This window comes from Pipra filicauda, unplaced genomic scaffold (assembly GCF_003945595.2).
Source record: "Pipra filicauda isolate LSUMZ 115617 unplaced genomic scaffold, ASM394559v2 scaffold60_size3304689_pilon, whole genome shotgun sequence".
Lineage (NCBI taxonomy): Eukaryota > Metazoa > Chordata > Aves > Passeriformes > Pipridae > Pipra > Pipra filicauda.
The window spans coordinates 90,999-235,177 of NW_024104765.1; the positions used below are offsets into that span (position 1 = coordinate 90,999).

The 144,179-nt window shown below is 41.3% G+C and overlaps 1 protein-coding gene and 1 long non-coding RNA gene across 8 annotated transcripts; one reads left to right on the top strand and one right to left on the bottom strand.

Moving 5' to 3' along the window:
* Window positions 1-39,461: 39,461 nt before the first annotated feature.
* Window positions 39,462-62,987, bottom strand: LOC120324620. Of its 2 annotated transcripts, XR_005566075.1 has the most exons (5): window positions 62,908-62,987; window positions 55,803-55,909; window positions 53,125-53,212; window positions 51,681-51,740; window positions 39,462-39,987 (listed from the first exon to the last, which is right to left on the bottom strand). It is a non-coding gene; the product is annotated as an uncharacterized LOC120324620 (long non-coding RNA). The 2 variants fall into 2 exon arrangements; XR_005566076.1 differs by lacking the exons at window positions 51,681-51,740; window positions 53,125-53,212.
* Window positions 62,988-83,199: 20,212 nt separating this feature from the next.
* On the top strand, window positions 83,200-118,524 carry HTR1E (5-hydroxytryptamine receptor 1E). Of its 6 annotated transcripts, none has more exons than XM_027743664.2 (5): window positions 83,200-83,474; window positions 99,202-99,470; window positions 99,564-99,641; window positions 99,764-100,630; window positions 116,093-118,524. In XM_027743664.2, exon 5 carries the CDS (start codon window positions 116,255-116,257, stop codon window positions 117,347-117,349), a length of 1,095 nt encoding a protein of 364 aa, XP_027599465.1. In that variant the 5' UTR covers window positions 83,200-83,474; window positions 99,202-99,470; window positions 99,564-99,641; window positions 99,764-100,630; window positions 116,093-116,254; the 3' UTR covers window positions 117,350-118,524. The 6 variants fall into 6 exon arrangements, with proteins under 6 accessions (XP_027599465.1, XP_027599466.1, XP_039244048.1 ...); XM_027743665.2 differs by having other exon boundaries at window positions 99,345-99,470; XM_027743666.2 differs by lacking the exon at window positions 83,200-83,474 and adding an exon at window positions 83,750-83,817 and having other exon boundaries at window positions 99,345-99,470.
* Window positions 118,525-144,179: the final 25,655 nt, after the last annotated feature.

The following is a 144,179-nucleotide window of genomic DNA, read 5'->3' on the forward strand; positions in this document are numbered from 1 at the left end:
CATCTCACAGGCCTCTTAGCACCTAGTTTATAGCCTGAGGAGTCAGGCTCTATGTGCAGATGGTGTAAATGGTTCATTGATAACAGTTTCTGGGAAATGGCATGGAAGGCTATAGAATACACAGTTTTGGGTTACACTCATCCAGTGATGAACTGGTCTCAGCTGTCCTAACTAGGACAGATACTTTCCTGTATCTTTCACAACATGATCTTCTTTTTCTTACAGATTTTGATTTTTCCTGTTACAGTGTTTGCTACTAAAAAGTTCTTCCCATACTTTACTTCTGAAGTCCTGCATGTATCCCAGGTACTTGTGAAGGTAGCTGTCACTGCTGCAGCATTTCTGATCTCCTGCAACAGCCATGAGATTTAGATGACAGAATGAATTTCTGCTTGAATACATTTTTTAGATCCTCCCTTGATCAAGTCAGAAGTAATAAAGGAAACTGCCAGTTCAGAATGAAAGCCTTGGGATGGAAGTTACTCAAAGCCAACCTGTATGTCACATTGCTTTTTTCAGGAAATACAGGTGGGAAAACACCCTTTCCCCCTCCCCCCCTGCCTTTTTTTTTGTTGTTTTGCTTTACTTTTTTTCTAGAACTGACAGGGGCTAATCATTTTTCCAGTACTATGTACATGATTCAAAGACCATCAAATACTGGGTAGATAAACGCCTCAATATAGTGAGAGTCAGAAGAACTTTTAATTGCTTTTAACTTCTCCAAAGGTACTTGTGTAAACTTATAATTCATGAAGATCTCTTTACATCCTAAACAGAAGGAGTCCTTGATGAGTTCTCAGTGTTTGTCACAAACTTGGTGACTAGGAGAGGGCAAATCTTGCAATTTTCATTGAAAGAAGGCTGTTTTATTGACTTATACTTTCAGGTCCTGACATTCTTACATTCTTTTGTTCTCCATTTGAAAATGTAATGTCTTATGTTTTATGGTACCTGGTGTGGACCTATGTTATAGGAGTGCTAGAAACAAGATATTTTGAGCTCTCTTCCTGTCTGCTGCTTTTTGAAAAGACAGGATTCAGTTTCCAGGCTGAACAGTTCATCAGTCAATAATTGCTCCCGTTATTACAGCAACCAGTTTTATATTGGAATTTAATAACAATATGCCCCTCAGTTACATTATTCCATTAAGTGGCACTAATTACAGTGCAACTGCTGTTCACAACCAAGCAAAGTATATCTACAATGTCATTTAATGAAATTAGATTTGACTAAAATGTAACTTCAAAGCTGCCTGTATAACTAGTAGAGGTTTGAATTAGTGCCAATCTAAAGTAACTTCTGTGTTTCTTTCCATTGTCTTTCAGAAATCTCTGTCTCACCTTCTTTTAGGAAAATCAATGAAGTAATATAAGAGGATTCTTAAGATGGGAGAGGAAAAGTAATAACTACTAGAAGTTTTGTATTGTCAAAATCTCCTACTTTCAGAAGCTAATCTGGAGTGTTAGGACTTTACCCTGAACCAGTTCTTTAAGAAAGAAATCAGAATAGTTATTGCTTGATTGCAGGACAGTGCAGCCTTATAGGAAATACCTGCTTTTAAGGATTTTCCCTGGAGGTACAACCTTAGATTATAGAAAATAATTGATTTGGAACAGTTCTATCTAAGCATATTGCCACAGCATATTCATCCAATAATATTTCTTGGGCTTTTAGAATTCAAGAAAAAAATTATTTGCCAAAGTACAGCAATAGAGTTGAAAGCATATTTTTCAATTAACTTGGTCCTAGTCCTGAGTAATGATGTGTTAACAAATCTTTTCTAATTAGTTGTACTTGACAGTTTTCAAGACTTGGATGTTTGCTTGGTGATTTCAGTTTGTTAAAAAGGTTAGATTTTGCTTAATTTATGTTTCTTGTACTGAGTAATTGGGCTTATTTTAAAATATTTGGATTTTGGGGAGCTACTTGTCTGTTGTTGCTTTAACTTTTTTGTGGTGCATCATATCTGTTTTAGTCTGCCAGTTATATCTTGGAACAGATCATAATATAAAATGACACTAGTGTAACGGATGTAGCCAATCCTGCTGTTTCTTACAATGAATAATTTACTGCAATAACTGGCTTTTAAGAAGCAAAATAGTTGTTTTGACACTGCTTATTTCACTGATGTTCATTGGGTAGAATTACTCAGTCTTTATGGATGGTTACCTCTCTGGAGGAATGCAAATGGAATTAGGACTATTCCATTTCTATGGGTAGCCAGATATATGCCCGAACATCTGAGTTTAACAGATGTGGTGCTAAATTTATTTTTTGTTTTAATATGAATAATGAATGCTCCTCTTTCTTTTCAAAGATGCTATCATGTAGCATATTTTCCTCATTTTATTTAAATGTCTAAGAATTGTTTTTGATTGCACTCTTTGTACATTTCCTTGGGATGTTAGTGTCAATCGTACTGCATCAGAGAACCTTACTTGCATTTAATATTCCTAAATCATTTAAAAATTAAGACACATAGCATATTATGCGCTGTATATTAATACTTTATGTAAAACACAGCTAAGATGAATCAGTGAATCTAGGATGACTAATTCTTTGTTAATTATGCTCTGTTCTTCCTCACTGAACAGAATAGAAATACTTTGAGTGTATATGCATGCCAAATTAGAGATATCAGATCAAATTCTCCTTCTGTTAAATATAAATACTTATATACTGTGTTGAATTCTGCAATCAGTTGAGGCATTTTAGTTTTGATGTTTTTCTCAAACTCCAGTGTATTGGATACGTCTTCAGCTGGAAGTATAATTAAGAAAAATTTATCATACTTTTTAAAAAGATGCAAGTTAAGGACCATATCCTGCAAACATTAAGCAACCCACCTCTCACCTTCATTAACCTTTTCCATTTTCTGGATGGGAAGAAAACACCAACCTAACTTTTGCACAAATAGGGCTTGATCTTGCAAACTTGTGAGTCACTCAGACCTGGCTTATTCATTTGGTGATGAGGTGGCTTCTTATAGCTGATGTTACAGTAGATCTCCAGTTTGTCAGTATTGTCTCTGTCCTTGTGTAACCAGTTCTAGTTCTATTACATACCATATCCATTTCTGACAAAAAATTTATGTAGTCTGACTACTTTACTACCATTTTTTTGGTGCACATTTTTTCCTTTAGTTACAGCAGAACTGAATTTGCCATGTGTTGCTTTCCAAAGGTTACTGTTTCTTTGATTTGTTAAACATTGTTGTTTCAAGATCCCTCTGATCTTGTGAAGCATGAATTGCCATGAAGAGCACAGGGATACTGCTTCGGTTGCCTTTAGATGTATGATCTCTCAAAATATGTTGCAATTTGGAGGGAACTTCATTTTGAAGCTCCCAAAATGTATGCCATAATGTCATTTTTGGATCAGTGGAGGTACAAGCTTAAGAAACCCTTTATTAGCCAGGTGTCTTTAAAATGTGCTTTTGACAGTGTTTTGCTCTGTTTCAGTATGCTAAGTGCTGAACTCACAGATAAATTAAGTATTGTATTCATTTTTGAAGATGAGAATATGATAACCTAGGAATGAGACTATTTTGCTGGTATTTCTGTGTTTGGAGAGAAATATTGGAAGCCTTGACTTTGAACGACTACTTTCAGCATGGGACAATTACTGAAGAAGCGTATGAAAACCTCCTTTTGTGATATTATATCTTACTTTATATTCAGAAAGGCTAGGGAAAATGAGCAGCTTCACAGTTCCTTTATGACATCTCTAATTTTCTGCAACAACCAGACATTCAAGATTTAAAAGTTTCTCGGCATCTTCATTTACTCCCTACAACATAGATCTTGTTCATGTTGCCTTTAGTTTGGCATTTGCAGAATAGTTTTAAAACAGTATAATTTGCTGCAAATGCCTGAATCCAAGCAACTTCTCTTACGTTCTCTGTGCCTTTATGTGGCTGGTAAAAGAAGTGTTAAAGGACAGCCCTTTGTTCTCTGGACTGTTGTACTGAAGAATGAATGAGTGAGAGTCTTGATTACCTTACAGATAAATCTGGTTAACTGTTATATTAATTAAAATGTGTGGTTTTGAGGCTATTCTGAACTATTTATATGTGATTTAATTCATATCAGCAGCTAATTTGTATTTAATGCAAACTAATGGGTTTTATGTAAATGGAGCATGTGGCAGTCTATTTAAAAAACCCAAATTATCTGTAGTTCCATTTCAGTTATTTTAATTAAATTTAGAGCATGTGTGCAGTGGGGAGGGATAAAGGATGTGCTATATATGAAGTGTTGATTATTAAAACCAATTTAAATATATAGAATAAGAAACAAGTGTTTCTCTTAGCAGAAACACTCATTCATTTTCTGACATTTGCATTTGCTAAAAGAGTAGACACAAGAACAGGCAATGTCATGTGCCTGGTGGTTTTTGAAATGAAGAACACAAATAATTATTTGAATTATTAATAACAATACTGAGAATATTAAAGACTTCATATTTAAAAAATGCTTTGAAAATTTTTGGTAAATTACATTCAACAGATGTCAATATTGGAGTAAAGAAATTGGCAATAATTTACATCAGGACTGATTTTGTTCCTAAAACACTATGTGAATCCCAGATACTACCTTATAGACAGTGGAGCCTGCAATGCAATGTGATGGCTGTATTGGTTGTTTTAGCATTAGATAAGAGATGATTTCATGATTTTTAGGGCAAGTATAAATATTATTTAGCAGTTTTGAAACCTTAAGTATCATATCTCATGCCCTATTTGCTTGGATGTCCTGAGCCTGGCTGAATAAATAGATTCCTTGTTTTTTATTATTCTGAGGAAATTTTGCTCACAACATCAGCTCAGCTTCTTCATGATTTTTTGTCTCACCTGTCCCTGACCAGTCTGATAGATTTTGCAGAAGAAATGCTGTAACAGATGAAAATATATTCCAAAGATTTCTCATCTTCATTGTTGCAAGGCTTTGGCAAGACATTATTGTTATTATGACTCTCCAGAGTTATTATTGTTCATATCATCTGTGGAGAAAAGCTGTAAAGGTTAGAATATTTTTCAGGAGCTTAGGCTGGATGTTCATCAACAATTCTAGTGTATCCTCATCATCTTGTACACAACATCTCAGACAGCTGCTAAACCTAATTAATGTTTTAGTGTCATCAGTGGTGGAAAGGTCAACTAAAAACAACTGTTTGCTAATGTTAATCCTACTTCCACTGATTGTCTGACAGTTTCTCTAATTTCAAAAACTGCAATGGGAGCTTTTGATTTTTCCCTTGGTCCCATTGCAAATACTATGACTTTTGTTAATTCCTCAAGATCACAGGGTTTGTTCAGTTGAAATGGAAACCCATGCTTGGAAGTATAAGTACTCTGATTTTGTTAGGAACTAGAGGATCAAGTAAAACTCTTAAGGTGTGTTTTATTTCCAAAAGAATTTGTCCTTGAAATAGGTTATTCTGACAAAAAGGTACTTAATCCAGAGATGATCAAGTAGATCAGCACATTTTTTGCCTGTGTTTACAGCTATGGATATATATCTATGTTTGCACACGCAGACCTGATTAGCATGCAGTGTTGGTTATATTGAACAGATAGCATAAACTCCTTCTTAATTCTGTTCCCTTAATGAAACAAGACATAAACATATGATTTGAAAATAATGAAGGTTTATATTAATTTTCAAAATTCAAGAATTGCCTCTGTGATTTACTGAATAAGGACTAAGATACCTCAAACAATGGTTAAATGAGAAGGGTACAGATGTTATGAAATAAAAATAACCTGCCTGTTAAAAGACTTATTTACAAAAATCAATGTTCATTTTCTTTCTCTCACATGTCAGCAGAAGCTTTGCTTTGCCCATTAAAGGTGAGGTTATTTAAACATGATGCCAGAGTAACTGCACAGGTGACCCGGCTGATAAATAGAACAAAACTACTTGGTTGCTATCACTATATAGGACAAAATGTGGAAAAAAATCAAAGAAATAAGAAAAAAATTAAAGAAAAAGTAAGATGTTGACCAATAAACCTTTCACTATGAAATATCTTTTGTCAGACTGATCGTTCTGCAGGACTCTTGGGGTTTTATTTTTATTTAAAAAAAAAATCATAAAGCAATGTATGTTACTAAGTCTCCAAATACAGGAAATAATATTAGAAACTGAGTAGAATTCTCTTATCTAATAATATATCTATGACTCATGGGGCTTCTGCTGGTCAGAGATATTTGCCTTGATTGATTCTTTTCTTATCTCACTGACCATTTCTCACTAACTCTTGACAGTCTTCTCAGTCTTTTTATTTTTTTGATGAGTTGGAAGATTGGATTGGCTGTATTGCAAAAAGCCTGATCTGTTGGTCACAAATTGATGCCGTATTCAAATGTTTATTTTGGATGGTGGGATTGCTGAAATCATGCATTATTTCATAGATTTACCAGTCATACCAAGTTGGACTCTGTCTGTAGTTGTATTTTGGGATTATTTTATGCTGTCTCTGCTGTCTTGGTTTCACACTGATATTTAGTCATGGATGAGCAATAATTTACTTTTTTTGGATTATCTGTGCTATGATTTTATAAGAGTTTATGAGCATGTAGGACAAATCCTTACCTACTGTTACACCACTGAGGTCCCTGGTTTTACAGCTGGTATAACCCTGTATACCACTGCAGATATACCCCCATATATCTGCAGTGCCCCTTAGCCCTTAGGCATTTTTTGTCTGTAACTGTTGTTCTCCAACGGACAGGTCTAAGAATTAGATTTTTACTTGTACAATTTATGTATGTTGGCCCTAGTGAAACCATATGGTCAATCCACCTGTATTTTTATTCACATATTTAAAATATCTCATATGTGCTGCAAATACATAAAATGTATGCTTTTTAATTGTTTTGTTTGTTTCAAGATGTTCACATAGGCTTTTATATCTTTAGTGGCCCACATAATAAGAGATGGCAGTCTTACACAAATTGTTGGAGGCTTCATATTTAACATATTTCATATGTCCTCATTTTTGATACAGGGGAAAACTGCATTTATCCAGTGAGAGACATTTAAGAAACTGTAGCTTTCATTTCCTTGTCTTACATTAGAGAATGTAAAAGAACTTATAGGTAACTGTCATTCTGTCACACTTGAGTCATGTCAGTTAATGAAGATCTTAAAAGGACCTGAATTTTAACCCAGAGGATAACATATGTTTGATAAGTCTATTTTTGGTAACTAATGTATATCAGAATCACAGAATCATAGAGTCATTTAGGTTGAAAAATTCCTTTAAGATCATTGAGTGGAAATCATCAAGCACTGCCACGTCCACCAATAAACTGTGTCCCTAAACATCACACCTACATGTCTTTTAAATACTCCAGGGATGATGATTCAACCACTTCCCTGGGCAGCCTGTTCCAGTGCTTGATCACCCTTTTGGTGGAGAAATTTTTCCTAATATCCAAACTAAACTTCCCTGGCACAGCTTGACGCCATTTCCTCTTGTCCTCTCATTTGTGGCCTGGGACAAGAGACTGACCCCCACCCAGCGAAACTCTCCTTTCAAGTAGTTGTGTATGGCCAGTCTTCGTGAGCGAAGATTTGGGAAAGGTCATTACCCTTCGAGCCTGCGCAGTGGATTTTTTTAGGTGAGACACAGTGTGCGCTGAACTGAGCCCACTCTTTAATCCTGAGGTTCATCTGCCGGGGCCGAGCGAGCTTGGGCAGTGGCAGTGAGGTCCTCAGGACGTAGGTTTGTTTAGAGTGACCTTCTCTTAGATGGATGGCCTTACAGGGCTGACGAGCTCCATCTGCCCGGGGGAGTTTTTCCCTGGCCGGAATCGAACCCGGGTCGCAGTGGTGAGAGTGCTGCAACCTAACCACTAGGCCACCAGTAGTTGTAGAGAGTGAGAAAGTCCCCACTAAGTCTCCTTTTCTCCAGGCTAAACGCCCTCAGCTCCTTCAGCCAGTCCTCATCAGACTTGTGCTCCAGGCCCTTCCCCAGCTCTGTTGCCCTTCACTGGACTTGTTCCACCACCTCAGTGGCTTTCTTTTAGTGAGGGGCCCAAAACTGGACACAGGATTTGAGGTGCAGCCTCACCAGTGCTGAGTACAAGGGGTACAATCACTTACCTTGTTCTGGTGGCAACACCATGTCTTATTCAAGCCAGGATGCCCCTGGGCTTCGTGGCCATCTGGGCACACTCTGACTCATGTTCAGCCACTGTTGACCAGTGGCAGCTTTCCAGCTACTTTTCCTCCAGCCTGTAGTGCTGCACGGAGTTGTTGTGACCTGAGGGCAGGACACGGCAATTAGTCTTGATAAACCTCATACCACTGTCCTTGGCCCATTGATCCAGCCTGTCCAGATCCCTTTGCAGAACCCTCCTACCCTCAGACAGATCAACATCACTTTCCAACTTGATGTTGTCTGAGTAAGAGAGGGAGAGAGAATGGTTTGCTGTGGCAGGGCTGACCAGGGTCTAGTAAGTTTAAGAAGATACAAACACATTATTTATTATTGTGGCTATCACTGTATGGGCTACCAGCAGAGACCATACTCAGTGGGGAAAAGATAAGGTTGCTGGCAACATCGTTATGACTTGCAGAAATGGTTCATAAATCCTCATAGTAGTTTCAGCATTCCCTCTGAAAAAAAAAATTTAGCTGTACATCTTGGCTGAAAATTTCTCATTTTTTGTATCCTGAGAATGCGATTCTGGTGAAGGTAGGCAGTGGAACATTACTAGGTAGTCAAGAAGAGATATGTGTTTTATTTTGTGATACTGGAATACATGAAGGCTAGCTATGAGTCAGGTCAATCTAAAGGACTAGGTACAGAATAAATGGACCCACAAAGTGATAGTAATTTGCAACCTGAAGGTATTGCCAAGATAATTTTAAGACTTATATTCCAGTTTTGTCACTACAGACTTAGACACAGCCCAGAGTGTAAGTGGAGATCAACAGAGGAGGTGTAAATTTTATCTGCACATTATGTTTGTTTCTTTCTTTCTTTTAAACAACCAAACTATACTGAATCTTTGAAAAAATTAGCACTTGAAATTCACTGAAAAGCAGTACAGGCACATTTTACAACTTCTGTCTTAAGGGTTTGACTCTCTCTGGGATTGAATTTGTTCTTCCACATAATGTTCTTTCACATACTTTTGACTTAACTATGTCATTAACAATTTCCACTAAATCAATAAGCAATCAAAACTACAAACTTTCATCATGCTTAAGAGTAAGGGTACAATAATCACTTAGGTCTGAAATAAGAGGGAACAAAATACAGAGATTTGCTTCTATAAATTTTATCCACACCATTTACAACGAATATATATTTCTTACCCTACATAAATAGTTTATATTGAGAACAGAGCAGAGTATAATCTTTGTAAAAAAACTAGTAAAAACATCTCTATCTAGTGTATGTACATACTCCATTTCTTTCATGATTGTTTCGTGCTAATGCAATTTGAATGACTTTTTTTTGTTTTTAATTAAGATATATTAGATCACAGAGGAGTTCACTTTGTACAAAAAAATATGAGCCATAGTGTAATTGCAGACCTCTGTGGAATTCAATGTGGAATTGTGCTAGTTTCTACTATAAAATTTGTCAATTACAAAAAGGGGAAAAAGGGAGTAATAATTTCCACAACTGCACTCCTTTAGTTTTGCTTGCTTATTCCCTAGTAAAAATATCTAAAGTCTCTGTGTTCAGTTCACATTTCAAAGTAAGGAATGTTTCCATACATTTTTTGAAGATATACATTAAAGTGGGTAAAGCTCCCTCTGTTCTGTTGCAGTGTATTTCTCAAGGACTTTCAGCACTAAAAATAGTTATCATTTGCAGAAAGAGGAACGGGATGTGATTGCTTTCCTTGATGTATAATGAACATTTGTACACTAGGCAGAACCATTGTCTTGACTCACAAATCAAATAGTACATCTGTACCTTTGCACTGCCTTTGAAGTAACACTTGCCTGAAGGCCTTGCCTGTTGGTATCAGACAAGATACAAGATACTGGAGCTAATTTTTCTTCCACAGAAAAAGGTGGTGACAATAGTGTATTCCAGTCTGGTATAAAAGAAATATCTCTTTATTTCAATCTGATTAACTTTCTTCACTTAATCTTTAGCTTTTATTGACAAAGAACCAAATATGCTCATTAGGTGTGGTGAGACAGAGTAGGATGAATTTATATAGTAAGTTAAAGGGTAGAACCTCTAGTATTTAGACTAGAGTAGTAACCTCTTAAATGCAAAGCTTTATTGATAAAGAATGGCAATTCGTTCTAGCAGGCATATTCTGTTAACAGATTTTAATTTGGCATGATGTCATTACCTCATGGAGCAATGTTTAGCTTAGCTAGAATATTGATTTCTCTCAGACCTGACCAAGCATAACAAATAAAATTATGGTTGCCAATAATATATAGATTTTAAAAGAAACTCTTTATTACTTAGTCAAGCCTTAGTCAAATATGCATGTCTTAAGATACTAGTGTAAATGGGCTGGTAGTTATTTATAATGGGACATGAACGAGGATGTGCTTTGGGAGGCTGACCGAGACATGTTTGAAGAGGGAGGAAAATGTGAACAGAAGAGCCAAATGATGATGTAAGGAGGTGTTTTACATTTGGGTTCACATTTGCTCGTAACACTTAAACATTTCAGGCTTGAAAGATGTGTAAAAACACCAAGTACTTGGAAATGATACAAGTATCATTTTGTGTTACAATCCTTGGAACATATTTGGCGTATCTAATTGATGTTGAACTGAATGCAACTTGATCATGTTGCTACAATGTAGCTGAATCTGTGCAGTCAGCGCATTACAAATATCTTTTTTCATCTGAGATGATTCTCTGATGTTATACCTTCATGTTATGTTTGTGTTAAGTTAACAATCTCCAATCAGCCAGAGTGAGAGACAAATTCCAGGCAAACCTTCAAACTAGGCTCGAAAACCATTCCATAGATTCTACAGATTCCTCTCCTGAAACAATTTGGCACCATATTAAAAACAGCATCCTGCAATCCTCTGAAGAATCCTTAGGGTTCTCCTTCAAGAAGAACAAGGACTGGTTTGATGAAAACAATCAAGAAATCCAGGACTTGTTGAGGAAGAAGAGAACTGCCCACCAAGCACACCTTGCACTGCTATCCTGTCACACAAGAAAAACAACCTTTCATCTTGCGTGCAGCAAACTCCAACAGAAACTCCGTGACATCCAGACCAAGTGGTGGATCGATCTAGCTGAAAAAACTCAATTATGCGCAGATTTGTGAGATCACAATGGATTCTATGAGGCCCTGAAAACAGCATACGGACCTACATACCAGGTCCAAAGCCCTCTTCTCGGCGCTGATGGTCAAACGCTTCTAACAGATAAACCTCCATTCTGAATCGATGGTCTGAACACTTTCAGACTCTTTTCAGTACCAACCGTGTAGTCCAAGACTCAGCAATTCAGTCCATCACGCAACAACCGGTGAAATACGAATTGGATACTACCCCCAATTTAGGAGAAACCCTCAAGGCCATACAGCAGGTGAAAATCGGCAAGGCAGTTGGGGTTGATGGAATTCCACACGAAGTCTGGAAACATAGGGGCCTTGCACTCCATGCTAAATTTCACGAGTTTGTGGTGCGCTGTTGGGAACTCGGCGAACTGCCATCTGACCTTCGTGATGCAGTCATCATCACTTTGTATAAGAAGAAAGGATATAAATCAGACTGTTCAAATTACTGTGGTATTACTCTACTCTCCATTGCTGGCAAAATCCTGGCAAGAATACTCTTGAACAGACTAATACCCGCTATAGCTGAAGAAATTCTTCCTGAAAGTCACTGTGGTTTCAGAGCCAACAGAAGTACCACAGACATGGTATTTGTTCTCAGACAACTGCAAGAGAAGTGTAGGGAACAGAACAAAGGTCTCTATGTAACCTTTGTCGACCTCACCAAGGCTTTCGATACTGTGAGCAGAAAAGGTCTGTGGCAGATTCTAGGACGTTTATGTTGTCCCCCCAAGTTCCTTAAAATGATCATCTCACTCCATGAGGATCAGCACGGCCAAGTCAGATATGGCAATGCATTTTCTGAGCCCTTTCTAATAAAGAATGGTGTGAAACAAGGCTGTGTTCTCACTCCAACCCTATTCACAGTCTTTTTCAGCATGATGCTCCAAAGGACCATGGCAGACCTCGAGGATGAGGACGGTATCTACATTCGATATCATACTAATGGAAGCCTTTTCAACCTAAGGTGACTGAAGGCCCACACTAAGACCTTAAACCATCTTGTCTGGGAGCTGCTTTATGCTGATGATGCCGCCCTTGTTACACACACAGAAGCAGCTCTGCAGCATTTAACATCCTGCTTTGCAGAGGCTGCTGAGCTCTTTGGGCTGGCAGTCAGCTTAAAGAAGAGTGAAGTTCTCTATCAACTGGCACTTCAGGAAGTCTTCCATCATCCCCATATCACCATTGGCCAATTAGAACTCAAATCAGTCCAGCAGTTTAATTACCTAGGCAGCCTCATCTCCTCGGATGGTAAGATTGATGGAGAGATAGACAACAGGTTAGCAAAGGCGTATAGTGCTTTTGGAAAACTCCATAAAAGAGTATGACGTAATAAACACTTGAAGAAAAGTACAAAGATCAGTGTTTACAGAGCCATAGTGCTGTCTACTCTCTTATATGGTTCCGAATCATGGGTCATCTACTGCCATCACCAGCAACTCCTAGAACGCTTCCATCAAGGCTGCCTCCGTACAATCCTAAACATCCACTGGTCAGATTATGTGACCAATACATCTGTTCTAGAACAAGCAGCAGTCACAAGTATTGAAGCCATGTTGCTGAGAACACAGCTGCGATGGGCAGGGCACGTCTCCAGGATGAAGGACCACCGCCTCCCTAAGATCTTGCTTTATGGTGAACTTGCCACCGGCTGCCACATGAGAGGAGCCCCGAAGCAAAGATACAAGGACTCCCTGAAACAACATCTCAGCCTTGGCCATATTGATCATCATAACTGGTCTACTCTGGCCTCCAATTGGGAGACCTGGAGACACACCATCTATAACGCTGCTGTTTCCTTTGAGAACGCACACAGGACCACTCTCGAGGAAAAAAGAACGCAGAAAGAATCGTACCTTGCAGAATATACTACCTAAGGAATCTTTCTGCTGTGCCTTTTGCAACTGGACATGCCTATCTTGTATTGGCCTCATTAGCCACCAACGTGCTTGTAACAAATGTGGACAGAGCCTTCCTAAATCTTCGTTTGCAAAGCCTAACCATGATGATGATGATGATGATGTTTGTGTACTACTTTCCTCCAGAAACTGGCTAGAAGCAGGTGTAAATCTAAAAGCCCTAGGGTATATAAATCTCTGTGATCTAAATCTTATCAGTTAGCCTTCACCATTTTCAAGGTCAACTCTGTGGTGGAGGTGATTTTAAACAAACTGCAGCTTGTGGAGTCACATTTGACATTTTACTGACAGTCAGTCTCAGTTTTTCAAGCCAACAACAGACCACCAGGCAGCTTTTGCAGGGTTTTTGGCAAGACAACCAGTAGACAAATGCCTACAGCTGCAGGGGGAGGACAGTGAGGAGGACAAGAAGGACACTGACCAACTGCTTAAATCAGGTGTTTGGATTGTTTTTTCTTGGTGCAGCAGTGTTTATGAGCTCACAAAACAAATATTTAACAGGGCAAAAGGCTATGTTATAAACCAGAAATATATACAACATTTTGGGATGGTTAATGGAATATTTTTGAGGATTTTTCGTTGATTATTTCACAACGTTCTAGTGCATGTGAACACATTATCCTGAACATCCTATCCTGTTGTCTTGTGAAATCTGTCACCTTCCACTGCAGCCACTCACTATCTTATAGATCAGTTGTTGTGGGCAAATAAACAGCTGGGGTTGTTATGATGGAGGCTATTGCATAGTTTTTTAAGGTAAAGTTGTTACTGTGCATTTTGAAGCCTGTTAGATTTTGGAGATTATTGATGGTACTTTCCGAATCAGATGGTTGATAAAATCCATATCATTCTTGTTCTTTCCTCTTTGCTTCTAGTTTCAAAATCAGAACGACATACTTCCCTCTTGGGTTCAGGTGCTGGGACTGGATTATTACTGTAGAGGGAGGTTCATGTGGAAGGGGTCATGAAGAGTTGGGTGTATATATACACATATTTATGAAACAAAAAGTAATACAGAATGAAAGTTTTGCTCTTCTGCCACAGCAGGAGATTTTAATGGTGATAGCCTCTCCTGCGATATCCTGAAACACTCGTTATTAGATATTATCCTGCTAACAAGTTATGTAGCACAGAAAAGTATTATTTTACTTCACCCAGCAATGGAAAGAGTCATGATTAGATTTGCCATGATTAGACTACAGCCTGGACAATACCTTCCGTGAATAAAAGTTGTGGGCTGCCTGCTATGCAGGTAATGTAAAAGAAAGAGGGATTACAATCAAAGGCTAGGAGATGTAAAAGTAGAAGACATCAGGAACTGCAGGCTAGTATCTTGTAGTCTGGAGGTTGTAGAGGCATCCTGCCAAACTGAGCAATGTCTTCAAAATTATGATATTGATCTAAGCATGATGTAGGAAGTTTTGTGCTGCTTTGACAAAGATGGAACTATTATTACTATTTTTAATTTCACAGCCAAAATTCAGTGGATACATAATTTCCCTTGTGCTGGATGTAATATTTTTACATCCCTCCTGGAAATATAACAAATAACTCCATGAACTAGTGTAAAAATTAACATTTTAAATTCCTCTGTACGCAATAAGATTTAATTACTCTTTCCATAATTTTTTTTTTGTTGTTGTAAATGCTGTTTCTAGGGATTTTAATACTTATACCACATGGAATGCAGATATGTTATTGCTGAATGGATCATGAAAAATTTTAACTATGAGTGCTGTTCGTCACAGTTGACTAGAATAATTCTTTCAATTAAAATGCAGATAAGATAACAAAAAAAGTCTTAGTAATTGAAGTAAAAGTAACCCTGAATGTGAGTGGTGGTAAGGAGACAGTTTTTAAAACAGTGAAAACAGCAATTTGAAAAGCAACATTCTAAATGATCAGCTTTGACTACCTAAAAATAAGATCGAATATTAACAATATTGAGAGGAACAGAATTGTTGATACAACAACATTAGCTATTCAAAAAAAGTCTTTTAAAAGTTTTTTTTCTTATGGGAAAAGGCTGTTGTCAGATTTCTCATAGGAGGTGCATCTGGGATGGCACTGGGAGGTAGATCTTGCCATGACAAAGTCCAACGATAAATGTTAGTTATTTAGTGTGTGCTACACTGACCACAGTTCCACCCTCTGAAATATTTTTTTCCTTCTATAGGTCTTTGTTAAAACCTCTATCCTTAGTAGAGAAGTTCTTCAAGGTCATTGAAGTTTGTAGTCAGAGATGTTTGAGGATGTAGCCCTGAGTGGGAAAAGAAAGCATCTGGGTAATTTTTCTGGGTAATTTTAGGATCTCTGCAAACTGCTCTTTGGACTTTTCTGTGATCTTGATCCTAGATTTAGGAGCTCCGTGGCTGTGATGAAAACTTTCTTACCCTGAAGACTTATATTCCTCTCTGTATCTCTCTCCTCAGAAATGTCATTCATTGCTGATAGTTCAGCTTTTAATTTAGGGACTATTTGTGTGTCTAAATGAGAGTATGCAATCCTGTGTATGGCTTATACATGTAGCTCATGGAGTGTATGAAATAGACTCCAGACATTAACCAGTGTAGAATTCTTTGCCTATGAGATATGACTGGTTTTGGTACCTAAGCTAGTATCTCCCCAGCTGGCTCCAAATGAGAACAGATATGCCACAGACACCTTCGTCTAACATTTAATAACTTATTCTTTTTTTCTTTTTCTTTTTCTTTTTCTTTTTTTCTTTTTCTTTTTCTTTCCCTCTCCCTTTCCCTCTCCCTTTTCCTTTTCCTTTTCCTTTTCCTTTTCCTTTTCCTTTTCCTTTTCCTTTTCCTTTTCCTTTTCCTTTTCCTTTTCCTTTTCCTTTTTCTTTTCCTCTTTCTCTTTCTCTTTCTCTTTCTCTTTCTCTTTCTCTTTCTCTTTCTCTTTCTCTTTCTCTTTCTCTTTCTCTTTCTCTTTCTCTTTCTCTTTCTCTCTCTCTCTCTCTCTCTCTCTTTCTCTTTCTCTTTCTCTTTCTCTTTCTCTTTCTCTTTCTCTTTCTCTTTCTCTTTCTCTTTCTCTTTCTCTTTCTCTTTCCCACCTTTCCCCTCCAAGTTGCCTGACACCAATGGAAGCAGATAGCAGGCATATTTAGAGAGGGTAAAAGGAATCTTGCAAGATGTTCATTGATATTTCTCAGATGAATAATCCCAACTGGCATTCCACATGCCTCACAGGGCATCATCGCTGATCTTGGAATGAGCAACAACCATTTCCTCCTTCCAGTGTCTGAGCCATAAAAATGTATGGTCTCCACAGCTTAGGTAGGCTCAGAGGGTGTGTCAAAGCAGACGGAATTTTCTGAACACTGTTTGGGCTGTCTGGGTATAATCATATATTACACCTCTTTTGTCTTGATGATTGCCAAAGATTTCTACATATTTGTTAACCTGAATTAATTAGAAAAGTTTCCTATGAATTAGTGCTGTTGCAATGACTGCTTGTTTCTTTAAGATGTCTGGAATATATGCAGTGTTACCTGTTTGAAATTTACTTTATAGAAATTTAAGAGAACTCAATTTTCAGCAAAGGATGGAAAAAATCCGTACTCAGGTATGGATGAAAATACTGAGCCGGGTATAAAAGCTAATACAGTATCTTTTGTTCCTTGAACTTAATAGTTGCATATCTAGGATTTGATTTGTCTTTGTCAATTCTAATTACTACACAAGAGAGAGTTTCTCTACTGTGTATGCCTTAGCATGAAGGATATTACTATGCCAGGATAGGAGAGGTAACATGAGAAAAAAAAAGCAGATGACAAACGGGAGAGTTACTATTTGGCTGAAACTTCTAAATGTACATAACAACTCTGTAACTGCAAACAGATTCCCACCCACCTGCTGCTGAAAACAACTCCATTATGAAGCTCTCCCTGCTAGCCTTTCTAACAACAATAATTCCTATTAATCTGTTGCTGAACAAGTAGGAACAGAACAGGAAAAAGAGAAAATTAGAGAAGATTATGATGACTGGCATTTTTTGTTTGTTTGTGTAGTGTGGCAGGGATCACAAGTGCTGATAAGTGAGATAAAGTATTGTAATAGCTTTTTTTTCCCCCATCAATTTTCTCTGAAAAAGAGTAAGCAGGAAAGGCATAAAACAAAATATAAAGACAAGTACCAAAAAGCAGAAAGCAGAGCTAAACTGTTTAGGCACAGTTGTTTTTTTCTTTTTGTTCCCTTTTCCCCCACTTTTATAAACATCACTAAGTGGAAAGAGTGTTTAAAATGCAGTACTGTGTGGTCACATCAGCTGACACACATTACATTAGTATTCAGAAATACTCAGCTTAAAAAAACCCACCTAATCAAGACCAACTCATCACTGTGTAATGATTGCAGTGACTCAACATGGGAAAGAGCACAGAGGTAAGCAGAAGAGTCTATCCTGATAGGATGCTAAGCAGTACTAGTTGGAGAAATACTAGTTGGAGGACTGTCAAAAATATGCACAATATAGGTACCTGCTTTTCTTGTAAACAGAAGCTAAAATCTTTCAAATAAGAGCACTCATTATTCTGGTTATTCGCTTTACCATGAGGAATTTGTCGTGAATACACCGAAAATCTGAAATATCGTGTAGGAGATCCATCCTTGCAGATGGTCAAAAGTTGACTGAACATGATCCTGAGCAAACTGCTCTGGGTACCTGTTTTGAACTAGACTCTCTCTGACTGCACCTGTTTTGAACTAGAACCAAACTAGATAACTTTTGGAGGTAATTTCCAAGTTACATGGTTCTATGATTCTACTAAGAAATGTGTCAAATGAAATCAAATAGCATTTGAATTAGCCCAGTCCTAGGTAGAGAAACTCTACACTAACTGTGTGACTTTTTTTCTGTAGGGCTTGATAGGATAATGTACACGTATTAAGTGAAGTCATTAAGTCATAGATGGACTTTGGCATATCAGTGCATAGTCCCCACTGGGTATCCTTTAACATCGAATTGTGCAATACATATGGAAAGTTTGGCCTCTGAAAAGAGAGAGGTTTTTTTCTATAAGTGTTTTTCTTATATTCCTGAAGATAAAAAAAAGAGGGAGTACTAGAAGAGGCTTGGGGGTTAAGCTGGGCCCACTGGACACTGCGATTAAGACAAGGAGGAAGTACAATACCTGAGAATCACATCCGTGTTTAAAATCAAGATTATCTTGTGATCAGGTTGACAGCAGCAGAACCTGGTTGGTTCAGCAGATTGATGCTCCTAGTATCTGAACAATCAGAACTGTTTAATGTGGGATGTAACTGAAGCAACAACTAATTGCACGTGCAGATGGATCCCTAACTGAACATCTGTAGTAACATATGAGAAGTATTTGAGATTCACTTTCCTTGCTAGGTTTGTAACAGATACAGATTATTCACTTTAATAGTTGATATGCTAAAAGATGAAAGGCTTTTCCTGGTTGCATTTTAAGGCTATTATTAATGATTAGATAGCAAATTTTAGTCAATTAATTACAATAAAATTATATAGCTAATGTCACAAAGATGTAACTCATGGAACAGTAAGAGATACTATGTTAACTTGATAGTGTTTAAAGGGGGAGGGAGGATACATTTTCTCACTTATTACTTCTGTTAACTGTTAAATTACAGGAATTAGTGTTCCTTGCCAGCGGTGTGTTGTCCTTTCCCGCTTTCCTTATCATGTTCCCCACTCCCATACCACACTCCTGACAGAAAATATTCACCGTATTACCATACAATGTATTGAAATGGGTTTTTTTCTTCTCTTCTCTATCTGGCCCCCACTCCCCAAACTGTAATCTCTCCGCATTATCCTATACACCTCTTTTTTCAAAATGATCTTCAGCTTCATGAAAATTCTATGATATTCAAGAAAGAATAAAGCAACTTGATTCTAACTACAGGAATTCCTTGGACTGCTGCATGCAAGGGAATGAAATATTAAGGCTGACAATGTTAACACAAAGACAGCAGTTGAACATTATTAGGCATTAAATTACATTTCAATGTACTCGTGCCACTCCCTGACTGAATGCATTTTGAATTTGCAAGAATAAAATACAAAGACAGACAGAAACAGGCAGGAGGATCTACTCCCATCCCTTCAGTCATCAGCATTTCATGTGGAGCCTCACAAGTCATCTAGAGTTCACAAAATTGAATTACCTTTCAAGTTACCATTTTGCCTACCTTAATGCTTTCCTCTCCCTTCAGAAACTGTCCTCTAAAGCCATAGCACTTGCCTAATCAGGTTTCCTATTGTCACACCTGTCTGCAAAGCAAAATGCATTAGAGATGCACCTCTTTGTCTATTTACACAAATTAGTGTAATGAGTGCTTTGAGTGTATTCTGAACAGTGTATTTAAAACAGGCTTTTTTCCATGGCCAAGTGACAGAATATTCCCTGGCCAATCATAAGCTGCTTTGCTGTCCAGCACAATTGGTCAATATGATGTAATTTGGTTTTCTTTAATAAGGTGGAATCATCTTCCCATTCCCTTTCAGAATCTTAATCCAGAGCAATAGATCAACTGTCACTTAGTGCAATTCCTCTTTTTCTTATCCAACCAGATTGCAATATCATTCTGTTACTTTATTGAAAAACAAGGTTGTTCTCTAGAATAATTATAGAAGAAAGAGTATATCTGGGGGCTGTTATCTTTAGAAAATTGTTCTTAATGGCAGTGTTAGCCAAGCAGAGGTACTCTGAAACACCATGAATATATTTTCTACATTTTATTTCCAGTTAAAATATATATTTTGTCATATTCATACTCTGCAAGACATATTCCATATGAGTAAAATAGATATAAATAGATAAAATAGCTCCAAGTTTTAGTTCCCTCCATTCCCTCCTTCTGTATTTACAGGCCGTTGTTTATAAGTTTCACCGTTCAGGACATGTGGTTGAATATAAAGACATATAGGATGTTTTAAGTGGTAAAAAGTAATCTTATAAATAAAAATTGAAAACACACTCCCACACCCACCTTTATTTTTCTATTGCTAGTTGTTTCACAGGCTTCAAGGTATGCTAAGGCATACTGCTATACAACTGGCAGCTCTATGCAAACCTTTGCTACTTGGCACACTTATGAAGCCTCTTTTTCACTTGTGTCTTTATGGAAAGAGGGATTACTTCAGGAGTCTGGCTTCACAAAGCTGTGGAAATACTCAGAGTTGGCCTCAGACATTCACTGAACATGACTACGGCTTTCACCACATATGAAAACTTCCTGAAACTGCAGATAAAATGGACAAAGACTGTGAGACCTTGACAGTTTGGAATAATGGGAAAAAATTAATTATACATCCGTGAACAAAGAGCTCAAAGGAACAAAACACAAGTGTGACACTGTAGATATGGGAAGGAAGTAGTCTGTCTAGAGGAGTTAATGCCATTTAAAATGTAAGGAAAATTAAAAAACAATGAAAGAAAAAGATAGGGACATTCAGGCAATAAATTTCACTGAGATCTAAGTTGATAGGGAAGAAGATACAGGTAAGCATTTAACACTGTCCTGCTCTCTCATCACTCCCACATATTCAAACTTCAGGTCACTCACCATCTCAAAAATTTAGGATTTCTCTCACCTGTTCTTACATTTACCCCATTTGATGCCTTAGGCTTTAAACAAGAAAACATTAAATGTTTTTTATTTCTTCTACAAGTGTCTAACAAGCATTACTTTTCTGCTTGTGTGCACAGCGTATCTCTTTTTAATGTAGTTCAAAAACTGTACCTGTGTATGCTCTTTACTCTTTTTGTTATAATCATAAGAAAGACAGGAATACAACATCCAGTGCATTTTGGTCTGACTGATGTTGGATGAAGAGTCATGTTCCCTTCCCTGGGGGTAAGCATCATGCCAAAATATGTGTTACAGCTGAGTCTCTTTTGATTCTAGTTCTTTCAAGAAAGATAAAAATCTCTCAGTCCTTTAGATTCTTTCACATTGTGAATAAAATGTTAGAAATCTTTGACAAAAAAACCCCCAAAACATTCTTCAACTTCTTTGCTCATGGTACCTCAGACATCTGCCTATTGCCCTGCTGTTAAGGAAGCTGAGGTGAGAATACTCATGTTCATATTCTTCTAAGGTCTCTCCTCTCCCTCTCCTCTCCCTCTTCTCTCCTCTCCCTCTCCTCTCCCTTGCCTCCCCTTGCCTCACCTTGCCTCGCCTCGCCTCCCCTCCCCTCCTCTTTTTACATAGCTACAAATGGCTAGATGATAAAACACATAGAAAACACTCAGCTCCCTAAATCAGCTGATCTTGAAGATATCAATGGGATTTAAAATTAGATTTAAATGAGATTATCTCTTTGCAGAATCAAGACCTTCATGTGAAAGCAGCCCTAATAAACTTTCTTATTGTACTGTTTCTTTTCTGTATAAGTTTAACTGTGAAAATTTAAATAAACTTTGTAAATGTTATAGAGGACTCCTGCTGGACCAAAAGAGAAGTTCACAGTTAGTATGTGCTAATTATGCAAATGCAGCATTCACAGCAGTTACTGCTGGGACATTCATAGTTATGAACAGATCTACACTCTATGAACAGATCTAGACTCTAGTGTCTCTATTTCATATTACCACAGTTATGAACATCCCAGCTATCCCAACACACCTATGTTACTTCTTTCCCTTTCAAGTGCTCAGGCAAGTTTAGGGCACCTTGTTTTCTTCTTCCACTCTGCAAAAATCATCATATTCCTTATCCTTCCAGAAAGCGCTCAACAGTGCAAAAATGGCTTGAGAAGAAAGTGGTTCAGGATTTGTTTTGTGCACTTCCCCACTTCACAAGGGGATAGCTGGCACATAAAAACAGTCAATGTTTATATACCACATTTGCTCAGGACGTGAACCCAAGGGTGAGTCTATGTGCACAATCTGTCCTTTAATTCATGCACACCTTGTAATGTTCATTTGAATTTGTCCCATTGGGATACCAATCTGAATATTCCTCTAAATAATTCAGTAGCATAACCTATCAATTTTTCTGCAATACTAGTCACTTTTCCTTGCTGGTTTCTCTTGCAGTGTGTCCATTCTGTAGTGGAGTTTTAAAAGTATTGAAGAAAAATTTGCATAACCAGATATTTTCAAAAAATTGTGAAGTTCCAAATTTCTTTGCAGGTAAATTATCTTTTACTACCATAAAAGATTACATTGTGGGTATTCTTGTTCTTCTTAAAAGCTCAGCATCCTCAGCAGTTACTTAAACAGGTTCTGTGTGTGTTGTAAGAGCTAAATATCCAGTAACAAATATCCAGTAAATCTCCAATAATATTTCAGATGGGTCAGAGAAGTAAACAAATGTGTAAAGTGTATTCCTAATATCTACCCTCATGGCCCAGGAAATGCAGGTATGTGAGTCGTCATTGTTGAAGTCAAACTGGGCGTATGTTTTGCACATGGCTGTAAAAGAAGGCACAGTTTTAAAAGAGTCATATCTCTTGGCTAGGGCATACCACAACAAATGTTTCAAAAATAACTATACTACTGGCAGAAAAGAAAAAAACCCATCATTTGCAGGAAAATCCACATGCCTTTTGGGAATGTCAAGTATTGTTCAGAAGATAGATGTATCAAATACCTCCCAACTTTTCTGAAATCACAGCATTTCAGATAAGAATCATATATACCTTTATAATCCTTTTAAGCTAACTGGAATAATTATATCTGCTATAGAAACTGCCCCAATACATTATTGAATGTAAGTAGATGGTGTTCATGATCCTCTAAATACTTGGGAATATTTTTTTTAATAAAGAGAAAAAAAAACCAAAAAAGGCCTCCATTGCAAAGTAAGCTTGCATTTGTTGCTAACTCTCTTTGGTGCCCTAAGTGACAATGAAAAATTCACCAAGAATTCACCAATGAAAAATTCACCAAGAAAAATTCACCTGTCATCCTCAGGAAGAAACTTGAAAAGTTTCTTCTCATCCTGTACTCTTTACCTCTTCATTTATCTGATAGCTGTGTCGATTTGTATTCTTTTCTTTAAAGCATCAACTGCATGGAAAAATGGGAACCATCTAAGATTTGAGAATGAATACAAAGTATTGACAGGTTGTGAGGTACAAGACTGCACAAATAACGCTTACTAATAGAGGGGGAACTATTCTAGGGGAACTATTCCAGTAAAGTCACTTTACCAACACATTACATTTTTGTTTGTAATTCTAGCCAAGTCTTTTTCTACTTTTAACTAAACAATGAGAGGAAACAGTGCTGTATTTTTTAACTCTTCTTTACAGTCCAGGAGAACACTTGTTTTCTGATCTCAAAAAAATGATCTGTTGCTCCTAATGCCATGTTTCACCCACTAGCCTGTCTGCATGTGTATTGCTGTCACTGGCATACAATTGACACTCTTGCTTTCTGAGGTACTGCCACTCACCATTGAGATCATGCAGCATTTGGAAAGGGTTTAACATTATGAAAACTCAAAATTTGTTCTAGAAAATTGCTTTATAACAACTTTCATTGTGTTCTTGTCCACTGCTTCACAATGAGGATACATTTCTGACAGTCTCTGAAAACTTGCATGCCATAACACTGATATAAACACTAGTTTTGTCCCTGGGATAACTGTAAAAGTACTACTAATAATGAGTTGAAAATAGGTAATATCAAAGAGACAGCTAGCAACAGATTCTAAATTATAACCTTGTTACAACAAGAAGAGTTCATTGAGATTCAGGAACTCTTTAGAGAACTATGTTGTTACTCCTTCTGTATAGTCCACATGACTGGGAATGAATTCATGTAAAGCTCTTTTAACTCCTCTGGTTATTTTCACAACACTCCCATTATTTGTTTAGTTTATATCAGCTGGTATTTTATTTTATTTTATTTATGACCTAGAAAACTCTTTCCATGTTTAGTATTTATAACTATTTTTAATACATTTTTGTTTGTCACAGTCTTATTGTTCACAGGCACCGTTACTATTTAGTTTCCAGTTCATTATGTCTAAAGCCAATCCTGCTAATGTGTATTACTTGCAATTTTTATGTGAGCAGTAGTCAGAAATTTTCTTTTATCTTCACCTTTATATCAGTCAAAATTAATGACTGGAGAGACTACACTTTTTTGAAACTTTTCATAGTATCAGTAATTTGGCTTACAGTTTACATTTATTCCTTCGTTCATGTCTAAAGTAATAGTTTCAAATTATAAACAGACAAGTTCTATGCAAAGATGGAATTAATGCTTTGAGATACCTATTTGTATCCCGTATGTATAAGATCAAAGAGAAGTTAAATTTTAAATGAAGAAAGGTTTAAATAAGTCAAAGATTTGGTGTAGCGCATTCATGAAAAAAAGTAATTTAAAGAAAAAATTACACAGACTAATAACATGTACAGTAGGGTGTAAGTTTAGATCTGTGGATGCGGCATATTTGTACATACATTCTGAGCTGTAAAAGCTTTTTGCTAAAGAAACAAAAATAACATCTTCAAAATTTCAGCTTTGCTTCAAAACTGTGAGAATCAGACATTCAGCTGACATAAATCAGCACTGATCTGTTTAAAACAATGAGACTACTGAGCTATACCAGCTATGGCTGTGACCTCATGTTTTTAATGCTGTAGAACTAGATACCCTGTGCTACATTCTAAACTGCATCCAGTGTATTTATTGATGGCATGCTTGTCTGCAGGGCCAGAGGTTTCCTGCTGAGCAGGCTGCTTTCTAAGAAAAAGTAGGATCCAGGCTGGGAGAAGGCAGAGTACTCTGCCCTCCCCATCACAATCTGGGTTCAGCATACTTTCAGGATGACATGGGGAAACAGCAGCTATGTTGCTGTGTTTTTCCTTTCATCCTATTCCCTGTCTGTGCCTGACTAGTGTCTGGCAAAAGGGGTAGGGGAAAGAGCATTGCCAGCTTGACAGAAATTCACAAGGACCACCATAATTTCCTCAGATCCACAAAGGAAAAAGTTTGATGTCTTTATCGATCAACTTGCTATCTTCCTTTAGCCATTACTCCAACATATGACTGCACATGCACACATTATATAATGGAAAGTGAGTCATGACACTTTTTTCAAAATAATAGAAATGAAAGTGGACTTTCTTCTGATGTGATTTTTTAAAAATCTGGGGGGACAAAGATAATAAATGGGTTTGGAGCTCTGTATAGCTCTCTGGCCATCTACTTATCACACTATCAGGGGTGATGAAGATACACAGAAGTAGACTGTCAGGGTTCTCAAGAGCTGCCTAATCTGTCCTTTTCTGATGCAAGATGGATATTGACAGAGAGATAAATGAGACATTATCTTTAACTTTTTTTGTAAAGAAATACAAATGAGAAGGCAGCTGTCTTTTAGGCAATATGCAAAAGTAATTTGCAGCTCTTGCTGACAGAAACTTTTTGGTAATGGCCATCCTAAATTTCATTGTGAAATTACTAATACATCCATAACCAAGAGAACAAACTTGTTTCTTTCTTATTTGTGTCAGTGTTTCCTTCTTGAGGATGAACAAATCTTAATTCTCAGGTTTTCATCACGAGACAGGAAAACCTGACCATTCATAGAATCAGAGAACCAGTTGGGTTGGAAAAGACCTCTGAGATCATCAAGTCCAACTCTTGATCCAACACCGCCACGGTTACTAGACCATGGCACTAAGTGTCACGTCCAACCTCATCTTAAAAACCTCCAGGGATGGAGAATCCACCACTTCCCTGGGCAGCCCATTCCAGTGTCTGATTACCCTCTCTGTAAAGAATTTTATACCTCCCCTGGCAGAACTTAAGACCATGCCTTCTTATCTTACTGGTAAGAAGAATTTTACTGAATGAAGTTTATACTTATGGAAAAGCTCTTTATTTTTGTGGAATTACATTACTTATGAAAAATTAATTAGCTTGGTGGTATCAAGAGCTTATAGGAAGAGTTAATAGTATAAAGTTTCTTTAGGTAGGTATCTACTCATCTCCATCCCTATTTATTGTATTAATCAGAGCTAAACCCAAACACCTGCCCTTTCTTCATTAGACCTGAAGTTTAATTTGAAATAGGATTTTTTTTTTTACAGCAGAGGTATTTTTTTATTCAGTTGTTTACTAAAATGGGGTGTCTGGGAGTGGGGGGAATCAGATGTTATTAATACTGTTAAAATATTCTAAAACCTTCCAGGAAAGCAGATAGCAGTTTACAAATGAGACATTTCTCATGCTGCTGAAATTATGGAGGAGGAAGTTGTGAAGCTTTAACTTTATGGATCTTTGTGGCAGTGCACAAATAACAATTCCCATTGATAAGACATATAATGTTTCTCAACATGTATCCTGATCTGCAACTATTATGTTAATAAACATAGCTAATCAGTTTAATGTGCTTAGGGTGAGACAAGCAATGAATGCCAATTCAGAGATAACAGGAAAGGAATCTTTTTTGCCACTATTTCTGTGGCAGGGAAAACCTGAGAACCCATCTATTGTTAATGAATAAAGATTCAGAAAAAATTCTGAAAAGGCATTTTTTGTCACATGAAGAAAAATAGTATTACTTCATATATTTTTGAGAGACATTTTATATTTTTAAAAAATAATGAGATGTCTTCATTATGTAACTGTAAGATATTAATGTCTCTTTTCACACCAAACTATTTTTATTGAAACTTGGAAATGTTTAATAAACAACAGTTAGATTTAGACTTTTTCAGAGGAAGTTTAGAACAGTTCTAAGCTGGGGTAGTTTTTACCTCCACTTCCTTGTACTATCATGACAATTTGTCTCAGCCTTCTCTTCTACCTCTTATTTTTCTATTTTTAGTTTACCCTTTCTTGAGAACTGTTGTGTCATTGAAGTTTTGAAATGACCTTCTATGGGCTGGTGACTGGAGAAGCAGACTACAAATGAGGAAGGATGTTATTGAAAAAGACCATGCTGTCTTTAATTTTTTAAAAAATTTAAATCTTTAACCCATTTTTTATCTCATTACCTGGACTGCCCCACATTCAGCTAAGGGGATAAAGTATGCATAAACATCATCAATAGATTCTGACAAACACTCCTGTGATTTCTCTTTTGTATAGTAAAGTGAAGAGATCCTGCAGTACCTTGAGTTCTGGACTGTTTGGATAGATAGAAGCAGTCTTAATTTTTGCATCTTGATTAATAAAAACCGCATACTTTCAAACATAGCAAAGACAGAAATATGCCTTTAATAAAGAGATGTGATCTACTGAAAGGCTACAGGACAAATTTTAATCTCTGGTTATTTCAAATGTATTTAATTAAGTTTTGTAGTCTTGCAGAGTTACATTAAAACAGAGAAAAGAGGAATGCAGAAGACCAATTAGGTCACCTAGTCTGTCCCTCAGGGGGTCAGTAAAGGATTGTTCCCTGCAGTGTTAAGTAATCATTTTATCTAATTATTCAACCCTGAAGAACGACCAATCAATTCAATCTCTCAATTAACGAAACATTCAGTCAGTCTTTTTGAATAAATAGGTTGGTTTTCTTTCCTGAGTAAGTGAGATAGTACAATTCAATGAAGAAAAATGAAACTTAAATGCATTAAAGTAAGATTTTTAAATGAAGTTCTGACAAAAATCAGGGCTTTTCCATTCTTTAAAGATTCCAGGACAGGATTGCATGAAGCACTGAAGTATGGAGGAGTCAAGTCAAGTGTATTAGAGTAAGGGTTGTGAATTAAGTAGGCAATTGAGAACTAGCATTTTCTTTCTACCTCTTTTAAACTGGCTTTGTGAATTATATCTCTGATGACAAGAATCCCAAGTTCTGGGTAGTTTGTATTTTAGATTCTCCAAGCTGTAACCTAATGCAAGAAGTTCTATATTCTCAGTTTGTACTTTTAGTAAATATTTCCCAGAATATTGAAGGACAGTGTGAATTAATTAAGCACTCTTGGTGCAAACCATGAAATTATGTTTTTTTTCTCTCTGAATCTTGTTAACTGTTCTGTTGGGTTATTGCTATCCAATCAAGGTATATAGGGCCTGCTCGTATTTCATTCAGCATCTTTGTTTTCCTGTAGATTTGTCTCCTGAATATTCACTTCCAAGTTAAATCAATATAGAGAACTTAACATAGGACAATCTATGTTATCTTTGTTGTCTGAAGTTGAAGTATATAGGACACTATAATATTCCTGCAAGTAACAGATTCTGTTTGGCTTGAAGATCTGTCACTTTCACACCCTTGGTTTTTTTTTTTTTTTTCTAGTTTTGAATGGCATTTTAACCAGATCTCTTGCTTTTCCAAAGCAATTTTTTGTTGTGCCTTGATGAAGGTTTCTCTTCTAATCAGATCTATTCTTCAAGACTTCTTTTCCTTTTAACATGATCTCTGCTGAAAGTGTCCCAGCCATCTGGACTGATAATCTCTGTCCTCAGTCTTTAAACAAAGCAGTATGTTCCTTCCTGATAATGTAATTAGGAGGTTTGTCTAAGTAAAGGCGAAAGAATTGTTCCTTCAGTATTTACAATATTTCCCCAACGAATCCCTATTGTGATGTATATATGTAGCCTACTTATGTTTACAATGTAACTTTACAAGCAGTACCACAAGTCCAGGTGATACTTAACATAGGGAGCCTCGGGAGATCCTTCTCTCTTGGCAATTGATATTGTACCTGTTTCTGAGAGCTTAATGTATGTCTTTATGCTTTATCCATTTGTATGCCTATGAAAAGATTAGCCTCTATAGAATCATAGAATCATAGAATCATAGAATCGATTGGGTTGGAAAAGACCTCCGAGATCATCGAGTCCAACCCTTGGTCCAAATCCAGTCCATTTACTAGATCATGGCACTCAGTGCCACGTCCAATCTGCGCTTAAAAATCTCCAGGGATGGTGAATCCACCACTTCTCTGGGCAGCCCATTCCAATGCCTGATTACTCTCTCTGTAAAGAATTTTCTCCTGATATCCAACTTAAATTTCCCCTGGCGGAGCTTAAGCCCGTGCCCCCTTGTCCTATTGCTGAGGGCCTGAGAGAAGAGACCAACCCCCACCTGGCTAGAACTTCCCTTCAGGTAGTTATAGACGGTGATGAGGTCACCTCTGAGCCTCCTCTTCTCCAGGCTAAACAACCCCAGCTCCCTCAGCCTCTCCCCATAGCACTTATGCTCCAGTCCCTTCACCAGCCTTGTTGCTCTTCTCTGGACCCGCTCCAGCACCTCAATATCCTTTCTGAACTGAGGGGCCCAGAACTGGACACAATACTCAAGGTGTGGCCTCACCAACGCAGAGTACAGGGGAAGGATCACTTCCCTGCTCCTGCTGGCCACGCTATTTTTGATACAGGACAAGATCCCATTGGCCTTCTTGGCCACCTGGGCACACTGTTGGCTCATGTTGAGCTTCCTGTCAATTAGTACCCCCAGGTCCCTTTCTGCCTGGCTGCTTTCCAGCCACTCTGTGCCCAGCCTGTAGCGCTGCAGGGGGTTGTTGTGGCCAAAGTGCAGGACCCGGCACTTGGCTTTATTGAACTTCATCCCATTGGAATCAGCCCATCTCTCAAGTCTATCCAGATCCCTCTGCAGAGCCCTCCTGCCTTCCAGCAGGTCGACACTCCCTCCCAGTTTGGTGTCATCAGCAAATTTGCTGATGATGGACTCAATCCCCTCATCTAAATCATCAATAAAGATATTAAACAGGACTGGACCCAACACAGACCCCTGGGGAACACCACTGGTGACCGGCTGCCAGCTGGATGCAGCTCCATTCACCAGCACTCTCTGGGCCCGACCCTCCAGCCAGCTCCTAATCCAGGAGAGGGTACACTTGTCCAAGCCATGGGCTACCAGCTTTTCCAGGAGTATATTATGGGAGACAGTGTCAAAGGCCTTGCTGAAGTCTAGATAGACCACATCCACAGCCTTCCCCTCATCCACCAGGTGGGTCACCTGATCGTAAAAAGAGATCAGGTTGGTCAGACAGGACCTGCCCCTCCTAAACCCGTGCTGGCTGGGTCTAATCCCTTGTCCATCCTGAAGGTGCTGTGTGATTGCACTCAGGATGATCTGCTCCATAACCCTGCCAGGCACCGAGGTCAGGCTGACAGGCCTGTAGTTGCCAGGGTCCTGCTTGCAGCCTTTTTTGTGGATTGGGGTGACATTCGCCAACCTCCAATCATCTGGGACCTTCCCAGAGAGCCAGGACTGTTGGAAGATGATGGAGAGCGGTTTGGCAAGCTCTTCTGCCAGCTCCCTCATCACCCTGGGATGGATCCCGTCTGGTCCCATAGACTTGTTAGGATCCAGCTGGCTCAGTAAGTTGCTAACTACATCCTCCTGGAATACAGGAGGGCTATTCAGCTCTCTGTCTCTGTCTATCTGCTCTAGAGGCCAGTTGTTCTGAGGGCCACCTGTCTTACTGCTAAAAACTGAGGCAAAGTAGGATATAGGTTGTGGCAGTTTGAGCCACATTAGAAAATCCAAAATCCAATTCCCAGGCCTCCCCTACCCCTCTCCACAATTTATCCCAACACCGAAGAGAAAACTTTCAGGGCAGAGGCTTCTATAGGGGGAAGCGGAAGTATGTACATTTATTTACACAAATAAATATACTATACAAACTAAAAGCAGCTATATATATATATATATATATATACATATATTACACTTCTATCAGTCTTTTAAGCCATTCCCTTTAACTTTAGCCCAGGAAAAGCCTTCCAAGGCTGATAAGTTACGTAGTCTCTCTCTTGTGGGAGTGTTCGGGGCCCCTGAACACTCCCCCCCAACCAGCCTTCAGCTGTTTGCCGAAGTCCCTTCTTCTTACGAAGTCCAAGAAGGTAGCTCTGAGTCCTTTCTCCTCAGTCCTGTGTCATTTCTGTTGTGTGATCTTTCTTTCTCAGTCTCATACCTCTGTTCGTAGGCTGCTGCAGTGTAGTTCAGCTTATCAAGCGTCCTCCGAGTCAGTTTTCAGCTGCCCCCAGTCAAAACCTCGGCAGGGCAACTCCCGAGCTCTTTGGCCTGTCTCCAATTCTTGCCTGAAGTTCTTCCAACATGTTGCAACGAATCACAACTGTTTCTTCTGGCAATTGAGCCTCCTCCGGCCTGTCTCTTGGCTCAGCTTAATACTAAGCCTTGCATCCACTCCCACTTAAACAGTGAGAGGGAAAAAACAGCCCCCTTCTGCAGCCTGGCTGCAAAGGTGGGGAAGAAGAGGGCCTGGCCGCAAGACCTGCCTCTCTCTCCTCGCTTACCAGTTGTTTTGTGAGTCACATCCCTCACAAACACTCACTCACTCCAATGCTGCCTCTAACTCTGGCCAAGGCAGAGTTGGGGGGCTGCAGGCCTCCCCTCTGCCCCCCGGAGGGGGAAAGAAGGAGCCCAGCCACCCCCTGGCCTTCTCCACCTACACGCAGCAGACACCAACAGAGAATTGCCAACAGCTTCCAGTGGCTGTGTATATATGATTTTTAGCAGAAGCGAACAAGATGAGTAGTGATCGGCTCTCCAGGGAACACTGCCCTGGCACCCAATCACCTCTGAGCCTCCGACTCCTGGGGGGGCCATCTCAAACCATGACAACTTATATAAATTTAGATTATATAGATATGTTTAGATAATGATAGAGATATAGAGATGGTAAAGGTAAATCACCCTTGCTAAAACCCTTCCAAATCTGAGGATAAGATGATGCAGTAGCACCTGCTTTAGGTTTGTAGATACCCTGATATCTTGTCAATTTTGGGGCTTAATGAGAGTGGAGGTACAAACGTCTTTCGTGATTTCCCTGGGGGCAAGAGCTGCCACCAGGAGAGTGGGAGGCTGGGCTGCAACTTCACCAAGGCTCTTGGTGCTCATCTAGAACTCCTAGTTTGACAACATATCAGTCCCACTCTTTCTTTCTATTTGATTTCTGATTATAACCTCTCTTTCACTCAGCAGAGGAGGGAAGATGGTTTCTCACACTGTATCAGTGAGCCTGTACAGATAGATATGTCAGTCCTGGTTTGCAATTCGTATTCACTTAACTTGTAAAACTAACTTATTTTTTAAAACAGTTTTAATATTTGCATAAACTTTGTTTTTTTCATTTTGCCTTTTATTTCCTTTTCCTAACCATAAAAAAGAAAATGCCTAAAAAGAAAAAAAAATCTTCAGACTTATAATGGTAAAAGAAAGCCTTGCATTGAGAGGGTGTTTTTCCCTTTTCTGTGACTTGTTAACTGAATATTTCAGCTGAAAGATGTTTCTCTTTCATTCTGTTCTTCATCCTGCTTCATGACTAACAAGAACTGCCAGCACTAATTCAAAAAGTGGAGGGGAGTTGGAATGTTTCCTTCATGAGGAATTCACAGATTTAGGGAAAGTTATTCCCAACAATATAAAATGGAAAGATATTCTAAATGTCTTATGACATAAAATTACCATAATAATTCTCAAAACATGGAAAATATTCAATGGTTGTCTGAACTTTAAAACTTTTCAGCTAAGATCTTATAACAAAGTAAAACTAATTTTGAAATGAAACTCAGATGTTCACATACAGCAAAATCAACACACACTACTTTGAGTTCAAAAGCTTTGTATTTCATGTGTTTTCAGGTGTGTCATAACATGCATAATAAAATTAGCTTGCTGTTGTAGAGAACTGCTAATTTCAGCAAACAACTCTTACCAACTGAAACACACCTTGTGGGAAGCTTGCAAGTGAATTTACAAATTCTCCCCATCCCCCTGCTGACACTGTGAGCCACTTACTAAAGGCAACAAGGACACTTACTATTCGGTTAAGAATATATCAGAAAAATTCTGAAGGTTGTAAAAAGGAAACTACTCTGTCTGTATTTCCATGATGCTGAAGTCCATTGCACTGTAAGTAGTATACATTGTGGGGCGTGTTGGCCTTGGGCATGATGGGCATGATGATCTGCAGCCTTTCCCTGGTGGACTGTCTCCCAGTCCAGCATCACTAAGGTGCTGGTTACTGATGGTCACCCTCCCTCCAGCTCTTCTGAGGTGGGTCCCTCTCCTGCAGCACTGTATGAGAGATGGGCACTGGGATAGACTTTCTTTGTCTACTCTCTGCTGGATCATGGGTTCTGACAGCAGAAGAAAGGTGGGTTTGTACAACTTGCAGCTTTATGCAGGTTCCTGAGGTGCCACAAGTGAGCAAGGACGAACAGCCAAGGTCGGGGCTGAGTCTATTCCTGCATCTGTGACCTCTGTTTGACTCAAAGGTCAGTGGGATGGCAATGGGGCCAACATTGAGCACTTCTGGAAAACCCTCCTTTGAATTTCAGCAGCCCTGCTTTCCCCTCAGATGCCTGAGGACACTTATTGTCACAGAAAAAGTGTCAAATGCTGTAAACTATTTTCCCCAGCAGAATTAATTACTGCTAATGAGACTTAGTAACTTTTGATATCTTCTGAAACGAAGGTTACCAAAGGTTGGGCACCTTCTTGGTGGAGAGCTGGCTTGTTGCTTTTTTTTCCCCCAACATTTGGAGTCCATCAAACACTACAAGTGTGTGAAGCTGATCTTTGTGGAGTTGGAAACCCAATGCACGACAATCACAGCTGGACATTCGGAGCAAGAAAAACTTCTGTCTTCAACTCTTCATCCCATGATTTTGGAGATTTAATCTTTAAATATAGGATACCCTTGTGAATTTTCAATAGTTTCCAAGTATGGAATTGACTTATCCAAATGCAGAGGGTGATTTACAAATCCAGGGAGAATAGACCCTGCATCAAAATGATGCAACCCAATGAGATATACAGCCTAAAACCTCTCTTTTTGCACACTGAACCTGCCAGACAAAGCTGCACACTCTTTTAATTGCACCTTCCTAAGCTCATAAACAGTGAAAATGATTAAGCAATACAAGTGGCATTAAAACCAATGATAATCATCTGTTATGATTTAGTTCCCCCGAGTATCCTGATGGGAGGTTCTGCAGCATTGAAAAAACAAGGAAACAGCCTCACGGGCAACAGCAACAGCCCCAGTATTAAATTACAGCTTTAATCAATTGCTGTGTCCTACAGAGCCTTGTGAGGGTGTCCCAGACAGTTATGACCCAAGTTGCTGTAACCCTTCTGGAAAAAGAGAGTTGCTAATTGCTCTGTGTACACTGTCAGCAGGCGCTTCCAGAAAATTTACAGTAATTTGCCAAATGGACTGTGGGATCCTTTTACTTCAAGCACATTAAGCAGAAGTTGGGCTGAAGCAGAATTGGAGTACAGGGTTTACAATGCATATAGAGAGGTTCTTTTGGTTTGACTGAAAAAGGAGAGAAACGTTTCTCAGTAGGGACAGCTGACGAACTCTGGAGCCTTTAACCTCCATGTCACAAACAGGCAGCAGTACAATGTGCTACCCCTCCCACATAGGGTGTATCACATATGCAATGGCATATAGGACACTTTAGGACCAAAATATCTAGGAGAAACTTTTGACAGTTATTTTGATGCTGAGTTCCCAAGGAATTATTGCTGTGTCTGTAGGAAGCACAAGCAGATCTGCAGCTGAGAAACCACGAGCTGAAGGAAATGTCTCTCACTGCCCACTCTCTCCCTTGACACCAGTTCATCAGCTGACTTAGAGCTGCTGTGTCTTGTCTGGACTGTATGAAGTTCCACTGTGGGCAAATCAGAGCTAGGGATTTGGAGTTGTAATACGAAAAGGCTTGAAATGTTTTAAAACATTAGAAAACCCCAACACCTCGCACATAAAGGCCCTGGCTCCTGATCTGGATAGTTTATTCAGTACAAAAGAAAACAAAAAATAAAGAATGGACAACTGAAAATATTTTTCTTTTTAAATGTGGTGAGAGGGATGGTAATCTAATGATCTTCAGAGTGAGATGTTTCATTTGAACCACATAAAAGGAGGTAACAAACTTTTCTGAAGGTGAAATTTCCATGAATTTGCTAATACATGAAGAAAAAAATATGGTACCTTGACTTTGGAACAAAATCCAGGTTGGAAATACTGCCCTTAAGTAGATATATCAGGGAGAGTTCCAAAGGATGCTGAAACTGAAACAATACACCATTGAAAGCTCAACAAAACCCAATATTTATTACCAAGAGGTGGCCAACAAAATGAAAACCTGAGAGAGAGGAAGGAGTAGGAAAAATAAGCCCTCAGTATGACTCCCCCATTCCCCCAGGTGTTGCTTATGAAGTTATCTTACCAACCCAGAATGCCTAGAATTACCCATGGTAGAAGCTGCATTCTCGGAGAGTCGGCAGGCTCACAAGATAGCGGGCATCCCCACAAAAGGCAACGCTGTCCTTTGATGTGAAGCTTGCCAAAAAAACCCAACCCAGCATGAGCTATCTGCTTTTTATACAATTAATTGGTGATGTCTGCCTGGGCAGGTGTGGCCAGCACAGCCCAGCTAGAGGCCTTCAGTCCCACCCTCCATTATGCAAGTGGCATCTCTTCTGCACATGCGTGGGTACCTTGGAAATCCCCCCGTGCTTGCGCACTAAACGTCAGGGGTCTTTTCTGAATGAGTCTGGGGGCTTACTTCATCATCCTCCTCTTCACTTTCCTCTTCAAACACCCCTGGGAGGTGGTCAGCCAATCATAAGACACCAATTAATTTCAGTTTATACAAGATACTTGCTTCAAGGATCAAGTTCTCGTGTTTACGAGTGCTTGTTTTCTCATAACTTGGCAGGAAAAGAACAAACTTTCACAAGTGGCTGGGCCAAACACAGACCAAAGTATCAACATCTAATTAAGCCCTGATACAGTAGAGAAGAGGGAAACATTATTTGGAAGTGGAATCACATAGATAGTATTGTTTTTTCAGAGATTTATTATCTTGTTAGTACTAGACGTTAGTTGAGTTATGTCAGACTTGCCATAAGCACTTTATCTCTCTCTCTTGTATCCACACTGGTAGCACCTACAAAACCTCTGCATGTTCTATCCAGGTCACACTTGGATTCCTCCTTGAAATAGGTGCAAAGTAAAAGATTCCAGCAAGGTGTGAGGTATAAGACTAATATGAGAAGACAAATATTAGAATTTGAACACAGAATAGTATTATAATTTATAAATTATTACTTATGGGTTATAAGAATCCATATAGCCAATTTAAAAGTTTATGAAACAGAGGTAAATTCTGTATGGAAAAGGTAAAAATAGCAAGATTTTAGTTTCTACTCAGAAACGTCTTCAAGACTTAAAGAAATGTAAGCTTAGATGAAGGAATAAAAGTGAGGGAAGAGAGACAAAGACAAGCTCCTTGAGAGACATTCCAAGAGAAAAAAATGGGACTAGGAGGTCTTCTCTAACCATATAGAAAAGTATTTGGAAATATTTAGCAGGTGTGAAGTTAAGTGGACAGAAAGCCTGAAGATTTCTGAGCTGATCCAGGAGGATATTCTGATTTATGTCTATTATAAGAACTAATGAGTGAAGGGAAATTGGTGTCAAAGTATACCATTCACCTAGAGAATACCATTCACCTAGAATTAATGGTACTTTCAGTACCTAAAGGAGCTAGGAAAACTGTGAATTCTGAAGACTTTGAGACATTTATATGCTATTCCATGCCTTTGCTTTCATTCTGCAGTTCCAGAGAACTGAAGGAAGATATGCTGACATAAAATTCATATAATGAGGTGATAAATTGGTCTGTTGTTTTGAAGAGGGGAAGGACTGTAAAGAAGTGACAGGTTTGGTTCGTAGCCACTAGTTTATAGCCACCAGAAAATGCCAATGGATATTAAATGGCTAATTATCATATCTAGAGCTAAATTAATGCTGTAGACTCTTGCATAGATTTCCTTTAAAAAGAAAGTGATCAGCTTAGTGAAAATATCCTGGAATGATACCTTTGCTTCAAATTGTGATCTGAAAATATTAATAATGTGGTCAAATTTTGTGAACTAAAATTCAAACTGCTCTATCAAATCATTAGTAAAGGTTGCCCTTAGACAATGATTTCCATCTTTTAATCAGCCCTTACATTTATTTGCTCTGCAGGGGGCGGAACTCAAGAAACTTGCAGAAATGGGGGCCTCTAAAAAGAAAAGTAGACAGGTGCTACGTAGCTGAAACAGTCAAAGGAGTTTCACATGGTATGAATACATAAAAAATTTTACATGAATATGTAATATTCCTCAGCTACCATGCAGCAAGAATCCTCCAATACCGCTACTCTTTCTCATATGTCTCATTCTATGGTTGCCTGAGGCATCCTCTCCTACTTCTCTTAAATTCTGTGGGAGCAGGATGGTCTCTGATGATTAAACCCCTCCCAAAAAGAGAGGAAAAATGCCTTTTTGTTACTTAACTCCCAGTGCTGGTTGCTGTTAATCTGCATGTAAATGTGTTTGGGTTTTTTTTTCCAGAGACATAATGCATTCTGCAGGTTGGTTTTAACATAAATCTAATTTAATCCTGATAGATAGGAGTGAAGCACGGTTTCTTTGAAGCCATTACACAGGGTGTATTACTTATTAAACTCTTCTGGCACCTCAAGATTTTTATCTGAACCCAAGGAATGACAGTATTCTTTTACTTTCACTTTAAGAGTATTTTTGCTCTCTTAACTAAAGTTGACATATTAAGACAATAAAAAAATACAGTATAAGAAAACAGCCTGAAACATCTGTTTTTCTCTCCCATAGCAAGTGATGAGCTACTCAGTTTTGTTACTGAACTAAACTGAGGGACAACAATTCTGTGAAATACCTTAATAAAAGCAAATCCAGTGAGACAATAAATGAAATTATCATTAAATACAAGAGGATAAGTGGAGATGTGTACATACTGTTCCTCACAGGAAGACACCAAAGCTTTGCAATAGATAGCCTTCCCTGATTCTTGTGTGCCGGCCAAACACAAAGGATTCTGCTGTTTCTGTCTGCAGAGTGCTACTCAGGGAAGATGTCTGGCAAATGCCCCAAAGGGTTCTAGGTCAACTTTAACAAGATCCCCTCCATTTGCTTACTAACAGTCAGACTACTCAGACATTTGATACACTCCAACAGTTCAGTAGAAATACCCTAAAACATCAAAAAGAATGTTTGGACCAGTATGGATGCAAAGAGGTTATTAAGTTGCAAGTTTGCAGCATGCCTTGCTTGCATGGATGTAGATGCTGATAAACACAAGGCTCCGGTGTACCATGCTCACTGGCATTTTGGCAGACATATATGGCACCCACTCCTCCATCCAAGCTTGCCTGTGCCCCTAGTGTTGCTTGTACTCTTCTCACGGTGGGAACACAGAGACCACAGCATCGCTCCCTGTATCCTGCAGCTTCTAGGTGCGTAGCTCCATCCTACACATGTGGAAAAACATAGACCATGCCTAAAAGACATAACTCTTTTCCACTGCTTTTCTTTCTTTTGGAGGAGCGAAAGGTAAAGAAAATAAATATTGCAAAATATATAAACACATAGATACATACATACACACATACAGGCTGTATGCACACACACTGAAAGGCGTACATATGCTGCAGAGGATGACAGGCAACAAAGGGAATGAGAGTTTCGGCCTCACCAGATGCTGCTAGAGGCATCATATTTGCAATAGAAGTGAAGAGGTGTTTCTTAATTCAAGAAAACAACCACGATCTGACAGAATACAAGGATTCTGGGAGCTTTTTTTGGAAGAGTTATTCAAAGAGAATACTGCCTACATTCAGTATTTCACACTTCTGTGTAGGGCTCCCTTCAAGTACACAACTGATTTCTGAGGTAGCTATTTCAATGTTTCAACAATAGCAAGAAAGGGCAGCAAAAGCAGTTGAACAATTTTCATACATTCTTCTGCTAACAAAGTATCTCTCTGCTTTCTATTGCCAAATTATTCTCATCCTAATTACAAGGCCAGATCTTCCCAAACACATCTCCTGAGAAATCCCTGAGTGATCTCACCAGAAGTAAATACTCAGTGTGAAGCTTCATCAATTCACATCATCAAACCACATTTCAGGGAAAAGTCATTAAGGGATATTCACAGATGAGAGGCAAATGTCCGATATTGTTAACATAGACTCTGCAATCAGCTTTTTAATTTGTGGGAAGACAGCCCAGACAACCATCTTTTCTTAAGCAGCTTTTAAGATTTAGATGCTTTGGACCAAACCAATCCACTGATGGCAAAGGCACTTTCCTCCAGAGCTGAATTTGGCCAATTGAATTTTTTGAAAAAAATATTTTTTTGTTATGTAAATGCAATTTTCATTTTTGCCCTTTCTTGGGGCGGGAAGAGCTTCCACACAAGTAATCAATGCCTTCACTATAGGAAGCACACACGATGCAATAGAGTGAATTATAGGGTGGTTTAGTAACTATTTTGAATCCAAGTAGTTTTTGGATATATTCCTTTGTTCCCATTTACATCTCAGTTTCAATGTCTTTGGATGCTAAAATATCTCTGCCTTAAACACTGTTACAGTGACAAAATTAGCTTTCAGTCTTCTATCCAGCTAAAAAAAAAAAAAAAAAACAAACAAAAAAACCACCACAAATTAATGCTGGCATCTTTGTCCAATAGAGAAAATCAGCACATTTTTCTGTCTTCTTCTTGAGAAATTCAGTGCTTCCCTCTGCTCCACGTTCACTCAACAGCACAGGCTTCTTTTCTGCAAGCAGATGGAGAGGGGGTGTCACAGCATCACGTTTCTTGCCTGAGGCTACTTCTGCCACAGCTCTTCCTCATCATTCGTCTTCCTTGGAGGTGCAAAAAAAGCTCAGTGCTATTGTGGACTCTACTCTGCCACCTGAATCCTATAGCATTGGTTTGTGCTCTCTATGCAGAAGTCTCCTACTGAAGGCACTTTATTCATTCAGCCTGTAAAAGCAAAGGGACATAGGTAAACCTACCTACCATTTAGCTTTTGGTGGTTTGAGCCATGAAAAATCTGCTTTTGGGGATGTTTCTCCAATTGAGGGAGGAATAAGGAAAATAAAGTTTTTCTGATATCAAATGTATATAGTCATTCTAGACAGTTTCAACGAAAGAATGGAATTAACTCACCATAATGTATCTGCCAAAATTATGTATTTCAGTCAAAACTAGTGACCATTTTATTCCTAATGGGTAGAAAATGGCAATCCTAGATCACGGTCCAGAATGGCTTGGTCGCGTCACTTTACCAGAGACTGCTTCTCCCCATTGTTTATAAAATTAATCTCATGGGACCAGCTGCAATTTAAATGTCTAATATTAAGTGACATAAGTCCCACTCTCAGGGTTTGTGGGATAAGAGAATTCTGAACTACGAAATAAAGTAACAGTGCAGTAGAAGTGCTCATCATCTGTGTTTCTGCTGCCCATGTCTTACCTTGGGGTCGAGTCCTATTTGCTCAGAGTATAGTGGAGGACCTGGTCTGCCCATGTTTTCTAGTCTTGAACTTGGATGTGTGCAACTGAGTTTTTGCTTGGGGGAAAGAAAAAAACCAAGCAACCCGCCCCCCCAAGAAGCAGTTATCAAATTTCTAACACTACCTAGTAGAATCTATGGCTTAATAAGAGACTATTTCAGGCAACACAAATTCCTAGATTTATCTCTGTGCTTGACATCAGGATTTAGAAAGCTTGGGTTCAACCACAGTTTCTCTGGATCAGTATGCTGCTGTTATTGCTGTTATCATGGGCCTGAGATAAACTCAGTTGCAAGACCCCAACAGCCTATCATGGATATCTTCAGACAAAAGACTCACAGTCCTTTTTAGCCCCTGCTCAGCCACACACCTTTATCTCAAATGTGCTCATGTAGGTGAGACGTAGAGGTACAGCAGCACTGACCTACCCTCTTTCCCCCTTCCATAGGCCCCTTCATACACCTCAGTCCTTGACATAGCATGTTGGATACAGGATGCAGACAGGAGGGTTAGGCAAATTTTCACCCCAAAATGAACTGTGGAAGGTCCCAAGAGATCTGCCTGTAAAATCAAACTGGTCTAAGTGATGTGCTTAAATGCGAAAGCAGAAAGTATTGGTGAGAACATCTTAAAGATAAATGACTCTCTGGGCACAGCAAACTGTTTCACCTTCATTTCACTTTGTTAGAGAGACTGCAGAGATAAAAAGAAATTAGGTAAAACAGTCTATCTTAAGCTTTGGTTACCAAGCATGACACTGCATAAAATTTGCATTAATTCAGGTTGGATAGTGACCCATGAGGTTAAGATTTATTTGCATTAATTTAGGCCCTTTTGAAAATGCTTACATTCAAGAGGTCATGTGTGAAGCCAAACGAATCACACTGTCCTGCATTGGGAAAAAAAGAAAAAGAAAAAGAAAAAGGGGAGCATATTTGTATTTTTAGGTCTCTCTGATTTTGCTCCTCTTGAGGGTTCATACTTGAGAACATAAGGAGAATGACTAGCTTTATTTTTGTCTCAGTATTCAAAAACTTTACAACTTTGAGAAAGAAATCGGTTATTGATTTTTTTTTCCCTGGTCTTAAATTCAATGCAGGCATAAGAAACAAACAGAAATGAAAAGTATATGTATTGTGATTGATTTGGAAATAATTCTGTAGTTCTTATGAATTTCCATGAAATTCTACTGAACAGGGAGACAAGACTAAATCTCAGAGCATCTTTGAAGAATTCTGTGTTCTTTTTCTACTTTACGATGAATTTATTCAAAGCCAGTATGAGCCAATATGCTTACCAAGATAGGAAATACATTTACATATAATTTTACAATAAATTAATCTCATCAAAACATCTGTCCAGCTTGCTAATTTAATCCATTTTGAAGTTTCATTAAATTCACAGAGTTTTGATGGTGTGATGGAATTTGGCACAGTATTTTTCTTCAATAATAGTAAAACACCTGTGGAACTTACAATTTAAAAACAGAAGCTATTGGTTGTGAAACTGGGGTTGTGAAACTGGAGTTGTGAAACTCCCGGTACTTTTAGAAAACTAGGCCTGTAAATAACTCAGAGGATGAAGCTGATCTAACTCTTGTAAATGTACATGTCTGACTCACTTCCCTAAGGTTTTCTGTACAGTCAGTGAAAAGAATAGATAGGATTCCAAAGCAAGTAGCTGAGACAGGTCAAGTGAGTTAGATCCTGAGCAAACCAATTCCTCTCAAGAGACTAGGGAAGGAGCCTTAGGTGTCTAGTTCACATGAAGTGGTTTGTGCATTGTAGACTCTCTAGGTCAGGTGAGGCCAGAAGGATCTGTTGTTGGATCATCCATATCTGAAAATCCTAGGTCCTAATATTTCGTTCTTATGCCTCTATACTGTGCATGGCTAAAACATACCTTGACTAGAGGCACTGAAAGCATCAAGATTTGAATACCTCAATGGATGAACTTGTTCTAATGGCTAATCCTCCTCCTAAGGCTCAGACTTTAAACATATCAGCTGATATGGGGACAATATACCTCGAGTATATTTAGCAGTACATGGAGAGAGATGATATACATAAAAAAGAACATCTAATATTTCTGTTAACTTTTCTATACACATACAAATGTAAGTAACACAAGATTATCTTACTGCATCAAACAAAAGGTCTGTCTAGCCTTATATCAGGTCTCTCACTGTGGTCAAAATTAATGCCTAGGGAAATAAGACCAGGACAAGTATGTATGATGTTTCCCCAACATACTCTCCCTGTTCCCTACTTTTTAACATTTAGGGACTTCATGAGCCAGACGTTCTTCCTATGATATTTCTATTCTGATTGGACTTGATGATATTTCTGATCTCAGACTCCTTCACTGAGCTCTCTTCATCCCTAGAACTTCATATTCTCTCAGAACTTTCAGCTACTACGATACTCTGTGCAGAGCTGTTCCAGAGTCAACCCACATGCTAGTCAAAAAGTCAATTACTGCTTTGCTCTGGTGGAACCTGACACCTACCTCTTTCATTCAATGCATCTTCGTTCTTGTGCTGAGAACTGAAAAGTGTGTCCTTATTCAACCAACTAGTTCTGCTCATGAGTTTAAACACCTTCATCCTGTCCTCTGACAATTACCTACTTTTCAGATGGAAAGACAATCTTACTCAGTAGTTCTTTGTACAAAAGGTCGTCTGTACATCTGACTGCCTTTGCTCTCCCCGAACCTCTCCCAGCTCTAATACATCAAAGCACAGTTCCTCTGTGGCAGCCCTCTCTACTCTGTCAATTATATTCTTCACTGAGCAGTCAATACTGCAAACTCCTGCCTTGGATGTGACCAAGAAGAGGAGAGAGGGAGAAGAATGCTTTTTAATCCTCGAAAGAAAAATACACCCACGACGCCCTGTGCATGCACTGATTCCAAAGATCCAATGTGGTCTGCTTAGCCTCGACTGCAGGTGTTGGTCAGAAAAATGTTCCATCTTTATGAGTGTTAATTTTGCTATGGAATACACTTGTAATTGTGATCCCCTTTTATTTCTTCATTGTAATTAATAGTCTCCTGGCTCACACCATTGGTGCCGCACTGACATCCATATAATTAAGATGGACAGAATCACAGCTTACATGCAACGTGTTCTGGTTCTGTTGCCAGAAACTACAATCTTGCTTCATTTCTGTTTAAACTCTAGGGAACACACTTTTATATTTTTTGTTTTAATGGTGCTAATATCTGCTCTGTCAGCCACTTGAATTTGGTCACACCATGACAGTAACTTCGGCTTTGGTGTCTTGTCAAAATAGCCACAAAATCTGTCCTGCAAACCTGGTGAAGATTACAGACTCAAAAAGATTTGGTGACATCATTGAGGGATTAACTCTGAAATCCTAATATACTCTTCCTGGAGAAACTCTCTTACACTGGGATTTTAGATCAATCTGCCTTTGCTGCAGGAACGATTATAGGCCCAAATATTCTTTTTGCTCTTTTGACACTGCCCAAGGAATCCTTTAATAAAGTCTTCATAGGGCTGGTTGAAAACGATAAGCAACTCTTCCATGGTTGCTTATTTGATTTCCCCTGCTACATTGTTATTGCCATCCCTTTCTGCAAGTAGACTAATGTATTTGATGCCTTCTGGCATGAATACTCAGCACAGCTGGGAATACAGGAACAGAAAGCAAATTCTGAATCCCTAATTGTTTTCATCACAAGAAAGGGGACTCCTGGAGATTTCATAAATAGTTCTGGTCTATGTGACCCAGTGAATGACATTAAACCATGGAGGCTAGAACCTCAGTCCTGAAGAGATAACAACCTAATCCAAGATAAGACTTGACATGTCACGGCAGCAAACCACATGGGAGGAAGGATGCCAGGGCTGGCTGCGATAAATGCTGTATAGTTTCAGAAAAAGTTTGTAAAGCCACAAATCATTCTAAGATTTGCTTGCTTGTTTTCAGATGTAAATAAATGCAGGCATGTTCCCCTGACTATGAGCAACTGGTACTTTTCTTCAGGAAAGCAGTCAACGTAGATCTCAAAGACAATCATGAAGAAACACAGGGGGTGACTTCAGAGCTTAAAATGGAGACTGACTTTCATTTGAAGAAAGCAGAAACAGAGGCAAAGAGATTGTTGCTCTGATGACAGAACAAACAGCAAATACATTATTTGTGCTCAGCCCCATGTGGGACAGGAGTAGCACAAAAGGCAGCAAACTTACAAACAAATAAAATAATTAAGCATCAGGAACTTCTACATACTTTCCTCATTCTTGGTGGGGGTTTCATTGTTCACCACACTGAAGCTATGCTTTTTCCCCCCATCATTTGAGATTGGTGCTATTGTTTGAGTTGCTGTGGGGAGCTGTCAGCTCCCTTCCAGCTCGGTGCCAGTCACAGTATCAGAAGCTGCAAACACTCAGGACATGAACCACTGTGGATGCCCACAGTGCCTGAGCCAGACAGCAATTCACAAAATAACAGATCAGTCTGGGAAAAGGTGCTGGAAGAAAGTTCATCCCAATACAGAATGAGGGCACTTAAACTCCCACCACATTCAGGATTACTAGATGTTCCCTCAGTGCAAACACAGGCAGACCTAGAAGTGACATCTCCTGAGACATACTCCTATCTGGGATAATGATCCCAATAGTCAATCAGCACAGATCTGGATCTCTAAAGCAAAACTGAGCTACATGGTTTCTCCAGTCCACAGGGTTTTAATTTTGAATCTATACACTAAAAAAGATCAAGCTGAAGTCAAGTATGGCTGTAGAGGATCTCACAGGCGACTGGATTTTCTACGTGGTTGTTGAGTGGCTGACACTACAGAGTTTTGGTTTTGGCTGGGGCCTCTGAACATCATTCTAAAAGAGAGAGACAGTCAGATGGTAATATTTCAAAGTTATAGGACCTAGCAGAGAGAGCCTGAGGGTTCTGTGTTTGTCTGCACTTAGTAATACAGAAGGCTGTCCCCACTGTGAGCAAGACACAGCCACAATGAAAATTATTCAGGGTGAGGGTGGGCTTTGGTTCAGACAGGATGCCTGGAAGTTAGCTGGAAACAGAGCTCATCATTAGGCATTTATGCATTCTTCTGCCTGTAAAGGTATTGCCTTTATATTAATATTTATGAAAAGGCTAGTCAACACAGAGGTACCTGATAGGTGAAACATGCCAAACAAATAACAGGTTACGTCAAATTTACAAGTGAAGTCTCTTTCTTTGTTGGTTTTTTTTTTTTGGAAGGCAGAGTGAGATAGACAACAACTGAATAGGAGACTGACACTTTGATGGCAGAGCAGAACTCAAGAAAAACAACTCATTTGAAAACCTGAGAGGTGTGAGTGATCCAGTGATGCCAAACACATGAGACCTGGTGAAGCTGCCATAAGGCAAGTTTTATTGTTTGATGGGGGTTCTCTGCTTGCCATCAATTGCTTTCCCACAAGCATCTCTGCATGTGCTAGTTTATTAGATCTCATCCTATAAAGCAACCACTACCGCTGTCAGGGTTTAGCAGCACAACAGCATCTTTCACTGTGTGACCTTTCAGAGTGATGTGAAGATTGGAAACATGACAAAGATTAAAAAACCAAACAAACATATTTTCTTACTAAATCCATTATTTATATTTTCTCCCTCCCTTCCTAAAAATTTCCAGTAGAAAGTTAAGTAATGACTAACGCTTTTGGGATTTTTTTTTTCCAAATAAATCTTTTCTTTTGGTACATCATTAAAGGATGTGTTACTGTCAGGTCTGGTGAAACTGTAATTACAGTGAGTGCAATAAATAAAAGTATAATGGCTCCACTGCATAAATAATGGTTCATTATCCCAGTTTTATTGGTATTCAGTTTGCTGAGCCAATAAGTCCTCCTGCATATCCAAAGAAACTGTTCTGATCTGAACAATTCTGCTATGTTAAGTGAAAGAAATAAGTGGTTTTTTATGAGAGAGGACATTTTGGTCACACTGGTAGTCCCCTTGTGTGGGCTTGCACTGTTGCTTCCCAGTTGAAGAAACGTGTTGGTGACCCATCTTGCCATGTTGCTTACCATATGTGGTACCAGCACAGCAATCCACTGACTTGATGGGATGCTCCCAACATGGGTAGCCCCCCAAAATTTCTGCTGGGGTCAGCTTGTGCAAATAATGCTTTGGGCCTGGTCACATTGTTTTGTGCCATGAGTAGTGATGGGAGACTAGCTCCAGCCTGAGCCTCAGTGCTCTGCCACCACTGTCTCTCCAGACCCTCTCAGCCTCTCTGGGACCCCTTTCATGTTTCCATTTGCTGAGTCTTTCCCTTCAAGTCTCTTGAACACCTTTTTCTGTTTCAGTACCCTTGAGTGAAATTATTAAGACATAAATGCTAGTTTGAAACCTGCCAGCATTCTCAGGGCACCTCCTTTCCACCTGCCTGCTGAGGGTAGGGTGTTAGCTCCTGTTTTTGCACCTTTGTATGCATTGCACCTTTGTATGCATAGGCACCAAATTTATAAGTGTCAATAAAGCCAATATCAAAGACAACAGGTGAAGTTTTCTCAAGTCTCCTACTCACTTGCCCTGCTCTCCAGAGCAGATATGCTTTAGCCTTGTGAGGCAAGTTCTAAATATTTGTCCCGCTGTCCTCATGGCATGGCATTAGATGCTGAAAAGGCTGGAGGTCACTCTGCCTTTTTGACACTTGAATAATAACAACAAATGATGTAGAAATCTCCAGCTCATTGGAAAGTTTCAGCATTCAAGCAAGGAAGAATCATGAAATGTCAATTCTCAATCAGAGATACACTTGGATGATCAGAACTGGTGGTCATACAGACTGCTTCTGGCATTCCAGTTCATGCCAAGTGTTTCTTCCCTGCTGCAAATCCACCCATGGAACTGCTTACACCAACAGGGGGACAAAACTGTGTTCCAGATGATTATTCATTACTCATTCAGCTCATCATAAATGTGAGACACTGAGTGGTAACAGATACATCTTCAGGCCAGACATATAACTAAATTACCAAGGCATAACGAGTTATTGGATATCACCAGACTCACAGCAACACCCTGTGCCTGTGCTCCTTTCCATGGCAAACAGAGCACTTTGCATTTGCTGTAAGCAAGAGGTGCCTGTGGACATTTTCCCTGGCCCAGCTGAACACAGTGACCCAGTAGCTGCAGTGCCTCCCCCCAGGCTGAGCCACCTGCTTTCAGGAGGTTTTAGCCTCACTGTCAAGGGCTGGAGCTCCCACAGGTTAGATGCTGGCCCTCCCAGTGTCAGAATCTCCTTTGGTAACTAACACTTTCCTAGAGTTTGTGCCTCTCTTTCTACCAACACACTCTCCTCTCTCAGTGACCCTTGCTGACCTGGGTCTTCCACAGGGTGTTCTGAAACCAACTGATCAGCAGGATGACCCAGCCTGACACAGAAATGGGTGAATAATACGAAAATTTCTACCATTATTATGAGCTTCAGGTAATTTTATTTTTTGGGGGGGGAGGGGGGTGGTCAGTTTAAATAATGTTCAATAGTGCTATAAAAGTGGTGTTTTAGCACAGAATCCTGACTGAAACGTTAAGCTTTCTCTTGTATATTGACAGTCTTAGATGGTCTGGTATATCCAAGTCAAACCTGAGTTCAACACAACCTGCCTTGGTCTAGGTTTCCATTTTCATATAAGGCTTTTCATTGGGTTGTATGCATCATACTCCTCAACTCAAGCAGCTGTGGGCATTACAAGAGATGAATCATCACCACAGAGTTGCTCATTGTCCCTTCCTGGTGCTCTTCTGAACTCTGTGTACTTTCTTTCACTTATGCTCCCATATTTACGGAGTCCCTTCATCTGCAGGGACTGCAGTCTTCATCAAGGGAAGCAGAAGTTTTACAGGGAAGCAGAAACAAGAAATTGCCTTAAAACTGTTACTTGGAACATTTGTTTGTGCTATCACATATCTTGATGAATTTTTCACTGAAGGCTGTAAATTATGGTGCAGGGAAAACATAACCCCTGTCTTTCAATTATAGTCTATCTCAGAGCTAGAAATCCCCTTTTTAACAGTCTGGACTGTGCCTGGCAAGCCATGAGCACACTGCAAATAATATATAAACAAATAATAAACGTTAGGCTACAATAACCTGTGCTCTTGGGAGTGAATGCAGTCTTGGGCAATTGCTGTATTTCACTGAGGTTGTCAGTGTTATTCATCTACAGAATTGTTTCAAAAGAAATTGTAGGTCTTGTCTTCAACATACATTTCTGATGTATGTTTTTCCTAGATTGCAGCTGGAGTGCCAATTTCTTATGCCTTTTTTTTTTAACAGAAATACATGTAGGGAAAGAATGAGACTTCTCTTATCATTAAAGATTTTAAAAATCAGTATTTATTTTACTGCTATAATATAGTTCCATTATCATTTTTTGAATAGCACATTACCAGTAATTGGTTTAAACTTTAGAGCCATATCTATCTCACATCCATTATCTAAGTTGATTTGAAGAGTGCTGGCAGCGTGCAAAGACAAACAGAACTAATTGAACACATACAGTCTCATGAACCAAATTTTCAAGAAATTTACCTAGTGGAAAAGCCAGTTTGAGTCTGTCAGTTACTCTTCTATTGAACCACCTTTCTGGGACCTACGTGCCTGGTTGCCGCAGCACGAGAAGCTTGCTTCATGGTAGTTTGCATGACTGAGCATTTGCTCAAAACTAAATAAAAAATGAACAAGGGCTCAAGCATTCTATGTAATGAGTTAATATTTCCTACTGTACAAGGTTGTAATGACTGATCGTATACTCCTCAATCGTATTTAAGTTCAAATTGCTGTCTAATTGAAAGAAATATATGGGGACATTGAGATAAGCTCAGGACTAACAATCAGCCCTTAAAATCTAATGCAGGTTGGCAGTGACCAGGAGAGACAAACAAATCATCATTCTTTTTTTTCAGAAACAAGCATCAGATGATAACTAGATTCCCTTATGAAGATGTCATTGTATGCAAATATTAGTCATGGCTACCTCTGGAGCTTTGTTGGTGCAGCAGACCCAGCAGCCGTGAGCTGTCTTCTCAGGATGTGACTTTATTTGCAGTAGATTTTAAACCAGTTCCATAAAATGAGGTTTTAAACCTTTACAGGGAAGTGTTTTCCCTTTCTAACTGAGCATTCTACATATGACCCTGCTGCATCCTTGACTGGTAGAACAGACCTAAGTCCCTGGAGTTTCTGTTCTGAAGCACTAGGGCTTCGACACTCTCCATGGGTACAGTAATATCAATGGCAGATCCCATCCATCTTGTGTGCATGCCACACACTATTCAGTTAAAAATCACCATTAATACTGTCCCCACTGCAAACTAGTTGAATCAGATAATGTGTAGTAGAGGTTTGTATACACCATTAGCTTCTTTCAACACAGATTTTGCAGTCAGGGATGAAATCTCCTTAAATCGCAGACAAAGTGCCACTCACGAGGCAGGGATGTAGCAAGTAAGGCTTGGGGGACCTGCACTGCTGTTTCTTTCCTCCACTGAATGTTGCAGGACTGACCACCACTCCCACTGAAGTAAGAAAATACACCCATTGTCTGATTTCCATAGCTCATTCTGGCTACCAATCATAGCATAAACTTCTAACCATCTCACAGGTGCCCCTAACATGAGGATGTAGAATCACAGAACATCCTGGGTTAGAGGAGACCCAGGAGGATCATCTAGTCCAACTCCTGACTCCACACAAAGCAACCTAAAAATTACACCATATATCTAAGACCATTGTGCAAACACTTCTTGAACACCAACAGGCTTGGGATCATGGCCTTTCCCCTTGGGATCTTGTTGCAGTGCTTGACCACCCCCTCAGTGAAGACCTTTATCCTAATACCCAGCCTGAATTCCTCTGACATGGCTTTAAACCATTCCCTTGCATCCCATCAGACACCAGAAAGAAGAGATCAGCACCTCCCTCTTTTGAAAAAGTTGTAGAGAGCACACACGTGATTCTTCCACTTCCCCTTCTCTAAGCTGAACAAACCAAGTATACTCAGCTATTCATCTTTAAGTCATGCCCTCTAGTCCTTTCACCATATTTTTCACCCTCCTTTGGACACATTCTAATGTTTTATATTGTTCTTACGTTGTGGAGCCCAAAACTGCACACAGTATTTGAGATGGGGCTGCACCAATGTTGAGTATAGTAGGACAGTCGCTTCTTTCATCTAGAGGGCTGTTCTGAGCTTAATGCACCCCAAGATAGCCAAAAACAAGGGACTGATTTATGCCCAAATAAAGACGCCTCTTGGTACCATTGAAAGTAGGTAAGAGGAACTGAAACTCATCCTGACTTGTTATTTCTTGGTATTATTACCAGATATGAGAAGCAACAAACACATTAAAAAAAAATCACCCATATTCTAGATATAGCAACTGAAAAAGAAGAAAAAAGACTTACACAGCTCCCCATCACTACCCTCCTCTGCTATTTCCACATGATATCTCCAGCCTTCCTCATAATCTCTGCACCTTTACTGCAGGATTGGTTTTTATACTAGGAGACAGCAGAGAGGTGAAGAAGATGACAAAAGCTGCTGGTAGGACTGCCATGGCCGCTGGATGCCAAGGCACTATCTCATGGTGGAGATACGTTCACTGATACAGCAAGGAGAAGCTACTCAAATTCAACAATGATGAGAAAACTAGACTCTGTCCTTTCTGGGTCCTCCAGGATAAACTGACACTTCATAACATCATTTGTAGAAAGGCAGCTCCGGGTTCTAAAAATCATACTCTATTAAATAATTGCAGAGTCATTTATAAAAGGGAAAATATTTTAAAAGAACATTAAAAATGCCTCTTCTTCTGCTAAAGTCCCCTGAATGTTACCAGAGTTATATCTCATTACTCTAGAGTACTCTTAGCACTATATATACCCCTCTGGAATATGTATTGCCTTTATTTTTAACTAAAATGATAAGTAAAGTTAGATATTTTTAGCAGAAATACTCTACACTGATTCATAGAGCTGTGCTGATACTAGAGCTTTTTTCTTTACTCATTTCACCTTGATTCCAGGAAAATATGATCCTTTCTTGAGAATGTGGTTTTATTCATGGCATTTTTTTCTCTGATTGATGAAGCTGATTGTGCTTTTTTATGGATGAGGAGCACTTACGTGAAATCAGTCACTTGTGAAACTCCATGTTAGAGATATTCTTCACCTCAGGTAAACTTCCTGGAAGAAAGAGTGAGTAATCTTTTGAAAGATTAAGGAAAGGGAGGGGAGAGAGAGAAAATAAAAGACTAAAATCACACAAGTTTTTTCATGAAGCCCACATAAAGTAGGCTCAGAAAAGGATTCATTTTGGGCTGCTCATCACAACAGCAGAAAAAGAGCTGATTCAGTGCACACTAGTGCAATAGGTAAAATTGATGTCTTGAAAGCAGTATACATTTCTATTGCCTCAAAGAAAACTTTACATAAATTCAGAGTTTTAGTAATGCTTTGCGCGTAATCAGAGCTGTTTAATCTTGTCAAACAGTTGCCCTCTGGGAAGCAGGCATTTCTAAGGAGAACATCTGACAGGCAGCTCCATTTTAGAGACTGGCAGCAGAAACAGCGGTAAGAGTTGCACTGGGAGCTTCCTTCTAGCAACAGTGACATTTAAGCAATTTTTGATCCTCAGGCAATTTTAGCTACCAAGTATGGGGTGGTATTTTTCCCTTCTGTTATGAACTGTAATAATTTGTACCCCTGTAAGTTTTCTAAAGCCCAAGCCATGTTCATGTTCCACTATGCAAGGTCTTCTAAAACCCCAGGAGAAAGCAGCGCAGAATTTGCTGTGAATATTCTGAAGTTCTTTTTCCCAGTGGGGATCAGCTTTGGTCCATGAAATGCATCTGGCTTTTCTGGCCACTGCTAGGCTTGGGCTCTGCAGTGTTTCTTCAATGTCTACCTGTGACAGGTCCCATGGATGTACTGAATCATGATTTCTCCTTTGAAGACTGTCCTATATGCCTTCCTGCCAATGCAAGAAGGGGAACAGTGGTGATGGCAGCTATACCAAAACCACAGGGAAGAAGCCATCTCCCCTTTCTCTGCTGGAAGCAGAAGGCTGCATCCATACCATTCCTGGAGACAGTCAAAACTTCTTCACAAGCTGTAACGTCTTTTAACCACTGGCCTGTGTTAGTAGAGCAGGGTGTTTAAATGCAGATAGGCAGGTAGGTGAGTAACAGTGCACCTCTGTGTTGCAGGTGGTTGAAAATTGACCAGTTAAGCTCTTTCAAAGGGGACAATTGTGAGATCTCTGTTCCTTTGAAAATTGCCTCCAGATGCCTATATACATCTTTAGACCCTTAATCACTTTGCATTCATCACCATGAGGGACATGGATTAAAGACATTCTCAGGCACATGTAATCCAGAGACACTTTAGCCAGTATAGCCTAGATAAGATGCTGACAGGAGAGAGTCAGTGTTTGGAAATCATCCTCTTCTTCTCCCTTATGTTTTTGTCTTTTAGTGATTTGGGTATTTTTTTTCCCTTCCCTGAATAACCAATGTGGAATTATTCTTCTGTGAGGCATTTTCTTTGCAGTTTCCAAAAGTTATCTCACCTTAATGAGCTGCAATTCCTGTCCTGCATGTCACAAGGGTCTTCCATTTACCCTTTAGGAAGTTGTCTCTGTTGAGGAATGGAAAACTCTGCAGCAAAAATGAGAGCAGCTGAAGAAAAGGGAGGCATTTTACATATCACAGCTGGAAAAGTTATATACTTTTTGCTTATCCCAGTGTGTGCAGATGCTAAAATACACCATGGAAGTTAGAGTAAAGCAAGTCCTCACTGAGCCATCTGAAGTTCAATTTTTTTCTGCTTGTGCATCTCCCAATGGCATTGGGGGGACTTATTACCCCATCATTGCTCAGCTGTCAGGAGAGGACCTGGCCACAGGGGCAGTACAAGTTTTGTGGTATCTGTCACATCCTATGAGAAGAAAGCTCTGTAGGCCAGCAGCCACCAGTACTTTCCAGGGTGGGAGCTTTTTTTAAGTGTAGGACTTCCTCCACTATGGAAATGAGACTTGGATGACAAAGCCTACAGAAAACAGTGTGCAAATGGCCTGGAGGAAAAAAATGAATCCCAAAACCAACCTTTTATTTTTCACTTGAATGTTTTTATGGTATTTTCCCAGTCTCCCATCGAGCCATCAACAAATATGAGTGTTTCTCTCTGTCATAGTGTTTTGTGGATTAAGCCTAGAAGGTCTTCAAAATCCCAGTTCACTCAAACACCCCTGAGGTGAGAGGCAGCTACTGAAGGAGGATGTTTAACTGTATCTAATAGCAGCAGCCCTAGTCCGCCATCTACTTTTTCCACCACCACTGGCTTCATCCTCTCCTGGAAACTCCTGAATATCATTGGTGGTCCCCAAAACATACTGACCCTGATGCTTCAGTCCATTTGTCTTCCCAGGATCCACTAGAGAGGCAAAGCTGTTGGGAATGAGGAGCAGCATCCCACTGGGAGCTGCAGAGACATGCCTCTTTCACTCCAGAGTCTGCTAGGTTGGAAGGAGTGGAGCCATGGTCTTAGCATTTTCCTTTATTGTATGCTGAGACTTGGCTTGCACACAGAAGTAGGGGAGACAAGGGTGTAAATATGTAGTTTTTGAGCATCATGGTGGTCACAGAATGGTCAGGAGTCTAACACTGTACTGAGACTTTCCATCACATCCAGAAGCACAGCAACCTATCCTACCAAGAAAGATCTGTGTGGTTTTGTTCCTGCCCATGCAGCACCCAGACTGGCAACAGGTAGAGTCAGCCAGGAAGGTGAGAGATGGTGGGTGGTAGGACAGACTGGGAAGACTTCAGACATTTGGCTGTTCCAAGTGTGCTCTACTTAAATGTCCTCAGGAGAACCCAGGATGGATGTTCCTCTTCCTGACCAGCAGCAAGGCACAGGACTCCTCACCTCCTCCCCAGAGGTATCTATTGTCACCAACTTGGTCATGCAACCTCACTTCTGACCTCCTCCCACATAATCCTGGCCTTCCCTGTTCCATCCTCACCACCAGCCTTCATCCCTGATGTCCAGCTGCTGGTTCAAGGAGCTGTAAAGCTCCCTTTCCTGAGTTTTTTTAGGGCTGGGACTGATATCCCAGGCTGGTCCACAGCCCAGAAATTCTTCTCCCAGAGCCCATTGCTCCTTTTGAGCTGCTGGGAAAACTGCCAGTTGCTAATGGGCAGACAGTGAGACCGACAGGAACAGAGGCATCTTTAAACCAACATTTGCTGACTTGCAGCCTCAAAAGGAAAATCTGAGCTCTGCATGTTCTCTACACTCCACAGGCACAGTTTTCCATCGCTGTTGACCTTCTTTTCTCTCCCATGCTTTTGCTATTTGCTCTGACAGCTGTTTGCCTTATCCCAGGGATCCTGTGGACAGGGACCATTCCAGCCCTGTGGCCGGAGGAGGCTCAGATCAGAGTGCAGCCTTCCCACCCCAGCCCCATGGACTCACAATGTGGGAGGTAAATAATACGTCGCAACTGCTGCCTTTGAATAACACAAAACACTGCCTGCACTTGATGCCCACAGGTTATTATTTCTGTGGCAAAGCTGAAAATATGGGACAGATGAAAGAAAGGTGCACTTACAAAAATTGATGGTGCTTGTTTTTAGATCAAATTTGTGATTTTGTAGACAGCTGTAGAAGAGCCATAGGGGAGAGTTCAAAGGAGGGCAGGGTTGGGTGAATTGCTGTTCTGGTCCCTGTCCTTCCCATGCCTCATAAAATGAAATAATGATAAAGTAAAGTGCAGTTGCAGCCTCACTAGAAGATGTCATAGCTATGATAGCCTAATGAGCTTCAAAGGACCAAAGAGTGTCAATAGATAAAATCTATTGTGGGAAGATTTCTAATGCTCAGTACAGCAGGGAAACACTTTCTGAAATCCCAGAACATTCATCAGTGACAGTTTAGACTATAAATTCATGCAGTATAGACATATTCAGTACTCTAATAAAGCACATTTTCACTTTTATGAATCCAGAAAATTGACAAAGTAAAACCAGTACTAAACAAAATTTGAATGTGGAGTGTTGTAAAGTAAAATACACTTTGGAAACTTGAATTTTTGAAGGTTTGGGATTTTTCTAGAATTTTGCTGTGTAACAGAGGATATTAGAGTAATTAAGACCTGAGAAGAGCATCAAACATCTTCCTTTGCTTCAAAGGCACACAACCAAGCTTTATATGTTAAAACAAACTGTTTCAAATCAATTAAATTACCTCTTGCATCTCAGTACCCATCCTTGTGAATAGGAGTGAAGGAGATGTCCCAACTTAATTCCATTAAAGTTTCTTGGTGTTGTTTCAATCACTTTCTTGTAAAGAATCTAAGGAAAAAAAACATTTAAGACTGTTAAAGGATGGATGCAAAACTGAGTGCACATCCTGATCCACAGGGCTTGCTATCCAAAATTTGCTGTCAAAACGAAGTGTTAGGAATTTACTGTTCTGGGTCTACCATGGCTGAATTTACTGAGCTGGTGGGAGGCAGGCAGGAGACAAGAAACAGACAGACAACCAATCACAAGCTCCATGTGACTTTTGTTACCAAAAAAGGCAACAGTATCACTGAAAGCACAGACCCAAGTTCAGCACATGTGATGTCCTTCAGCTCTGCTTGGCACTGGTATGGCCCCGTCTGAAGTACTAGATCTGGTATGGAACTCCATGCCCAGCAAATGGGTGACTTAGAGAAAGCCTAACAGATACCAGCGAGGTCCAGAAACCATGATTGTAAAGATTTAGAACAAAGAACTGAAGAAAGATGGGAATTGCACTGTTCAAATTCCAGTGAGACCCCCAAGAGGAGGGTAGGCAAGCATCATTAGGGATTGACATGTGTGCAGGTGAACCAGAGTAGAGGCAAGAGAAAGGACCAAGAGGCCCTGAAGATGCTTCCAGGCTTCTCCTTCTAAGATAGCACAAAAGTGGAGCAAAACAGAGGGCAGAACATCTGCTTGTTCATAAGCTTGTTCATAAGTCTGCTGGTGGAAAGGCCAGATAAAACCTTGGCCAGACCACTCCTGTGAGCAGGCTGTCCCTGATGAGTGGAACAAGCATATGAAACAATGATACTTTCCAAAGATCAGAGCAGAACAATAGCTGATTATACCATCCGTAGTGTATGCAGAAAAGTCAATGTTGACTGCCTGGGAGCGGGTACTCAGGCCACTTGACTTTATTGAAACTGAGAGCACAATACAGAGGCACTAAGAAATTACTAAAAACCCATTATTGTTGTTTTGGTGTAAGCAAGGAGGAGAAATTAAATTCTTCTAGAGTTTGAGAAGTGTGTCTTTTTAAATATCACAGGTACAAACAGTTTTCCTTCATATGACTGCTTCACTTTCAAAGCTGCATCTGACAGAAGAGCTAGTCTCCTTGACAACAACATGAAGCCTTTTACACAGGGGGATTGTGCTGTATGGCTCATCACAACTTCCAAGACATTGCTACTGGACAAAGAGTACTTATTCAAAATAGGCAAACTCCTGTTGCATCAGTCATGGTAACGATTTCCTTTGAAGCTTTTCACGGGCAGAAACCAGGGGTATGTCAGGACAGTGAGTTAAATGGTTTTTTTCCAGATCAAACAAAGCACAGTTGTGCACTGATGCTTTTTTTTTTTTAATCTGAGGTCCTTACCTGTTTCTTGTTCTAATTAAGTCCTATAAATGCATGATCTGTGTGAGACAGAGAATCTTACGACACTGAGGTTCCAGCTCTTGGTTTTTTTTCCAGGTAGTTAACTCTTTCCTACTTTTTAGTCTGATGTAAAGAACAATCATAAACGTTGGCAATTAGAAATTCAGAAAACTACTGAGAGCCGTAATCTGAGTCCTTTAATTTCTCTCACTCAGTTTTGGTATATGTGTGCTACAATAATATGTATGCAGCTGTGGAGTTGGGATAATTTAATTAACACTTTAACAGTGGAAACAGAATAAATTAATTAACATTTTTCTCATTTTTGAATGAGAAAAGCCCTGGAAAGGAATATTGTCATTTTTGAGTTTAATCACATTATTCAATTTTAATAATGTGACAAGAGTACTTAGACACAGAAAACTTACTAGGTGTTCAACTGTTTCCTTATTTTTCATCTTTTTTTTAAATGTTATTTTATAAGAGTAAAACAGAGCAGAATTAAAAAAAAATATCTATTTTTTGCTGGGTTTGCTCTGAGAAGAAATCAGCTTTATACACCATAAGTAATTAGAGTTCATTTTTAATATCTTGCTAACTTCACTATAGTCATCAGCATTTTTGCCTAATTCTGAAAACTGCATTTAACATCAAGAGTCAAAAAGTTTTGTAAACCAGCAGTCCCAAGTAGCCACAATCAGGCTGGCACTGGCAAGCAGAGTATTCGACCTCTGCCTCCAAGGCAGAGACACATATTCAGAATGACACAGAATTGCTGTCCTCATTTTCTCAACCTCATGTTGCTGCTCAGGTCTTTCTTCTGTCATCTCTGGTCACTCAGGGAATAAAACAGATTTGCAGAAAGGAAAATTTAGTATTAAAACAAGTGTGTCATACACCCTTATTGTATCAATTCCATCAGGACCTAATAGATTGCATACTGGTTAGAACCAGGATCAGGGCAACTGTTTTTCTTGAGTTACTCTGTTTGTGATCTGGACATTGTTACTGAAACAGAAATTGAGGCAATGAAACAGGAGAATAGCCAGTAGAATAAGTCGATGTACTGGGAAATATATGTATATAAAGATGCAAATTAAATGGTTTGTGCAGGAAACAGTATATTTAAGAAATTAATATCTGAAATTTGCTCAAGGTTAACATCAAGTATGTCAACTGGTCGTTTCCTTCTCCCAGGCCAAGAAGGTGATCAATACAAAGAGGATAAGAAACCATTTGCAAGATTTACCTTCAAAAGGGTAAGGATCCCAGAGCATTTTCATCCTTGCTGCATCCCACTGTTTCTGCTGTCACATCTGTTCCTCTATCATCGCCCTGAAACTGATGCCATGCTGAATTCACTGCAGCAATCACAACTGTTATATCTTAGTCTGAAAGCTGCACTCATCATAAAAACTTAAGAAGTTTCAGAGACAAATGTTCAACTTGGCAGAGGCAAATAAACCAACTGGTCTGTTTCCATGCTTTTAGATAAAGGTCCTGTTAATGAGCATGCAGAAGCATTGCTGTGATTTTCTCAACATCATTTCATTGCTAAAGAAATTGGGTCCTTTTTCCAGCATCTCTCCTCCCTCGCTTCCCAGAGAAGAGAAAAACAAACTTGATGATTCCACATATTCCCTATGGGATGGGGGAAACCCTCCAAATACAGAGCTGGAGGGGTCAATGACAGCAGTTTCCAGACACCATGACCCACATACAGATGTCAAACTGGACAGTTTCCCATAGAGCTCTCCACTCTTACACTATTTAATCTGTAAGAGAAAAAAACAGTCAAAATGGCCCTGAGGATTATTGCCTGGCCTCCCTTGTGCAACATGCATCAGAGCTTGGAAATCATTATCTGAAGGATAAAAGAAAAAGCCTGAAGTGCTAGAGAGCACATGTCTAAATATACCTTCTCCATGTATTTGTTTCGAGGACTTCAGCAAACAAATCAAGCCTTTCTTTTATGTTTTATTTCTCAGCGCTTAAGCAGACTTACACGTGAGACATCAGACATAGGGGATATGGATATGGGCCAGAGAGCCACTTGAGAAGGTGGGAGGTGAAAGAAGATGGGACCACTGGATGCACCAGGACGTAGACACAAAAAGAATGACCAACTATCAAGAAGACCAGGAACTGACTCCTGTAGGGGGAGGATACAGGAACAGATGTGATGATGGAGACAGATGGATGTTTCCCTGTGTTTTCCATCTGCATATGCTGGAGTCCTTCTTCTTTTCCACTATATCATTCTGTTCCTCCCAGTTATTTGAAGTATTTCTACTCAGTGTTACTATTTTCTGGTACCTTTTTCATCTTCCATTTTTTTCTGTTCTACATGGTATGGATTTTCTTTGTTCCACGAGTTCTTCTCCTTTTTTGCCCAACTTGGTTCCCTGTTTGTTCCTGCATAAATTTATCCTGTTGGCTGACCATTATATAAAATATCGTAGGAACAGGATGCTTCTTTGTAACATAATTAAGGAGGTTGTGTGAACAGCTGATCTTCTGGTATTTTCACCAGGAAAAAAAGGGGGGAAAAAGCTCTTCCATTGCATGTCTATTTTAGATGAAAATTGCACTGGACAGAAGCCAGGTGGTGCAGTAACCCCAGGCACCCCCAAAGCCTTCATTCTTCTCAGGACAAGGAACATTCTCAAAGTCACCTTCACACACTGATGTTTTCACAGTTCCCTCTAAATTAAGACATACAAACAAAAGGAATGAGTGAAGACAGAAATCAGTCTGTTTCAGTAAGGTCTTTCAGTGAAAAATGACCCACAGTGGTGGGTCCTACTGCAGAGACCTGACTTCTTATGGGATTTCAGCTTCTTCTACCACCAATCCCATGGCCTCCAGGACAACTATGGTGTGCAAAGGGCAAGGTATAAGTGCAGAGAGAATTTCCTGTGAGCATGACTTCGAGAAAGACATGTAGATGGTGGTGTGACCAACCAGCTGAACATGGAGTTTCAGGACTAGGCAAAAACAAATGTGTAACCTTTGGGTCTACAGAAGAAATAGAAGGATGAAAAATTGGACCAGATCCACAATAAAGTATGTGCATCAGCACTTTGGAAAACGTTGAGACGTCCTGGGATTTCCAAGGTTATTAAACAGAAGTTAAGCACTATGTCAAGAACTAATCTTGCCTACACAGAGAAGAGACTGTCAAAATAAGCCTACTTTTAGCCTAATTATTTTTTATTTTTAGCCTAACTAAGGTCAAATAGAAAATAAATATTTACAAGTCTACTGCAAAGAGGAGCCAAGCACTGCAACATGTTACTAGTGGTGATGATGTTTGCTCCAAGACCAGACTTTTTAAAAAAGTAATTAAGTCCCTTTCCAAGTGCTGTTGAATGTTACAGTGTTTCATCTAGGATTGTTCTCCAGCCTGTGCTGAGCAGCACGGTAGGAGAGATGACCTCTGCAATACCTTTAGGCTTGTACCCTACCACACATGCTCAATAAAAGTGTATTATCAGGCTGCCTGACACAGGGCTGTGCATAGTGGATGTGTCCTTCCACTGTATGCAAGATATGTCCGCTTTTCAGTCGGTGGGATCTAAAACAGAAACAATCTGCCTCGAATTTCCTAGGGCTAAGGAACAGTCTGAAAGCCCATACAGACATGAGCATAGAAATCAGGAGAAAAGGCAGGAGGCACAAGGGCCATGGGCCGAAACATGCTGCTCAGATGCTTCCTCAAGTGAAGTAGTGAGGGCTGCTCTGAGCACTACACTTGGCACCAGAGCCAGCCTGGCATTTGGGATCCTTGCAGACTGAAGCCACACTGCAAGTCACCACCACTGCTTTGCACAGAAATCTGCTGAACTGAATGGATGTCAAGAAGCAATCAGGATGAGAGATAAGGGCTGGACTTGATGATCTCGGAGGTCCCTTCCAACCCAGCTGATTGTATGATTCTATGATTCTATGATATATCAGGCTTTTGTCTTTATCAGAGAATTCACAGTCTTTGCTGTGTTTTCCCTGATTTGTGAAATAATTCACACACTGTATGTTAATAGGGATATTAGCAACCAGAAGTGATCAAGTCTATAGAAAATGTACTAGTCATGAGGAACACAAGCAATAGTCATCATCCACTCCATTCTTGCAAGTTCAACCATTGTGAAAACATCAGGGTGGGCTAATTTTATGCTGCATAATGTATTTGACCTACCCCTTTCACTCAGATGCACTTGAAACTATTCAGCTGATCCTAAGCAAATCTTGAAACGAGCACTAATTTGTAATGTTATTGATTTATGAGCTTATTGCTCCCTATATGATTATAATTGTTCAATAGGTCAAGCACTCTCTTTACTTAATTAATATTTGCCACAGCCAGTAACCTGAAGGCATGTTGGTGGAAATATACTCAAAATGTGCAGTCTGCAAGCTTCTTAAAGCTAACAAGATATTTACACTTCCTTTACATTCTACATTAATCATAGAATCATAGAATCAACTGGGTTGGAAAAGACCTCTGAGATCATCAAGTCCAACCCTTGATCCAACACTGCTGTGATTACCAGACCATGGCACTAAGTGCCACATCCAGTCTCATCTTAAAAACCTTCAGGGACGGTGAATCTACCACCTCCCTGGGCAGCCCATTCCAGTGCCTGATTACTCTCTCTGTAAAAAATTTCTTCCTAATATTCAACCTAAACTTCCCCTGGCAGAGCTTAAGATCATGCCCTCTTGTCCTACTGCTGGTTGCCTGGGAGAAGAGACCCACCTGGCTACAACCTCCTTTCAGGTAGTTGTAGAGAGTGATGAGGTCGCCCCTGAGCCTCCTCTTCTCCAGGCTAAAATCTTCCCTGAGACACATCCAGGACATGTTTTCCCTTTGGGTTGTTTGGAGAAATGCACAGGATGTGAATGTTACCATAAAATCTCTGCTTCTTTGTCACCTACAAATAGCTTATTCATAAAGACACACGCACCTCATCATGTCATCCTCGCACTGGAACCCTTCATCCTTCACCTTCATGTTGCTCTGTTTTGCTAGCCTGTGACACCAGTTAGTCATGCCATGTCAAGCCATGTGCATGCTTCCAAAACTTGCAGTATCAGGCTTTAGTTTCAGGGAGAAAAATATGAGGGATTTTACCCTATAGCTAAATACACATCTGGGCTCCCTTTAACTCAGTTTTGACAAATACTGTGGCTTTGACCCTGAAGACAATCAGCAACAGGGCTGTGCCTCACTACCAGCAGGCCCCAGCATCACAAGCAATGGTCCCATTCCTGAAGCATGGCAGCTCTGGCAGGTTTCAGTATATGTCTGTAACAGCTCCAGTAAGGTACCTAATGCACAGTGTGATGTCTCACTGAAGCTGGCTCCCTGCCAAGTCTCCAAAACTCACCACAAGAAGTCCCCTCCCAAACCTCAGGGAGAAGAGGGGAAAAAAAAACCAAAACAAAACCAAGAGAACCAAAACGAGAGAGAGACAGCTAAAGCAATACATATAAATATATTTACACTTATATTACAGTTACATACAATTGAAATATATATACAATTTCACAAGGAAAAGGGAAAGGGAAGGGGGAAGGGAAAATAAAAAAAGGAACAAAACCAAAATAAAATATATATATATCCCGATCAGTAGCCCAAGATCTAGTAACTAAGAGAATTAGCAAAAGACCATCTTACTACTCTCCTTGGGACAACGGAAAGTCACCAAACCCGACACGCTGGAACGACCACTGGTAACCTCCGTCTCCCAAGGTCGGCAAGGCCTTACCAGGCCTCGCTCCCCAACACGACAGACTCAACAGCAGGGAACCTGCACCTCCAAGCCGCTGGAAGGAAAGAGGGGGTGAAGGCCTTTCCTCCTTTCTTCTTATACCTCGGCTTACGTAAAAATCGTAGGGAATACTGGGTAAATCTGGGCACTTCCTTGGTTACAAACTGGTCACCAAGGAAGGCCTAGACTAAACTACCACATTCACCAAAACAGCAATACCTGGCCTTGTGGGCAGATATGAGTGAGTGTATTATGCACACACAATATTTTCAGTGCAATGGAGGATTTATTAGCATCCTGCTGTGGTCCAGTCCCACAAGCCAGGCTGTCCCTGTGCCAATAAAGCCACTCCATGATCATGTAGATAGTGCACCATCAGCAGGGAAAGTTGATCCACGTATGCCAAAAAGCAGGATGCTGCTTGCCTCTCAGTGGAGACAGGACAATTTTCACACAGTAACCCCTCAACAGTCATGTTAATTGTAAACTTGCATGTCTCTGATCTTTTGGGAGACTGTCAAACACAGTTTTCAGATTTTTTTGCTCTCCAAGGCTGCAGTGTTTTGGTATATGTTCAATTTCTCCATCGGTGAAAGCTGTAAAGGAATCTTTGTTACACCATGCAGCAGAACACAGCTTCCTTTTATCTATTTTCACAGATAAATTATTGGATTTTTTATCTCTCAGGCACTATTCAACCTTTAACTCTTCATTCACATTTCCAGTCACTCAGCAAATTCCATTTCTTTCTTTTCTTATTTATTCCTACTCATTGCTCCTTTGAATGAATGCCTTGCAGTTGGCCCTGAGGGGAATATTTTAGGAATCTGTTTTCTCTCAGATGGCAGCTGAAAACCACGAGGGAAGGAGAAAACTGTAGATGTTCCCTTCTGCAGCAGGAAGGTTGCTGTGACATATTTGTGACATATTTATCTGTTGTTTTACACCCTCCTTGGACAGACAATGCTTGCAAATCCATAAATCTTCACCAGTTGCTGATTCTTCCTGCACTCTGTATCTGTTGTTTCAAGTAGATACCACACTATCATAATAAAAAATATATTGGTGACTTTAAACTACAGGCATCTGACTGGGGATGGCAAATCCCACTGCAGTTTCTGCAAGCCCCTCTAATGCTGGCTCCAATACCTGTTCCCTCTGCCTGCCATGGCCTGTCCACAGTGCTGCAACTGGAGGTGTATTTTTCTCCTCCTTCCTGCTCTCCTTTCATTTTCTGATGCATCGATGCCAACTTCATATCCCACTGCCTCTCTTTTCCTTGTCCCAGGGTGTCCTCTCTCTACTCAGATCTCTAAGTGTCTTGGTTTTCCTTTACCCACTCTATTACTCTCCTAAAATATCCAGCCCTCCTAATTTTCCATTCTCTCAAGCTGTGAATCAGGTTTTTTCCCTCCACCTGTGCCTGGGGTATTTCTTCCCTCTTGTAGGATCACCTCCTTTCTTCTCCCTTGCCTTCTTCATCTTGGTTCTAGTGGTTGCAGTAATAAACCCCATGCTTGTCCTTTGCCTTTCCTGTCATTCTGCATCTTTTCATCCTAGTCAAGTGGCATCTCTGCATTTTGAAGGTATGGCCCTCCCTAACTTGATTTCCAATAGATCCTACTCTTTAGTCAGTCAGCATTTTTCTGTAAATGCTCAGTGCTACTTCTGAATGTGTCTCTTTAAATCAAATTCATTCTGACTAATTTATTAAGAGAATTTCCTTTATGCAAATACTTAAAGCTTTGGGTTGTATCGTGTTTGCTCCTGGACCATTGCTCAGACAATTTACCTCCAGTGAAGTCGCTGGACTTCAGGAGACTGCATCTCTCAGCAGGTCATCAGGCTTTCTTTCCCCTTCATATTTTTCTGAACTGAGTTGGATTTCTGAATTACTGAATTTCTACTGAATTGAATAAAAAATTGATATTGTTGACGGTGTTAATCCAAAAAGGGCATTAATAAAACCTCCTAGGGTAATTCTTCTTCAAGAAGCTCCTTCTTTCTCTGTCTACTGCAAAATGCATACATTATGAAGATCCTGTAATGAACACAGTTTTTTTTTTTTTTAACATCATACCAAACACTTCTTTGTTCTACAGTTCTTGTTCATCTTTGTTCCTGTGAATGACTGTGGGCCTTCATCTACCACTAACTGCAATGGGCATGTTGTAAAAATATATTAGCATGTCCCTAATAAGGGTGAAAGCAGGAGGTGGCATTTATCCCTGTACTTTCTAACAAGACCAGAACTCTAGATACAAAAACAACATAATGTCAGGGAAAAATAAAATAGCTCTCCTAGCTGTGTTGCTTGTTAAAACATTTCAGCAAAAGATGCAGCTGTAAACAGCCAGATAGGCATTTTGAAAAACTCATAAAAATAAACTTTCTGAAAGTCAAAGGAAATATCACTAATATTTTAAGACTTTGGAATCAGTAGTACTCACTAAGATAGGTTTACTTTCAGAAAGAAAAAGGGTGTTAACGTCATGGGTAAAATAAAGTTGTTTAATATACTGTGCAAAAGAATAGGCAGTAAGTCACCAAAAAAAAAAAAAAAACCAACAAAAAAAAGCCAAACCAAACCAAACCAAACCAAAACAAACAAACCAAAACAAAACAAAAAAAACCAAACCAGAAAAACCAAATCAAACCAAAAATAAAAACCAAAACATCAGACTCAGTAAAATATTCAGAGAGAGCATTGGCTTTCCATGGAAACAACGTGTACACAGGAAGTCAGCAGAACATGACCAAAACAGGTAGCTTTATTTTTACTTTACTAAATTCAGGGGTATGGCAAGTGGAAAATGATGATTCTTGGGAAATAAATTATATTATGAGAAGGAAGAAAAGAAGAACTCGATTACTTGAAGCTCTTTGGACTGACACTTTATTTTACTCTGGTTTTCTCTTGTCCCAAGTGTTGTGAGAAAGGGGCTTGATTGAGCAAGGTTGGATTCCTGTGCAAGAACCATTTGTGGAGAAAAAGACAGAGATCGGGTGAAACTCTTGAGCCAGACCATGAAGAGCAAGAGTGCCTGGTCCATGGATATCATTAGCCTGCCTCAGTGCTGCCAAAAAGGGAGCAGGGGAAGGTATGGTGAAACCTGAGCCCAAGTCTGCAACTTGGATATTTTCTAATGCTATGATGCTGTGAAGGAAAAGCCTCCAATTTTCTGGGCGGTGATTTGCTGGGAGACCTTGTTTGATAGAAGGAATGACAAAGCATCTTTCCTTGAGTCACAATCAAGACTTTTCAAGGTAGGCAAGAAAAACTATTTTTTGCTGAGAATAAGAACCTCAGCATTCCCACAGGGAATGCCAAACCTTGGCCGCTTTGTCTTAAGCCTTTGAAAGTCTGATTTCACTTTTCCTAAATAAGCTTTGTTTTACCCTGGAGGTACTGCAGCTCATGATGGGCTGGGACACCACCCACAAAACTTTTCTAGTCCCCTTGGTGACAGCTCCAGGCAGATTTGAGGGGGTGATCACTAGAAATGGGGCTTCAGGAGGCCAACTGGGCTATGTCCCATTGGAGAAGGATGTCCAGGAGTTATCTCCAGGAGGCTGCTGTGCCCCTCAGCCACCCAGCACCATGCAGGGTAATCTCCACACAGGTGATGGCAAGCACCACCCTGGGAGTTTGCTGCACTGGGATGATTGCAATGTCTGTGAGCCTGTGGAAATCAGAGATCCCTTTGATCAAGACTAATGCAGAGAGCACAGCTGCACCAAAGGCTCTCAGTCATTAGCATCGAGGTACTGCTGTGATAGGCTGTGATATGCACAAGAAGCATATGCCATCTTCTGCAGTCCACTGTTAAAATCTTAGGAACGTATTTGTCTATTAATTTAAAATGCTTTAATCCTTCACCCCCTTTAGCAATGAGTAATTCACATTGACTGGTTTTCTCTTGGAGCACCTGGAAACACCAGCTGCTGCGTGTACCAAGCATCAAATGATGCTCTACCTTCGCTTCTTAGTAGTATTAGTACAGATGTATTGGTCACATAATCTGACCAGTGGATGTTTGGGATTGATCGGAGGCAGCGCTGGTGGAAGCATTCTAGGAGACACAGGTGGTGGCGGTAGATGACCCATGATTCAGAACCATATAAGAGAGTAGACAGCACAATGGCTCTGTAAACACTGATCTTGGTACTTTTCTTCAAGTGTTTATTATGCCATACTCTTTTATGGAGTTTCCCGAAGGCACTATGTGCCTTTGCTAACCTGTTGTCTATCTCCCCATCAATCTTACCGTCCGAGGAGATGAGGCTACCTAGGTAATTAAACTGCTGGACTGATTTGAGCTCTGATTGGCCAATGGTGATGTGGGGATGATGGGGGACTTCCTGAGGTGCAGGTTGATGGAGAACTTCTGTCTTCTTCAAGCTGACTTCCAGCCCAAAGAGCTCAGCAGCGTCTGCAAAGCAGGATGCTAAACACTGTAGGGCTGCTTCTATGTGGGCAACAAGGGCGGCATCATCAGCATAAAGCAGCTCCTGGACAAGATGGTTTAAGGTCTTGGTGTGGGAGAACAAGCAGCAGTCACGAGTATTGAGGCCATGTTGCTGAGAACACAGCTGCGCTGGGCAGGGCACGTCTCCAGGATGAAAGATCACCGCCTCCCTAAGATCTTGCTCTATGGTGAACTTGCCACCGGCTGCTGCAAGAGAGGAGCCCCGAAGAAAAGATACAAGGGCTCCCTGAAACAACATCTCAGCCTTGGCCATATTGATCAACATAACTGGTCTACTCTGGCCTCCAATTGGGAGGTCTGGAGACACACCATCTATAACGCAGCTGTCTCCTTTGAGAACACATGCAGGATCACTCTCGAGGAGAAAAGACAACGCAGAAAGAACCATGTCTTGTGGAATATACCATCTAAGGAGTCTTTCTGCTGTGCCTTTTGCAATCGGTTATGTCTATCTCGTATTGGCCTCATTAGCCACCAGCGTGCCTGTAATAAATGCAGATAGAGCCTCCCTTAATCTTCGTTCGCGAAGCCCAGCCATGAGTATTAGTAGTGGAGGAAGGATGCTACTTTGCTGGCATGGGAATTCTACAAAAAATCACCAGAATATTAAACATAGTAAGAGGAAGGACTGAAATGGGGCTTATCCTGAAATATCACAGAAACCACCGAGTGACAATGGGAACTTGTATCCCATTGCAAATCCACATGAAGTCCGTATCTTCCCTCTACTGACAGGAAAGCCGAGCAGGATGGCTAGCACAAACCCAGCAGTGGCAGCAGACCTGGAAGCAATGAGAAAGCCTTGGCCTCAGGTTTTTTATAGTTCTCTCATTTGATATTTTTTCACCATTATCCTTCAACTAGCCTCATATTTGCTCTTCAGTCAGACCCGAGGTGATCTCTCATTTCAAGGCTGCAAAGACAAGAAAATGTGTACTGCTTAATCACACTTCTAAATGCACATTGTCACATTGCTGAATTGCATACACTCGAAATGTCTCGCCATTGTAGCTAATACCCTGCAGAGCGCATACTGCTCAGGCCAGCTGGCCAATGCTTATAACTACCTAACACTTATTCCATCTAATTCCCAAAGTGAAAGCAACTTTGCTTAGTGCAGATCTCTACCAGTTCATTTATAGAAGAATAGCTCATCTAAGTGCTAATAGAAGAAATCTTTGATTACCAGTATATTCATGGAGATTTAGACTCCAACCCAAATAATTATTTCCTTGACCAGTATAGACAAAATGAAATGGTGCTAAAGATTGGAAACGCATGGAAGAATATTTTCATTAAAAACTGAATATAACCACTTACTAATTTTAATTAGAGTGGCATCATTTGTGTTGCTATAGTTAAAGGCCTACTGGTATTTCTGGTATAAATAGTCTGCCATTTATCATAACATATCAATATGCATTTGCACTGAGATAAAACTTGACGGGATGTAATAGCTTGTTTTTAAAATTTTTTTTTAAATGTTAATTTGATACTTTTCCACTATAAGTACAAATTTAAACACAGCTTTGTGAGGAATTAAATGTCCTTACTCTAGAACTATGTTGTATTAGAAAATCTTTTTAGCATTAACCAGACCAGTTTCCTGCCCTGAAAAATATTTTCTGAGTTTTCAGTGTTTTTTCCTGCTTTCTATATTAGGATGAGGTCAAGACCCTGTCAAAGTTATTGACCACAACAAAAGCAGCAGAAAAATAAGCATTGCCCTAAACTAGCTTAGGAATGCCAGCATTTTATGTCTATCTTTCGATGGTGGCAAAGATCTTCTGCACCCAAAATCCATGGCTCGAGTATTTGGGGCTCACTTCTCAGAACTTCTTGCACTGGTGCATCCCTGGGTTACCCTTGATGATTTCCCTCCTAGAGTCTCTTCTCTAGATTTGAACACAAATTTTGCCTGTGAACTGAGACATTTTCCTGGTCCACGGGCGTTTGTTACCAGTTGTAGTCCCAGTTCCTCTCTACTTCATCACACTACTCTGCACACCCCTGCAGATGTTCACGTACGCTTTTTGGGGAAACACCTCTCTCCAAGTGACCTTCCAAAGGGATAATAAATACTATGACACGTCAATTCTCTGTTTTGTCCACTCCCACATGCTATCTGGACATCTATTTTCATCTCTACAAGCCATAACAAGAGACCATAACTATTTGGGAGCCCTATTATGCCACACTGTGTGGGAGAGAATCCCAGCCCTCAGTGTGCTTGTGAGCAGAGGTTGTACTGCTTCACTTATGAATTAAACACTGAATTTTTGTGAAACCTTCATGATGGGCATCCCCATCCCTGCTTCACAAAGGTATTGGGTGCACAGGTGCAGGTGAAGAGTAGAAACTGGTCTCTGTGTAACAAAACTGCATGTGCTGTGTCTCCACCAAACTTTGTGCAGAACGAGAGGGAGAGAGCTGGCAGAGTAACCGCCCTAATGTAGAAATATATCTGAACTGAGGAAGGTGAAGTTCAATGAGAAGCAGGAGAGAGAGACTGAGGAATGAAAGACTGGTCAGGAAAAACACATTTTCTTGCTTTCACACATCTTGGCAATCAGTGTCTTTTGACTTTTCATTTAAAGAACATATTGTTTTAGATTTTTTTCTATGTATTTATTGGGAAAAGAAGAACTTTGGTATTATGACAAAAGCTCTCCTTTTATCAGACAGCACAGAGCAAATGAAAACATTTTGTTCTGCTCTCCCTGCTTCCTTTCTTTGCAGGTAGCAATTAAATGACTCCCACAAACTCAAACAGGATGCCTATGCTCAACTGAGGATCTGAACCACTTCCTGAGATTTCATTTAGGTTTTGCTGAGATCCTTCCTTTTTTCTTGCTGAAGAGCCAAAAGTAGACTAAATACAGGTACTGTAGGCACAGAACCCCAAAGGCAAACAAAATTTAACTACTGAGCTGTGTGCATCCCTTTCAGGCATAAGGAATATAGTTCAAACCCGACTTTGTATTTCTGAACTCTCAAATTTACTATTATATTACACCTTGTCCACTCAGACAAGCCTATTATGATGTTTTCATTTCTAATCTTTCCACATGGCTGCAAAGACTAAACCTTGCCACTGCAAGAGAAAACTTGAGTAGTTCCCGGACAGCATTCCACAGAGGTGGAAGTTCACATACCGTTGCATCTTTCCCAGCAATATCAGTGTCTTTCAGAAAAAAGAAATAGCAAGCACCTTTATTTATTAAGTGATAAACACATAAATTAAAGTTTGGGCTTATTTATCCCAGCTTGCTACAAGCTGTGAGTTACTTATCTCAGTCCAGATACAGCTGTAATACTGCCAGTGCAAAGCAGCTTTCTTTTATCCATACTGACTGTCATATAGACACCAAGCCTTAATTATTATCCACATCCATACTATGCTTACCAATTCCAGGTAGGTGCTAGGAGATGATTGTGATATATCTTGGACTCCCTAAGCAATACTGCACAGATGACCCTGGGAAGTGTCCTATACATTATTGTGGGACAACTTCTATTTCAGTAGAAAGAAGACTTCAAGTAACTAAATTATTTTTGCCTGACAATGCTCCCAGACTTGTCAGCCCTGGACAGTGGTATGTACTTGGGGTGGTAGCTGAGTCAGCACAATTCTGGGGAGCTACCATTGGTTACTGAGGATGTCAACCACTCATGCACATACACAAGTGCATCCCAAGAGAACAGCATCAGGAAAGATGGCTGCATAACAAGATCTTCAAGTACTGGCTTCGCTGAACCTCTGGCTCCCCTCCTACAGCTGGATGTAGTTTTTGATATGACACCAGCACTCATTGTCTTGTGAGCAAATAGCTGAGTGAATGGGAGCAGAATAGTGCTGGAATTTAGTTATTCCAGACCGAGTAGGTAAAATCCTGGGGCTTGTCATATTCATGTCATATATCAACAATATATCACGTTCTGGCCGAGTTCGTGATCTCAAGAAGCTCATCTTGAGCTTGACAGAGAAAGGCTTGGTGGGCAGCATGGAGCTGAAAGGGCTGCACTGGCAATTGACAGTGATTTTTAAGTAAAATGAAGGGTGAAAGGCAAGAAATCCCATTATTAGGTGGATCTGCCTTCTGAACAGAATGGTCATGAAGACACATAAAATGAGAGTCTTGTTCAGCACCAGAAAACTGCAAATCTTATTTGAGCAAACAAGTAGCAGCAGCAAGCACTTGGAAGCTATACAGAGTCTGCTGAGAACATATATGGGAAATTCAGAGTGGATGACATGAAGAAGAAAGCAAAACCAGTTTGCAGGAAAGACAATTCCTTCCTATCCCTCCAGACTTGTACCTCAACTATTTTATTTCAGGGATGAGATCTAGCAACATATTAATAGCAAAGATATCTTCTTTGCTTATAACTCTGGCTTCTAAATTATCAACAGTACTTTTGCAGCATCACATTAAGGCAAAGGCAAATAAGGATTCTGCCTAAATACAGACAAACAAATACATAAATAGAGATATAGTTAAATAAGTATTAATCAATGCACACATTCTATTAAACTTTTTTTCTTCTGACTGTCATGTAGGCATCAGTAAAACACTAGTTGATACAGCTTTTAAAGGAAACTCTCCTGCTAGGCACCTAACTATGAATGCTGCTAAGGTTGTTTATACCTCTAACTACTTATTAGAAATTAGGTAGATGCATCAGTTAATACAGAAAGATTTGTGTCATTAACTGTGCTAGGTAAAAGAGTTAGTTGTGGGTAAATTTTGAGGGTCAATTTAAAAAAAAGGAAATTCCTCCAGGGAGAAAAAAAAGAAAACTCTAATTTTACTCACTCTGAACTCAGATATTCTATATATATATGTGGCAAAGACCCTTACATGATCTGTCAGCAAGTAAACACAATCCCAAAGCTGTTTCTCTATGGGCAGTGTATGTCCTGTGCAGTGTGAGGATCCTCAGCTTGGGCTCCCCCTGAGTGAGGACACTCCCTTCCCATGAGCTTTGGCAGCTCCTCTTCCTCAGTAGGCTACTGCTTTCTGCTGTTCTCCCAGTCACTTCCCTGCACAAACACATCTGCCCTCTTCCAAGAGATTCTCCCCACTATTCATCCCTTTTGCCTTCACGGTGCTGAACTTCATCTTTGGGTGGATATGGGGATGAAATGGGAGACCTCCACCAGCCAGGCTCAGGTGCTGCTCACAATTTATGATGTTCTCCTTCCTTCCTGCTTCCACACTGCAGAGAGACCAAGGTCCTCCCAAAATAGCATCTTAACCCACTGCTCACCAGTTCCCCAGAAGTGCTGTACCTGTTGAGATAGGTACCATGAGGCAATAACAGCTAGACAAGAAACCCCTCTCTTTGTTGAAAGGTTCCCTCCTATGTTGCCATGGATATGATGACCTGTTTCTAAACTCTTTTTTTCCCCTCACAGTATATGATCTCTACTATGATCTCTACATTTTGATCCATACTAAATATAATTGTTAAACAAATTACTGTTCTGTTTTATCTTGTGATTATCAAACTACCCTGCAATACAATCACTTTTGATTCACCTTCTGCCAGTTTTTCCAACCAAGTCATCATCTCAAAGGCAAGGAGGAGGAATTGGTTGAGGGGGTTTTTTGCTTGCTTCTTGTTTCTTTGAAGGATGTTTTGTGCCACAACAATAGAGCTGAAATGGATGTGTTGAAAATAATTCATTTTTAATCGCATTCCCACATACAAACACAAGAGATTCAGAACTTCAGCAGCAATGCTAGAGAAAGCTATCCATGTTAACTCTGCAACTTATTTATTCATCAGCTGTGTTTGTTTACATGATGTATGAAAGGAAAAAATTCTGAGAATAATAAAAACCACATTCAGGTACAAAAATTAAGCCAAAACTTCAAGTATCTAAGAAGAAGTCATTGTGTGAGGGGCTTATTTCTACTTTTTTTTGCTGTCTGTGATGGGTATGCATGCACAAACTTCCTTTGTAGAACTCTCCTTGGCCGGAAAATATCACTTAAGAGCACTCTTCTCCCTCTATGATTTGTTCTCGAGAGTCTCCTTTCTCTGACAACAGCTCCTTTTTGCCCATGCAAAGTGATCCACCATCTGTGGGTGGATCTGAAGATCAAACACATCTGCATTAGTGTAAGAGTGGCCAAGGACAACTGCAAAGTCACACTCACTTCTTCCTCTGTTCTGCAACAGCGGTGCTTGAAATGTTCTGCTTTGTTCTCACCCAAAGACTTAATTTCAAGTTCTGCCTTTAAGATATACCACAGCCACAGTGGCAAACAGCTTTGCCCATGATGTAAGAAGCAATTTGTTCACTATTTTTCTAGAAGGGAAATTTAAGCTGGACTCCATACTGTTCCTACCTGGTTGAGCAGGAAGATAAAATAAACACGGGTTTGCAATACCTCTGTCAGCAACAGAGAAAATGAGGAGAGGTGAATTTTATTTCAGAAATAGTTTGTGGTTTTGTAGGCCAGCCACTGCCATCCATTCCCTCTAGGCTTTGACACCACGAGGCAGTACCCCAGCGGGGCAGCTTTGTTGCTCTTCATGCAGGAGATAGCATCCAGGGGACACCCATCAGGAAAGGAGCTGCATGGCTGGTGGTGGTCATTTGGCTCCAGCACCCAGGACATGGGAAGTCTGAATTGAGTTGTCTGTACCTTCAGGAGATTTGAATCCCTAATTTGGTTTTAATGGGAGCTACCCCAATGCGTGGCTGTGGGCAGTGCTGAGCTGAGATCTCCTCTGGGACCATCCTTCTAAGCAAAGCTGTGCCCACAAAGCATGAATGCAGGCGCTGCAGGGACACAGGAGAACAGGTAAGCAAGGTCTGTACCTCTCATTGAGTGAGGCAGCTGGTTCCACCAGAACGAGCCACACTCAGGCTTTTACACTTCTCACTTAAGTGTCATCAAACCAGAATACATAAATAGTACTGGGAGCAGACGGACTGAACCTGTTTGGATCCTGGCTAACAAATCCTGAAAAAATAGTGGATAATATCAGACATAAGGACTGTAGATTTGGTTTAGCTGTCATGCAAAACTAAGGTGACTGAAATTGGTATCTCTATAACAAAAATCTGAACAAAGAGCAGAATCAGGGTCTTTTTTTTTAAGTTTAAAATGCTGCTGTAATTTAAAAGCATTGGTAAAAAAGTACTGGTTACTGTACTTTATGCAATGCTATTTGTGGCATCGTTAGGCCTCCCCTGAAACCTTGCTATTGAAAACTAGATTTAGTCAGGGTCCATTATGAGCCCAGACAACTGTACAAAATTGCCTCCTTTTTCATACAGTGATACCTAAAATATTAGTCAGGCACAGGCGCCTGACACATCAAGTATGTTCTCATATCAGGACCAGCAAGTGTCCCCAGTGCGGTTCACTCAGTCCATCCTCCGGCCAGGACCAACCTGGAGCCCCGTGTCTCCCTGCAGCCCCAGGAAAGGGACAGAACAGCTCCTCCTTACAGACAGGACAGGGCAGCAAAGCTTAGGGTGGGAAGGAGTAAAAAGGTCACATAAACCCAGAAAAACAATGCTGCTCCATAAAATGAATGACACATTCCCTTCACTTGCAAAAGCTGCCAACAGCAGTATGCACATCAGAAGCAACTTTAGGATGCAGCACACGGCCAGGGTCAGTTGTTTCTCTTCTTGGTTTAGAAGGTGTTACCATTCATAAGCTACTGGGTGCCCCTTAGAGGCACTGCTAGAGGAAGAGGCTTGCTCTTCCTTCTTTGCAGCTGCACATCACTGAAACAGAAAGTATGGATTTATAAATATTGTGTAATTGAATCTTACTCTGTGTACTGTATCGTGTCAGTGGCACTGCCTTTTCTCCCAGACACATATCTTTCAGCACTTGCTGCTGTGATTCCACATTAATATCTCTGCCTGCTGCTGGAATGTGCACTCACATCAGCAGCTCCTTCCAGCAATAGCACTATTAAAAATAATGAAATGTCAGGTTGTGCTACTGTGCATCTAGATCCATTATGGAAATGTGCTGCAGGACGATAGTTGTCTGAGTCAGTCCTACATTCGGCTTTCAGAGGGAAAAAATGCAGAGAAAGACATTTATGGTTTTAAATAGCACCTGGATTCCTGTCCATGGATAACCTTTGCCTGGGCAGTGCTTTTCCAGAAGGATGTACAGGGCAACACTTCAGTCAAAGAGGCACTGAAAAAAATCTTGCTTTTTTGACCATCCTTCTTTCAGTAGACAGAACCTCTGCTATTTTTATCCACCAGAAGTGTGGAAATTAAAATGAAATGAAAGGACCTAGGCTCTGGTAGGAGCAGACTGGCACAAGATTTCAGAAGATTGGGACAAACAGATCTAATAACATAGGAAATAAAAAAGTAGCGGACACTGTACAGTCAGTTTCAAATACTGTTTACTATACTGTCAGAGAGATCAATAATGTTCTGTCATTACTGATTTCCACTGGGGATATACAGAGTGTTGGGGAGGGAGCAACTATATTATGCAGAAGATGCAAGGTACGTGAAGAGTCAGGTGGAAGATACTGGTAACGAGTTTCTCATGCAAAAAAGGTGTTTGAATTCTCTCAAAACGGGCTAGCCTCATTGCACAAACAAGTTCATTTCCATCTATATTATTCCTCTCACTGGGAATTCTCCACCTGCTTCCTCTAAATAATCACAGGCCAAATGAGATGAGCCTAAGGGAATACAGACTAGGCAAAGAAAACACAGCTTGGTAGTGTTGGGGTGTGCACCATCTCCAGAATTACATGCAGAAATGTCCTACTCACCTCATTTGATTTGAGCCTGTGCTGGTGTTATGAAGAAAACAAACCTGCCTCTTCTTCTGTGAATTGACAGCATCTCTTATCACAAAGTTGCCCAGGTTGTATCACTCACCCGTGTCTTGTATTGAATATTTACAAGTGCACATACACACACACGAATGGACAGTATGACCTAGCAATGGCACATAAAAGAGTTTGGGTTATAAGTGGCACATAAAGTTGTTTCTGAGCAATCTGGGATTCCAGGGGGAACCACCTCCAGATGCTTTTGTAGCTTTAGGACCCTGGCCTCCATACTGAGTGGGGCAGATCCATTACCCATTTGCTCTTTCTGTGTGTACACAAGCAAAGAATCAGAATTAGCATTGTCCTGCACATACACTCTCTGTATTGCCAAGCAATAGCAGTGAGTAAAAAAGAATGGTCATATGAGGGCCATGCGAAGGAAACAAAGCTGTCGATTTGCCAGGGATTTTGACTGAGCAACAACCCTCAGCAGATGGGATGTACCTGGTAGCCCATGCAGATAGTCAGGCAACGATCAGCAACAAATACAGTGCAAAGGAAATGCAGCATGCACGCTTGAGAAACACATGATCCATAAAAAGCATTGTTCCTAAGCTGGGGTTTGTCGTGTCTGAAAGTTTATAGAGAGAATGTCAGCTCAGCTGGAGGGGGCAGTGCCATCAAGAGGAACAACAGAATTGCAGCATGTAAGCGGCTTCTTGCCTTATCTGGTGGTGGTGAGAATACTTATGTAACTAACCACAGCTGTAAGCATGGGAAGGATTTAATTGCTTGACTACTTGCAGTCATTGTCCTAAAACATGTTCTCAAAAGCTCTGGATATCTCCTTGCCCCATAAATTTTTCTGCATTGTTAGATCCTAACATATTTTCAATTGTTGGTGATAAAAACCTGTAATTTTTAATGGGCATTGCCAACTTTGCTGTGCTTTAGGCAATATAAAGTGTTACTTAAGCATTTGTTAACGAATAGAGCAGAGAATGCCTGAGCGAGATGGTCTCTGCACAATTTGTTCCAAGGGTGTGATTCACCACCCCTTAGACTGAGCAAGTTTTCTTATCAGTTTCAGCAGGCTTTGGGTGCAATTAAAACTCTTGCTATGAAAAGTCTGAAAAGACTTAAAATTACTCCAATACATGCAACTACATCAAATGTCAGACTGAAACAAAATTGTAGCCACTGAAGGCTATCTTAATTTCATCTTTTAAACCCATATTGAGATACATCCCCATTAATGGATATTATCCCATATTATCCCCTCCTCTATTTATCACCCAGTTCAACATCACCAGTTAACCATTTGATATTGGCAATGGCAGTGTTTTCAAACAACATCCCAAATCAGTGATCCATCCCCATTACAGTCAGGCTAACAACCACACAGCATCCCCAGCTAACAGCTAAAGTTACAGCTGCCGAGGTTGGAGGGATGCTACAAGATAGCATCCTGTTAAATATGCCTGCAAAATAAGAGAGAATGATGGAGTAAGGGTGACATTTGCTGAACGCTTACCAGTGCCACTGATAGAGATGGAAAGAAAACACACAAAGTACACACATAAGCTAATACATAATTATTTTGCCCACTGTACAAATGAAGAAGTCATAAAGAGGCTTTGCCCCAGCATAGCAGAGCCAGAAGGCACCGTGCCCATACCATGCCACAGGCATTAACATTTCATCTGCTAGATGCAAGCGGGTTGGGGCTGTATCCTCTGGGCCCTGCTCCCAGACAGACTTTTGCTGCTGAGCAGACACTGCAGTTGCTCTGTTCAAAGCAAGACAGAGCTGATGGCACCAAGCAGTACATCACAGCTCCAGGGCATCTGAGGCTGCAGTACTGACATGTAGACATGGAAGAACCCAAGAACAACAGCAAACTAATGACTAATTGACTCCTTGCTGAGGAGTGTGATCCTGCCAAGTTTTGAATTTCAGTAGATTTACTGACAGCATTTTGAAAAACGGCAGCTCTGCTCTTCCCTGCAGAAGCATGTGTTTATACCTCAGAGTCCTAGAACTACTAATGACCAGAGACCACACATGAAAAACATAAGTCTGAGAGTATTTCTGAGAAGACCAAACATAAAAATACATAGTATTTACATTGGTATTTTTGGTATCATCTGTCAAGTCTTAACTGCAGAAGTTAATCCAAATAAAATGAGGATGTTGTTTTGTTAATTTGCTTAAGAGGAGTAATTGCAATGCAGTAGATTAGTGGGTACTGACAGTAAAATAGATCACTTTTTCATAGAAGACAAAAGAGAATTATCTCCTTAGGAAGATAACAGGGTGTCACCCAGAGCTCAGGAAGAGGCAGCTTTGAAGAAAGAACTACGATGAGTCTGGTGAGTGTCTCTTACAGCATCTCATCACAGCCAGAACAAGGTGTTTTAGAGAGAGCTGCAAGAGCCCTTAAAATTAGTTTTGAATCACTCTAATGCGAAAGAAAAACCTGGTTTAGCAGAGGCAAGAGTGGTTCGGGAGTCACCTGTTTCTAAGCAGCCAGCTACCACATACAGATGGATAGGTGGGTGGAAGCAGCCACCTACCAGTCAAAATGGCACCTCTGGAAACTGCTCGAACAACATTTCTCTGTTCCCTCCTATATTTGCATCATCCTGCTGCACTAGAATTAATCAGTCTGATCAGCACTGCTTTTATTTGCCAGAAAGCTGCAAAACAGCTCAGATTTGCCCCTAGCCAGCATTTTACAGGATATACAGAAAGTCTCAAGGGTTCTCAATCTCCACTAGGTCATGACTACTAGAATTACTCAAAAGAAGTGAAATCATTTCACTTCACTGTACATATCTAAACGTTAATCACCTCCATCTAAGCAAGTCACCCTGGGCTCCTTTAAGACTTGGTGGAGAGAAATGAGCATCTCCAAAAGGCAGCTCATTTCATCTTCACATAGATGCCTAAGATGGATGAGAGGAGTTGCTTTCTGGAGGTGTCTATTTCTCTCCATTATCTATACAGAGAGCCTGAGGTGATGAGCTTGCACTCTGATGATTAACTCACCATGTCAGAAGCTAAAGGCATATGAATCCCACATGAAGTGTATTAGCATTTGAGCAGCCAGCCCTGCAGACAGAAGGGAGGGGGTTACAGAGCACACTGTTGACAGCCACTCTGGTGGATTCTTCTTGCCCTGCTGAGACGTGCCTGGTGACATATCCAATGACTTCCTAGGGAAGAAGAAGCAACCTAAATGCAAAGAATGGATCGGGAAAGGAGAAGGGCAATACATTAAAGAAAGAGTAAAAGAAATCTACAGATAGCAACCAGCCAACAATTCCCTGCTGGATGTTTCCTGCCCAACAAAGCATGGCTCACTACGACTAGTTATACCTGAATTATCCAGAACTGCAGTAAGGGAGATGGTAGTTAGCCCACAAGATGGTCTCACACTACCTTTCCCCTTACATCTGCAGTTCTGCCATGATGGAAGTTTGGCAGACTGAGCAGGTGCATGCACACATATCTGAATGCATATGAAATCTTGTCTGAAAGGCATGTTCCTTTTCACAGCAAGACATCCGTGCCCATCTGAAAGGAAGCAACTTAGCAGGCTCTACATCATCTACCTGTAAATATGCCCAGGATATCACAGATCGGGTCTGAAGGAGTGTTGCTGGTATGCAGTAAGAGATGATCCAGAGATACCTGGAGATACAGAGATACCTCCCCACCATGCAAGCCGAGTACTTGTCCCCAGCACTATTTTGTGGGAACTGAAGAGTCCTTTTATCACTATTCAGAGCTGGGAAGATAAGACACAAAATTCTCTTGAGCACTAGCCTGGTATCACAATTACTGACTAATCCTGTCTCTATAGCCTGTCACAAGAACATTTTTTGGCAGTCATTTCAGCTCCTTTCACAGTCACACGAAATTAATTTAATAATTTTTTTAAAAAATCTAAAGAATAATGGGATTTAATTGACTTAATGTGAAGCTTTCTGGGCTGTCACTCCACCCAGCTTCCGATCAACTTGTAATCGTTCAGCTGTGAGTGACTGACATTTGTGTCTTTCATTAAGAGTCCATTGTCTCAGTTAAAATCCTTCCTTCCATGCTTAACTTTGTGTCATATTGCTTTTATTTTTCAAATCTGTATTTTCATTGTCAGGCACCCTGGACAGAGGGCTCTCCATGTGTATGGGATTGACACAGCTACCTCCTGCTCCTAGAAGCAGGTTTCACCTGTTGCTGCAGTGTGTTAGGGGAGGATGGGTGAGATGCAGAGTCACTGCCTGAGACAAGACACATGTCATGTTTTATACAATCATGCACATGTCTGAATAAATACTACTCAGTTTTTATTTGTCTGACCGGCATGATGATGGCCCCACTGAAATTTATGACCCTGTTATGGCTGATGTCATATGAACACATATCAGCCTTACCATCCTCCTCTAATCCCCAAACAAAAGTAAGAGATGTCAGAGACTCTATAGGAAGTCCAAGACAGAAACTCTCTTCAGCACTGATGACTGTAAAAAATGCTTGGGAATCTCATTCCTTTGTTGTTCAAAATTTGAGGAAAGTATTCAAGTCATCATTAATGAGATCCAGAAGTGTTTGGTCTTCTTGATCTGTGCCATCTTCCACTCCCATTTTAAACCACAGAGCCCTCCAGCAGTCTTAACACCAGAAAGCACCAGGATAGAATCACAGAATATGCCAAATTGGAAGGGACTCAAAAGGATCATTGAGTCCAACCCTTAGCCCTGCACAGGACCATCCCCAAGAGTCACAGCATGTGCCTGAGAGTATCATCCAAATGCTTCTTGAACTCAGATAGGCCTGGTGTTGTGACCATATCCCTGGAGAGCCTGTTCCAGTACCCAGCCACCCTCTGGGTGAAGAACCATTTTCTAATATCCAACTTAAACTTCCTCTGACACAACTTCAGGCCATTCCTTCAGGACCTGTCAGGGGTCACCAGAAGAGATCAGTACCGGCCCTTCTTCTTCCCCTCACGAGGAAGTTGTAGACTTCAGTGAGGTCTCCCCTCAGTCTCCTCTTCTCCAGGATGAACAGACCAAGCTGCTCCTCATACAGCTTCCCCTCAAGGCCCTTCACCATCTTCATTGCCCTCCTTTGGACACTTCTCAGTAGCTTAATATCTTTCTTATATTGTGGTGCCCAAAACTGCACCTAATATTCAAGGTGAGGCTACACCAGTGGAGACCAGGGCGGGACAAGCAACTCCCATGGCCAGCTGGCAATGCTTTGCCTGATGCCCCCAGGACACAGTTGACCCTCCTGGCTGCCAGGGCACTGCTGACTCATGTTCAACTTGCCACTGACCAGGACCCTCAGGTGCCTTTCTATGACACTGCTTTCCAGCATCTCATTCCCCAGTCTTTACGTACATCCAGGGTTACACGATTCCAGGGGCAGAATCCAGAACTTTCCCTTGTTGAACTTCATATGGTTGGTGATTGCCAGTCCTCTAATTTGTCAAGGTCTCTCTGCAGGGCCTCTCTGCCTTCGAGGGAGTCAACAGCTACTCCAAGTTTTGTGTCGTCTGTAAACTTGCTGAGTTTCCCTTCCAATTCTGTGTCCAAATCATTTATGAAGATGTTAAAGAGCACAGGGCCCAAGATGGAGCCCTGTGGAACCCCACTAGTGACAGGTCACCGCTCTAATGTTACCCTATTCACTATTACCCTCTGTGCTCAACCTGTGAGCCAATTGCTCACCCACCACATGATGTGTTTATCCAGCTGCGTGCTGGACATTTTGTCCATCAGGATTCTGTGAGAGTATCCTTCGCTAAAGTAGGAGAGACAGGAGCAGAGAATTAGTGGAAGGATTTTTAAACAAACAACACTCCACATTAAACCACAAGTATCTACAGCTGTGCAAAATAATATGATTTCTGGTTAGTGACAACTTCCTTAGACAAAGCAGAGGTTCTTTTACTTCTATTCTTCACTTATTGTTTTCCTTGTATCCCATGCATCCATCCTTGCTTAGAAAAGCAGAAACCTTTTAAGACTGTCCTGTAGCATTTTTATACCAATTGTCTGATGTGTGGGGAAGCTTCCATCCTACCTGTTTTGGCATAAAATATAGCATCAAAGTTGCATTTGGCAATGTAAACACTGCTGGTAAAAATTGTGTCATTCTCAGAGGGAACAGCTACTTGATTTTGAATCATTAATGGCCTCTAACTCTCTCTGGGGTACTTCCATAGGGTATCTGTCACTCTGTACAGGTTATACAATGTAGAACTGAGCGACTTCATTCCGGTGTGCTCAGACAGCGTGGATGCAATGTTATAATCACAAAACACGCTCGCAAACGCACATGGCTCACACCACAGCCCCGCCTGCTCCAGGAGCGCGTCTCCAGCACCGATCAGCACAGGGTGCTGACGGACGGGCTGCGAGGAGCGGGCAAGCCCCAAGCGGGCTCCAGGTTCCCAGACAGTCACCGCAGCAGGTACTAGCCCTCGTAAGCGCTCTGCCCGCCGACACACCTACTCTCCGCGCCGCTGCCCGCACCAGCGTGGGCTGAGCTCCAGCTGGGAGCGGGGTGACCCAGGCCCGCAGCCGGGCTCCAGGCAGGGCGGCAGCCGCCCGCCGACCCACGCCCCGAAAGGGCAGCGAGAGCGCCCCCGACAGGGGCCCAGCCCCCGCGCATCGCTGGCACGGACAGCGGCGACAGTCGTGCCTGAGCAGCGGCGGCAGCCACGCCGGGGAGCGGGGAGAGGCGGCGGCTCGGGGCCGGGGCCGGGCCTGGCCGGGTGTCCCCGCGGCTCACCCGGCTGTGGGCGGCCGGCGGTGCCCCCTGGCGGGCGCGGCCGGGCGGGGGCGGTGCCGGTGCCGTGTCCCCGCCGGCGCGGAGCGGAGAGGAGCGGAGCTGCCGCATCCTCATCCTTGCCTTGGCCCGGCCCCGCCGGCTCCCCCCGCCCAGGGGGGGGCGGGAAGGCAGCTAGCGCTGCCCGCAGTCGCGGCGCGCCCCGAAGTGGATCCGCACGGCGTTTTCCCCCCACCCCTCCGCCGCCGATAAATCCCAGTGCCGGGGGGTAGCGCAGCACTTGGCGGCTGCCGCGCTACGGGAAGGCGACGGAGCTCGGATCGTCCCAAACATCCCCTTCCCGGGGTGGCGACCCCCGCCCAGGGGCAGCAGGAGCCGCTACCGCCTGAGCCCAGGTGAGCGCCTGAGGCTGGGCAGGTGCGGGAGGAGGGATGGGACAGTGCGGGGGTCGCAGGGAGCTGCAGGAATGTACAGGGTGCTTCAGCTGGCATCCCCCGCTGCTGCCCGGAGGAGACGGGCTGCAAGGGGAAACCTCGTTAGCACAGGGGCGGGTAGGCAGCAGGCTGCCGCCCTGTAGTCACTCCTAAGTTTTCCTTCGTGAGCTTGAGACGGCTCCCGAAGGTGTCCTTGAGGGCTGCGCGGCTCCGGTGTCTGTGGGAACCATGGAGCGGGAGTGAGTAGCGGGGGTATCCCGCCCAGCGCGGCTTCCCCTCGGCGCCCAGCGCTCCCGTTGTCCCGGTAAGCAGCGTGCTCTCCAGGATTGTCCAGGTATCCCCAGTCGCTATTCGTGTTGGTGTGAGGTTGTCTTTAAAGTACCGGCCCTTTCTTTCAATAGGTGGAAAGGGCAGTGCTTTGCCCTCTGCTTTCCCGTGCCTGGGTGGGAGCTGAGTGGTGGAATGATTCACAGGATGTGAAAATAGTTGGTACTGTACGAGGTAGACTGTACTTCTCGCTTCAGGACTGGACCTCCAGGGGCATGAAATACAGCTGTTGGACTGTTGATCTACCTGTTAGTCTTTGTGACCCAAAACGAGCATCAGGTGGAATAGACACCTTCCTTTGGTCACAGTCTGGAGTCTCCTTCAATATAGATGTGTAGAGAGATAGGGGGCAGAGAACAGGGCTAGTTCATTTTGTTGTTTGTAACCAACCTTACACTTAAAGTCCATTATTTGGGTTCATGCTGACTCTAAATAATGGGCTATTAAAAGCATAAGGAATTTAATCTGTGTTTATTTCCTGGTGGCTGGGATTCTTACTGAAAAAATTCTGAAATGTTCAGCTTCAAAAGAAAGGAATTGGCATGTAATCTGGGTGTACTGGGGCTCTAAGTTTAAAAACAAAGCAAACAAACAAACAAAACCAGAAAAAACCCACACCAATCTGTAACTCCGATGATATAGAAATAGCACTACTTTGCCATAGAGAAACATGTAAGTATGGCATCCACACAGTAAAGTGCTTGTTAAATTCATGTGGGGGCTTAGGTGTCATGAGCTTCGGTGGAATTACTGAGCTGCTGAAGGCAAGGCTGAAGGCAAATGTGCTTCTGTGTTTCTCAAAACCAGGGCTTAAGTACTGCTCATTGAAGCATTCAGTCACATGAATCACAGTTGTTCAAAAGTTCAAGGCAAACCAAATCAGGGAAAATGTGGACTGAACAGCATCATCAGTCTCTCTGCACAGAACTAGGTAATCACTAGCGCTGTGGATTTTTCCTGTGGTTTTTTTAGGAGGTCTGTAAATATGGGGTGAGCAGTTCTTGACTGTCTTGAAATGCAGATTACAACCTCATAAGAGCCAGTAGCCCTCCATGATCGAGGGCTGGCTTCAGCCTACATTTGCATTTCAGTCACCTCTCAAACTCCAGGACTTGGGAGGGTAGCTTTCATATGTTCTACCCAATTTTAAAAGTGCAAGCACGTAGAGAATCTCTTATTTGGTAAGACTGTGATCTGCAATTCATTTACAAGCACCAAAACCAGATTATTGTCAGGCATCCGATAGATAGATAGTTGTCAGGAACCAGAGCACTTTCCAGCATGAAGAAAGAAAACATATAATTAAGATGTCCAAGGATTAGCATTTATTTCTAAGTAGCTTGGTTCTTCTGCAAGGTACTCTTTTATTCCTATGAAATTAGAAAATGGTACCTCTGCTGATGAAGTCCTGTACATGCTGAAATCATCTGTATCCTTGGGTATCTTCCCATTCTTTTCAGGATGCAGATAAATATGCCTACCTTACAAGCTCCAATAAAGTTAAGATGCACTTTCGCTTGTATTGTTCTTTAACAATTTGAGGAGCGTACTGACAGAAGCAGTGTTGGTTTCACAGTTCTGTGCTAGCCTGTTGCTTTTGATGATGTGCCTAGAGCTTTGTTGTTTTTTGTTTTTTTTTTCTTTTACTGTAAAACCCACCAGCTTCACCACGTGGCCACCTAAAGACAGTGATGTTGGCTTTAAAACTCGTGTATCCCTGATCCTGGTATGCCTGCTGAAATCCAGGTGTCCCTTACTGGCAATCGCATTAGTGAGTAGAAGGGGAACCTGGCAGCAGCCCCTCTTCTGACTGAGGGGTTTGGATTTATCATAACCTTCCTGTGAGAGTGACATTTAAGACATGAGGATCTCTTCCAGGACACAAAGGGAGTAGTCATGTATTGTAAGAAGGAAGAAAAAAATCTCAAAGTAAACAGTGAGAAAAGTCTTAAATCAGTTCAAAGCTATTTGGAGAGTCATTGGTCAAACAGTGGGAGGACACAATAAGTAAAAGTCACCAGGCCAAACTCATCTCCATCTAATTACATTAAGTCTGTCAAACTAATCCCTGACACAACTTGACTAAAAAAATATCAGTCTGGTTCTCCTTAATAAAGTAACTAGTGTATTAAAAACGTCAGCACCTATTTCTCCATAAGATCATGTATGTAAATACAGCTGCTTAGGGGCAGCCCTCATAAATTCAACAGGGTTTGACCTGTGTAAAATTAACTACCTGCCCAAGGTTTTACTTCTGCAAACAGATGGTGGAGTAGCCCTTCTGAACCTTTCTACATAGATAATTTGATGCTCTTGACAATCCTGGCAGCAACAAATGTGGAGTCTGCGGAGGTCTCTGCAGGAAGTTCTGCAGCTGCAGGTAAGGTCAGAATTTGAATGTAACTGAGGTGGAGATGTGATCTGCAGAAGTGAGATGAGGAACGCCAGGTGGGAAGCATCATGCTAACCTGGGAATAATCTGCTGCACAAATGTAGTATGGGAAGCAGCTTGCCTGGTAGAAGTTCTGCAGAAATAAAAAGCAGTGCTGAGAGAAAGCCTGACATCTCGCAGGGCTGCACAAGGAGGATTGCACCCTACAAAACATGTGGTGGGATTTGGTCCTGCGAGTAGGCATCGGTGAGATCTTGGCTGGAGGACTCTGCCAGCTGAGGACACAGCTGTTCAGTGTGTCAGCTACCTGGTAAGCGTGCAAGGAAGGGCTTAAAAATATGGTCTGAGGGAGATTGATCAGGCTTTTTAACCTGAAGAGTGGACTGAAGCAGGACATGCTCATAGCCCCCAGATCTATAAAAGAGGAAGGGTGTTATCTTCTCCCTGTGAAGCCAGCATGGGCTCAAGCCCTAGAGATACCAGTGTGCTGGACTGCTGAGAAACTTCCCATGGAAAAAGTTTCTAAAGGCTCAGTCACATTCATAGCAGCAGCTGTACTCCTATCCAGGCAAGGAGATAACCCTGAAAGAGTCACAGGGTGTCCTTAGATATCCTGGGCTTGGGTAGGACTTGGCAAGGGTGCTTTTGTAACAAGGAGCTCCTACTACAAAGGGATATCTTTCTTTGTCCCACAGACAGCAAAGTCATCTTGGACATAAGTATTTGGGCCTTTAAATTATATAGAATTCCAGGAAGCACATTGATCAGCCACAACATCTAACTCCTCTGCTCACATGGAACAACCCTTTTGCTTACTGTTTCTTCACATCCAGAAACAAGAAGGCAAAATGCCAAAACGAAGACCACCCTTTTAAAGACAGGGCTTAGTCTTACACATGGCAGTTGCCAAGGCTGTGGCTGCTGACTAAGTCTTCCTGGATGCCAGTTTCCCTTCTGTCGCCTTTGCTGGCTGAATCCTTTCAGTTAGGTGGCAGTTTCTTGGGCTATAGAGTCTGCTTGCTCTCCCTGGACCTGCAGGGAAAGCACCTCCTTATCCCACTGCTGTGGCCAGGGGACATTTCCACTCCTGCCTCTGCTCTGGATTTCACTCCACACTGCCAGAGTTTCCTTCTTCATTACCCACAAGGGCTGGCTACTTCCCTTACCAAAGAGCTTGTGGGACATGGGGTGCAGCCTTTCCCTGCTCAGCCTCACTCTTGCGGGAAGACACAAAAGGACATCTCCACTGGAAGCAGGCAAATCAAGTATTTGTCTGTTGCAGAAGCTCATAGTAAAATTGCTTCTGAGGGTTACCCATGTCCTCTCAGGGGTCTGTCTGGGATCCTAAAAATGAAAAAGCTTATTCAATCTCTGCAGTACTCTCAAAAAGGCATGGTGGTACAATATCAGCAGCTCACCAAATACAATTTAAAAGCTAAGGCAGCACATTGCTAGCCCCCAGCATTGCCACTTGGTTGCTACCACTGGAAACCCTCTTCTTTCACACTTCTGGTCAAATGCCACAGCTTCAGGTTGGCAGGGAACAGGCTGCACTGAGACCTCCAGCACCACCCTTGCAGAATTATCCTTCTTTTCCTGAAAGACTTTTCAAGTTTGGATATCCTGGGGGAATATCATGCTGATAGCTTCTAATTATGCTGCAGTTGATTTACCAGTTTATGCCTATTTAAGAGCTAGAAGTCATGGAAGGCCAGGATGGATCCCTTTAATGAGCCTGCGTTTCAGATGTAGCAGTATCTCTTTGGAAGAGCTTTCAGAGAAGGGGTCAGACACATATCCATCTCTCCAAGTTGGACAGCCCAGTCCCAGTGTGGGCTACCTGAGCCCTTGGCTGTCTCCTGTCCCTACAGACACCTTCTTCATGCCTCTAGGTGTTTTTGCAGCTACCTGTGCTGTGGCAGCATGTCATCATAGCAAAATGCTCTCTTGAACTGTGCTCCTTGGGTTGGGCCTGGAGCTGCTTCTGTCTCTGAGTGTCTTTCCTGTAGGAGATGAATTTGAAGCCAAGCATATAAGCTGAAAAGTACCATTCAGAAAGAGATTTATGGTCCTGTTTCATCTGGGATGCATATGTGGAATTATTCCCTGCCTGAAAGCACTGACTCAGAGCTCACATGTAAATTGCCGGGATAATTCCACTATTCTGTGTTTCACAGAATTAAGTGTTCTCTGCCTTGCTTCAAGTGTTTGGTTAATGAAAATCTTTCAGTTTTCTCCTAGAGAGAGTTTTGTAGACTGTTGGGCTGTACTATGTCTTTCTGACTTGCAAACACACAATGACTACCAGTCAAACTAATATCCTAATTTTAAAATGGACAGCTTCCCATCAACACCACATTCTTGCAGTAAGGTTTTTCATTAGTAGCATTTCTCATGTATGAGAAGTTCTGCATGAGGGAAAATACCTGGAGCTTAGCAAAACTGTATCTGTGCTGTGTCTTAACTTCACATCCCAAAAAATCCAAAGGTGCAAAACTGAAGTCGGCTGCCCGGCAAGATCCTGTCGTGGGAGTGGGCGATTGTAATACACAGGCATAATTCACAGGTTTATACAGCCAATAACTTAATTTTGATCCATTTACAATGACAATTCATTAAAGGACAGAAATAACAAAACAAAGTAATTCCTAAACTGCTGAAATAGATTAGGTTCAGTAGTTATCGCCCAATTTTCAAACTGAGTGAGGTCTGAAGTGGGTTACACAAGCGGGCACACATACATTTTCTTTACTAGATGTTTTCCCACTGATTCTACCAGGCTTCTCAGGGTCAGAACAGCATGTGCCTGCTCTGACCAAAGTGAAGTGGTCCAGCTGGGTGCACACATGTACCCAGCTCTCTGCTTGATGCTGCTTGCTGTGGTAGCTGTCACTGCTCAGGTGGTTTTCTGTACAATTTGCATTTCCCTGAGTTGTGACAGTCAAGAATCCACCTTTCTCTTTTTGATGAGCTGTTATATTTCATAAACTAGCATAAACTAGCCAAGCAGTCTCACAGGGCTGTAAATATTTGATAAAAACTTTGCACGGTGTGAGTGTGAACTGCACAGTGTAAGAGACAGCTAAAAATCAAATTGTGCTGGGCATTATCTTCTTGAATTAAGAGCCCAGATTATCACTGGTTTTGTTTACTGGACTGAAACAAATATCTGAAATTCCTGAATAGTTGGACAAATTATGCATTAGGAGCTTGTATGAATAGAGCATTCACCTGGGTTAAAATTGCACTTTCCTGCTGTATGTGTATGAGCCTTTCTCTGGGCTGCCTTTCACACAGCAGCTTCTTGCTGAGCCTTAGGAGAGCTTTCAGGGATATTAAAACACAGACTGTTCCTCTGAAAAACAGTGATCATCTTGTCCATATTTGAATTCTTCCTGTGGGTCCTCAAAACAGCTAACCCATCAGACACATAGGGAAGGCCAAGAGGAGGTCTCATTAGCTATTTGAGCCTTTTGCTGTTAGGAAGCCTATGGTCTCCTTCTTCAGATATTTTCCAGTTGTGTCAGGTAATGCATGGATACAAAAGAAATCCCCCTCTTTTGTATCCATGTAGACATAGCTATAGCCCAACAGTCTACAAAACTCTCTCTAGGAGAAAATGGAAAGATTTTCATCAACCAAAGAAAAGAGAGTAAGAAATAGTAGTAAATTCTTAATCTAGTACTAGAAATAGTAGTTTTCCAAAATCATTACAGTTTGTGCTTGAAGGCTGGTGTCAGAAGACCTCCTATGATGGGACTGTCCTTCCTGGCTGAGCCTTGGTGGGGTCCAAAATGCTGTGTCCGATTTTTAGGGGCAGGGACTACAGTTCTAGTTGCTCCTACTTGTGGAGAAGTTCGTAAAAAGAAAGTAGGGAAATTTCTACATAGAATTTTTCTTATCATGATTAAAGAAGTGAAACTAGCCCTGCATTTAACCTGTTAATTGTGATGATTTCTGTCCTGTAGAGTTTGAGGCAACCACAGACTTTCTCTTCTTTCTGGTAGATGCAGAAGTGTCCGTGAAAGAGGAAGAAATCTTCCATTAATAGCAATGATGCCAAATTTGCTCTGAAACCTTCTCATATTAAATGACAATTGACATTTTTAATGACTTAGTGTAGTCCAGTTGTCTGTTTGAAAAGGCTACAGTATTTAGTGTCAAAATACCAGTTTTCTATCACTGTTGGTTTTTGTCTCTGAGTTATGATTTAACATATATACTAAGCTGCTAAAAGTAAATGCATGTCATACAAAAGTAAAGCTTACTTATTTTCCCAAATATTTGATAATAGAAGAACTATTTTCAAACACAGAAGAAAAAACACATCATAAAGAAAACTAGAGCCACAAGAGATTTCGGCACAGCTTGTTTTGAGGCAGGTTTGATATGTAGGTGGGTGATAAATATACTGGGATTTGCTGGTGGAGATATTTGCAATTTTTTCGCTTGGTGTCAAAAAGCACGTCATGGATGTTTGGAAACTTACAATCGTGCTGTTTCTGTTAACTGTTCCTGTTAATAAGTGCTAGCAGAGAACCCTGCCCAATGCTGCTGAAGGGCAGCCAGAAGAACAAGTGAGAACATCCTCAGCAAGCCCTAGGGACATCCAAGATCAGGGCGGAAGCTGAGCTTGAGGTTTATATTAAGGTACCATTTTACATTACCAGGAAAGCTTAAATCTAGATTGTAGGCAGGTCCAGACACCAGGCCCAGGGGAGAAGTGAGGACTTGGCCCAATTACAGCAGTATATTAGAAGAAAAAATCCTGTCAATTTTCTTGAGTCCCTGATATCTATACAAATTCGCTGCATGTGTTTTGGGATTTTGTCCACATCCTTTAGACACTGTAGATGCCAACTGGAGCCAGTAGAGGTTTGGGAACTGCTGAGAATGTAAATGAGTTATTAATATATAAATCAGATAGGGGAGAAAATATTACTTAAGTGTCTTCCACACCATATTGAAACATTTTGCTTTTCTTAAGCCCATTTTCTTTACTCTTTGGTTGCTGAGGGAGTTTTCTAAGGTAAACTGCTATTATCCTGGCTCCTTTATAATTTGGGGGATTCAGCAGATGTGAATGGAGCTAAGTGCAGGCTCTTTCCCAGGCAAACACTTCCCAATGTGAAGTTTTTGCATACACTGTATATGAGATCCAGGCTGCGTCACACTTAAAACGATCCTGTAGCTTTCCCTCATGGACAAGGTGGGCTGGCATTCATCACCATCTTCTGGCCACACTCAATCCCACTCTGTGAGACTTGAGACCATGGAACAAGTATCTCATTACTCCCTATGTCTATATTCACCCTGGCTGTCCCTTGCAAGTGCTTCTGCCTGGGCATCAGAGGAGCATTGGAAAAATCCAGGGATTGAAAGAGTGGTTCCAGAGCAGCCAGGGACAAATGATGGAGAGAAACCTGAGAGTTTTCACCCTTAACTAAAGCAGTTTTCCAAAAGTGAATGACGTTGAGTTGCATCCATCTCCCATGCTTTATGAGTGTTTCAGGTATGACCAGCTCCTGTGTCACTGACCACCCTGGTACAGGTATGGGGAGCTCATGGGGCTCTCCCTGCTGTGCAGCTGTGTCCTGGGACCTCTGGGACCTCCAGGAGCACACAGCCAGGAGCAAGCAGTAGGGCTGTTACTGCAGACTGTGGAGCTAGAACTTAGAACGTAAAATGTAAAAGTAGGTTAAAAATGAGGAGGTGAGCATTTATCTCATCTTCTAGTTTAATTTTTACAGTGCACCTTAATTCAATCTTCTCTTTTTCGTGTATAGCACATTCTAGTGCAACCATTGAATAAGACATTCACCTAATGTTAAGAGCCACAGTAAAATAGTCCTTATTTACTGATACATTTATAGCCAAGAAGCTTGCAGACAGCACGCTCTGAGCTGTGTGATGATTTTAATGTGAGGGTGGCATTTTCATGGATAAAATTTCCATTATTTCATAACCAAGCTATTGTTTCCTAACCAGGCACACAATAGGCATTATTCAGAAGGGGAGAAAAAAAAATATTTCTTTCAGAAATTATATTTTGGGTGCATGTAATACCTCTCTTCTCTGTGTATTTAATTCATGATACTGTTGATACCATGGTCTATTTTCAGAAAAATATGTTTTCTCTCTGAAACTGACTTATAAAATAAATTTTTAAAGTATTGTCTTCAGCAGGCAAAGCATGGTAGTAATTTTATTTTTAGTATTTTAAGCATAATGTTTTTACATTGTTGATTCAACAACATATATCTTAATGGAACTTTTAATGTAACAGCCTTTAAACAATTTCACTATCTACTCCAGCAGTACCAACTCTGATCTAATTTTGGGCCCTTTTAGATAGAATACTTTAAGCTGTTTCATGAGGCATGAAATCCTGCATGAGTGGTTCAAACTGTGTGTAATACAAGGCTGAGCAATACTGCGTGATCATGAAAATTATTCTGAAAATCAATCAGTGGGAATTTTCACTTTTGCTGGAAGGTTTTTTGGCAGATAGAGTGTGGGGGGGCAGGAAACAGCATGTTATGGGGTTGAAAGGAGCTTAAAGTATACAATACATATGAAAGTAGACCTTGGCCAGTGATTGCCAGCCAGATGATGGTAAGAAAATCATCAGCAAGCTATGCCCACTGATAAATGTCACATCCTAACAGTGCCTAACAGTGGAGCTAAATAGACAAAAATTCCTTGGTGGCTCCTTGCATTCCCGCACTGAAGTGTCAACACAGAGAGATCTAGCTGGTCAGTGCTTCTTACAGAATCAATGTTGCCTTCAGAAATGTCTCTGGACAACTGACTATTAGTAGGTCTCCAAAATGGTGTCTCTTTACCTAATTCCTCTGGTCCCTCAAAATTTGTATTCAATTTCTATTCCATGTCTGTCAGATGTGCTACAAAATAGTGCCCCAAACTGCTGATTTCGTCTGCTTCTTAGGCATAAGCTTTTTTTGAAGCCATTTCGAGGACATTTTTGATCCTTCATCATCAGTTTGGGCAGATATGTTGATGCATCACCTACTTCCAATTACCCTCCAGTGTTAACCTTTTTGTGGTAGCATTTATCCCCAGTTACGTTATCTTTCACACCGAATTCACACATGGACGTGGATATAGTCAGCACCTTTGGAAAGAACTGGAGTGCCTCTGATCATGTAGAGATCTCTATACCTTCACCTGTAAACTCTTTTCTAAATCAATGTCATTCAGGCAAAAATAAATACTTCTTATGACCCAAAAAAACCCTTGCATTTTTATGACATTTCATGTTCCAAACATAACCTAGCTAAGGAGAAAACCATTTCTTATGGTGCTGATGGGGATCAAATGTGAGCTCTGTTCTCCTGCACCTGCAAACTCTGTTAACGTCCTCATAAGTAAGATATATTTAGCATCAGCTATTTTAAAAAAAACAAACCTACTTCATTAAGTAGAAAGTATTATTGTTATATATACTCCTTCTGAGACTACACAAAGGAAAGGGTCTGGGTTTGGTTGAGGGAGGAGTCCTACTGGTGAACTTTAGTTGTACCAGCCCACTGGTTCTTCTATATTTGGGGTTTCTCAAAGCAATGTCTTTCCAGGGTGTTCAGATAGAGGGCAGGGAACTCAGTTCTGATTTTCTTCAGCCTTTCCAGAATTCTGACTTTGGTGAGACTTTCAACCACCTCAGTATTCCTCAAGTGAGCTTTTTTTCAATTTTTCCTTAGTTCTGTTGCACCTGGTCACTGCTTGCAGGCAAGCAGCAGAACCACTCATACGCAGGGGGAGGGAACTGGTCCTGAAAATGCAGCCCTGGGTAAGAGGAGACACAGGCTGCACTCCCAGATGAGTGGTGCCCTTGCTAATCCTACTTCACAGAGGAGCCAGGTCACATAATCTCTTAAGGTCCCTTCCAGCATGGCAAATGCAGGACTTGGCTCCTGTATTTTTATAGCATCACGTAAGTGGCATCTTCATGCTCTTCAGAGAGGCTGCCAAAACTTCCACTTTATTGTGGAATAATAATAATAATAAACCAATAAAATGTGGTTCAATATCCTCCATCCCAGCTCTCAGCGATTACGCTTATCTTCTCTTTGCCAATGTTAAATCATCTGACAAAGTTCTTGCAGTGTAGCATGTTGTCTAAAAACTATTCATCCCACATCTCTCTCATTCTTTGCAATATGGGGAATATGCACACCACCATAAAGAAGCACTCAGGAACAGAACAAACACTGAGGTAGGGAATATCCCTGGAACACTTCAAAACTGTTGTAGTTGTGTAGATGATGTGCTAATCCCCTCCATTTCTTGCCAGTGCTTTCTCTTGAAACAATAGGTGATGCTTTCTCTTGGTGTGCTCTCTCTAACAGCCTAGACTTAACAGGCTGACACTCAAGGGAAGTAGGTAACTGCTTCCCTTTAGTCTAGAAGTCAAGACCAAACAGAAACCTCTACAGAAGCCATATGGAAGCTGGACGAAGAACTCATTGCCCTGTCAAGAGCTAATGACGGTGAGACCGAAGGGGAGAGAAATTTCCCACTAACAAGCAGAACCATCCTCCCTCTTAGCTCGCATTTGTAGCCCTATGCATGTTCCCAACACCCCACGCAGGGCTGTGGGGATAGGATCCCTCGCTCCCTGTCACAGCCGTGAATGGCCAAACCAGCACCCCCCATGAGACACCCTGCTTTCTGTACGCTTACTCTCTTATATCTGCATGCTTCTTAAAAGGAGTTATTAAAGACTACCTGGAATGTTTTGACATGTTCTTCTGATTTAAGGGCATCAATTTCAGCTACTGTAGCTCTGGCAGTACTGGTTTTGCTATTTCCCTCAATTCCCAGCAGAAATTAAGCAGAGGATCTGAGATTCAGATGTTTGAGATTAATGGGATTACTCAGGTATGGAAGCAGTGACAAAATGGAAAGTTATTCCTAGTAGAAAACGTAATTAGTCCCTTTCAGATCTTCAGTTTGACAGTAGTACTAGCATCAATTATTCTCTGTAGGGAATATTCCATTTTAACGAGGTTCACCGTAATATCATCCTTTCCCAGTAGTATTGGAGGAGAGAAGGCCTGTTCAAATTGTTATCTTCCTACCTTGAGATTTTTAACATTTGAGCCTCCTACTTATCATCTAATACTTTGCCTTGGCTTCAGCACCTGAACAATTCCTCTATTCTCAAGTGTCTGGAAATGAATTCTTTTTTTTCCTTTTTTTTTCCCCTTTTCATTTCTGGAAGGAGTCTGCGATCAACAATGTTTCCAAGCTAAAAGGTATTATTACAAGTAAAGCTAAAATCCTCAGTGTGTGGAAAACATGTCAAAATAATCTGGCAAAGCTATAAGGCTGGGTCTTGGGGAGAAAAGGTAGCTCTATTGTATTGGTTTCAGCTTAATCGGGAAACTGTGTCAACTCTGGGTCTCAACTCCTGCTCCTGCAGGTCACAGAAACTCTTCCGAGCACGCCATCTGCAGCTTCTTCCAAAGTTATTAAATTGTCAAACTCTGAATTCCTCAGGTGCAAAATACGCTGTATTTTTAAGAGTGGTGCTGCTGTCCTAGTGCATGCTTCTTGGAGAGTTTAACAGAGCTAGATGCAGTTTGTGCTGTTAGGTTTTCTCAGGCCAAGGAGATTCTTCTTCCCTCCATGCCAGCATTGGTGATGAAACCTCACGGCCCTATGCAAAAGTCACACTTTCACTTAGTTTCTCACCCTGCTGTTCCCTCTCCCATTTTGCCATCTATAATCCAAAAATACTGTCTCCAGTTTAGATTTAGATGCACAGCTGTGTGACTCAATCCCCTAGATAGGTTTGATAATCAGCCTTTATGCACAGCTCCAAGTTATTTTCAGTAGAGGACTGCTGAAAATAAGCAGAGAAAAAATTTAAAGAAATTGTAAGTAATCTCCTTTCCCACACCTCCATATTGGGACACTCTGTGGGTAAACATCTCTGAATAAAGCTGTTCTAAACTAAATAAATCACTGGCTTTGGTGGGTATAAAATGAGGCTGGCAATAAAACCTACATAAAATCGCATCAAGATGTTGAAATCCTACCCAAATGCAATGGGACTGGTGTGCCCTGCTGCCAGCGCACCCAGCCACAGCAGCTCACAAGCGCTGTACCCTGATGTGGCCCATTTCTGCCTATGTGGACTTGCTGTTCAGATGTCCAGAGCAAATTGCCAGCTCTTTGCTCAAGTGACACCTCGGGAGGTGGTGAGACAAAATGAAGTCACTGTTGTGACACAAAGTGTAGAGAGGGTATGATGAAACTGGTGAAGGATCTGGAGCACAGGTCTTATGAAGAGGAGCTGAGGGAGCTGGGGGTGTTTAGCCTCAAGAAAAGGAGGCTCAGGAGAGACCTTATCACTCTCTACAACTACCAGAATGAAAATTGTAGCCAGGTGGTGGGTCGGTCTCTAAGCTAGAGAACAAGAGGAATAAGCCTCAAGCTGCACCAGGGGAAGTTTAGATTGGGTATTGGGAACAATTTCTTCACTGAAAGGGTTGTCAAGCATTGTAGTGGTCTGCCTGGGGAAGTGGTAGAATCACCATCACTGGAGGTATTTAAAAGACATGTAGATGTGGCACTTAGAGACATGGTTTAGTGGTGGACTTGGCAGTGCTGGGTTAATGGTTGGAATCGATGATTTTAGAGGGCTTTTCCAACTAAACTATTCTGTGATTGCCACAGCTGGACAACATCCAGCTTCAGCCCATGGGGCCTCCAGAAGGGTTACTAAGCTGGATGCTTTTTAAGAGCTCCCAAAAATGTTTGTGTTCAGCAGGGAAGCTCTGCTGTCTCTGCAAAAGCAGAGGGCTCCCACAGAGATGTTTGCTACTGGCTGTTATGTTATACAGGCAGTCCAGTTGTCATAGGGTCTTAGATGAAAATGAAAAGGCATGTTTAAATCTAGTTGTGCTGAATAACTTGATTAGTTGAAGCATTTATGATAATTGTATTGAAACCCTCATTTTCATTGATGGGGTTGTTTTTGCAAATTATTAACAATTACAGGTCACCCTTGAGATGAAAGCATCTTAAACCTTGTTCTAAAAGCTTTTAAAAAGTAATTCATATCTTATTTACTCTGTCACCAGATCATTTAATGTGCTAATGCACTGGGAATGTCGAGCTGTGCTGATAAGAGCAGAGTTTTCCTTCTGTTCGTTTTTATTCCTATGTAAATATAATTAAGGCAAGAAGTGTCTTAGGGGCGCCCGATCACATGCATCAAATTAGCTCCCTTTTTGCCTTGTAAGGCCAACACACACAGAATTGCAAGGTTTCTGGGAAAGAGCCATGGCTTAGGGCAGCACCTTACATATTCGGCCTCTGAGCCCTCACCTATGCTGGCTCTATGCAGGGAATCCTCAAGGGTCATTCACTGGGAACTAAATACCTGTCTCATCTTCAGCATGGCAACAGACCCAGCAAGTACCTCTGGAAATACTGTCATATTTCATGTTAGGTTGGTGCTTAAGGTGTTCTGAATTTAGGTTTGTATTGAAGCAAGACTCCAGCAAACATCGAGTCTTGGGAAAACTGGAATTGAGGAATTTTGGAGTGATTCTTCCAAAATTTGCGGGGAAATGGAAATCTTTTCACTATCTGCTGAAAGCTTTGTATTAGATCTGTGAAAAAAGGTATGGAGTGATATAAAGAGCTCATGCATCTGCATATCTGAGAACAGGAGCCAACATGCTCCAGCAAAGCTTTAATGTATCACAGGGAAGAGTACATCAGGGCACACTGAAAACATCCAAGATACAGGGGAGGACAATCTTTGGGCAGAGTTATATCTTTAGGATAAAGTTTGAAATTTGGTAATTATTCTCTAAAGCACCACAAGGAACTAGCAGTATTCAGTGGGGATGAGGTAAAGATAACTTCATCCATCTGCTGGAGGCTTCAGTTTCTCAGAGACCAGGCTCTCTGATAAAGGGTGACTTGATCCCAGACTACCTAGCGAGCAGTCATTTGAGTTAGTCACCATACAGACAGAGTAATTTAGGCAGTGGTCTATGCATGTTGATGACCCCTACAAACCAGACTGATTTTGATTTAGTGGCCAAGAGTGGTTTCAGATGCTTGATATAAGACCTTTTCAGATAAGGAGCCTATTGTGACTTGGTCAAACCACTCCATCACTACACTATATAATTTGAAGCATATAATTTGACACTATGTAATCCATCAGAGTTCATCTATCTCAACTGAAATGACTTTGTACATGAATATATGAAATTCTAATGCTGTCCCATTTTCCAGTTCCCATAAATTAAATGTGTTCAGTAGAAGACTGAGAACGTATAAGATCATCTCTCTGCCCTTTTACATTGACAAAGGTTGTAGCAGACTACAACTGAAAAGTAGTCATTACTTTAGTCACAAAAGACCCTAGAGTGAACACAATACAAAAAGAGAATTAATAGTATGTTACCTGTGTACGATGGGACTGCAGACAGACACTGAAGTGTCAATAACTTGAAGTGAGAGTGGCTGCTGTTGTTGCCTTTTTTTTTTTCTTCAAACTACTCCAACATCCTGTGCCAAATAATTTTGACAGCTTTCAGCTACGAGGGAATACATAGGCAAAATTTACTGCTATAAACATATATTTAGGAGGAGGATGGAGTAATTTTCTGTGCTAACCACTGTGCCGTCAGTACACTGTTGAATTGTGAGTGTTTACTGCATGATGTGCATAGTGTCTGAAAAAACATTGTTTTTTCGTTTCTGTTTACATGGCTTTTTCTACACTAGTTTCACCATTTTAGCAAAATATCAAATACAATTGTCTTTCCTAGGTTTCAGCTGAGAGATCGACCGGAATAGCCAGTCAATATAACAATGCTCACAAGGATGCAGGGATGAAGATAAGACAAACCATAGTAAGCTTGGTAGTATAGCAGCATCATTAACCTTTTTTTTTTTCCTGCACTATATTTTTCACAGACAAGAGCGTTAGTAATTTTAACTTTGATTGAGAACTGCTATTATCCACTCACAGCATGTGGGAGCAAACAGGCACTTGGATAAATCACAAAAAAAGAAAACCACTTAGCATGCTGCTTCCCTCAAAAACACTTTTTCTGAAGGTATAAAGCTGAGTGCTGCAGGGAGAGCATGTGTGAAGAGAGAAGCAAGGCTACAACAGCCCAAGGAAGCATGCTCAAGGTCAGCCTCTCTCACAGAAGACTGGGAGGTCACGTTTGATTTAGAAGGTATTCTGATATGTTTAAAAAATTTAAGTAATTAAATAATTCAGTGAATAAAAGCCATCAGGATTCTAATGCAGTGTTAATGGGGTCTTTCAGAAATCGTGAAGATGATTTTCCTGAGTGACATAACTGCAGCCATTAGCAAACTTATCCAAGAGCAATCATCCATTAAAGGTGAGTGCCTGCACTTCCTCAATGCAGAGTAGCATGAGGAGCAGCACAAGCATTCTTGTTTGCAACCGCTGAAATGAGACACCAATGAATAACTTCTGAATTGCCTCATTTTCCTCCTGCAGGCACTCAGCCCTGGGGTGCATTTGCCACCCTTCAGCACTGGATGAAGCAGGCAGTGACTCCACCAGCATGAGTATGCCAGAGGTCTTCTTCTCTACACCCAGTGCTGCTCCAGCAGATTGCTAGGTGAGAAGTAAATCAGACCGATTTGAAACATGGAGTACTTCTCACATGCTCATTGAAAAGAATAAGACTTGCTGGACAGTCTCCACAAAACCTCAACACTCTTTTGGACTGGCATTTCCTGCCAAGTGTGCCAGCAATGTCAGCATGAGAAAAGACAACTAGGAGTAAGGGCTACAGCTGCTCCTTTAACACTGTTGGGACAGCCTCCAGAGTAAATTTCCAGCTCCTACTGAATCTGACTGGATATATCTTCTATGCCAATGCCCTTGCAAAGAACCAAAACCTTTTGGAGGATGTTTGGAATTTCATCTGGGCTGTGTAGAATCCAGCAATAAATTATTCCAATATGAAGGTCTAGTACAGTTAATAGATCCTATAAAACTGGCTACTGTGTTTCATCATGTTTAATTTGCTGCAACAACCTGCAGACATCCGAGCTGTTTCAGCTTCCCTTTTATAATCATCAGGTGCCCTGAGAGAAGCTCTCCCAGCTGAGGAGGCCCTGTGTCACCAGCATCTCTGCATAGACAGGCGGTGCAATGCCTCCAGAGCATTCAGCTGCTTCTCATCCTCCAGCATATCCCAAGTGAAGCATCTTCCCTACCACTGTGGGGAGAGCCACAAAGGGCCCTGTGGCCCAGTCATCCCAGAAAGAGTGGGCAAGGAGGAGGGCAATGCCAGCCTCTGACCACCTGTAGCTGCAATCTCTTCTGGAGTTTGGGATTGCCCAGGCTGCACAGCAGGTTGGTGCATCTCTCCAGGGATTTATCTGGAGTTAGTCTCCTGTTGTGTTTTGTGGTTTATGAGGGATAAGATTCACTACCGCAGCAGCCTGCTCTGCTGCCTGTGCCCCTGAGATAGTGCTTAGCATGAGAGCAATCTGGTGTCCCACAGTCCATGGGATGGTGGGACTTTGCTTCTTGCACGGGCTGGAGCATCACAGAGGTCTAGTCCATGTCTTCCAGTCTTTGGTCAGATGGGCTCACATGCCACCGTAGGTAGCAAATGGCTGTGGCAAAACAGGGGTGTTGGGCTAAAGGGAACAGACCTACATACCTTAAACTTACCTAAGAAAAGACGGTTACTTTAGCTGCTGCCCAGACGAAGTGTGGTACTGCTGCTGCTGTCATTAATTTAACATTGTTTATTTTTTTTGCCTAAAAGAAACTTTCCTAGGCAGTCATGGATTTTCTATTTAAACTAGAATAGGTTGAGATGATGGTTCCTTCATATATTTTCTTGTAATATATATGTGACAATTGTTTTAATCATAGAGTTATGTAAGTTGGCCTCCAGAAGTCATCTAGTCTAACCTCCCTCTCCAAAAGTAAAAAATACAGGTTAGTCACCTGCAAGTGTATTGTGCCACATAAGGAATCGCATTAAATGATTTTTCAGGAGATTTAAGGTGTGTTGTGAAAGAAAGCAGCTGAGATATTAACTATCTCCCTGTTGCATGGGAGTGTTGATCTACTGCAGGCTCAGAAGGCTCTGCAGCAGAATCTGGACAGGCTGGATCAATGGACCAAGGCCAATTGTACAAGGTTGGACAAGACCAAGTGCCCAGTCCTGCATTTCAGCCACAACAACCCCTTGCAGCATTATAGGCTGGGACAAAAGTGCTTGGAAACTGGCCCATTGGAAAAGGACCTGGAGGTGCTGGTTGACAGCAGCTAAACACGAGCCAGCAGTGTGCCCAGGTGGCCAAGAAGGCCAATGGCATCCTGGTTTGGATCAGCAATAGTGTGGCCAGCAGGACCAGGGCAGTGATTGTCCCCCTGTATTCTGCCCTAGTAAGGCCACACCTCGAGTGCTGTGTCCAGTTCTGGACATCTCAATTTAGGAGGGACATGGAGGTGCTGGAGCTGGTCCAGAGAAGGGCAAAGATGCTGATGAAGGATCTGGAGGGTAAGTCCTACAAGGAGCAGCTGAGGGAGCTTTGGTTGTTTACTCTGGAGGAAAGGAGGCTCAGGGGTGACCTTGTCACTCTCTACAACTACCTGAAAGGAGGTTGTAGTGAGGTGGGGATCAGCCTCTTCTCCAAGGCAACTAGTGACAGGACAAGAAGAAATGGCCTCAAGTGGTGCTAGAGGAGTTTCAGGCTGGACATTAGGTGGAATTTCTTCACAGAAAGGGTTGTGAAGCATTGGAATGGGCTGCCCAGGAAGGTGGTGGAGTCATCAACTCTGCAAGTGTTTAAGGAAAGACTGGACAGGGTACTTAGTGATATGGTCTAGTAGACAGGATGGTGTCTGGTCAAAAGTTGGACTTGATGATCGCAGAGGTCTTTTCCAACCTAATTGATTCTATGGTTCACTGCCACCAAGGATGCTGCAGCTGGAGACAAAGGATAATGGGTTATGGCCAATACATAGCAATGAGAGTCTGCCTCTGACCCTCCCATCTGCTTTCTCAGTGTGTTCAGGTGCCGGAACAAGCTCTCAGCAGAAAGTGGCTGTGCCTTGGACCCACTGGGGAAGTCCTCAGCAGGACAGGACAGACTCGATGCCCCGAACTCTGGGGCAGGTGTGCTGATAGGATGTTTCAGGAGGGGCAGAGCTCTCCTGTGAAGGCCAGTCAGGATTTCACATTCCATCAGATCTATTTTGTTTTGGTGATTTCTGAATTCTGAATTCCTCATCATAAGCGGTGCCATGTAAGTCCAGAAATAAACTCATGTAGTGGTGACACAGAATCACAGGAGCTCCTTTTCTTACCCTAAGTTCTACTGTGTTACATTGGTATAATGTCCTAGAGACTCCACTGTGTGAAGGAAGAATATTTACCTTGCACAAGCTTTGACTGAGGAAAATTTACTCAGTCTGGTAGGGTCTTCTGGACCATCCTGTTCAGAAATTAACTCTCCATCCAATTAATGTCTCACACAGGTTGGTATATGTCTGCTTTGGAGACAGAGAAGAAGTGTTGCCCGGTGAGCAATGTTCACATTTAATGAAGCAGGACGGGTGTCAAGCCTGGCAGCTTGTCCAAAAAGGATTAGTATTATTGTCTGTTGCTGTCCATCATCTCTCACTGCAAGCAATACTGGGCTAGGTATCAGCTGTAAAGCTGACAGCATCTAAAAAGTGAGACAGCAAGTCTCCCCATGTGGGATGAGGAAGCCTTAAATGCCATATAAGTGTTGTTCCAGCCCTTGCTGGAGTGAACAGGGGTCATGCAATGTCAGCTCCTTTCCTTTTGTCACCTCAGGGGCAGGTGAGTCAGCATGGTCGTGATGTTCATGGTTAGAATTCAAAATCTCAAACTAATGAGGTCCTTGGACTTTCAGTAAATATTTAGGGAATAACATGCTGGTTGTACAATTACATACTGGTTTTGTATGTACAAAACATACATAATACACATATTTTTAGTCCCTGTATGAGTTAGAGAATGTATGCTCTTTTAATTTTATAGAACTGATAAATTTTAAAGCATTTTGCTTTGCTATATTCACCCTTGATGCCACAGTAAGTTCTACCCAAGCCTGTATCTACACAAGCTTCCTGAAGCAGATGTCTGATAAAGCAAAAGAGACAGACACTCTCCATCTTCTACCCCTTCATATTCCCCTTCATTTGTGTGTCAGAGTAAATCAAGGCTTTGCTTGTGCTGCTGATTAAAGTACTCTGGTTTAATCCAGAAATTAATATAGTTCTTAGTGAGAAAAATACATTTGAAATGCACACGGTGGGTGTCTAATGTATTATACCCTTAAAATCAGTCTTCTACCACTGAGACAGGCACCTGGGGGGAGCATCGCGGGGGGATTCTGGTTAATTTTTTTTTCCATGACCCTTTCCTTGTTAGCATGATATTAATATCTCTTAATTGTTGTGAGTATTAACTGCTGCAGCAAAATGCAATCCAGGGCAAGACACGTTCACATAAGCATTTTTCTCATTAATAAAAGGCTATGTGAATAGGATGTTATTAGCATGAACCACAGTCTTCTGTATTCAGTATAACCAATTTACTACAAGGGGAAAATAGAAATTTAGTATATGTAGTTTATAGCCGAAAAGCGTATGACTTCCAGTGGCATTCTGCTGAGAATTAGAGCCAAATACTGTCCTTTTTCTTTCTGCATCATACACACCAACTCCTGTACTCTTCTTCCAACGGAGTTTGATTCATCATGTTTTATTACACCTGCTAAAGGACAACTCAATCATTATAGTGGGTGAAATTTTGTAATTACTCCATATTTATGTTGTATTTGTGGGTTAATTATTTTATGCTTTTGGGTTTTGACAGGTAATTATCACTAATTCATATAACGACATACCTTAAATGGTTGATATTCAATTATTTTCATAATGATTTTTTGCTTATTCTGTATTTACATGGCACTCCAGACAAGTAGTTACAGTGCCAGTTGTGTGATCTTAGTCGCAACTAAAAGTCTCCAAAAGCAGAGCTATGGTTTAGTTGTTCCAGGCAGTGGACAAAATTAAACATTTTAGCTTGCTTGTGTGTATAGTAAGGATTTCAGGGGAAAAGTATGTCTTCGTGTGGAAGCTACAGCTAGAAGTAGTTATCACTAAGACCCCGAATAATGTAACTGAGGTATCACAACAGTGGCTGTATTTATATGGGTAACCAAAAAGTCATTTGTATGTGCTGTCAACTCAGTGAGTGCCTGGCATTGATCTAATGGTTCCCATGGCTTCCACTACCAAGAGCAAATTTCTGGAAATAAAAGCAGTAAGTCTCTTTTTCATGTGATTTTTCAAGAGCTATTGACCAGGATTAGCTTGAGAATTTTGTTCAAACTGTGGCCTAGGGCCCAAGTTTAGCTAGAGCTTGCCTTAAGACTGAGATGGTAGCATGAGTTCAATTCAAATACAAACTCACATTACCATAAATGTACTGGAGCAACTTTGGACCCTCTTTCCACATGGCAAACTGAAGGTGAATCAGGCCACCATGAAGGTCAGAGCTCAGCCAGTCTAATATCTGAATGCCTCTTCATCAGCAGGATTTGCACTCAGAACTTGTGCAAGAAGTGTTTTCTCACACTAAGCAGGAATCTGTCCTTGACCTTTAGGCTGTTGTACACCACGTGGGCTGCCAGTACTTCATTTCTCCTGCATTTGCAACAAGCACACTGGCCAGATGGAAATCCCACGCTTGCAGTCCCAGGCAGCCGGCTCATGCCACCAGCCCAGTGCTTCTCACCAATATGAGACATTTTTTTACATTATTAAGGACCCACAGCACCTTCTGCTACAATAAAACTATTTGTTCAGTCACAAAAAATTTTCCTTTCAAACCAAGTCTAGAGCCGTTGTGAGTCATCTGCTGTATTTTACCAGCGAGAAGTCGGGTGTATATTCACTAAGGCTTAATCTGAAACCTTTTTGTTCACAGTAGAAGTATTTCCATCGATTTCAAAGGATCTCAGATCAAGCTTCAAGGCCTACTAAGTTTTAGCCTGTCAAATTTGCTCATTTGAGGCCTTTATGAATTGCAGAGCAGTTGTGTACAGAACCAAGTCATGTGGAGATTAAATAAACCCCATTGACACCAGTCTCCTGATACGTAATAGCAGCAAGAACCAAATACCGACTGGAAAAAGAATGCATGTACAGTGACATTTAGTTTGTATAAAGTGATAATCTCCATATAAATGCAAATAGCACCATTTCCCCAGAGCTGAATGTATGATATTCATCGGTAAATATTTGTGTGTCTTTGACATGTCTCTAAGCAGCAGGATGAGAAATTGAGATGGAAAATGCAGTCACAGGTGAGAATTCAGCACAGAATTTTTTTGCAGTTTTTCTCTCAGTGCATTTGGGAGACCTTGAAAGGCAGATGCTTCCTTTTCTAGTTAGTGGTTTAAATGCAAAGCAACAGAACTATAACAGACTATGATGTATTAGGTTTCTGCCAGTAGTTTCCTGACCCTGTCACTCATGCTGTGCTATGTGACTGGGCTCCAAGCCTGAGAAACTCCTCAGAAAGAAAAACTAAAGCAGCTAATTAGTTTAGAAGTCTCATACCTATATTCAGAAAGGATTTATGCACCCAGGAGCTAGTGTTTCACCATCTTTATACAAGAGTAGCGATTTTATAGGCCAGAGTTTCAGGGACTTAAATGACCGAAGCATCTTTAATAATGCAGCACCTGTACATACAGAGGCTTTTTCCTCTGCATGAGGAACAACAGCACAGTTGATCAATATGAGGAATGAGTGCTTGGGCTCTTCAATTAGGAAAGAGAAGATTGAGGGTCAAACTGATGAAAACAGAGGCCTTTAAAACCACAGGTGACAGGAAAGGTGGGTAGGTAATAACTGTTCAACACAGGGAACGAGTCTTCCCTACAAGGCACACTTTTAGAAACATTTAGATTTCCTTTAAGCCATAAAACAGTGAAGATTAGGTAGGATTTCAGGCATGTGCTTAGGGATAATAAGCCCAGTTCTTCTGCAGGTTACAGCGCTGTTGAATTTCTAGAGCCAGCTCTGCATTTGGGCATCAGGAGCTGCAGGACAAGTCAATCCCATTGTCTTTACACGGTCTCCCGCCCACAAACTGCATTTTTCTCCTCTGAGGTGTTAATAAGTGAGGAACTGGACTGTGCCTCCCGCAGGGCCTGTGTTGCAGTATGTGAAGTGTTAGGCTTGCAAACTGTGTTGGGATCTTCAGCTCAGAGACAGTAAAAATAAGGATTGCCAGCTGGGGAGAAAACCCAACTCTTCCCACAACAACTTTGTCTAGTTATATTAGATGTAGTCCTCTTCAGAGGAATTTAAGAAGTAGGTGCTTTAAGAGTTAGCAAATGAAACAGATTTCTTTCTGATGAACAGTTCTTTGTTTGAAACAATTTTACAAGTCCTCCATGATTTCTGTTCTAAAAGACCATGGGAGGAGAATCACAAGGCAGTTTTGTTTCTAGTTACAAAACAAACAAAACATTATTATTTCAAAGGATACTAATCTTCAAAATAGCTCATGTTATTTAAAAAATTACCATTTCTGGAGCTCTATGGATAGTCCTTCCATTCTCCGTGTAACTGCATCCTAAGGAAGTCTAGAATTTTTTTAAAAAAGAGTAAACATGAGTCAAAATGAGTTTGAGTAATGGATTTTCTTTTTGTAAGTCCATTCAAAAGGGGAAACATAGATTTCTTACTTGAGAAATTAAACTTTTAGTGACCAAACATTTTGTTGCTGGATCTAGTTTTTAAAGTACGAGGTTTTATTTTTTTTCAGAAGATAACAGAGTGAACTCCTCTCTTTCCAAGTCCTCCAGCACTTTGTTGTGTGCTTCTCTATTTCCTTCAAACACTAAGATTGTGTATATGCTATTCCCAGCTAAGAAACAAGGGATCTCTTCAGCACCAGCCTTTCATTGTTGTGACAGCATGGCCTCTAGAGTCATTTACTGTCATTTTAGCTTTAAGGCAAATGTGACTCTAGTTTATTTTACTTTGGGAAAATATTTTTTGGACTTGTTATGGATGGATCTGCGTCTTGGCTGCTGCCTGGCAGACTTGAGTGATGTGGCTGCCGGAAGAACTGTAGGTTTTGGGGATGGACTCGCCTGCTCATTCATATGTTGTGTGCGTTCATTTTACGGTTAAACCTTACTGACCAGCTTCATGAACAGCTGTCCCTGGACCACCCATCAGTGAAGCATCGTCCCAGGTGTTGCTCTTTTAAGGAGGGCTGTAAGTGCTGAAAATGGCACACTTCTCTGCCCTTCCCTCTTACAAATTATAGGGAGCGATCTTGCAGCTTAGCTGCCGATGTCTGATAGGGTATCTCATTATCCAAGCTGTCCTCCCACCTGTATTTTACCTGATTGCAGGTCTTAGTCATACAGTCAATGAATAAATAGTCTGAATGAAGGTTGAGCTGTAGGAGGAAGGATTATGAAGGGCCCCAGGACCCACCAATACTCAGCATCAGCTCTCTTTTGTTTTGTACCTTTGTTCATGCCTTGCTGAACCATTCAGTAAGACAAAAGGGAAGTGCAGATCAAAACAGCCAAGCCAAAAGCAGCAGTGGGTATTGCAGCAGCACAAAACCCAGGGCAAATGTCTTCCCTTGGGATGTTCCATAGCAAGAGATTTGAGTCTGTCACCAGGTCTTTGAAATTTTTATGGTTCTGTTATGGAAAACATCCATAGCAGGGATCACTACCATAGTCAATTTTATAAAACAATATAGGTTAAAAAAAATTAAAAGCTTTAACAATTTAGATAAAAACAGAGGAGAGGGAATGTTGGTAACCCGGCATCTTGTAAAGATGCTTGTACAAAGACAGATAGAACCAAAAACACAAAGAAAAGGTCTTCTTTAGTAGTGAAAAACATTTAGAAATATGAAGTTCAAGGAAGACAGTCTTAGCCACAGGTTTTCTAAAAAAAAAAAAAATTAATCAGACAATAATGTCTCTATGTGAGAGTGACAGTTAAGCATGAAGGTTGCAAGGGTCAGTAACACTTGCAGACTGTATTTTTCTTTCAAGATGAGAGGTTAAGTGTGTAGGTTACATGTCTCCTGGGTCTGGCTGTCTATAAATTAGGAAATCCAGGGCTCAAGAGCACCACTGCACTAAGACAAGGTCTGCTGACAAGCACAGCTCTGGAGCAGCTACATGCTGCTGTGGGGCAATCAAACAAGCTTGCTGCCTCTGTTAGCATAGATGTCATGCACGTATCAGGGGAGAGCACTTCAGCTGACTTTAATCAGGTTAACTCAGGTCACTCATGTAGCTGCAGTGACTGGGAACTCCAGGGCTGAGAATCTACCATTTCTTGGCTGGGTGAATTAACCCATTCAGCACTCCATGCTAATGTAAAATAATGTGTCTGGTACCCAAGCCGGCTCATTTCAGCACTTATACAAATGCAGTCTGCAAAACAAATAGAGACAAATCAAAACATCTTTTCCTTTTCTGCACTGTCAGGCACAGATCTATAGTGAAAGAAGGTTTCTATCTCCATAAAGCACCTCTGTAGAAAGAAGACGCACAGGAAGAAGGTCTTCTTGCAACAACTTGATGGGAAAGGCAGCACTTACATGTTTTGACAGTGTAGGGTTGTACTACAAATTCTACCCCAAAATATCTAGCAAGATCCAGCTATCCATGTCTCTTGGCTCCATGGTGTGGTAAAATACAGCTTCTGGTGTCCATAGGTTAAACATCTCAGGATTTAAAGTAGAGCATGAAAAGGGTAAAGTGAAGTGAACTGCAAGGAATGAGCTGAACTTCACACGGGTATTTTGTGTAGTATAAAACAAAACAGACTTTTTAAATGTACAGTGCTAAGGTTCTAAAGTGTTATGAGAAGTGATAATGAGTTTTATTTTTTATGAGTTTGTTTTTTCATTTGATTGTCTCTTTAAAGCAAGTTATTATAAACTTAGAGTATTATATATTACAAATTATTACAATTAGAGTATGCAGCTACTGTAGGGTTTTTGTGAGACATCTGTATATTTTACCACCACAGTGAATTTTATTTATGGCTGACTTAAAACAGGACTAAATCTGCATTGAGTCCTAGTTTGTATCAGATTGCAGCTCAGCATCATCTTAGGAGCTTTCACTGCCTAAGATTTACTAATTTTTATATTGAAGTAGATAAAAATGAGTAATCATCTGTGAATGATAATTATGCCACTGCTTGTGGGAGGGAACATGGTTTGAAGATCATCGCTAATTATTGTTTCTCATTTGCATGTGCCAAGATACGCACCAGAAAAGCTTACCTCCATCCTGGATGGATTTCTTTCAAAAAAACGCTTTGCAAAACTACCAGCTTGTGGTCTTTCATTGACTCGGATCAGATTGCACCAGGGTTTTTGGGAGGCAGCACCAATTTTCTCTCAGGCTTCTAAACTGGGAAGGGAATCCTCTGGGCTGGCAGTGTCCACTGGGAAAGAAGGTTAAGCCTCCCTGACAAGCAAGGAGAGATCCACCTTATGATGTTGAGAGGGTTAAAATATCATGGTCACTCTGGCATTTGTCCTGGGCTCTTCAGCAAAAGAGATGGAGAGCAATAGAAGATCAGATCCAGGGCCAGAAACAACAGTGCCTAAGCACCGCTTCACAGCTTGTCATTTTAGCAACCCCATAGACAGCATTTAGTTTCCAATGGAAAATAAGCAGAGCCATGAGGGTTACTGCACACACACACACACACACAGCTGGCCTGCAGGAGCACTTAGTTTTGCTCTTGCACAGGCAAGAGGACAGGACTTACCACCTGAGGAGGTGATGGGTTGCTACCAAAGCGATCAGGCCTGGTGGAGGCATTGAAGCAACACCACCAGGGTGCTGCATCCTTCTCTCCCCTGGGTCCCTATGCCAGCCAGCATGGGGAAAAGCCCCTGTCCCACCCAACCATGATCTCGAGTTTGACTCATGTGTCTGTCTGGACAACAGATTGAGTTATTGCCCTGATTTTGGCTGTGGGTGAGCAACACTTACTCCCTTTTTGACTTGTTACCCTTCTTCCACTTTTCATCCTTCTTTTCACCAGCCTTGACCCTCCCTTTCTCCATCTCAGCCTCCTCCCAGATAGACAACCCTGACCAAATTACCTTCTCCCTATCAGTCCTGGTTGTCATAAATCTGGAATTTATGACACAGTTAATGTAAGCAAGCTCAGCTTTACAGATGATGAAGAATTGAGGCTGCACACGCCATGATTCAGAATTCTCCACAGAGCTCTCTCCGAGTTTCCCCTTTATTAGGGTTCTTTGCTAAACAGCACCTGGTGTTGTCATTCAGTTAACTAGAATTCCCAGGACTTTTTGCAAACTCAGTGTTTTGATTCACACACTCCTTCTCAGCTCCAAGGCCGAAACACTCCCTTTTGATTCTAATTAACTGAATGCATGTGCTGCTGGCTTAACTTACTCCCACAAGTTTTATATGCAATTATTGTTGCAGCAGCTAAGGTGCTGTGGGTCTGGTGAGGCTGTGCTCCCAAAATGTCCCCTGTGCTCCCCTCTACTTTTCTGTGAATTTCGACCACTTCCCATATAACTCCATCTCAACCACCTGCAAACCCCAGCCATTCCTACATAAATTGTAGCCACCTAAGACTAGTGCCATAACATGACCTCTGCAGCAGCACTGAGCTCCTCAGAAACCCAAAGCAACACCAGCATGCCAGAGTACAGTACAAAGTATTTGGAAACTTATAATCTTCAGTTAAACTCAGCTCTATCATTTGACTACGAAGAAACCATGAAGTCCAAGAAGATTTGTTGACTTTACAAAAGCAGGATGATCTAGAAAATTGCAAGATCTTGCAAAATAAATTTGACGTGAAGGCCTGAATTTCAGGCTTTGTATATGAACTTGGAAGAGACAACCTCTTTGAGATAATAAGGAAGAGCATTGGAAGTTTAGCGTCTTTCCATAGTTTGAAATATTAGCATTATCATAAATGTGCTAAGTTATATTTTCCATAAACTGTCTCACAAATCATGCCACAGATTCTTGTCCTTCACAGCTACAATTGTGGAAATATTGAAATTGTAAAGCTCTCAGACCAATTCAGACTTTAACAAAGTCAAATTGGTTTATTGCTGTCAAGGGGACAAAGATGTAGCAGTTGTATAGTGCCATAATTGTTTAGAGAAAATGTAGAACCATGGATGTAAAGGAACTAACCTGTGCTGCACATACACGTGCAGTGCCAGTTCCACTTGTTCTCTGCAAGTGATGTTGTTCCATGTCTTATGAAATGGTGAAAAGTTCAGTAGCCGAGGAGTGGGAGTCAGTGTGTCCAGCAGAAATTCAGATTATGCTGCTACACCATGGTCCTCTGTGGAAAAGTGGGAGATATTTTTTGGCAGGAGCAGACATGGACATTGCCATCTCGCAGCTTAAAATTGTCCAGTTGCTTTTAAGGGACAATTAATCAACCTCTTTCCCCTTTTTTCCTCCTAGACAGCACTCAACGCCATTAACAATAATCATCTAATATGAAACCTGATTGATTGATTCCCGTTTGGAGTAACCCAGATGAGTTTCTCTCACCAAATGCAGGAAATTAATCTGTGTGTGTAAAATCCTCTCCGTAGGAAATGACTGACAGCCTAAAGGAACACAACTGCAAAACATAAACATGGCAGTGCTTTTCATGAGAGTACTTTAAATAACTGTTGTTAATGTCCCTTCCAAGATGTCATTTAGAAAACCACAATCAATTACTATAGTGATAGCAATACTATATATAGCAATTGTACACAGGTGATAGAAATGCTGGAAACCAGCTATTCTTGACTAGAGATAGTAATATTCTCCTTGTTAACACATGTGGTATGACCACAAACACACCTGCATTTTTAAAGATTAATGATAAGTAGCATTTCAATCCTGCACTGCATTAATAAGCAAGGTCAGTCGTTGACATCTCCTGGTAAATCACTTCCCATTTTAAAACCCCATCTCTTTTCTGGGCCAAAATACTCCACATAGGCACCATCTGACTCAAAAGTAGAGAGAGAACAGTTGGACAAGCAAGGACAATGAGGGAAAGGCTGGGACACAGGCACTGTGGGAGACTCGACACGAGCCCTGGCCGAGCCCCTAGAAGTAGTGGGTGAGTTGGCAGCAGCAGGTCAAGGGAGCTTGAGGCTGCTCCAGCACAGGAGGTGAGCTGGGAGGCGAACAGCCGGGGCTATGGGACCCTGTGCATTCTGTAAGGCAGGAGTTGGAATCAGATCATATAGAAATAAGGATGGCCTGGAAAGAGGAGCAGCCAGGGTGGAAGAGCAGGTGAAAGGAGCCACAAAGCCTACAGTCAACTAATTATAACTGACTAGTTATAATGCCAGTGTGTATCCTCATGAAGTGGGTAAGGGATGACAAGAGGCACATACTTAAGCTGTAGAAGAAACCTTCATCCCTTAAAAACTGAAGTGACTTTTCAGCATTTAAATATACTTTCTTAATATTGGCTTAATACCATTCTTGTATGTAGTATTTATGTTGTTTGAATTGCTAAGGGCTCATTTCCTATAAGGAGCTTGGGAATTAAAACTGAATTAATTCCCCAGTGATGGGTTTTGACCATAAACCGATGGCCTTGCATGATCTGAGGTACCTGTAGGCTGGTGTTCTGCAAGGGTGATGTTTTGTTTATATTTTTCCCTGTCTTCAATTATTGCAGTGATTTTCCAAGGAAAAAAATGCTGGCCCCACTGAGCAGTGTGCAGATTTAAACAACCAAACTCCCCCATTTCATCAGCAGTATCCTTTATCCTAAAGGAAACCTGGTGCTTGGTCTGATTAAGTTTGTTTAAAGACAGGTTAATTAAGGAAAGAAAGAATTTATTTTTCGGAGTATCCTTGTGGTACAGAGAACAGATAGAGCTTAGAAAGGATTTCCCTTGGGATGCATCAGTGGGAAAGGCTATCCTGGGGAAGAACCACAGCAATTCAGCTCCTCCTGGATTAAAGATGCATATAGACAGTGCTCAGCAGAGAAAATGGTGGGGAACACACAGCATGGGGAGATGTGCCAGGACCATGAAACTTCAGAGCCCCTAGAGAAGTGAAGGACAGGAAAAAGAAATGCTGCTTACATCAAGAAGCATCACGAGCTCTCCTGTGGGTGGACTGGCTCAGTAAGTGGTTGTGGAAGACATGAGAATCCCATGGTGTCTTCAGGTGTCTTTGGACCGGTGTGCTTGTGGATGGGTTACACTCGTTAAGTGATAATGCTGAGGAAAGTTTATTAATTACAATTGCTTCTAGTCTGTTCTCCGGGAGTTTAGGGAAGTAGAGAAAACCCTTATCCTCTGGTCAAAACATCAGACATAGTAAGGGTGCAAACTAAATAAATCAGGATCTGGCTTGACAGAGAGGACTCCCATGAACAATTTATGAAAATGTTTGAGCTGAAGTTTTGACTTTAGGCCTAAACAGTCAAATTGCCATTTCCAGTCCTGAAGACTGATGGATGGATTTCCATCTGACTTCTCCAGTCATTTTTTAATAAGCAGGCTTGATATTTTCTCCGAGGCTATTCATATTTCAAAGCAGTTTAAAGCAGTTTCTTAAGAGTGGATTCTGCCTTAGGGGAAGGTGGTTTTGCTGTTCCTTGGGCAGAATTTAAAACTGACATTTTGCTAATCCAGAGTCTATAAAAATACAAATCAGCTTTCCTAGAGCCTATCCACAAATAGCAGTTTTTTCTAAAGTTTCTATTTTTGATTGTTCCTCATTCAGCTCATTCTGAAGATGGCACTCCAATTTCTGAATAAGAGCGTATGTACACAGAGCTAAGCAGTTGACTAGCTTTAAATTCATAATTTCTCATTCAATTTCTTAATTCCTTATTAGCTTCCACGTTCAAACTCTCTCTCGGAGCCTAATCCAAGTCCCACTGGTGTCAGTGAGAATGGGTTTTACCTTTCAAATTTAGCCATCTAAAAATCTGGCGTGTATTCTAAATGCAACTGTGGAGGAGCCACTTGTAGTCAAAATAGAGACAATCAGCATTTCCAGGACATGATTCATAACATCTGCCCTAAAGACTTGTCTTGAGAGGGGACGAGTGTATTTCTGGCAGCCACTATCTTATTCCCCTGCCTGTTGAGGGAGCCTGTACAACCAGTACAGGCTTACTTACTCTTTGATAAAAGAAGCCAGGTGATGAAACTCCAAAGCAATTTAATTAGAGGTGAGATAAGAAAAGGATTTAATTCGTGCCTCCAAGGCATGGGGTTACAAGACGCACACATGGCCTCTGCCTCAGGTGCTTACAATTTGTAACACTGTTTGTCCAATCCGAGGTTTTCCCACCCTCTGGCTTTTGCCCTGGTCCACCCCCAGTCCACACCTGGGGAATTGAGGCTGGGGTCTTTTTGGGATCACCTACTTTGTCCCCCTAGTCTTCCTCAGAGCACAAAGGGCACACATTCACCCAGCTCTTGGCTGCATCTTGCAGTTTAGGCCAGAGTACAAGTGTTCTCTAAACAGAATAGGCCTACCTTGACAAGAGACTAAACATTTCTAATGGAATTCAGGGGATATTTGATATGGGGAGCATGGAATGGGGTAATAGGGTTAAGAATCTGTGTAATTGCTATGCTAAGGGTAAGGGAAAGGGTAAAGGAGTACATGCTGCTGTTTCTAAAATCTACTTCTCCTGTATAACTACTTATAAGACTTATAAAAATTAGAAATACCAAAAAACTAAAAGGACCTTAAGGCATCACAGGGGAAGGAATCTTTCTGTTTATTTTCATGGGAAAAGATTCAGACTTTCAGTTTTCTGCATCCTTTCTGCAAGGTAAATTACAAATGAGTAAGCAAAGCCCCAGAGCATATCCCAAGTTGCATCTCATGGACTGCTAAACGGCTTCAATCAGCATTTGGGATGTATGGAAAAGACATCTGAACTCCTGAAACAGCATTAAACGTTGGGGTTTTTTTTAATTATTATTCATACCTTGCATCACACTGGGCTCCTTGACAGGGAGCACAATTAGATAGAAATCTCAAAGCAATGGCAAAATCTTTTTGTCTGTCTTCTTTAAAGATGCTCACGGTGAGCTATGTGGAATGTCAGGAATAATTAGACAAAACTATATAAGCTCCTAGCAACACTGATGAGATGTGTAAAACTAAGCATTCTCCATAAAGTTTTAAACATTGTTTGAAACCTGCATGATAAAGGTAACCTGAGAAATTTTTAAGCACAGTTTCAAATATATTAATACAGACATGGATATGAAAAAGCAGAATGGAAAACTGTGAAATGCCGGCATGCCTCTGCTGCTCGTTTTCAAAGGTGATACATAGAAGTAATTGATGACTCTCATACAGCAATTGAAATGAAAAGGCAAATTTCCTCAGCTCTTCATCTGCTGGAATGTATTTTAACAAGCAGGAAAAAGACTAGCTCCTGGTATCAATAATTCACAAAGATTACAGACATGTTTGTGAGAAGGGACCTCCCACTTTAAGTAAAATCTCCAAAACCAAAGAAGGAATAACCATTTCATATCATCGGGAAATCTGGCCCAAAGTGCCCTTTGGAGAAGGAAAAAAGAGAACCATGAATGCAGAGAAAAGGGGGGAGAAAAGGCAAGTGAAAAGAGAAGAAGGAAAACCACACCAACATTTTATTTGAGATAGTAATGTTAGAAATGTAGAACTCTGTACCAAAAGGTGGGATTATCCTCGATTGACTAATAGATGTGATTTTATCTTCTAGGAAAACAATGAATAGGAGGAAACCTGGAAGCTTTTTGCTGCTTTGTTGAATATGGGATTATAAAAAAAAATTGCACCTGGAACATCTCTCTAAATGGATGACTTCTGAACCTGCAACCCTTCATTACCTGAAGCAGCACCTTCTTGCATCCTGGAGGAGAAAATGAATTTCACAAATTGCACCACTGAAGCCAGTGGGGCTGCAAAGCCAAAAACAGTAACTGAAAAGATGCTTGTTACCCTGACCTTGGCCACAATCACAACCTTGACTATGCTGCTGAATTCTGCTGTAATTGCAGCAATCTCCACAACCAAGAAGCTCCACCAGCCGGCAAATTATCTCATATGTTCACTAGCTGTGACAGATCTCCTTGTTGCTGTTCTCGTCATGCCCTTGAGCATCACTTACATAATGATAGATAAATGGACTTTGGGATACTTCATCTGTGAGATCTGGCTTAGCGTCGACATGACCTGTTGCACATGTTCAATCCTTCATCTGTGTGTCATTGCATTGGACAGGTACTGGGCAATCACAGACGCTATCGAATACGCCAGGAAAAGAACGGCAAAGAGAGCTGGGCTGATGATAGTCACCGTGTGGGCTATCTCCATTTTCATATCAATGCCCCCTTTGTTTTGGAGAAATCACCACAGCATCAATATTCCCAGCGAGTGTCGCATTCAGCACGATCATGTAATCTACACTATTTATTCCACATTTGGGGCATTTTACATACCCTTGACTTTGATCCTGATCCTGTACTACAGAATTTACCACGCTGCAAAGAGCCTTTACCAAAAGCGGGGTTCAAGCCGCCACCTCAGCAACAGGAGCACAGACAGCCAAAACTCTTTTGCCAGCTGCAAGCTCACACAGACATTCTGCGTCTCGGACTTTTCCACGTCTGACCCGACCACAGAGTTTGATAAAATCAACGCATCCGTGAGGATCCCACCTTTCGAGAATGACTTGGACCTGGCTGGCGACCGGCAGCAGATCTCCACGACAAGGGAACGAAAGGCTGCTCGCATTTTGGGGCTGATTTTAGGTGCTTTCATTTTGTCCTGGTTGCCCTTTTTCATCAAGGAACTGCTTGTGGGCCTCCACATTTGCACTGTCTCTCCAGAAGTAGCGGACTTCTTGACCTGGCTTGGATATGTCAACTCCCTCATCAACCCTTTGCTGTACACGAGCTTCAACGAGGATTTCAAGCTGGCCTTTAGAAAGCTTATCAGGTGTCGGGAACATACATAAAAATACTGGGAGATGATGATGCTGACATGACTCCTAGCCTTAAAATTGAGCAAAATAATTTGACTTTGTCACCATTTCCCTTGATAAAAGGGATTTTTGTGTTTGCCTATTTGCTTGACTTATTGTCAGCCTGTAATTCATTATGCTGTTTTTTTAATCTCTAGTGTTATTCATGGTAAAGGGTTTGAAATAAATTTATTCTACAAAGGAAAAGATTTTTTAGAAATGAAACAACAAAAGAGATATTATTACTATTAGATACTGATGTTTAAGACATTTTTGTAATCAATGATTCAAGAAGCAAACAACGGTATTCACTTTTATACTTTTTCCATTTAAGAATCAAACATCTAAATTGTCATGCACTGTAAAACTGAACCCCATAAATACATATTCAAAAATTAATAAACACTTCATGATCATGACAGCTAAACAACAAATCTTTACTTTGAATGGCATTCTGTAACAGCCACTTAGAAGGGAAATTACCACCATTTCCACTTTGGGCTGTAGCAGAATAAACTATTCCTTTCTTCAGGAATACACTCCCAAAACAGAAAGCAAAGTTCAGTTCATTGCATCCGAAAATTAATCTCATTTTTTATTCCAAAGCAATTGTTTAGGTGACTGTCTTCATATAATATTCCAGATTTATCTGAAAAGAGTTGGGCAGACACCTCTGCAGTTTGTTTGGGAATTGAGAGGATGCAGCTAGCAAGTGTCACACTTGTGAAACTAATTGCACATCTGACTGGTCACACATTTAATACCACTAACCTTATTTCTTCAGACCTTGTATTTTGGCCGGTTCTGGAATGATATTATTCACTTGTGTCACACTTCACCTGGGCCTTGTAGTGAACAACCCCATGTATTGATTGATCTTACCCCACTGACTTAAACAACTGGAAATCTTTTCTAGCTAACATTAATACCTAAAAAGAGGGAAAAATTAATCTCAGTCACTGAAAATGTTTTTTAGTGAGGAAGCACAGAGATCCCGTATGGTTTTTCCTTTTTGCAGCTTGTTGGAGGTGGAAACTGTTGATTGAAACTGGGGAAGTGTGTTCTTATCCTGCCTATCTCTAAAGCTTCCAAAGCAGCTCCCCAGAGTACCTATGCTGTTAAGGAAAAAAAAAATAGCTGGGAATTAAAATAAAATGTAGTATTGTTAAGAAGTGCTGTAGAATAATTGTATTTTTTCTTTCAGCAAGCTCAATGGAAATGATTATCAAAGAAAAGGATTGGGCATAATTTCCTGAAACAAGGTGAATATGACAGGGAAGACAGGACATATGAGCAGTTCTGGCTAGAAGAGAGTAGGTTTTGGTGTCTCTTGAGTCATTTCCTGCTCTTCTACAAGGGTGCCTAGCTGCAATAATGATCAGAAAGGGAAGAGTAAATATGCAAGACTGCCCCAGCAGACAGTCTGAGCCACCCCAAGGCACTCAGCTAAGATGAGGCAGAAGCTATACTCCAGCCAGCTTCCTTGGGCTGTCACTGGGGCTAAGGTTCAGCTGTGGGCTGCAGAAGGGTCTTTGCAGATTGGACGTGGCACTGAGTGCCATGATCTAGTAAATGGACTGGATTTGGACCAAGGGTTGGACTCGATGATCTCGGAGGTCTTTTCCAACCCAATCGATTCTATGATTCTATGACAGAAGAAAGAAAGAGGTGGGAGTGACAATGCTGGTGAAAGGTGTTTCAGAGTGGAAAACCAACAAAATGAGATAAGCTGCCAGCTCTGACTGCTGCTCCTAAGGGCACACAGAATAATTTAGGTTGGAAGAGATCTCTGGAAGCCAACTAGTCCAACCCCCCTACTAAAAACAAACCTCCAAGTGGCACCAACCCCACAGCTTGGCACTGCTGCTGCTATGTGGTGTGCAGTCGTGTTTCTTGTGGAAAAGTAAGGGCTCATTTAACTCTGCTGCCAAGACTGATGCTCATTTAAAGCGGTAAGTATGGTTGAAGGGCCAGAAATGATGAACATGATCTCCACAGCAGCTGTCCTAGGTAGGTAAAAGTGCTTCAGCAATATGTACAAAAGTTGTAAAATACAGGTGCTGCATCATCTTCATTTCTTCTGATGTCTTCCTTTTAGTATCTGAACTCCACTATTACCACTCAAACTACCAATCAGGTTGAAGGCTGTATTCAATTTTAATATTTAGAGGTAATTAACAGGAAAAAACAGATGGATGGCTAATTTCCGTGCTTCCCTGTTAAATAAAGACTCACCATTCACTGCCAACTGACTACCGCTTTTCTAATTAAGTCATTAGCTAAACACAGAGCTGTGTTTTCCAACAAATGCCACTAGACTAATGAAGATATATGTTTTGCCCATGCTCACAATCAAAGTAAAGAACAATATAGAGGATTGGTTACTTAAAACAGTTTAACTTGATCAGAAGTCACCTATCTTCTCATGAGAATAAAAACTTTTGCTGGTCTGGCACCATTGGTTGACAACATTTTTTTTTCTTATGTTAAGTGTTTGCTGCTTTTACAAATGGTTTGGAGACATTTCTTGACTTGTCCATGGCAAGTCCCCTTCACGCTTATCCTGGATCTGGCCCAGCCACACTATGTTGTGCAATACAAGCTCTTCCCAGCAAGCTCTTAGTGATGTATCCAAGGTCTTCAGACTACATCCATTTTCCATAGCCTCTCTAAACCATCTTGCATCCTCAGAGCCTTATTTTCACTAATGGTCCCCTTGCAAAGTTGTCTTTCATTACAGGCCTGACTCCCTATCCTGCCTTTGTGTTTCTGACTGTTTAATCCCTAAATTGTTGTGATCCTACTAGAGCAAGCCCCTGTTTTCTCCCCCTATCTCAACACTGTTATCAGAATTCCCATGATTGTGGCTGTTCAAGTCTGTCAGATTTTACTCTGTCTTATATGTGTCCAGGCCATATCCTGAAGCTTTTTGCTCTGTGTAAGCAGCCAGTGCTTTGGAGTGAGTTCATACTAGCCTTGAAGACTGCATCCATCAACCAGTTTCCCTCCCCAAAAGACCTACTCTTCAAATGCTATTTTACCTGCTATTTTTATCTTGTCGCCTCCCTTCTGTACCTTTCTTTTTGTTCCCTTTCTTCCATATTAAAATTGACCCTCATATTACTATTTTGTGGATCTGTATCTTCACTTTTAGGCACCTGTACCTGCACAGGTAACTCTATTTGCACTCATCTGCTCTTTTGCCAGTGCCAACCTCAACTCTCTTCTCTGCAAGCTTTGTCTTGACCACCTCCGTACACTTGCCACACTCTCCTATTCCTTGCAGCTGATTTTTTTTCCTTCTCAAAACCACTTCTGATACAACTCCTGAAAGGAAAACAGTCAACATGGGCAGTAGAGGAGTAACTATGCATGTATTGTCTGTCCTTTTTTCTCCATCCTTCCCACATAGATTACGCCATCTCCCAGGGTGAGCTACCTCTCTCTCTTGGGCACAGCACATCCTAAACACAGCAAAAACATGTTAAGAGCTCTGTATATCCCGAGCCACTTAGATTTGGTTCAGGTACATCCCTTTAGAGCTGTGGGTTCCTCACCACAACGATGTACCTAGCTGTTTCCAGCACATGAGATCAATTTCTTTCATCTCCCTGAATGGAGATAGATGGTGGGATTGAACTTTCCAAAAGGTTTAAAACAAAGCCCACGTCTCACCAAGTTTACTTAAAAGGTTGTCACTATTCAGACTTCACTGCCATGTACCTGAGCTGTCCAGTTTTCCATAGTTATCACTTCTTACTTCTCTGTCCTTTGGAGGTACAAGGAAGAAACAAGAGCAACAACAACGACAAATTGACTTTATTGAGGAGAATATGTTAAAAGAATAAAGCAATCTTTTCTAAGGGCTCTATTTCCACTTCTCTATTTTCAATTGCAGTTATCAAAGAGTAAAGAGCATTGCAGTGTTGAGGTGAAATACAGGCTTCCAGCTGAAGTGGAGAGATTGTCCTTGTGCCTATGTATTGTTTAACCATTGTAAATATCAATAACAGACAAGCTGGTGTGTGTTCATCGTTTACACACACAAATTATTTCTATGAAGAATTATCTTAAATTCTTTTTTTGTTTAAGGAAACACAGTAAATATTGTGATATCTTGTATTGGAAAAGTAGTATTTCATAAGAGTCCCATGCAACACAGTCACCCTTTATAACTGCTACCTGTTTTTCTCTTGAGGCCAAAAATAATATTTTTTTAAAAAATTATCAGTCTAGATAAATGCCAGGTTCATGAGCTGTAAAATTATTCTTTAACATTCTCTACGTACATCACATTGCAAGCATAGTTCCCTTTCCCTCTTACAGTGCTAGGGGATCTTTACTAATCCCATGTAGGTGATCACACGTAGATGATGTTACATGATTAAATTACTCCTTCCCACTCAGTTAATTTCTATGCTTCTATGAATCGGGCCTTAAATGTACACTTTTGATGTTGCTGATGTAAGTAGAAGATGTAACCATGAATGAGCTGTGGGAAAAAAACATGATTAGAAAATTATATGAACCTCTTCTCAGAGACCTAAGGGAGAAAGATTAATTTCAACTTTTTTCCTACTTAATCACTTTTCTTTCCTCCTCATTTCACTATTTCCTGGTCTGTGAATCCTGTTCATTAATTTTTCCTCCTGTTTCTTATCTCTCTCTCCTTCCTTTCCTTTGCAGCCTTCCTCAGCATCACAGCAGCATCTAATAACCTATAGCAAGAAGCAAGGCCACCTTTGTGCTGTGTTGATACACAACCTAAGCATCACTCTGCTCTTGATTTTGAGAAATCAGGTTGCAGGTTCTGTTCCATGGCACTGCTCTGCACAGATTCTGCTTCAGTTTTGTTGGTTTTTTGTAGTTTTCCTACAAATCAGATTTTTAATGTACATTGAGATTCTTCCAAATGAAAAATGCTGTGTATTAAACCATGATTTCTTCCCACATGTCACAATTTTAGAAGATATCTTTTTAATAATTCCCTCTCCTCTCCCATGGGGCTTCTATCGGTAAAAACTAAAGTCACAGCTAGCATGATTCCCAGATGCCATAAGCAGTGTTGGAAATGCCCCCCTGCACCACTCCACTCCTCCCACCCCCCCTCACATTTCACACTCTTCTAGTGGCTTGCACTGCATTTTAAAACGTATTAGCATATAAATCAGCTTTCTGAAGTTTTCATGGGTTAATTTCCTGCATGACAAATTTCAAGCCTCATTTCTATCTCGTGCAAGATTCCATGTCATTGAGATACTCAAATCTTCCAAAGTACTACGCCTCCTGTACTTATTTCGTACACCACATGACTGCAAATGGCACATATTTCTATGAGGTGAGGCATAAAGCACTATCTCCCTGCAACTACACTTTATAAAAGATGCATGTTTTGTCAATTAAGAGACAAAACATAAATTCTGTGAAGAGGGGGGACAGAATTTCTATTCCTTTGTAAACTGTTGTTTTGCACATAATTTTAAACGACTCAGCTTCTGAATATTAATTTTAAAGGAGCACTAAGAAACAAAATATGAAACTTGCACCCCTGCAGCAAGCAGAGTGATCTTCCAGTGGATTTTACAATAAAAAATTGTTTCTCTCCAAAGCTTTCCACAGTGTCCTTTTCAGGTTAATAGAAAGTTATACACAAATGGCTTTCACTTTCGGAATGCCACTAGAAATATTATCCCAGTCCTTTAAAGGAGGAACAGCCTTCCAAGCTGCTAGAGTGCTGGGATAAGCCTCAAGGAGCTTATTTCTTCAATAAATAAAAAATGAGGCCAACACCTCCAGCTTGAGAGGTTTTAAATTGAACTGATCACTAAAATAAAGTCTGTCAGCTAGAATTTTACTTTTATTCATACATATTCCAGTACAGTTCCTTATTCTTTTATTGCTAAGTCTGCATATGAGAAATAAAAAAATCACTTTTTAAATTTAGAGTAACAAGAAAATACTGTCTTATTTTTGTAATTTCAGAACATTTTTATATGATGACTGGACAGTCATTTTGAAACAGGCAGAAAGAAGAAATTAATCCAATTAGGTCACAGAAGTTAATCTAGGATTGCAAAATTAAGCATAGTTGTCTTGGTCTGATGCTTGCATATACACACAAATCACAGATCAAAATCCTTTAATTTATCACTACAGCAGTTTGGCTACTTGCTCAAGAGCAGTTATCTGTGGTTTTAATTAAGATTGGTAGGAGGCTGTACCCTTTCCTACCACGTATGCAGACCCCATGGGCAGGAAGGGAATAGAGACCTGGGACTGCATGGCTGGCAGAGACCACATCTTGTCTTCCTCTGAGCACTGGGGACATGGTATCACTGCTGTCACCTGCCTTCCTCAGAGCCCACTCTGCCCCCGGCCAAATCATGGCTTCCCCCTTCACCCAGGGAACTCAGGGCACCTCTGACCAAATAAAAGTGAGAGGTATGAAGGACAGGACCACTCTTCTGCCTGGGCTGTGCACTAAGCAAGTGACTGGAGTTGTGTCCCCCAAACTCCATTGAAGCAGCAGGTGCAGGACAGAGCAGGACAGGCATCTGGACAGGTGACAGACTGCAAACAAGCTGCGTGCATAATCACCACACCCTGGGCACCTCTCAGCAAGGCACAGTCCCCAAGGCAGGCACTGTCCCTCTCTCTCCATGTCCCAGCACACCAAACCTGCTCCACGCCAACAGCCTCACTCAGACCTGCAGCAGAGACCCCCAGGAAAGCAGACCTGCCTGGACGGAGTACATGCTGCTGCATCCCTGCTACATTCATCAAGCCCTTACGGCACATTACAGCAAGGCAAGCAGCAGCCAGGGCTAAGCATTGCCCCTCAATGGGGTTGTGCTGTGTCAGCCTGTGTAAAAGCTTGGGCCGCAGCATCCTGACCAGCAGTACCCCAGTTAATGTAGAAAGGCCACATCAGCCCATGTTACAGGAATGTTTTCGCTTCACTCATCTGGCCTGCTTTCCTCTGCCAAACTCTTCTTTTTATGGAAGGGAGGCACATACCCCCGGGCAATACCAGATCAACTCAGGTACAGTCACATCAGAGACAATTTCTAAACCTCCCCATTCCCTAAAGCAGACTGACAAGTTCTGACATTCTACAGATCAAAACATAAGAAGGAGATTCAAACCCGCTGTAAAAGAAAGCACTGTTGTCCTCCGCATTCACCAGTCCTGGCTAGAAACAAGGCATGTGTCTCCTACAGACGCTGCAGAGACTGTGCAGGCTGACAGGTACTGAGAGTGGATACCTGTTACTGGGACCAAACCTAGCTCCCACACAAAGACAAACAAAGCACACAAAGACAGGCAGTACTTGTCACTGAGGCAACTGAAAGGTTGTCTTGGCAAAACCTCTGGAAGGGCTGAAAAAACCCACCACACAGTGACACCATTAACCCCCAAGCACTGCAGCTGGGATTCCCGACACCTTGCGCGGTAGTAACCGATGTCCCCAAAAGCAACCATTGCTGAGGCCTTACAGTTGAGGTGAGAGCCTGTTGAGGTGGCAGCAACTTCTCAGCTTAGTGCCCAACTTGAACAGCTGAGGAAATGCAATGGAAGAGATCAAATGCCTTTCTTTTCCCCCGAAACAGGGAACCACAAGCTGGTGTCACTGCAGCCCCAGAGCAACCACAAACTGGCAGCCTTACTTCTCTCCACCTTCCAGATGGACGGAGGGAGGAATAAGGGAGTTTTGGCCACAGCTGATAGCTTGGTTCACCCTTAAAAGTGCTGTGTGGCAACCACCAAAAGCAGCCATGGCACTGAGCAACAGTCAGGCATGTAAGTGCACACAAGAGAGTTCATGGGGCACAGAGAGGCCTGAGCAGCTCTCACTGACTCTCTTGGCTATTTGACATTCTCTCACCTCCTTCCACATCCATGTTTATTGCTTTTCCTCTTGCTCTTTGGAAAATCCATCCTTATTGATGGAATCAGCACAGTGGGACACCCAAGTCTGACTGTCTTCATGTCAAGCCCCTCAAGATTTGAACTCCTCAAGATTTGAATCAAACTTTACAATTTTTTTCAAGTAGCTATAGCTGGACAGTTATGATTAAGTAACTGCATTGTGAACATTGTATGCTTGGCTAATCTTTTGTTTTAAGGAAAAGGGAAGAAAATCTGAAGATGAATAGGCTGTCTGGATGGTAGCCACCAGGAGTGAAGTCAGCAGAATGGTAGTTCTGGCAGTGGGAGATTACAATCACCAGCTCATTGACCACCTATTCAAGATGGACACCAGACTCAAATGCAGGGAAAAACTGTGCCTGCAGACCAATTAGCATGAGACATGAGAGATATAACTAGCAAACAGGGATTTGAGTACCAATTAAAAAGTTATGTAATCTGTAAGCAATGAATGCTGATGCCTTTGTTTATTAAAATGTAAAAGTATGTAAATTTTTGATGATCAGGGAGGCAGCCTTTTGTGGGTTACCACCTAGCTCCCTACTTTGCACAAACTAGAATAAAAAATTGAAATACCTCACCTCAGTGTGTGAATTGGTGCTGCACACCAATTCACTGGGTAACAAGCCTGCATTTGGGACAACAGTCTGACATTGACACCCCAAGTCCATGGTAATGACTAATAACACATAAAGGATGGAGGTCCTCTGGGCCAATTGCAATCCTTTGGAGAGTACAGTTATTTCTATATTGTAGAAACAGTCTGTAGGGTATCTTCTAAGGGAGAATGGTTTGGGAGAGGACAAAGTTTTGAGACATTCTGGAGTGTAGTGATCTGTTCATCATGTTTATGGTTTATATATTGTACACCTATAAAATCTTGGAAATTGGATCTGAAGTTAAACAAGTCAGTGGTAAACCTAGTACTGTCTTCAACTACCTTTGAGTCAGTCTCTTGATGTGCAAAATTTGGAGCTATTTTTGAAGGCTGTTTGAAAACTTGAATTATAATCTGACAATAATATCTGAATGCTGATTACTTTAGATGCGTGATCATTTCCTGATTCTCTCTCTTTTCCCTCTCTTCCACACTTTCCCCCATAATCCTATTGGACTAATATTCTCCTGTGAACCATTACCTTCAATCCAGTGGGTAGGTTTGACTTTAGCAGCAGCACATAGGTTAGAAGGTGCATTCCTCTGTCTGTTAACCAAAAGCCACAGCAAACACGAGAAGCAGGATGTTGAACACAGCAAAGGTAGAGCATACCCGGAATGAGTGTTTAGGTACCCTCCCAATTTGCTCCTTACATCTTCTCAGTGTATTTCTCAGCAATTCTGTATCTCTGCAAGAGCACTCCACACTTTGTGGCACTCTGAGATCAACCTTTCTGTCACCATAATGACAGAGAAAAAGCTAAGCAAGCTGAAGAAGTACCAAGTGAAATGTATTATGCTTTTACATATATATGTGCACCATTAGGGACAGAACTACCATCAGCAGCATGAAAACCACAGGCTGTTGTCATCTGAGCTGAAAGGAGTACTTTGCTAATAAGAAGTCTTGCCTCCTTGGCAGGCCAGGAGCTGGACATAGTGGGAATTTCACACCCCCACACAGACCCCTAATGCAGGAGGCAGGAGAGGGCTGCCTGACCCCAGCCCCAGCCCTGATATTAGGCTGTCAGAGAGCAGACACAGCGCACTGCCACCCCCACAGCACTTGTCACAGATGCTCTGCTTGAACACTGACACAGCTCAAGTCTGGATTTAATTCACAGTGTTGAATATTGTCTTCCTCTGCATAGGAGTGTGATTGCAGGGTGGAAATCATACATTCCAGGGAAAACAGAGTGGAAGTGAATCTCCTGCCAAAGACTGTTCCTCGTTTGTCCATTGCAGCTGGATGGGGCTGGGGATCCCACGGAAGTTGGATACCAGATCTATGCATCCTGCTCTCTCATGTGCTATTAGCTAGAGAAAAAGCACTTTTACCTATACTGAGCTTGTCTTTGTTTTCCCCATTGCCACTGATATCACATATTTTTTATGAGATCACTGAAGAGTTTGATTCAAAGTGGCAGCCAGTGACCAATCCCACCAGGCACACCCCACTGGGTTCAAAGGCACAGCCAAGCACATCAGTGTCATGGATGTCACTGCCCTGCACCAGTGCAGGCAGTGGGAAGACAGCAGCTGCATGCCAGGCACCCACACCTGAAATTTCCATTTCTCAGGATGGCCATAAGACAGTCACCCTCAGAAATACTTCAGAAACACCCAGTTTGTGAACAAGTGCCTGTGTCAGAGCTACAGTACCCTGAGAGGAGTTTAGGCTGAAAAAGGAAAGCTATTGCTCATTAAGTTAACTAGCAAATTCTGCTTATTAGAAGGGTTTATTTCACAAGCAGACTTCAAACATAATTTGTTAGATATGTCATTTACCAAAAGGTTATCAAAAACTAACATGCACAAGCCTAAAAATCAAACATATCCCATGTAAAACGTTCATTGAAAGCAGCAGAAAATCAATATTTTGAAAGGGCATTTTGAGCTAAATAGAAGGAAACGGACAGAGGTGCTCGTTGATGAATCTGCTCCTATAGATTTTCACTTAGGTTGATGAACTGCCTCTATGCACTAATGTTCCCTGTTACTTTACGTTGAATACTTTCCAATGGTAGTTTTCTGGCTTTTAACCAACTTAGTACACACTTTGTTTCCACAGCTCATCAGGTCTGCTAGTCACACAATTCTTCACATAAGTCTTTCCATTTCTCCTAGTAATCCACAATTTAATTATACTTTTAACCTATCTACCATTTATGTAGGGTGATTGACAAGTGAGCATCTTGAGAAGCCATGTTAATTAAAAGCAAAAATCAAAGCTTCCATAGCTTTAAGACCTATCATTGGCTCTAAAGCAGCTTTGCCACTTCCTTTTCTAATTCCTGCCAATGTAATTGCTACATTATGCCTTACATGAAGCTCATTTTCTTGCTAGTACGGGCAATGTAGCCCTTGGCTTTCTGGGTATTCAAAGCATTTTGGTGCCCAATTCATGAAAGCTTTGTTTTGTACAGACAAAAATGAAAGTTCAGATTATTTCATGTAATCCTCTGCTTAAAAAGAAGAGAGTGCAGACTCTTCTCCAGCAGACACAAAATGTATTAAAATACCAAATGGTCAAGGCTGCATCATAATCCCAGCCTAATGAGTCTGAGATTGGAAGCACAAGAGGGATATCATAGAGTATCTGGAGTGGAAACAGATAGGACAGGATATGGCTGTATATGAAGACACAAAAATTTAGATGTATAGAAGCACCTACATGCGTGCTGTGTCTGTCTGCTCACATTAGAGCCAAGAAAGACTTGTCCAACGCAGCCTTTGGAGTCAGGTTGTAATTCACTTCATCCTGGAAGAGATACTTGCACCCAGGCATGACAAAGGTCTCACAGATCTGTACCTTTGTAAAGCAACAGCAGGATACTTTAGGGCACCTCAGATATCTCTAAATGCCTACCTGTGGGCAGCTCAGTTAAGCCCTAGATTTTCAATGGCTTTAATGGGAACTTAGACTCGTGCAGGCAACTGCATATACACACTTGAATGCTGAAGCATGGTCATGCAAGAATAAGTTTTCTACCTTGACCTTTTAAAAGTAAAGTCTTTAAAAAAAACACACTCTCTATGAATAGCCCATCTTCTAGGGAGAGAGAGGTTTTTTTCTTTTTCCCACTAAGCTCTTGCTTTAGTCTTTCTTTGAATCACATAAAAGTATTTTCTACTGTACTTCTTCAAGTTAGTCATGTGTAGATCAACAGGGTGCTGGAAACAGCAAGGTTACCCAAGGAAATAAAGGTGAAAAAATATGTTCAGATGAAGGAAATAGCCACCTTTTTGTAGTTCCCCTGAGAAAAGGGACGCAAACAAAGCCAGTCTTATGAGTCACCTAATTCCAAGCAAAACCTTGAGATAAGAATCAGTTTCAGCACAAAAAGAAGAGGGGGGAAAAAAGGCTTAAAAATAATTGTAGCAGGTAAGACAGTACAGCTTCTTTGCTCACAAGTTCATGTTCTACATGTGGCTGTGTTAACATAGTTTTTATTGAGGGTATTTCTTTAAACTGCTAGTGTGTCTGTGTTCTTGAAAGAGCTGCTCTCCAGGGCAGCCTGTTTTGCTCAGTTGCACAAGAGAAAAGCAGCTTGGGAGCAGCATGATTTGGGGATTAGTCTCCACGTCCATGGCTTCACTGATCTGTCAGGTCTTTATAACCACATCAACACTGCTGGACAGACAGGGTAATATCAGTCACAGAAGCTACCCCACAGGCAGTTTTAACACTCCAGCTAGCTTCCATCCTTGTCTCATCTCCAGTCAGAGGCTCCCACCCACCCACAGGTCTTTGATCTTGCTGTGTCAGCCTCCTCCACACATTCAAGAAGGGAGAGAAAAGTAGCAGATGATCCTTGCACACCCCAGGCACATGAGGTCATGCCACAATGTTCTCTGTCATCTGTACTTCAGGTATCGCAGGAGTATCTTAGAGATTGGAGTCCCAGCAGTAGTATCAGCACCAATCAGTCCTTCACACACCGGAAGAACAGCCCACTGCCGAGAGCTGTGGCCATCAGTTGTAGATCTGACCTGGTTATGTCTTGACTATTATGGACACGACACAAGCACCCTGTTGGGACTACCTTGTACTTCTGATTCAGGAGAGTTCTAAGGCACTTGTCGTTTGTTAAGCCTGGAGAAGAGGAGGCTGATGGGAGACCTCATTGCAGTCTTCAACGTTCTCATGAGGGAAAGCAGAGGGGCAAGTACCGATCTCTTCACTCTCATGACCAGTGACAGAACTCGAGGAAATGGCCGGAAGCTGAGGGGAGGTTTAGGTTGGATATTGAGAAAATGTTTTTCACTCAGAGGGTGGTTGAGCGCTGGAACAGGCTCTCTGGGGAAGTCATAGCAGGTCACAGCACCAAACCTGTCAAAAAGTTCAAAAAGTGTTTGGACAACGCTCTTGGGCACATGGTGTGATTCTTGGAGCATCCTGCACGTGGCCAGGAGTTGGACTCTTTGTTCCTGATGGGTCCCTTCCAACTCCACATATTCTATGACTCTATGATTCTATGATTCTATGATTCTATGATTCTATGATTTGAGAATGTGGATCTTCCTGTTCCTGGGCCCAGAGCAGAGTGGTCACCAGCTTTGTAGTGACAGCTGACCAATGTCCAGCCCTCAATCTCCATACAGATACAGATAATTTGCTCTTCTCTTCTGAAAGCTGGTCACATCAGTGCCCTATCCTCCCCACCCCATGTTAGGAGCTGACCATCAGCAAGTTCATGGCATCCATCCTTCCCACAGAAGCCTACAAGTCATGCTGTCGTCTGCTGCCTCTCCAGCTCCTTCCTCTGTCCCAGCCCAGGCCTCACCACCCCCTCTGATGTAAACAGCATGTTGACTATTTTGCAGCTGTTGACTGGACATCCCTCAAAGTGAAACAGTGGTTATTGCAATCACAATTTCTTCTTAGACTGAGGCCCCACCAGTCACTGCCACAATTCATACACAACAACTTCATTTGCAAATACGATGCTGGCATACTCTGGAGCCCTGTTCTTCCTCCAACACATGTACCTATACTGACACCTAGGGTGTAATGATGATGACACTTGCTGATTTTACCATCATTTCTGCCATCTCAGCAATCACAGTGTTCCCTGGGAGATTGACCGTGTTGTCATTCCCCAGCTGATGCTGTCAAGCACAGATTTTAGTGGCCAAAGACTATCTGATACTAACTACAAAACCAGACAGAGCCAAGGAGGCTCCCTAGGTCACCATGACCAAACTGTACATTTCGCAGTGGGAAACTGTGGGGAGCAGATACTGAGTGAGTGAAAGCTGACTGGACAGTGGGAATGGCCTTTGCCCAGCCAGCTGACCACCTTGGACACAGCTTTGGTCCAGGTGGCTCCTGTAAGGGACATACATCATGTCACCTGAAGCTCTGTTCAAAAGTCTGGTGAGAGAGAGCCAGGAAGAGAAGCACAGGGAGCATGTGGGGAAGGGGCAACATGCACCAGCAGTGTCAGGAAAATGCTGTAATTCACACAGGTCTGTCTTACACCATTCAGGTAGGACCTGAATCAAGAGTAACTCACACTTGAAAAATAATCAATCATCTCCCTGCTCAGTTCTTTAAAAAGTGTAGTGCTGTATAAGCCAGTCTGCAACATTAGAAGCAGCAAGTGTTATGCTCAAACTTTTTAGAATAGGCTTCCTAAATAGATTCCTCAATCCCTCGCTTCATTTTAGGAAATTAACTCCTATTAAATGTGAAGTGTTAAACTCATGTCTGTTAGACTGACTGCACTCACAGTGGTCTAACAGTCTGACAAACACATTTATATTGTGTTTATGCCAACAGACTTGTCTGTAGTAGATAATCCATCTCAGAAAGCAGCAGATCATAAAGCTTGAGGGCCCTCATCCATTCCCTAGATTCAATGCAGGGTCTCATACAGCTATGTCACTTCTGACAAATAGTTGTTCAATCTGTTCTCAAAGTCCTTCAGTGATGGCAGTGCCTCATCTTCCTCAGCCTATTTTGCTGTTTCATTTCCTTCAGCAATAGAGAGCTTTATTCATTATCAAACCTGAATCTCCCTTGCTGCAATTTGCGTTTGCTGCTTTTCATTCCGTCTACCACAGACAAAGAGAAAAAATCGAATGCCCTATTCTTTGCAGCAGCCTCTGAACACTTACCACCTGACAAATCTTCCTTCCTATTCTGCTTATGTTTTGCCTATAAGCAGATTGCAGCTATTTTGACATTACAGTCAGAAAAGTTTCCCTCAAAATGTCGTGTGTTTTAAAGGCTTACAATGGGAGGACTGCTGCTTCACTGCACTTGCTTCACAGACCCCCAGAGACCCCTTCTGCTCAGTTCAGCCATGGAAGAAGGCACTAATACTCCAACTTCTGCTGAGAGTGTTTGCTGACAGCAAAATTTCAAATTTGCTTAACATTAATATTCGCTGAGTAAACTGAAGCTGCACAGAAGTATATGGAAAGTGAAAAATATATGGAAAGCTTACAGCCAAAAAGGTTGGCTGCTCAGTGCGGGAAACTGCACTCAAAAGGAGGTATTTAACACCAGTCTTCATCTCCACCTCCTGTCTGCACCCTTGTCCAGGATCTGCCTCCTGAGCTTCTCAGTGCTCTGCATCTTCTGACCGGTCAGCCTCCTCCTGGAGGAGTGACCTCAGTGACCTCCTCTCTGCCTCAGGTCCCAAGCAGTGTTGCTGCAGAGGCCAAACTAGCAAGCTGAGCATGGCTCAACAGGGTGGATGCTTCTCTACCATCATGACATATAATGGTGGAAGCACGTTGAGGTTCATCTTATCAGTTAGTGACTGGTGCTGTAAGAAACACTCAGGTGGATTCATTTTACCTAGTTTTGACCATCCAGAAATGAGGCACCTAAATTACTCATGTAGTCTTCTTCACGATTCATAAAGGGCACAAATGACTCCCTGTACAGGGACATGTCTCTCTGTAGTTGTTATAGATGTAGCCCTAGTACCTCAGCAATTTAACAATTCCGCTCTGACTGAAGAAAAATAGTTTTCATCATCGATGTCAAAGTCATTGGACTTCACACAGTTTCCAACAAAATTCAAACAAGAAGCAATGCTTGAACAAAATAGTACCATCTCACACCTAACAATGGAGATGTCATGGTCAGTACCAAAGCCTCACTGCACAGATAATTAATTTTTCTTAAGATGCTTGTTTTTCTGCAGATCTCAGTGCACAAGGAGCCTGAGACCCATGAACTTGCAAGTGAAAAAGATCATCAGCTTCCCCTCAAGTCAACAGGAATAGGAAACAAGAAACCAGCTCACATTCAATAAGCAGTTCAGAAGGGGACACTTTCTTTTTGTTCCTCTGTAGTTGAGTGCCATTACAAGAAATACTTACAAGTTTGAAATGCACCATACATATTACATTTATGTATCAGAGCACTCTTCAGCCACTCTTATTCCAGGAGAGAAGTACTACAGGAAGCATACAACTTAAACAAGGATGTGTTTATCAGAAAAAGAAATTACCTTTATCAGCAAAATAAATCTCTTATGCAGATCACTGAGCTCTAGGTTTTACAGCCAATTGATTTTCATATGCCTCACACCTAAGCATGAAAAAGTTGCTTTTCAGTGAAGTACATAAGCCCTGCACCTAAAATAACCACTGGTGGCATTCTCAAATAACTCTGCAGACACTGACTAGGGAAGAAGAGCACAAGTGCCCTCAGCTAGCAGAATGGGATGGCAATCCAGGAATCTAGCAGGTCTAGGACCAATTTGTATGATAATACCAGCCCTTCTCACTTGAGTCTTTTTCCCTCCTCGCTCCACATACACTGTGTAGCAGAGCCTGTCAGAGATAAGAGGGAGCTTCTCTGCATGCTTAGGACAGGATGGAATGTCTGTGTCTCTGCCTTGATGTTGTCCCCCAAATGCCGTGTTGTAACATCTCTTTTACAACCACCACATGCCACCTTAGTCTAGTTTCTCTGTTTCTTTACCCACCTCAGAACAGGAGTTTCTTCCAAAATCCCAATGATTTGACAGTGTGAGCTGGTGGGAGCTCGAAGCCCAGTGCTCTTCAGCCCATGCAATGGAATGGGGCCATTTCTCTTCAACCAATTGGTGGCATGATGGTTCTGGGCTTACCTTTACATTATGAGTTTCTCTTCTATCCAAATATTACTGAACGGACAAACGTAACAGCCTTCTATTAAATTTCTAGTTCTCCCAGGGGCTCCAAGTACAGCAGTGCTTGCTTAAATGCAGCCTGAGCTATCACAGATGCAGAGAACATATGTCTACTAATGCTGATGGGAAAGCTGGGAGACTGAGCTCTATGTAACACATCCTTCTTCTTCCAAGAAGTTTGGGACAGTTCTCCCAAATTAGTTCCCAGAAGCTGGCAAGCAAGCACATGAAGACATCCATTCTTCCAAAGCATCGTTCCCTTAACCATTACACTAGGCAGCCACTTTTTCCTTCCAGCCCAGGTATAACACAAGGACTGCTGCATGATGTCAGCACACTTTGACTTTCATTGCATTGTGTTGGCACACCCTTAGGCCCTCTCTCCTACCTCTGCCCCAAAGGAAGGTAAGATTCTGTTAGGTATATATGTGTCCTAGTTACAGAGGCTGGGACCAGTTTATCACTATGTAGGTATAACTTTTGCACCCAGGGGGGCCACGTGGTGCTGAGCACAGGGGCTAAGGAACACCGCTCTGTTCCTGTCCCAGGGTGCTGGGTTATATATCTGGTTTTGTGGGTTAAAACCAGTTTTCTGTGTATCATTGTATTTATTGTAATCTTTTCAGTAAATTTTGACTGTGACTTGTAATCTCTCTTGAGCTGGGTTCATTTCTCCCACGAGTTTACTTTTAAACCAGCACAATATGTGACAATGGAAAAGATCTAGGTTTGTCTCTCTCCATTCCGGAGTCACAGAACTGACATAGGGAGAAAACTCAGGTCCATTTACTAGCAACCCAGAGGAAAGTTTCGGTTTTGTCACTTTTCTGAGCTTTTCTGCAAATGTTTAAATGAAATCACAGCACACAAGGCAGCAGAGTAACAATATTCAGGTTCCCCCTCTTTGCAGAAGAGCAAGAATTTATCCCCCCACATGCCTGACATGTCTTGCAGTGATCAACACTTAAGTTAGCACGGGTTTCAAAATATTCTGAGTCTACCATGACTGACTAGGTTTCTCTGTAAATACAAATGTCCCACTTCTTCCTTCTGCACTCACACTGCCCCACTCTCTGCCTCAGAGACCAACAGTCTCAATTCCCAGTGTATTGAGCTTTCTGAATGTAGACATCAACCATGTTCAAGGCCTCTGACCATTTTGCAAAAGCAATTCCTCTTCCTTCTGGCTATCAATCATGTGAAGAGAAAAAGCTCTAGTTTCCTTTCCAGATCACGGGGCAGGCAATGCCTTTTCTTGTTCTGCAGTACAGCACCCACTGCTTTTAGTTATTACTGGTAGGAGGTGCAGTGTGTATTTTAGCTGATGTCTCTCATAACATCTACAATATTTCAGTTTAAATGCATGAATATGGGCATGCCAATCCTTCTCAGCTGAACTGACAATTTGGACCTAGAATTTGAAGTCCTCTCTATCTTTCAACTGTTGTAAGATACCAGTGTGATAATCAAAATCTCAGCCTGGAAAAACCAGCCCCCCAATCTTCTAATCTTCTTACCAGAATTCATTAAATGCTTTTGGGTGGTGAGTTCAGCAGGCACAGCTGTGTTATGTATGTTATCCACCCTTCTTCCCCAGGTTACCATTCCTGATGCAGGGATGGATTAGGAAGACAAATATATTCTGTTGAGCAGTTTACAGTTCAGTGATTTAATAATGTATGTAGCATAGTATTAATGCAACTATATGCATTCTCCTCTTCATCCTACATGGCTTTGCAGTGCAGTGGCAGCTGCAACAGGTGGAAATTTAAAAGGGCAGCAACAACAGACTTGAACAACTATGTTTCCTGAAGTCCATTTTCAAATATTTAATTCCTCCCTTGGAATAACATTAGACAAATGAATCTATTTCAGGAGATTTGAAACACAAAACAACAGTATGGCCATCAGTTACTCATGCTTAGAGAATCTTGAAACAACAGTCTTCCCAATTAACCTCAGTGTTAAACAACTAATGTTTATTTGTCAGATCTTAACAATTCCTTGAAAAGAGTTTCCATTAGCAAGTGGTAGAAACACCGTGAAAATGTGTTTTCAAAACTGGCAGAGTCCCCAGAAAATCAAAGTCCAAGTTTCATTTGTGGCTGTAGAACCAAGAGGAAAGCAAATGGCTTCATGAAGTGCCACCTAAATTTTCCCTTAATTTACATTGCAGTAGAACATTGACAGGCAGCATTTGTTGGAGAGTCTCTACAGGTGATTTCTAGACAAGAGTATTAACACACTTTCCAGTAAGGCAACAGGAAAAGTTTCCTAGTTAAAAATTTAACAGGCAGCCACAAAGCTGTAGCTTCTCATGCAAGTTTTCCCATCCATCCTTGATGGACTGAACTCCGCCAAACACACTTACTACCCTGAAGATGTTTCAGCCCTGGATTCCTCTTGGCAAAGAAATTAAGTGAAAAATGGTGTGGTCATCTTCTATGGTGTGGCCATCAATCTAAAGACCCTTCTGGAGTGCAATCTGATTAAGTTTATTGTCCTATGGAGTTGTTTAAGTTCAGATCCACCTGGTCCTTGGGACCTCTGATGATGACTCTTTAGCCTACTAACATTCAAAGCTCCTGTTTCCCAAAAGCATTCCCAAACCACCTGGATAGAGCCTCAGCTCTGCACTGACTAGAGTCAGACTTCTCTCTCCTTTCACTTGCCTTTTTTTTTTATTTCCTTGGTTTTGAAACATTTGCCCAATTTATCAAAATAAGTATGAATTCTCCTCCTCCAAGGTACATAAAACCACTGACCACTTAATGTCATTCACAAAATTTGCAAATATCCCAACTAGTTTATCATCCAAGTCACCCATAAAATAATGATTAAAGCTGCCCTCAGGTCTTGTCCCATAGGGCCACATTTATGAAGTCCTCCTTCTTTGACAGTGAGTCCTTGAAAATTAATTATAAACTGTTTTCCAGCTAGTTGTGCACTAGGAATAAAAAATTTTCTTTAGACCCAGACATGATATTAAAATAATGTATCCAATATCTGTACTAGAAGTCTGATTTAAATGCAAGGTAAATCACACTTCTCACTTCCTTTCCTAGGCCATTATCCTGGCAAAAAATGAAACTAGCTTTTTTTGACACAATTTATTTTCAGCAAATCTATGCTGACTATTTCCTTTTACCTGAGGAGGCCTATACAGATTGATCACTTAAAAGATTGTCCTACATCTTGTCAGATATCAGAGTTAGTTTGGCTGGGCCTGTAGAAGGTTTTTCTTTCTTAGGAATGACATTATTCAAGCCCTATTTGCACTTTTCTAAATGCAGGCACATTAAGTCTCCACCACCCCCACCCCCCCCCACTCCTTTAATTTTCTGTGATAGTTGTTAATTATACAGAGGTGGCTTTGACTACTTCTTTCCATATATATTTTATCAGATGTGTTCAGCCTGATATCAAACTTATATGTTCATTAACCTGTTCCTTGAAATATCCTTGACCACTCCTTCCCCTTTCTGGCTGTGGTTTGGAAAAGAGTAGAGAAAGCACAAAGGAAGCAGAGCTGTCCTCTGCCCTTGAAGGGGTACTCATGAGGGGAACGAAGGGGCAGGCACTGACCTCTTCTTTCTGTGACCAGGACCAGAGGGAATGGAAAGAATTTGTGTCAGGGGAGATTTTAGATGTAAGGCTCTTCACCCAGAGGGTGGTTGGGCACTCGAACAGGCTCCCCAAGGAAGTGGTCACAGCACCAAGCCTGGCAGAGCTAAAGAAGTATTTGGAAAATGTTTCAGGCACATGATGTGACCCTTGGAGCTGTCCAGTGCGGGGACAGGAGTTGGACTTTGATGATCCTTGTGGGTCCTTTCCAAATCAGGGTAGTCTATGATTCTGTGTAGTTTCTCGTGTTTGATTAGTTTTGATGGCATCTGCTGGCAGACACAGGATATGCCACTGCAAAGTAGAGAGGAGCCAGCAGGCAGATATGGACTGTCAACAGGAATATTTGCATCACCATGACAGAAAACAAAGTGAGACAGAACTGTAAGGATAGGTTCTGGTGAAAAATGGTGATGTTTTGTCAGGAAATTATCTCCACCCAGCATCTAAGCTTGTTTCTGTACTGCTGGAAACAAGACTTTACCTACACTACATGCAAATAGAGAGGAACATATCAAATAGCACAACCACCTAGACTCAGAAATCCGAGGAGAGGCTCCAGGCAGAAGCCCTGTTGCAAGGCAGAAAAAGCACCTGTGTGGGACTAGAATAGCATGATCTCGACGTGGCTGCACAATGTACTTGTCAGCTTCTTCAGCACATGAGAACCATGGCCTCTGATTGTGCAGGACTGACAAAAAAACCATATGCATGGCACCAACTGGGGCCAGCTCTGCTGGGACTGGAGATCTGTGCTGCCTAGTGGTATTTCCATCATCTTGAGAACCAGCAGGACACATGGCAATGGCTGTAGGGCACCACTCATGCAAATGATACCTGTGTCAGGACTAACTCAGTGTAGAAGTCACATTCCCTCTCTGCTTGTTGAATCAGCTCACTTTGCCCTTCAAAAGGAATTAGTGGCTAACACCAAAAATAGAGGGAAACGCTGAACTCCGCAGACACTCTGAAGTGGGGAGCAGAGGCAGATGCTGGAGGGACCAGGCACCCTGGACCATGAGCAGCCCTGCCTGCCTCTGCCTGTCTTTCTCCGCTGGGTGCCTTCCTCCAAGGTATGGGGGTACAAGGAAGGTAGGGGAGTTTGAAAGTATGGTACCACTAAAGGCTGTAAAACTAGCAGGCAAATAAACTTACAATCTATTACTGCTAAAATTTTAATTACTTTTACACTAGGTTCTTCATTTTTGATGCTTGTTCTGTGCTTATTTTTCAGCACTTGGAGAACTGCTACTAATTTTGATTTCTAAGAGCACTCTGTTCCTTGAGATATGTAGCAGATAAAAGAGAGATGTGATTTGCCTCATCAAGAGAAGTGTATACAAGATCTTAATGGAAAAGGCATTGGAAATATGCCTATCAGAGCAAAGAGTAAAGAAAAGTAACACCAACAGAGCTGAGCAATAAGTCTTTCCTGGAATTAGTGACAGGCAAACTTGGAGTGTTAATCCTAAAATGTATGTCACTGTTGTTGCAATAGGTTCCCTGAAAAATTTACCTAGGAAAGTCAGTGGCATTGCTGATCCCATAGTCCCCACTCCATAGCAGTCCCAAACATGCAAGGTGTTTTAAAAACTCAGGATGAAATAGGAGTAGGTACCATTTTGTGCCTTGCTACAATAGCTAAGGACTGAGTAGCCATTAATGCCAAACATAACTATAAACAGCGTCTGGGATTCAGGAAATATTTGAGTACAAAAGGTACAGACGCTCAGCAAACTAACTGCACAAGTCCCTGCTTCCTGCTCCTGAGGCCAGCTCGGAGCTCTACGTCCCTCTCCAAAACAGAAGCCATATCAGAAAAGTCCCAAGTGTTCTCTCTTGAACTAGATCTAGGATTTGTGCTGTATGGCATAAACCAACACGATGTCCTGGGTGTGTTAACAGGTCATGAGTATGAACGTCCAGGCAGCTGGGATATCCCCTGGCACTGCCTGGTAGTACAGACAGTACTTCCCAGGGAGAAGGGAACTGTTAGGTGGAAAACCAGGGATATACATTCATCTCTGCACTCCTTGCAAGGCAGTCTGTGAGGAAGGTCCACATGGGAGCCTGAGGCTTCAGAACAAGGGCTGACTCTCATTGTCAAAACGGTGATTTAGCACCAAGCAGTGTGAGTGGTCGCAGCTCAGGGTGCTCCCAGAGGGCAAGAAATCCTGGTTTGACATAATTGAAAAGCAGAGTTGACTGGACAGAAAATATTCTAAGTAAGAAAATTTGTCCCAAATGGCATGAGCTTTAAAAGACTGAAAATTAAATTTTTGCAGAGATAAAAGAAAAAAAATGCTCTTCTTTATAGGAAGAAATAAGAAAATGAAGATTTGGTGGGATTTTTTTGTTGGTTTGGGGTGGGCTTTTTAATTGTTTCCTTCTGTTTTCTGGCCATTTTCTCTTTTTTCATTCTATATTGCCATCATTAAATGGCAGGGATGGGGAAAAGCAGAAACTGTGTTAACAAAGCTGTTTCCCTCCACGGGAGCTCACATTTTAGCTCTCTTGAACAACAAATCCCAAGAGAAAATTCTGCCTTAAAAGATCTTGATGAAGATGAAAAAGTCAGCCCTTGCATTTGTTTAAAGCTTGAGCTTTAAAGCCAGACAAAATCAAATTATAAATAGGGTCTATTTCTGTCTCACATTTTAAAGAACTGAGAAATACCAGATGGCTTTTCTGTCACTATGCCCTACCATATAAAATATATTTTTATGGTTTCTGATTTCACTACAAATAGGGCATGAGAATGATAAGCTGTTAATGTAAAAATAATTTTCCCTGTGAACTTGCCGTGTCTGGAGGCAGTTTCTCAGCAGGTTGGGAGATGCCCTGCTTTTCCACCACTGGATGGCATTCAAGGGCCATAAATACTCACACTGGGAACTGCAGCAAAAGAAAATTAAAACACAAAGCGTCCAAAGCCTTTGGATTCTTGGTAATGCTTCTGTAATATATTCATGCTTTCAAAGTTCCAAGGAAATAAATCTGGAAAGATGAAAAAAACAGTTTCTGAGAAGAAAGGAGTTTTCCTCTGAGATGCAACTGAATATGCATGTGGGATGTAGGACAGGAGATCTAAAAGCAGCATTCCAATTAGGAGAATCCAAGAGTCATATCTAGGCATCTCATTAATATGAGTTGGCAGGAAACTATTGGATGGGACTTGTGTTTTCCTTCCCAATGTGGAACCAACAGAAAGAGAAAAAGTGAAATGTATTAACTTGACTGTGGGTCTACGCAGACACAATGCCCTGTTTGTGCAACACCTGCACACACAAAAAGCTCTTTAAAGCATTTCTGCCTTTGTATCCCCTCTTTAAAGCTCAGACACATCCTACTGCCAGGCAGCATCATTAAATCCAACCCATCTCACAGCTGAGCCAGCTGTGAGAGAAGGCTGGGCTGGAGACCCCCTGGCGTCCCTTCCCACCTGAGCCACCCTGCACTTCCACTGCATCATTAAGAATAAAGACAGATTGACAGTTTTTACAGATGAGAAGAGCACCCCACAGCGGTAACAGTATTTGTGGGGGTGTAGCCATAAGGGTCTAGCAGTGCGAGTAGGGTCAGGTTTGCAGAGAGATAACTGCTTTTACACACCAGCTGGTATAACCAGGAAAGGGGGGTGAGTTTGGGAGCAGATGAATATCCCCTCAGGTCTGAAAGAACAGAGAAAGCTTCAGGAAGGCAACATTTGCTGAGCTTCACCACTTAAAGCCTTTAAAGAAAAAGATAGCTTGCATCTCTGTGGTACAAAGGAAAGTTCGGAAGATGAGAGTTGACAGAGCCACAGCCTCTGCTGTGTAAAGATGGAGTACAAGCAGCAGAAGACTCATCAGGGAAAACTGTGATATTCTGGGAAACCAGTGTTCCTGCCAAGTCTGTATTTTCTGCTATGAAGTCTAGCTATGAATTTTAGTTCCCTCTTTAATTTTTTAAGTCTGCCTTGGGAAGCCAATGTTCCTGCCACATGCTGAGAGTGTGACTGGTGGTGGTGGTCGTCTGGTCTCGCTCAGCCAAAGGTGTTTGATGAGCTGTGTTTCTCAGGCCGTGCTGCCTGGAGTGCTTGTCACAGTGTTTCTGGTGATGTGCTCAGGACTCTTTGCTCTGCTGCAGTTTAGCTCCACTTGGGGTATGATGGCAACAGGGTGTGTTTGCTTCTGGTGAGGATTTTGCCATAGCTCAGGGGATAGATGCCTGCAGGTAAAAGAAGGGGGATCTGAGAATACATAAGTTAAAATGTGATCTTCTCCTGTTACTATATAGGGTACTTCGCAACAGAGAAGTGTACAGTTGATGGGGCTTCATCTTTCCATTCCAGTGAATGTGTCTGTAGTGTTCAAGCAGCTCATAAAAATATATAATATATAGTATAACATATAATAAATATATGTAATAAACATATATAATAAATGTACATAGTGTATCATATATTATTAAGAGAAGATCCCCAGTGCACATAGGGTGCACTCCTCACAAAAGGCTGGTGGTATCTTAAAACTCAGCTTCACACTGCTTTTCAGGGTTTTTGGTTGCTGATTTTCTAGAGAGACTTGTGTTGGTCTCTGGTTCTTTGATATATGATAATCTGTAATTATCTCTCTAGTATAGCTTATGAAGCCTAGAAAGAAGACAGTGGAGTGACAACAGTCCTGCACATAAAATCTTGTTCTCCCAGCCTGTGCATTGTTCTTCACATCAAGGCTTAAGGACAGGGAGAGGCTCTCAGGGAGCAATCTCCTGGTCTTCTTTTACACTATCTGCTCAGAGGACTCCTTATCAGATACAAACCTTGTCCAAACCCTCTTCCCATAAGGCTTATTTTATGTTACCTGAAGAGGTGGAAGTGGGTGGAGTGATTTTCAGTCTTAAAATACTATCTACTACGCACAAGATTTTCTGCCCTGCCTATTGAATTGAGGATTTAAAATAACAAAAGCAGAAAAACTTTTTTTTTTCTGGAAGAAAAAGTTAACAATTTTTTGACACTTAATAGTACAGTGTAATATAAACCAGAAGAAATTGGAAACATCAAGGGCAGAGTTTTAACTATAAGTATCAAAACTGTGAATAGGGTTTTAGAAACTACAAAGCACAGTTCAAACACATAATCATTTCTCAACAGAGATTACGTACACAACAAAGGCATTATGTTCTAACACATTCCTCGCGTCCGATTCACAGCATTATCTTCGCCCCTTAGCCGTTCTCCAATCAAACAACTCAAAAGGCAAAAAACCTTTGTCATTACATTACACTCACAGCCACACGGGCATCTAGAATCACATCAGCCAATGAGATATGTTGTTCCACAGTCTGTGCCCAGACAGCCCTAGCTCTACTATCCAGATAGCAGCCGGGAGCTCAGTTACTACTTCTGTTGGTCCACAACGCAACCACTGGGTGGATCCAGAGCATAACCACTGGATGGATTCATGTCAACACCCTTTCTCTTCCCAATCACTTCTCAGAAATCTATTGTACCCTTGGCACCAAGAAAAAGCCAATGGGCTGATGCTGCCCAAGGATGGAGAAACTGAAGAGTGCAGGAAGGCAAGTTGTTATAGCAAAATAGCTTCATTCTGTTTCCATGTTTATAATTCTGAACACTCCACTCTTTTTAAGTCTCCCTACTGCTGGACCACAAATCCAAAGCAAGACTATGTTTTCTCTTCTGCTTGGGACAGAAAATATTGAGTAATACTAAGACACTAGAAAAGATCCTTATTAGGAACACTGTTGCACTATGAACCCCTGTATCATCTCCCCATCAAGGTTAATGCCTCATGCCCAAGGAAATGGAAAAAAACAAACAAACAAACAAAAAACCTATCACGAACAGGTATTTGGTCTGACCAAAAAGTAGTAAAAAAAAAATTGCTCCTTAATGTTTACAGGGTCAACTTACTTCTTGAAGCACCGGATTTTTTTGTTTCCCATTATCTTTGGCTGCAAATGTTACTAATGGCCATGCAATTACTCATCTCTTTTAAATATTAACTTCAAACTGTTTCAGACTCCTACATCCAGCCCCATGCTTGGAGGCCCCATCAGCTGGAGCTCTTTCCCCTGGGCTCTCAGGTAACTGTGCACCCTCATGTTTTTCAGGAATATATGGCTCAATGTTTTGTGCTTTAATTTATTTGGTGACTTTTCAGAATTGCTTTGCTGTTGTATCCTCCTCTGGGAGTACATTTGCATGAAAGGAACATTATGAACCACTTAGTATAAAGACATAAAACAAGTGAAATGACAAACACGTGTGAAAACATAGCTATTCCAAATCAAGTTAACTCAAAAACCTGGAGGGGGAAAAAAATCATTCTCCCTTTATGCTCTCATCTGCTCTCACCTGTATTATCTTATGCTGGGCAACTAAATAACTAATAACTTTTCTATACCCCTACTACTAAGCTAACTGTGACTACTACAAACTTTGCAAGAACATTCTACTTATTCCTAAT

Coding starts and splice junctions, on each gene's coding strand:
- HTR1E (XM_027743664.2), top strand. CDS start 116,255: ATGAATTTCACAAATTGCACCACTGAAGCCAGTGGGGCTGCAAAGCCA.